Genomic DNA, 141,035 nt, shown 5'->3' with positions numbered 1-141,035 from the left:
GTGCAGTTTTTAAGGTGGAACGTCATACAGCTGCTGATGAAGCCAGTCGGAAAGTCAGAGGGGGAGTTTGCATTGCTCAGTGGGTCAGTGATACATGTGTGAACATGACTTTTATACTTTTGAAACAAAAGATTATTGCATAATTTTAAATTCTGAGGGAGAAAGCTTATATGTTGGTGTAGGGAAACAATGAACCTATACTAAGTTCAGAGTTAGTTATAGTTCAAAGTAGTATTGAATTAATTACTCACTGGCCACCACCAGACTTAAAGCCACGGAGATGAGTGGCAACAGGCCACCATAGATGAAAACTGCCCCCTCTTTAACGAGGCAGTGTTCATACCTGTCAAAGTCTACCTCTCGTGCTGCGCACACGTGGTCAACGCGGCAGTCGCTGTCACAATCCCTCAGGTCATAGTTCACAGAGTTGAAATCATAGTACTTCTGCAGGTAGCGGGGGTCATCAGCTACACGCTTCAGAACCTCGTGCATGGAGGCTGGAGAGGCATCTGGTACTCTGAAACTCTCTGTGAGGCGATACTCTTTCTCCCAGCGTCCTGTGGCTACATTAGCATGAGTAAGGTTCAGGTAATAGGTCACCACATCCTGCGTGAGAGAAAGCATATGGTTTAAACACAGAAAGCAGAACATTAGAAGCATTACAAGATATTTCTGAAGGTTTTATAATTTTTTAAAATACAAATATATATTTATATAAGTTGCGTAAGAGCCTAATAATACTATTGCTACTTTTGACTGCCCCGTTGCCACGAGGAGCGTTTCACGTTTGATTTAGCAGTTGATGATTTGAGTTTTACACCGGATGGTCTTTCTGGAGCTAGAGTAAAAGGGGATTTTTGTATCTGGGTGATAATGAACTAGCAACCGTTCCCTTGTGTTAACCACTACACCACTAGAGGAACATAAATGTCTAATGAAAATTGTAAAGGCCAAAACTTGCCTTGACTACCAGTGTTTCTGTGTCATATTCAAAGACACGAATCCCAGGATTGTTCGCTCCATCCTTAACTCCAGGAAGTGTTGTTTCCCACGGTGTGACACCAGGGCTGAGGAACATGGTACTAATGGGAGAACCTGTAGAAACGGACAAGATATCAGCTCTATCAGTATTAGTGTGTGTTAATGTTAACGCTGGATATTGGAGACGCATTCCAGCTAAGTGATAAACAGGTAATACAAATACAAGGTGAAATGAGTACTATTACTGCAGTGTGGCTTACCCTCTGTGTTGTAGAACATACGGAAGCTATCAGTGTGATGATGGCCAAAGAACTGCCCTTTTATTACAGAATGATGCTTCTCAATTAAATCCAAATATCGCCGGTTGAACTTTGGTGTAAACCATGGCTTACTTCTTTTCTTCTCGAAGAAACCTGGAGGAACGTGGCCAATGATGTAAACCTGATAAACCAAACAATACAGAGTTAACTAAAATCCAATCAGGACCAAGTCTCTTTTTTGGAGGGGCAATTGCTTATACAGGATTGTATTCATTACAAACTACATCTTTTATTGAGCTCTAGTCCCTAACATCCAAACATCCATGAACAAGATGAGATGCTTTGCCTTCTCTTTGTTGTTGGCCGCCTCTGTAAGAATCTGATCTGACCAACTAAACTGGTCCGCTGGGTCATCCATGTTCTTGGTCAGCTTGTTCTGATCATAGTAGAGATTGGTGTTAAGGACCAGCATCCTGAAACCAGTCTGATTCATGAGCTTTTCTGTGTAGTATCCACCTGTGCAAGAGGAACATTGCAGAAAATGTCTGTTCAAAATTTTCCTGTGCATCATAAACTGATGTATTCATTCTTTGGAAAGTCATTACACATATATTTGTAACTATTAGAGAAAGCCATCTTCACCTTTTTTAAATGTTTCTTTTGACTTTGGATCCAACCAGCCCTGCCACATTTCTGCTATTCGGTCATACATGGAGTTTGGGGCTGCAGGAAGCTGACTCTTTGGGTGGTAATCATGGTTCCCCAGGGCTGAGTACACTTTAGTGTCTAAACAAGACAATAATGTATAAAAGACATTATTTATTAGAAGTAGCCAACACTTATACACTGTCGTATGCGTTGACCTTGCATGTTTCCACCCGATTTTGTACTTACTTGGAAAAACTTGATTTATGATGTCAGTGAGGTTGCCGATAATGCTGAGCACTGCCTCTTCTCCCAGATCTTTATCATCAACATGTGGAGTGTCATCACTGAGAAGTAACACAGCAGATTGTTTCAGGATTAATTGCAGTCAAACATTATGTCGATACCAAATACCAATCTGAAAATATCATGACTGTAAAGGCAGACAAGCATTTCTTTCCCCAGATATAGTCTTGAGACTAGCACTGTCCTGCAAAATTCATTTAAAAAAAAAGTAACATACCCAGTCCATACGATGAAGTCCGGGTTTGGTAGAATATTCTTCATTGCATAAACAGAAGAGTTGATCAGGTGCCATGGCGAGTCACAAACATAGTGTCCAAATTTACCAGCATTGGCTGCAGGTCGTTTGCCACTGGATGCGCACACCAGTGCAGGATTGTTGTTGCTCAGTTCGTACGTTGGGTCCCAGTGGAGATCCGTGATGTGCCAAAAGTTCCCTGTGTAAGAACGATGCGTAATAGCACCTAGTAAGTTACCCCGAGATTAAGATATATACTTGATTTATCTGGTGCTTACCTGAGAGCGCAAAAGCCTCTTTAAAAAGAAAGCAAGACAGAAGCAGCCTTACTGCCGACATGTCGAAGCCTTTGAGAGGAAGAAACATCCGACAAAAATCAAGACCTGATTTAAAAGGTATGCCGTAAGTCTATAAAGGCGAAATCACGATAAGATACGGCTGGTCATGACGCGTCTGAGGCTTGAAGGTGTTTGGATCCCTATGTGCAGGTGATACTTCGCTATCAGTAATGAAGTTCAACCGTCACCCTGTGATGCAAGACTACGTTTTAGCCTGCATACAATAAAATAAAATAAAATAAATAAAAATAAGTTTCAGAATAAATTTAAAGACAATAAAAAGCTTCAGCTGAGAAAACCTCTATACACACATCTGTGAAGCTATTTAGGAGTCGAATTCCTGCTTGTAGACTACGCCTAGACTATTTTTATGTGGACTAAATTTAAATTTAGTAGACCTTCTTTTACCTTATTTGGGCATGCGCTGTTTAAGAATCCAATAAATATACATACATTCATAGCACAAATAGGAGTATATATAGACACATTATATTAAAACACATCTACGTGCGAATGTTTTCGCGGTTACAGTGTAATATTTCACTAAATACAAAAAGGATTTTATGCATGGTGCCCTCGCGTGATACTCGTATTCCCCAAAATCGACACTGTTATAACTGTGGAGAATCTGTTTCTCAAGCTGATGATGCAAATAAAAAATTGTTTGCTTTGTTTTGCTTTTGTGATTATTATTATTTGTTTCGCTTATTTCTTTTTACAGTAAAGGGGCATTTGGGGGAAAAGCGTAGTTAATCATCGTTGGAACTTTTGCAATGTCTGTCTGTTTTTGATAAACACAGCTATGCGTTTGCAAATGTTCTTTGGAAATGATTTTTGCAAAGCCTCAAAACCGCGCGTGAGCACGTAGTTCTTCGGGAAGTTCATGAAAGCAAACCTAGGACTCTTTCAAAATCATTCCCTGATGTTTCTCTTTCAGGCAGACGTAACTCCCAGGCTACGGACTGCTTCATTAAGTAATATAGCAAATAATGATAATAATAGTAATAATAATAATAATACTAATGTTAGCACATGTTAAACAGTGGTTTGGGTCCAGAGTTTGTGCTTTTGCATTGGTCAGTCTTGGCGCTAGAAGGGGAACGATAGCCTGACAAGCAAAACTTAGGGCTGAATTACTTCATCTTTAAGCTCTGCGTCATCATAGATTTCGCGGGAGTTCCGCTGTGCGCCTGCGCTGTACATTGAAGCTTGCGCGCGGGATTAAACGAGGAAGAGGATCACAGAAATACGTTTGGCTACAGATATTACTGCACGGTGTAAATAACATTTTACGCCTTACTTTAATAAGTTATACAAACAGCGGAAGCATGTGGAATCAGGGTGAGTTGTATTTCGATACCGTTGTGTTTATAAATAGCCATATGGGCTCGGTGACGCTGTGTTGTTTCGGTCCACGTTAGCTTGACTACAGACGTCTTTGTTATTGTGTGTTGAATGTGAGTGTAGGTGGGTCAAATGAAGATCATATCGAATAAACGATTTCACTGACACAGTTGTTTACCTCTTTATACATTTTCAGGAGGGTACAGTGAATCCAGTATGGCTGGGGGCTACACTCAGTCTCCAGGAGGATTTGCATCACCTGCCTTATCCCAGGGGGGAGAGAAAAAGGGGGTCTGTACTTATATCTAAACTTAAAAGTCGGTATAATTCACTAAAGACTTGACACAGACATAAATCTGTAAATATAGTGCTGAAAACCAGCAACAACATACCTTCATTTGCCAAATGACATATCCCCTCTTTGTACACATGTTGACTTCTGTGATAGAAGCACAAATTGACAGGTCTCTGCTGCACGACAGTTAACCCATTTGTGTTTGGGTGTATATCTTTGCAGAGAACACGTGCCAACCAAATAATCCCCTGCACAGTGTCTCAGCTAATGTCTGCTTCCCAAGCCGATGAGTCATTCAGAGTAGGAGATGTGGATGTTGCCCAGGTGAGCCAAACCATTCAGTTAGTTCTCTAACCAGTTACTTTTTCAGCACTTAAAATCATTAGTTTGTTACTCTGTAATACAGTTTTTTTTTTTTTACTTCTGCAGTTGAACAACAGCAACTTTCCACTCCCTTTTGAGTACAAGTTACTTTTGTTTACAGAAATTATGTAAATGTGCATATATGTCGATTGTACTTTTTTGTCCTTTTAAATGTTTAAAATAAACATCTATCTAACAGTCAGACCAAATGCAGAATTTTAAATCATTTTATGTTACAACATTTTGCAGCATGGACGTAATAACTATTCTAATATTTCCAGATTTGATAATAATTGTGGTCTGTGTCATAGGTCACCATTGTGGGGGTCATCAGAAGCACAGATAAATCCATGACCAACATCCAGTACAAGGTTGATGACATGACAGGTGCTCCCATGGATGTGAAGCAGTGGGTAGACACAGAGGTAAGTATCCACCATCACAACTCTGCTGCAAGCTCAGTCTGTATTGAAACATGAGGTAATTAAATCAAATCAAATCACTTTTATTGTCACATCACATGTGCAGGTACACTGGTACAGTACATGCAAGTGAAATTCTTGTGTGCAAGCTTCACAAGCAACAGAGGTGTGCAAAAATACAATAACATAAGAACAAGCAAAATATAAGAATGGGTAAATCTGAGAATTAAATGAATAAATATATGTACAATATAAGAGTGTATGCGCATTGCTGAATGTGTATACTAAATATGTATATCTAGGTGTGTGTGTGTGTGTGTGTGTGTGTATTTATATATATACATATTTTTAAAAATTAAATAGAATAAACAATAAAATAAAATATACAGAGGTTGGCAGTTGGAAATGTGCAAAACAAGTGGCATTTATATACAGTATGGAGTGCATAATGTTGAAGCTCTGGTAAGTGAAGGTGAGGTGTCTATGAAGTGTTCAGCAGTCTGATGGCCTGATGGAAAAAGCTGTCTCTCAGTCTGCTGGTACGGGACCAGATACTGCAGAACCTCCTTCCTGATGGAAGTAGTCTGAACAGTTTATGGCTGGGGTGACTGGAGTCCTTGATGATCCTCCCCGCTTTCCTCAGGCACCGCTTCCTGTAGATGTCCTGGAGGGAGGGAAGCTCACCTCCAATTATCCGTTCAGAACACCGCACTACTCTCTGGAGAGCTTTGCGGTTGTAAGCGGTGCTGTTGCCATACCAGGTGGTGATGCATCCAGTGAGGATGCTCCCAATGGCACAGCGACAACAGACAATATGTATAAAATGTATAAAAACTCTATTACATAGTGAGAAAACTACTAAACTATAATATCTGTTTAGTATTGCATTTCTCTGAGTAGATGGCTAAAAGGAAAGGGCAGTAGTACCTCAATGCCAATCTCCTGTTCTAAAATCTTAAGGAAAATTAGCTGGAATTGTATGAAAAGGATCAAGTATGTGCTTTTTATTTATACAGGACCAAAGTGTGGACAGCACTGTCCTTCCCCCAGGAACTTATGTCAAAGTGTCTGGAAATCTGCGCTCTTTTCAGGTGAGTTTAATATTTGCCACCTATGACCGCTTATTAGTTTAAAAGTGTGGTTGCTATCAGGCCCCAGCCCATTCCGTCCACCGTCCACTCCATCCACCGTCTACTACAGGGGTGTCCAACTCCAGGCCTCAGGATGTGTCCTCCAGAGAGGACATATCCTGCAGGTTTTAGATGTGTCCTTGATCCTACACAGCTGATTTAAATGGTTAAATTGCCTCCTCAGCATGTCTTGAAGTTCTCCAGAGGCCTGGTAATGAAATAAATCCTTTGATTCAGGTGTGTTGACCAAGGGTCATATCTAAAACCTGCAGGACACCGGCACTTGAGGCCCTGCTCTACCAGCTTACTTGGTGGTTGGGTTGATGTTGTGGCGTTTTTCAAAGTCAATCAGCTGCTTCCCGCAGTCAGACTGATTCCTCCCCCCCCTCAACCACAAACAGACTGTGAATCAATTGGAAATGGTTAATTTAAAGTAAATGCTAATGACATTTCCACAGTACCCAGAATCAAATAGGAACTTATGACTTGCATCATGATTTCATCGAAAGGCTACATGACAGTGTAAAATTTTTAAGCGGCTGTGTGATTTCTCAATCATACAAACATTTTTGACAATCTCATATTTAATTTTGTTCACATTTAAACATTTATTAACCTTTTTTTGTGTGTGTGTGACATGTATCTAACATGTGTCTAAATTACACTGGGGCTCCACTAAAGGTTTTTATACCGTTACCAAGATAGATTTGTTTCGTCACTTGAAATACTTGAAGTGCATTGTTGCTTGCTTTAGTTCCTCTCTGAATTCATGATGGCGTGTCTATTTTTTGTGCTTTCCTTTCTTAGAACCACAGGTCTGTTGTGGCATTCAGCGTCAGGCCCCTGGAGGATATGAATGAAATCACCTCTCATATGTTAGAGGTTGTCCAAGCACACATGGCACTCAGCAAGCCTCAAACTATGGTGAGAAATCTTGTGCATATACCTTCACAGCCTTTAATGGTGGCTAAACAAGTGAAAAAGGGAAGTTGAGATGGGTTCTATGAATACCACTTCTGTTAAAGATTGCTTAGTTTGTTTGCCAGATTACTAAGAAACAGTACAGCGTTGTCAAATTTTTCAGTTGTATTTGTGCTAAACGTTGTTGCAGTAGCAGTGTGAGAGTGAGCTCCTACAGATAAATGGTCACAGACACACATGATTTCAGTGAATGGGTATAACAAGCCAAGCCCAGTCAACACCTTATCTGACTTCTAAGGCTTGACTATTTTTTGTTTTTGTTTTATAGATTAAAACCATAATTCTAACAGCTTTGAGAGATGATTTTAAACACATTAGAGGTCGTACAGAATGATTGTTTTGTTTTAAATGGCTTAAAAAACTATTTGCAGTCGATACAGAGACGCATTATAAGTGAAACTGAGTGATGACATTCTTAAAATTATGCTTTCTAGATAAATATTACTTCTGCGGTGCTGCAAATGTACTTTTTGTATCCTAGGCATAGTCGGCCTCGGTATACATGGCTTTAACGCTCATCAATCCCTCTAATACTCTGTAGACTACCGGAACCCGTGAGGTTAAACTCGGACTGTTACTGCCAAATAGGCTTAACACTCACTTTTTTTAAGTGCTCTATATTTATTTATGAAATTGACCAACAGCCTGTTACAAATGGACTGGCTAATAATAGCCAGGGGTACCTTTCCGTTTTAGATAAATGTCTTTTTTTTATTTGATGGTGTATCAGGTGGTCGTAATCACATTTTCAGTGTCATACTACATATCTGTCTCTGAAGGTTGTCCTGTATCCTTTATCAAATCTATGTATAATGTTGAAAGCATGCAATTTCATTCTCTTTCAGTCGGGTGCCGGAGGAGGAATGAGCAGTAGCGTCATGCCCATGTCACGACCCACCATGGGAGGCATGGATGGGAATGTAGGAGGCTATGCAGGTGCCAACGACATGGCCAACAATGGGTTAAGTGCAAACCAGAATCAGGTGAGCCTAAATAAATCAGACAGCGGTAACAAAAAAATTACAGTTCTTAACTATCGTAGATAAGGTGTGGTTAGAAATGAAGGGGCAGTGTGTCTGCATGCAGAAAACAACAGCTATTACACCCGGTTATTTATGTAAACCCAAACAGTGATCGCTTTCTCTTACATCCTGTCTTCAACTTTTTTGTGTGAACTGCATCAAAGATTTGTTGTTTTAAAAAAACAGTTTCAGAAAAAGAAGTCAGTAGACTGGAACATAGCTTCTTTTAGCAGTGTGCGTCAGCTTGCTTACCCTGTCGATCTTTATCTCCCAAGGTGTTGTGTTTGATAAGAAGCTGTCCAGAACCGCAGGGTATTAGCATTCAAGAACTAAAGAAGAGACTCGGCAGCATGAGCATGGCTGTGATCAAGTAAGTCTTAAAGTAAATGGTAAATGGCCTGTATTTGTATAGCGCTTTACTAGTCCCTAAGGACCCCAAAGCGCTTTACACATCCAGTCATCCACCCATTCACACACACATTCACACACTGGTGATGGCAAGCTACGTTGTAGCCACAGCCACCCTGGGGCGCACTGACAGAGGCAAAAGTAATAAAACAATATAAAATGAAAGTTGTTTTTTGACAGTTGGAAAAGTAAAAAAACTCTTGCATACGCTGAAACAGAGCAGGAGGCAAACTAAGCTACATCCACTTAAATTATTTCCCTTTTTACTTTTTACGTTGGGTTTGTATCGTCATAAAAGGGATGGTTTCAAAGAGAGAGATGTTCACACAAAATTACAACATACATTTATCTAAATAGCACAAAGATTTTGCAACAAAGTTTAACTACAAAATGAGAGTCCACACTCAAATTGCAACTAAGTTGAACTCTCAAACCTTTATCTGGAAAATGGACAACACAGTCACTGGAGGTCCAACACTATTAAACAAACTGAAACCAAAAGAGAAGGCCTTTAGTGGCTGAAGTGTTTGGTTTTTTTTACAAGTCAAGAGTTTAACACATTATTTGTGATGGAGAGTTAACTTTAGATGTGTTCTAGCAAGCTGCTTTAATGCTCTAAAACACTTTTTAAAGGACAAGCTGAATGTTTTAGTTTGGCTTCTTGACATAAGTACGGTAGCCTAAAAGTGCTTGCTGTATTAAGGGATGGTGAGTGTCAAGATCACAAAGTTTCCTACTTATCTTATTACGGATCAAGATCACATCGTCTTCATTCTTCAAGGCTTCCTGTTTGGGTCAGTTTATAAAAACTTGGCTCTCAGTTACCTTGTCTTTTGGTGCATCCCACTATGCAAGATTTGAGCAGGGGCGTACAAACTCAGTTTATAAAAAAATAATAATAATAAAAAAATGCAGTTACACCCTTTTGGTGGTAGCAGTACATACGTTATGCAAACCACAGGAAGTGTATGTCCAAGACTTTAGAATGACCCGAGTGAAACACCCACTACATGCTAATTTGGTAGTTTTGCTTTGTTTTCTAAAACTGTACCAGAGTGGAATTTTATATTTGATTTTTTTTTAAACAGGTTTTCCTTTAGTGTACAGGAAATTATTTGTCCACTTGGTACTCAGTTTAAAAATATTTTATTTCATGGTATTATATTAATAACCCTTCTAATTTTTTTCATTAGATTTTTAGCACTTCTAAAATGCTGTTTCCTTTTGCTTTAACAGACAAGCTGTGGAGTTCCTTAGCAACGAAGGTCATATCTTTTCAACCATCGATGAAGATCACTACAAATCAACTGACAGTGATGACTAGACTAATTCATCTTTTTACCGTCAGTGGGGTTTCGTATTTGAAATAATTGGTACAGCATTTATTACCGAAAGATATCACAGAAGTAACAACCTCCCTGAGTCTATAATGCCACAGAGCTGTGCGAAATGCTGCGAGTCTGTCGGCACTGTGGTCGATGTTTGTTGAAGAACACGTGGTTTACAAATGGTGAAACTCAAGATTTACACATCCTGTATTCCTGATGTTGCTTCAGCCATTTCGCCTGAAAAAGTTCCTGTCACTGACATTATTGTTAGCAGTTACTGCTTTCTTTCTGTTTATGTATCTTTCTTCTTCTGTAAAACATCTTTCTTTCTTTCTTAAAGATTTGGAACATAAGTAATCCAACTTTTTTTTTCTCTATGTAATTTAGTTTTGCCAAAATAAATTGATTATTCAAAATGTATTTTTGTTCTGTTGTTTCAGTTTATCAAGTTGTATAAGCCCCCCCCCCCTTTTTTTTTTTTTTTTTTGGTATAGTGGTGTGTGTGTGTGTGTGTGTGTGTGTGTGTGTGTGTGTGTGTGTGTGTGTATATATATACACATATATGATACATTACTATGCAGTATACACACGTGTATGTGTGTATATATATATATATATATATATGATATATCTGTGTGTGTGTCTGTCAGTTTGGGGTTTTTTTTGTTGCATTTTATAAAACCTAACAGATGCGTAATTCACGTTTGCTTTCACACATCTAGCTGTAAAACCACACGCTGACTTTAACACTTATCTTAGAGTTTCACACACATTTTTATAGCTAATATAAGGTCAAAGTTTTACAAAGTTGGAATAAACCACATAGGTCCAGTTTCATATAGAAATCATACTTTATGATAATGTCTAATAGAAAATTCAAATCAACCACACATTTACATGCAGTGGAAATAATCTTTCAAAGAAAAATGGCACAAAATGGATTGTCCATCGGTTAACAAAGTTGCAAAACATACTTTCATTTTCAGTGAAAATGTTTCTACTCCTCCCAGGAGTTAATTTGCAAAATAAAAAAAAAAGAAGGCAAATACATTTCTGTTCACAGATAAATAGTTTGATGTGGTTAGAGGGACGGCTTCTGCTACCGGTGCTGCAGCGTTACAATGTTGCGGTTTAGACAAATGCCTTCCATCAATGAGTGGGGTGAGCTATTTCTCTTTAGAGTTTGCATGTATGCAGTAGGAGTTTGACATACATATATGTTGTATACTTGTGTAACAGAATACAATCCTTTGATACCTCAGTTTGAAGCTTATTAATATGCATTTTTGAGAGAAGTTATTGATTTAACACTGGTAATTTTAAAGGCTGTAATTTATGGTGTCATGTTCGACTGCATATTATCCTATAGTTTGTTGCTGTAACTATGTACAAGAAGGCATTATATACAGTAACTAGCTACTTAGTACCTCACAATATAAATACGGATCTGTACACGAAGCTGAAAGACAGCCTCGATTACCACATGGTTAAATCAACAATTTCTAAACAAGTTTGTATACAACAAAAAGTGTTTGAACTACAAGAGTGGTATATGTTCAAAGTTTGAATACACGATTACTGAAAACATTGAAGTATAGTTCTGGGTATAAAGTTATGAGGTAAAAAATTTTGCTGACCATGTGAGTAAACAGATGTGAAAACACCACCAAGTTTGTATTTATTCTGGGCAAAGCTGTTACTGAACTATGTCATGTCAACCATCCCTGCACAGCACTTGTGTTGGGGGGGGGGTAAAGAAAAATATATATTATAATTTTATATCCTTCAAAATAAGTCATGGATCATCAGAGAAACCGTACTTATATACTCTCAGGAATATGCTGAATAATTTAAAGTTATGTCAAGCTATATATTAAAATCATCTACCCTTATAGTTGGTAAAAAAAACACAAAAATGAAAAACAATTCAGACCTTTTTTTCAGTGAGTGGACTCACAAACTGCAATACCTCAGCCAACAGTTCAGTTCTCACTGCTCAAGCAGGATTTTTCTCTGTTGCAGAAGATGTAGAAGATATTTCCTTTAGTAGAACATAACATTCTCTTGTGCTTTCTTCATCATAACAGCCAAAGTGTCATCCACAGTTTCATAGTCATGGTCACTGTCCCCATTTTCATCCTCAGGCACACTCCCTGGTGGAAAGATTATTGTTAGTAATACTATATTTCACAATATTCTTATATTCATCCTTACTGTAACTTATCAAATGTGCCGCACACTGAATGTCTACCTTTCAGAAAACATGCGATTTATGCACCACCAAATATTTATGCACCACCCATCACATACACCACCTATCACCACCTTTCACTTCACTTTCTGATGCAGCCAATCGAAGTGACTAAACACATTTCACTTCTATAGGAAGAACGTCTCCTGAGATACTATTGGGTGATTGGTTGAATCTTATACAGGAACACACTTGGAATTAAGGCGCCATTGTGGATTTTGTTAAGTGACGAAGAGTAATAGTAAGTAAATGAAAGCATGAATATATTAGAAATGATAAGGTCTCCAAAGCCATAGACTTTCTCAATCTGCACATGCTGTTTATGGTCTGTGGTTATTGTGTAACTTTGCGTCTATGGTTAATGGACAATAAACATGGTGTGATAAACACGGCAAAATCTTATTATTTGCATTTAATGCATCCTAATGCATTATTAATACATTAGGTAATTTATATATTTACATATGCATATGCACATACTTTTAATTAAATATACTTATGTATGTGTTTTTTACATATAAATTGCACATTACTGAGACAATAAGACATTCAGCATTTTTCTTAAAATTGATATGTTTTTCATTACTATTCAGTTCATGTTCACTGTTTGCTTTTGTGTATTTGTAGACTACATGGATAAAAGTACTGGGTCACCTGCACATTACAGCTACAGGAGCTGCTCAGCCACGAAAACCCATGCCTTGAAGCTCCATGCACACAGTTTTTGTGCTGATGTTAATGCCAAAAGAGGTTTGGAACGCTGCAGTTATACTGACATTACAGATGTTTGGCAACTTTTACGCACTGTGCACCTCAGCACTTGGCAACCCCGCTCTGTAACTTTACGTGGTCTGCTACTTCATGGCTGAGTTGTTGTGGTTCTAAGACGCTTCCACTTTTCAACTATATGTTACAGTTGATGGTGGACTATCTATTGACACGAGCTCTTGAGAACAAACCATTCTTTATCAGATGTTTGCAAAGGCAGACTGCATGGCTAGATGCTTGGTTTTATACAGCTGCTGAAATGGGACTAAAACCCTCTGAATTCAAAGATGCCCAGTACTTTTGTGTATATAGTGCAGGTGAAGCTGATTTTTAACCCTTCTTCATATTCATTTACTTTAAGTTTAGTTCTGTGCGTTAGGGCAGAACAAATTGTTACTCTATGTGCTTTTAGTGGTCTTGATGACTCTGTGGCTAGTGAAAAGTCACACTTACATTTGTTTTAGAGATGCAGAGGGAAGCCAAAGTATTCTGTCAGTATTCTCAACTTTTTTTGGTCTTTATATAAACCATATATAAACTCTTTCCCATGGTGAAAATTTCTCAAATTTAGAGGTTGTCCTGCAAACACTGTTTTAATATAAATATAGAGAATGCTTATTAGTCCATGGCTGCAATAAATCTCCAGCAGCTGCACTATAAGTTTTGTAAGAGACAAATCAGTGGCTCTCTTAAAACATTATATTAAACAGAGCCCCACCTGTTTTAGTAGACTCCTTCATTTGTACATAAGTGTTTGGCAGAGCCTTGCCTATGGTTTGGTCAGCTGCTGAGAACTTTCGGGGCACAAGTGGTGGGGGCTCATCTTCATTAGCCTGCACAAAAGAGGAAATTTTCTGTTTTATTACATGCATGGCTTCTTTACCACAGAAAAAAAAGTGGAAGCACCAATTTGTTATTTTTGCTTAGTTCATTTCCTGAAAGTCACATTATGAGCATCTGTTTATTAGTTTCCCTGTAGTGGGGTTTCAAGAGAAACCTGACATGACAAGAAAATCTTAACAACCTCAGCTGAGCCGTAACCTTTATAATAATAACTTTCAAAAATGTTATACATGCATTGAAAAGTTACACTCACGGGAGGTGGTGGAGCGGGGGGCCTCTTTTTGTTATTCAAAGTCAAGTCGCTGAACTGTTTGGTTGGGACGCTTTTGTCTGCTTGATGTTTGGATTTGTTTGCCTTCTTTGATTTCTTTGTTTTTTTGGGAGGTGCCGAAAATGACATGTTTCGCTTTGGTGGTCGAGGTGGCGGCTCCGCATCTGAGTTACCAAGTTTGCGAAATTCATAAAAGAATGTGTCTGCAACTTCGGTAACTCTTTCCACTTGAAACTTGGGGGGTTGATCTTTGGGCCATGGGAGGGGGTCTGTAGTAAAATAGACAGACATTGAGAGCCACTGAGTTGGGATCTCGAAACAGTACTCTGGCTTGTGTACAAAGCTTGCCTGAATGGTGGGTTCCAACATAGCTGCCTCTATTCTGAGACATGAAAACCCATAGAGGGGATCCTTCTCGAGTTCTGTATCACGGCCCACCACTTTAACATCCAGAGGCAAGCTAAACTGCTTCCCCAAGTCACAAAGTTTGTACTTTTTGTTGTCACTGAGTACTTCCACAAAGTGACCCTCCATGTAAAGAGGCATAATAATCTCCTCCTTTTCATCCTCCCTTTTCACCTGATCCTCATCATCATCATCATCATCCTCATCGTCCGACTCTTGAAGGCGATAGCACAAGAGAGCCTCTACCGACTGGTTCTGTCCTGATTTGCCTTCACAGGGTAACACCATCCTATCGCAACGCACAACCTCAAGCTGTTCCCCCACACTGAGGGCAGGGAGGCCCTCCTCTTCCACTTCCTCACAGTTCCTTGTTACGCTGACCTTCAGACCTGGCGCGTGGATTGAAGCAACATACAGCTCGTATACTGAATTAAACTCTCTTGGCCGTCTCCGGAAGCGTCCACCATATTGCTGAGACACCAGGAAGTACTGAGGTGTTTTCCTGCTCTTCAAAGTGGATAATAAAATCATGGGTGAGGTTCCTTTTTTGTGAAAAATCAGGTGCCCATTCTTGCGGAGCTCTGGTAGCCAGCTGCACTTGAACAGGGAGCGCGTCTCTGGGTCTTCGATGATCTCCACCACTCCAGGGAATGATTTATTCGGCTCAGAGTGGACTTCACTCAGAGAAAGGGGTACAATAAAATTCACATCTTTACACAGCTCGGTGACATCGACCACATCCACTTCTAAGCTGGATGGGAACTTCACCACATTCTTCCTCACTGTAGAAGAAAGAGAGGAAGGCAGTGAAGCATATTAGGTATATTTAAATTTGGTATGAGTGCAGTACAGTTGAACTGTGCTTTTTTTTGTTCTGAATTTAAATTCTCGAGGTTACAAATATAAGCAAAATGCACGTACATTTCCACAAGCATATATACTTATAAGTACTGTGTTTAACTGTGATACAGTGCATCATATAGATTAATTGCTTTTAATGATATGCTGATGTTTTTCAAGGTGGCATTAACTTTAACTGTTTTATAGCATAGTATGTACTATATGTCATACTATCATTGGCTTCAAGTGTATAATTTTAATATGCACAAATATTGCTTATATAATGCATAAATAGAGGAACAATAAAATGTCATGGGCGAAGAATTTAAATTAAGGTGGAAGTTAAAGTGGAAGTTCCCAAACTTTGCATTAACAAAGCGCACTGTAGGGTTCACACACAAATAACAAATCCTGATCAACATTATGTTAAATAGTAGTTAAATAGTTAAAAAGCAGGCTGTTCTTACAGTTCATGACAGCCTGGACATGGTATACTGGACTGAGGATAAGAGGCCGATCACACTTGGTAGCATTGACAAAGCGAAACCTTCGGCTACGCAGGGACGACGAGGACATGATCTCCCGCAGGGTAAAGCGCTCCTCACTCTCACACTCATAGAACTCCCCTCGGAAAGAAACAGGGATGCACACTTCAGCTGAGGCTTCTTGTTGTCCTCGAATAAGGCAGCGGACTTGATCCTCTTGATCCTTGTGTTTCTCAACAGAGAGCACCGTCAAAGCTGTCCCAGCCCCCAGTGCTAAATTGCCAATGGTCATCTTGGAGTGGCTGGAGAAAGTGAAGGGAAGAGAGGAGTCGAGGCCTACTGGCCTCAGGCTGACCATCTCCTCTACCGTACTGTATGGCATCTCCTCTGGAACGACCTTGAACAAGCCTGAGAAGAAAAAAAAAAAGTCATTGTAGTTCTACAAAATAGATTTAACCATTCTTACAAGAATTTCTCTAGACCAACCTGTGTGGCTGATAGGCAGCTCAAATGTTTCATTGTTTGCTACGTCTTGACAGGAAACTGATAGGAGCTCAATTTTAGTGACCTTTATTAGATCCCCAGTGGAAAAGCACACTTCACTCCCAGAAATTTCATATATAGAACCTGGAACAGAAAATAAGAAATTGAAGGAACAAAAATGATTAAGATTTCTTAACCAGCACATGAACGCATAGACTCTAATGGGAATTATTTCCAGTTGCGAGCCGTGAGCAACACAACAAATGCTCACTGTTCTTTTTATATACAACAACTTCTAATTTAGGGTTAAAAATGTACAAAATGTAAAAGGAATGTACACTAGATTGTAACTTTAAATTTATGCAAGACAGACACAACACAGAGAAGCACACAGCAATGAAGTAATCTATAATCTCGTCAGTTTCGTCCTTCTGTACACGCCATCTCACTGACGAAAACTAATAATAATAATTAAAAAAAAAACTACCTTGGAAATATACTCCAGAGCAAACTTGCAAAATTTTTGGCAGACAGTTATCGTCCAATGACGCGATGAATTCCTGAAGTGGCAAAGCAGTGGTGCCTGCCATCACTGCTGCCTCTGTGTGTGTGCAACCAAAAATGAAGGCAGGCAGCAAATGACAAGCGCAGCACAAAACGGGGGTGCTTTCTCAGTTAAAAACCACAAAAGTGAATGAGGAAGTTACAGGATCTCTTTGCACAACTTGTGCATTCACATACGGGGACAAAGCAATCTGGCAAAGCCTCATTGCTGTGAAGGTGGTAAATAAGTATCCAAAATGATGTTTTATTTAATTTTTTGGGATTACAGCATAAAGCCTGCTACGAAAAACAAAATGAAACATTCACACCCTAACTTTGAGCTTTTTATACATCTTAATTTTTTGGGTCTGTGTGGGTGTGTGTGTGTAAGAGTGAAAGAGAGAGAGGGAGAGAGGGGGAGAGGACGAAAGACTTTAAAAGGAGCAAATCGCAATTGCAGTTTTGCAGTGTGAACATGTTATATTTCTTTTTTCTTGTTTGATAGTCAAGCTGCTCTACTTAACGCTGTGGCCAAAATCAGTGTGAACACATTGCGCAAGGCTTCAATAAATACATGCACTATGATAACCTCTAAAAATGCAAAAGAAAAAACTCTCAGAGCACAGATGCGAGAACACACTGATAGCTTTTTTTTTTTTCACTAATATTTCAGGCTCTTTGTGATATTCGTTTTAGCCATGTGTCATCTTTCTCTCTCAGCACTTCCTGCTCTTAGTGCTTTTCTAAGCCTATGACACTTCTATCTGCAGCAAGGAGAGGCTAGATATCCTCCCACCTTGACATATCAAGGAAGGCAGGCAGCGGTTTTTAGCGTTTGACTCAACTCAGAGTTTCCAAGAACCACAAAAAGCTCTGAAGATCAGTGCTTGACACAGAGTCCGCCCACACCAGCTATTAGTACCGTTGCCCCAAATAGATACCCCCGAGGGACCCGCATTCCTATCTTCATTCAAACCACTGATCACGGAAAGGCAATATCCTTTATCTTTATCTGATTTGACTTTTTAACAGTGTTGACTTAGAAATTTGGGGAATAGGGACCCCTGCTGGTTCTTGTGGTAACACAAAGTCGGTGTTAGCTTAATCCCCCCCCACCTTATTGGTTTGAACATTCTTAGAAAATTCATGTATTATTCTTTATTACCACTTATTTTAAGTTAAAGTCGGAATAAATGAGAAAACGTCGTATGATATTCTATTTAATGTTTGGCAGTATTACAGGACTACATTTCCCAGTAATCCGAAGTGACGTTTACCCAGCATGCAGCTCTGCTTTGAGAAGCTGAGGCAAGATGGCGACTAAAATAAGCAAAGACAGTCCCCCTCCTTTTGATTGTCCATCATGGTGAGAAAATGCACGTGCTAAAGTTGTAGCCGTTAGCTTGTTATGTGATATCAGGTGCAAATGAGCAGATTAGCATTCACTTAATTATCAATGTAACTTTCTACATAGGAGAATAGCTGCTTTTCACAGTAGCTAATGTTAGCATCTAAGCAGGCTAACGCTGGTGTGTATCTACAAATGGCGTTGGCTTTTTTTCTTATTAAGACCCGTCGTTTATGTGCAGCTTTAATTCTGATCATGAAAAGAGGAAATAAATCACATGTATACGCAGGATATAATTTAATAAGTTTGTCTGTATGTAAAAGTATCAGTCTTGAGCACGTTTCTATGAGTGCAGAGGTCGAGTGACTCGTTTTTTTTGAACAAATCCTTAACTGTAGCAAGGGGAGACAATGGAGTATAGCCATGTTTTTATAATAATGATCCACTGTCCACGTATAACATTAACTTGGACAGCTTTAATGTTTAAAACTGTTTTCTCTTAGGGCAGGCAAACCGCCCCCTGGGCTCCACCTGGACGTGATGAAGGGAGACAAACTGATAGAGGTAACTGGAAGTTTGGAGATGTTACACTGGACTAACAATTTATAGTATTGCATACTTGTGAACTGCATGCAATGGTTAATAATGTTGGTAGTAGGTTACTTGAATGCACCAGATACGAGCCTGACAGTCTGCTTTGGCTGCATGGCTTCAAACGGTGCGACAGTAGCATCAGCCCTGAGTTTTAAGCTTTTCAGTGGAAGCAACACTGTGGAGTTATGGCTCAGAGGCACAGAAACGTTATTCAAGCTTCTTCTCTGGCTTGTTTTCAAGGCCAAGTCACTGACTCTTGTCTCTCCTTCTAGAAACTGATCATAGATGAAAAGAAGTACTACCTATTTGGGAGGAACCCCGACTGGTGTGACTTCACCATTGACCATCAGTCGTGCTCTCGTGTTCACGCTGCACTAGTCTACCACAAACACCTGAAAAGGGTCTTCCTCATAGACCTCAACAGCAGTAAGACACGATCTTCAGTCATACTTGTATACTCTACATCACTTTCTGAAAAAGCTAAGGGCTAAAAAGGAATAAAATTAATCTATTATGTGCAGCCATTAGTGCTCATTATCGCTCAAATAATTTGTTGAACAATAGACTGCTGGATAGACAAAAATAATCCACAACAATATTCTAATTGTTTTGATAATCAGTTAATTTTTAAAGCAATAATGCTAGGCATCAGGGTCAGATTGTAATTGGAAAACCTTATTGTTTATCTTCATCTGCACGTATCTGATAGTCCATGTGTATATAGCACTGATATATAGTGATTCAGAGTTGATGTTCAACCAAGTTATCATTTTTAAAAAAGTAATTTCTGATTTCATGGAAAACTTAAAAATAATAATGTACAGATTACATACTCAGTGATGTTGAATGCTGCACGTGCCTCGATGCGTGTAACCCAGAGGTTGCAGGTCATAAAGGAGAGAAATGAATTCTGGAGTAAGTTGGATGAAGGTTGGTAGAGAGTGTTCAAAGGAGGGAGAGGCTGGCGAATGGACCAGGCTTCAGTGGACATGTAGGTGAAAGGAACAGAGGTGATGAGGATGTTTGAGGTATGGTGTTAAGGAGAGGAATGTGGAAGGACAGTTTGTAGTAACAAAAGAATAGACATGGGTGGTGTAGGCGAACTATATCCTTTGCAGAAGGTGCAAAACAGACAGGAAACTGCAAGGTGGTGGTGAGGTGGTAGCTAAGCAGCACAGGATGGTAGTTTGTAGGATGACTTTGGAAATCTAGAAGAAGAGCAGAGTGATGGCAGAGCCAAAGATTCCATGGTGGAAGTTTATGGAGGAAGAATGCTGGTGTGGAATTTAGGGAGGAGTTGAGGAGACAGGCTCTGGGTCTTAGGATAAATTTACCAGATGACTGGGAAAATACAGCTGAAGTGCTGTGTTTGGTGCATCGTCTGGACAGAGCAAAGAGGACAAGGAGACTTTGTCATGGAATAAGACAGTACAAGAAAGTATTCAAATATTCAGTAGTCAGGGAGATGAAGGAAGTAGACAGGATTACTGGTAGGCTAGGAATACAGCACACTGAGGAGCGAGTGAGATGTAGGTAAGGCTGGAGCCTAAGGATGGAGCAGATGACATATTGATTGGCTAGGCAGCGAAAGGGAAAGAGTGGGTGGTGGCTGCTAAATGGTAAATGGCCTGTATTTGTATAGCGCTTTACTAGTCCCTAAGGACCCCCAAAACGCTTTACACATTCAGTCATCCACCCATTCACACACACATTCACACACTGGTGATGGCAAGCTACATTGTAGCCACAGCCACCCTGGGACGCACTGACAGAGGCGAGGCTGCCGGACACTGGCGCCACCGGGCCCTCTGACCACCACCAGGAGGCAGCGTGTGAAGTGTCTTGCCCAAGGACACAACGACTGAGACTGTTGGAGCCGGGGTTAGGGTTAGGATTCAAGCATTCAAAAGAAGTAGTTGTCTTGTGTAGTAGCAGTTATGAATTCTCTCTTTCTCGTTTGCTGCAAAAAATAAATAGAAACAAGATATGCCAAACTGGCAACTGAGTTTTTGCAAGAAAGTGGCACGCATTGGACCTTTTTAAAAATATTAGCAAAAACATATTAATGAAAATGATGTAATAGAGAATGGACTAAAAAGGACTAAAAATCACATTTATAAGAATAACTGGATATAAAGAAGAATTGCAGTTTGATCACACCAGTCATGCGCTTAAACGTGATAATGCAACGGTCATTGTTATATTAGTATTTAATATTACCGGGTTAGACAAGTCAGAAAAGTTACCAAATATTGACAAATTGTATTGTTTGATTCAAAGTCTTGATTTACTCTTTGACTGATTTACAGGACTATCTTGAAGTGTTGTTCTTTCATTATTACATCAGGCTTAGCTACACACATCAGTCCTAAAACTGTGCTTGATGTCACCATTTAGCGCACGGTACTTTCCTTGGACACATTCGGCTGGAGGCCCACAAGCCTCAGCAGGTTCCCATAGACTCTACAATATCTTTTGGGGCCTCAACACGGACTTACACCATCAGAGAGAAACCTCAAACCCAAGGGAGTGCTGGCACAGGGGACAGCAAGACAGGAGATGATGAGGAGCTGAAAGGACTGCTCGGGCTTCCAGAAGAAGAGACAGAACTGGAGGTACAGTTAGTTTATATTCTGAAAAATGAACTGCACGGAAAATAAATATCATGGCTGATGTGAATACCTCAAAGACACTAAATTAGGTCTGTTTAAATAGGCTAAGCTCTTTGCCATAAATTTGTAACCCCTTCACTCATAATGCAAATGATACTGCGATACTTCTTCTGACTAGAAAACTCCACATGTTACTTTTTATAATGCTGGGCTTACACTGTGCGATTTTTGGCCCATTTTGAGCCGATTTTTCAGTCGTGCGACCGTTTTGTTGATCGGCCTGAGTTTGGCCTTCATCGTGCGTCGTTCATCGTGTAGTATACGTGGGGTAATGAGAAGCGATTAACACCTCACGACCAGCTCCCGATCATCAGTCGCTTGATCGGGAGGATTTGAAATCCTCCCGACCATCGTGAGGGTGTCACCGCAGCCGTTCACGCTGTGCACGCGCAAACACATAAATGTCGGTGAAAAAGACGGAGTAGCACAGCAGTGCAGCGTGTGATCTGGACACAAGCGATGGAGGCACAACTTGTAGAACTTTGGAAAGCTCATCTGAGTGTTTTCGATGTGGCCTCACAAAATTATCACGACCAAAACAACCGTGAAAATAGTTGGATCTACACCGCTGCTCAATCACAGCTGCCTGATCAATGTTTTTCATTAGCAATTTAGCAAAGTTGATGGTGGTGGTGTGCGTGTCTGTGTGAGTGAAAGACAGAGAGGGAGAGCGAGCGACAGAATTTCCGTTATAACCTTCATGTTATGGACGCACAGTGTGAGCACTCAGGTCGCATCAGAGCATCGGGCCGTATAGTGTGAGACCCTGCATCGTGACCTACGGACTTCTAACCCCTGCGAGTCAATCGTGCAGTTTGAGCTGAAGCTGAATACACCTTTGATCTTATTTAATAATCAGGAATTCAAACTTTATTGAGGTTTGCTTCGTACATACATTTTCCAGCCTTACCACAAACCCAGTGTTGACACTGTTTAAATCTATTTTATTTATTTTTTTTGTAGATTATTTTTTGATTTATCAGCATCACATGACATGTTTGACATTGGCTTGTGCAAATGTTCAATGTTCTCCTTGACTTTATAATACTGTTTTTTTTCTATCAAGTTTGTTCCGGTATATCGTGTTGTTATGTTGGGATATTTTGACATTCATGCAGCTATTTTGCTCATATGTAATGTTTTTAACCTGCCAGAACCTGACAGAGTTCAACACAGCTCACAACAAGCGCATCTCCCTCCTGACCATTGAGGAAGGCAACCTGGAAATCCAGAGGCCCAAGAGGAAACGAAAAAATTCCAGAGTTACCTTCAGTGAAGAAGATTCCATCATTAATCCAGGTACTCAAGTTAGTTACCCAAAAACTAGTGGATTGTTATTTTATTTACAGCATGTACATGAGAAGAAAATGAGCTTTGATGATTAGATTAGTTAAGATTAAGCCAAATAAACTAAATTTGGATACTTTTCATTCCAGGCTAGAAGCACATTAATTAATGTGGGTTTGCAGTGAGGTGGCTTATGGTGTGCAGATATGTCATTGATCAAATATGTTGATTTTGAATTCTAATGAGAAGAAATGCCCCTAGCGATAATGTATACCAACTGTTCTTTAAATCTTTACAGAGGATATAGACCCCTCTGTTGGGCGCTTCAGAAATATGGTGCAGACTGCTGTCATCCCTATAAAGGTGAGTTTTGATGTCACAAACATTTAGCTGACAGGATGGTTAAAGAAATGTAATTTTAAGTTGATAAATGTGCATTTTTTGCAAAAATAAAAAGTTGTCCTGTGTAGCTCACTGGGTGGCCCCAGTATGCCCAGTGTAACACTATTTCCAGTGGTCTAGCTGTATGACTTGGAAAGGTAAACATTTATTAAGTGTATGAACTGTGAAGCTGATGCTCTGCTATCCCTGCTGTAGAAACGAAGATCAGAGGGTCAGAACACTTTGGGTTTTGATGACCTGACTTCAAAACGCATGCACGGATACAATTTTGGTGGTGGTCTCTATGGGGACTTGCCTCCCACCAGTCATGAGAACCAGCCGATGGGAGCTCCAGGAGGTGTTGCCATGCAGGGAGGGCTTCCTCTCCCTTTCCCTAACCCAGCACCAGAGGTAGACCTGGCCCCCGAGGCTCCACAGCCACCTGTCACTCTCAACCCCACACCTGTAACAGCTCCTTACCTACCGGAGACCCACAACGAGCCACGAAAAAAGAAGTATGCCAAAGAAACTTGGCCAGGCAAGAAACCCACCCCTTCACTACTCATCTAACCAGTTTCTCAAAGCTGCTGACTCTCAGGTTACCAGCAGAAACATCAGGGACTGTGACCTGGACGAGATGGAGCCATTCACTTCCATTTTTTTGTTTTGTTTTCGATTTTGTTTTGTTTTTTTCTTTTAATTTGTTGTGTACACGTTGTCATTACAAGAAGTCATCACACAAGTTCTGTTTTGGTCTGTCACAAGATATGTCTACATCTGTTAAACTGGTAGCTGATAAGTAGAAGCTTATTGATTGCAAAGAAAATTAAAATACATTTACAGGACTTAGCATCTGAGGCTCAAAGTGGCAGGTATGGTTATCTGAGTGATTCGTTACGAAGATATGGTGGGTCATCGAGTTATGTTTTTGATGAATTTGATGTAAGGTTGTATTTTTTCTACAATTTCAATATTTTTTTCACTCCTTTAGAATGTTGAAAATACTATTAAAGGAAAGCAAAATGTACTTTTCTATCAAATTTTACTGTGATGAGTCGGGAGGGTCAGAGATTGCAGATATGAACTGAATTTCTGTCAAAACACAGGGCTGATTTTTATCATGAAAACATATAATACAAGTGTATTACTCACTGCAAGCTTTTCATTCCATATATTAGACCAGCATCATGTGAGCTAAAGTGTCCTGCGTTTTTTCCAACAAGCCACTAGGTGGTGGCTTGTGCACAAAGGTCAGCATTTTCAGTGACACTGGCTTCACACTTACAGAAATCATTGTTATATATGTGGCATCACATGAAAGTGGTGCTTCAAGCTTCTAAACGTTCACATGTCGTTGATAAGCTATTTGCCCTGTCCAAACAGTATTCTGATCATATGTGTTCTTTGGCTTTTTCAAGTATATTCCTTTTAAATGGTTTGTTGCCCACTTTTCCACCACAGGTGTACTCTCACAGTTTTGTTCTGCTCGGCATTTAAGTGAACTTTTGCTAAGCACTAACAGAACACAGCTGAGTATACACTAGCACAAGAACAAATAACAGCTTAAAAGGCAAAATAAAAGGTTGGTAAAAAGAGAATTTGGATTTAGATTATTCTAAATGTCACGTAGCATGTTAGCATCTCTCACATGAAACAGTGCAGTGCAGTTTATACAACATACTACTGTTTTGAACAAATTTGAGGCATAGGTGTATCTTTCTCCACAGTAACGGTTATAAGTTCTCTGTGTCAAACATGTAATCAGCTGACTGTAACTGGTTAATAAAGACTGTGGCCAAGTTTAAGTGCACCATTAAATTGTGTTACATCTTATATAGTATAGTGGTTTGGATTTTTCTCTTTCAAATGTGGACAGAACAGACGTAGTAGTAATTGAGAGGAGAGGGTTAGTGATTTGTAGCAAAGGTTCCAAGCTGGAATCGCAGATTAAATGCTGTGGTCTCAGCGCAGCATGCATTCTGACCACAAGGCTGCCACATAACATTGTTGTTTCTTTTTGATGTGGTGCCTGGTCTGACATCGGCCAAAAAGCTAAGTCAAGTCGGGTTGAGGTTATTTCTGCATGAGGCAGCGACAGAAGATGCAATGCATTTCAGGAGTTTTCACAGGAAATTCAAGTGATCAGTTAATAGGATCTTTAAATCAGCAAAAGGTTGGCAATCTGACATCAAAAGAAAGAGGACATTTCATTTTTATACAACCTGTGCTGGTGACTTTTTGTCCTTGTGGATGTGTGGATTTTGTAATATGACTGTAAATAAAAGAGTACTTTTGACTCATGAGCCTTTCTGGCCCTTCTTGATACTTTCACTCATTGTGCAGAAGGGGATTATAGCGTGTCTTCGTGACACTTCTGCACACACTTTAATGACTCTTGTTGTGAAATTGCTCCAGCACCTGGCCTGTCTAACAGCAGAGATAGGCAGTGAAACTGAAGTTGGGACTTAAGTGCAGCGGTCTTGCCCCCCATATTCACTTCTATCTCTGCCTACCTAAAGTGAGATGGTGAATCAGATTTCTGGTTTGCAGAAGCATGTACGCATGCTGTCTAACAGGCCTGCAGGAGACTGGTGCACAAAAGGTGTAAATAAAAACAGAAACCTTTTCACTTGAACTAAATGATAAGTGTGCTCTGCTCGTTGCTAGAATAGCATAATTCTCTGGCTTCATGATGTGTTTTTGACACTTAAGGGAAGCCATTGCTTAATTTCTCACCTTTCTGACATAATAGATTATATAAAATTGCTTTGTTTCCAGCTTCTGCGGGATCTGTTAAGAATCCTGTTGCAGATAGACTTTAACAAATTCTGAGACTGCTTCACTTCAAATGTTGTCTTATAGGTGTTTGCTTAAAAACTTATCATATGGTTGTGTCAACTTAACTGTGGAAAGATCTCCTGAAGCTCCCATTTAGTTATTAATTTGCACTTTTCTGACCTGCATTCAGTAACTGATGAAATGTGAAACTACTCCCTCCTAACTTTGAAACTGTTGTGGTTTACAGTATCTTTGACTTAAGCAGTCTCGGCTATTGGTTACTGATTACCGACCAGTCATGTCTTTCTGAATGTGTTGGTAATGTACACCACCAGGCACCAAATATGTTTTATATTCTAGAGTAGCCTCCCTTTGCTTTGTTGACAGTGCTGCAAACCCTTGCTCTTCTCTCAGGATCTTTAAAACAGCATTAAATCAACATGTTTTCACTTCACAGGGTTTTTTCAGGGTTCATTTGTGGAATTTCTTGTCTTCTTAATGGGGTTGGGACCATCAGTTGTGTTGCGCAGAAGAGGAGACTGTGTGAATCCGGCCTTTATGATCAAATGGCTACTAAGAAACCACAGCTAAGGAAAAGCAACAAGCAGAACAGATTTGTTTGGGCCAAGGAACACAAGGAATGGACATTAAACCAGTTTAAATCTGTACTTTGCCAAGTTTGAGATCTTTGGTTCCACCCACCGTGTCTTTGTGTGACACAGAAAAAGTGAACGGATGGTCTCTACATGCATGGTTCCCACCATGAAGCATGGATGAGGAGGTGTGATGGTGTTGGGGGTGTTTTCCCAATGACACTGTTGAGAATTTATTCAAAACTGAAGTCACACTAAACCAGCATGGCTACCACAGGATCCTGCAGCGACATGCCATCCCATCCGGTTTGAGTTTAGTTGGACCGTCATTTATTTTACAACAGGACAATGACCCCAAACACACCTCCAGGCTGTGTAAGGGCTAATTGATCAAAAAAGTAGAGTGATGGAGTGCTGCGCCAGATGGCCTGGCCTCTACAGCCACCTGACATAAACCCAATCGAGATAGTTTGGGATTAGATGGACCACAGAGTGAAGGCAAAAGGTCAACAAGTGCTCAGCATCTCTGGGAACTCCTTCAACACTGTTGGAAAACCATTTCAGGTGATGACCTGATGAAGCTCAGTGAGAGAATGCCAGGAGTCTGCAAATGAGTAATCAAAGCAAACGGTGACTATTTTATGGAATATAAAATATAAAACCTTTTGAGTTATTTCACACTTTTTTGTTTACTACATAAATCCTTGGTTTCATTCATAGTTTTGATGCCTTCAGTGAAAATCTAAAAAACACATGAAAATAAAGAAAAACCATGAAATGACAATGTGTGTCCAAACTTTTGACTGGTAGTGTATGAGCCCTCACGGGGAACAATAATCATTTTCAACCTTTTTTTTTTCCCAGTCTGCTTCCAAGACCTGTCACTCCGATGAAACTGCGCTCACTAAAGCTGCAAATGCTGGATATCAGCGTGTTTTTGACAGCATATGCAGCACAGAGACCAGTGTACATTAACTCTTGGTAGCTAAAAACTGCTGTGGAATAACCTTTGTGTTTGTTCGACTGCTTTGACGCTCCCTCTTCTCTTCCTCTCAGGTCTCTATGTTCTGGATCATCAACCATCCTGGGACCTCTCTCTCCCCCTTGCCTGTCAGTTACTGATGTTCGGATCTGGAGCTTTGTCCTCCAGCTTCTCTTATCTCCCTCTCTCCTCTGTATTTATGCTGTCCTTTTTTGTGTCCCTTCTCTAGGTTTGTTTACACGTCGAGGCAACTGAATGTTGTTTTGTGTATTTTTTCCAGGTTGGATGTCGACGAGGTCATGGAGGGGGGGCTTGAACAAGGCGCCAGTGTTAACTGATGTTCTTTAAACATGTTGTTTAATTGCATTTGCTATCTAATTATGTCATCTTGGTTGTCCGCACTGTAAAAATGCAGTAACACAATTGTGAACACAATAAAAGCTCTGTAGTAGATGGTGTCAGGGATATGCTGACAACAAAGGCCGCACCATCTACCTAAGATCATTTGTTTAGTCGAACTATTCAGTGGCCCCTCGTGCCCTGTGAGTGGCAGCCCTGCCCCCAAGAGGATAGAAATGTCTCATCACTGGATTAATATGACCACTCAGAACAACCTTGTATTGATTTTTGGTAACCTTCCCCTCTTAAAGGACAAGTGGACTCAAAGATATCAGTCAGAGGTAAAGGTTTTGTCATTTTTCTTACATTTAATTAACCATATGCAGCACTCCAGTGTCAATTTGCCTTGATATCAAAAACTGAGATTTCAGATTTACAATAAGCTGTATATATGAGGATACACTCTAAATGCAATGCAAGTAGTTTGATATATTGTCCACATTTTTAGCATCAACTTTACAGTCTGCCTCTGTAAAATAAGGCTATATTCCAGAGATAAACTTTGATCACATATCTGTGAATTGCCTTCATCCTGACTTGATAAGACTTCATATAAATGCACAAACACAGATAAATGTTCTTCATTACAGGTCAAAGGGACCTCTTCTGTAAACAATAGAAGTAATATTGAAATATCAGCTCAATTAACCCTTTTTGTTTGGGTTGAACCTGACTACTAAAATACAGTGAAGAACTTTTTTTAGATCATTTTTCTTATCATATTTTGATGGAATCTGAGTGCTAATTTAATTTATAGCATATTAATTTACAGCATAGCACAAGTCCTCTTCCTCTATCTCAAAATGGCCACAGTTGCTTGGTGTTTAAAATAGAAATATTAAGTGATGTGTAAAAATGTGACAGAAGTTGTAATTACTAGAATTTTATCTACAGCCTTACACTGCAAATGATGTAAGTGCAATGCCATTTACTACAAATCTGTGGCATTACAGTAAATGTACTACTCCTAAAAAACAAATTCTATTACTTTCTGCACAAGCGTCTCCTTTAGTGTTTTAGTATAAAAAGCAGATTTTTTTTCATTTCTCCCAAAACATAAACTGCACGACAGAGTTAAATTAAATTATATGTAAAAGCTCAGTTACATAGTAGAAGTATTTCAAATCAACGTAAATTATTTACTTTCTAAATACAGTAATTTTGAGCAGTTCTTGCAGTTAGTGCACTTTAGCTCTCTGCGTCTAAAGGTTTGATCTTGATGTGGATGCCATTGAGTGAGCGGAGAACCAGTCGGGGGATGATCTTGGGTTTCATAGTGGGCTCCGCTATGAGCTGGTATCGCTTCAGTGTCAGAGCTGTCACCACTTTCATCTCATTCATAGCAAAGTTCTGACCAATGCAGTTTCTGAGGGAGGAAAATATTAAATGTAAGAAATATACAAGGCAATATTCAAAAGAACTGAAAAATGATGAAACTAATTTGATCCTTCTGAGATTAGGACATGCAGAAAGTGGACAGGAGGGATGAGTATAGTATGTTATTTTTTAACATTCAGGGCCAGAGGTACTTGTATTTTAAATGGGATCAATCTTAGATTACAGTGAGTTCACCCTTTTCCCTACTTGCTCTAGCCCATCATAAAGCCAGTTTTTATTGTGTTGATGTAAATGGGTTCAGTGCTAAGTTACACATTGACATACTTGAGACTGCTGCAAGCGGTCTCTATACAGTGATATAGTTTCAGGTGAGGACAAACCTTGGCCCAGCTGAGAAGGGCACAAAAGCATGAGGGGATCTCTTGGCAATGTTCTCTGGTAGGAAACGCAGAGGGTCGAAGACCTAATGTAATACAGGACAAAGAAAGAGAGCAGTGTTATGTGTATTACTTGTTTTCTGAACCTTATCACCCTTATCACTTGTGCAGAGAAAACTGCATTCTGACACACATAATATAGTAAGTCATTAAACCAGCTTGAATCTGTCCTGAGGTCCACTTTGGCACCAGGGACCTACCCATCTCAGCAAATACAGCACTAGTAATTCGTTTAATGCACCGGTTTCATGATTGCTTCTTCAGTTATTTGACATATTGTATGCAGCCTTATGAGCAGAGTGCTGACAAACTTCACAATTTTATTTCATCATAGATTCTATTGATGATGTATTCCATGTGGTAAGTTGTGCTGGGAATAAAATTGTCTTTACTCACATTAGGGTTTTCCCAGACAGATGCATTCCTGTGAATTCCATACACACTTATTCCAACAACAGAACCTACAAATTTGAAAGAAATGTGTACTTGGCTTATTATTATTAAAAGATTATTAGGTGTGTGTAGCTGATCATTATCTTACAAACAAAACAAATACACATACACAACAAAACATACACCATATGGAAAAATGCACTGTGACGCACATCCTAATCCAAATGCAGGTGTTTTAAGTCCAGTTGGCACAGAAACATAAAATCAAGCAGCTAGCCATGCAGCGTGATGAAGTGTAAGTGGTATTATTGCAAATTAGAAGTGTTTAAGAACTACAGCAACTCAGCCATGAAGTGCCACACCATGCAAACATGCAGAGTGCATAAAAATCTCCAACGCTCTGCTGACTCAGTAACTGCAGAGCTCCAAACCTCCTCTGGCATCAACATCAGCACAAAAACTGTGTGCCTGGAGCTTCGTGGCTCATGGGTTCCCATGGCTGAGCAGCTCCTGTAAACATAATGTGTAGGTGGCGGCGTACTTTATGCCCACGTTTAAGAGATTTATACTAGTTGACAGAAAAGATACTGTATGTGACAGTACAATCAAATAATACCAATGTAACCTTGTAGAATAATAAAGTAATAAGTACTAAGTCAATATAGGTCCTTTATGGAAATGTAAAGAAATGTAATTTATGTATGTAAAGAAAAACAAAGTCGGTTAAGAGTTTGTGTTTACCATGTAGCAATAATGTTTCCAAAAACATTATTATGTGAAGACATTTAATGTTTACTCTTTGATAATAACAAGAGAGTAAAATCACTGACCTGCAGGCACAGTTCTCCCATCACAAAAGGTTACAGTTTTGGTGGTTTTTCTGGCAATTCCTGGTACAGGGGGGTAAAGGCGGAGAGCTTCTTTTATGCACATGGTAGTGTATGGGATTTTACTGAGATCCTCCCTTAAAATGAGACAGACATGCAGTGTTAGTGAAGTCAACTAATAAGAAAGTTATCTTGTTTGTATGTCTCCTAATAAAGTTTTGGTACCACAGAATGGCACCAACTTGTTTCCCTATTGCAATGTTGTCCTTTCATAAGCCTACCACTCCATGGTTTCCTTGTCATGCAGGGCCTCCATTATCTCCTTCCTGCAAATCTTCTGATGTTCTGGGTTGCAGGCCAGACAGTAGAGGATGAAAGACAGGCCACTGGCTGTGGTGTCATGGCCCTCAAACATGAAGGTGTCCACTTCTGCCCGCATATCTTCATCTGACAGACCCTGCTGGTTCTCATCCTGGCGGTGAAATAAAGGATATTTACAGTTGATAAAAGACAGAATGGACTGCACTATACTCTAACTGGGCTTCTCAATAAAAGTGCTTTGTTACTTTTACTGTTCAGGCTCATTATATTACTGCATCACCCGACTTCAACTCAGCTTTAGCTGGATAACATGCATCTTTATACAGATACCTTTATAAAATTGGGAATTTATTCAGTAGCCAAGTATCAAGGTCCGCTGTTCTTCTTAAGCCATATATAACACTAATTGTTTTTTTTAAGCAAACACCTGCCATGCAGTTAATTATTGATTTTAATTTTTCCTGCCAAGGACAACAATTTGCTATGATATACTCATAAAGGGAGGATTCTTTATATTCCTTCATTATCGGTTGATTATATTAATATTATACAATTATTATGCAATAATTTATTCATGTGATATAAATTTTGCAATTCACGGGATTTTCAGTTAAAATACATTTAGTCAAATAAAAATAGGATCATTTTATGTGTTTTAATGTGTTTTAAACTTTGTTGAAATGAAGAGTGAGTCACAGCATGAACCTATTTTTTTAACATCTCATGAAAGCTAAGAGAATAAACATGGCAGCTAAGACAACCCTTAAAATCTGCAGTTTAGAGAAGTTTTTGGGAAAAAAAACTGGACAAAACACTAATCAGTGTTGATCGGTCTCTACACAAAAGAGATTTTATATTTAGGTTGCTGCTCACGATGGTGAAAAGGCTGATCATCGTCTTTGTGTCAGAGGGCATTAATATGCAGCTTGGTAACAGCATGCATCTTTGTTTATTTGCTGCATGCATATGCTATTTCAGCTGTATGCCAATACTTCAGATATGTGACATGATCTCAAGTTGGCACTTGTCTTATTTTCTGTATGACCTTTATGCAGGAAAACCCCAGTTTGTCACTTGCCTATACATTAAGCAAATCCTACAATGTGAAATGTGTTGAACTAAGAGGCTGAAACTGATGACACATAACATACTCTTGCAAAGAGAAGGATGTCCAGAAAGTCCAAATATCTCTTTGCCTGTATTTGTCCAAGCTCCTTCTCTTCTCTTAGTGCTTCTCGCCTCTTTCTTATAACTTCCTCTTCAGAAAAGAATATAAAATATAAGAATTTTGATCTGACACTATAATGTGAGGCTCACTGACATTTTGCAACGGTTCAGATGAATCAAAGCAAAGCTTACCTGTATGACTGAGAGCCACCTGACGTGCTTTTCTATATCTGAAACCATGTGGGCTAAGGTGGAAAATGAGGTCGCTGTGGTACGGAAACATTCTGAGCCGAAGGTTAATTAGAAAACTGAGGTCATACACTGCTTTGATGTATGCATTTGTTCCACTGAAATGACAAAGGAGGCAAACATTAAATGCAGATTTACAACAACAAAAGACTCAACATAAAACTGACACTGTAAATGACTCTTTAACAAGATTCATCTGGGCTCACCCCTCTGTCTGACAGTTGCTGTAGCAGCTGAAGGCACACTTCATAATGCTGTCCAGTGTCATGAGGCTCACGTGTTTAAACAATTCAAAAGGCTCATTTGTGCTTGCATAACTTTCCCACTTATCCTGCCAACAATGAGAGAACAGATGTGATCTCTCTGCAGGATACAGACACTGCTCCTGCTTTACTTCTCTAACATTTACTGGCACGTGTTGTACAACACATCATGACTCTGACTTTTTATTTATCAATTTTGCAACTAAATTGTCTTTAACGTACCAGCATCGTCTGAGCAGACTCTGACATCAATTTTACGTATGGTTTCAAAACATCATAATGGAAACCTGGCGTTAAGAGCCTTCTGTGACGGAACCACTTCTGACCTTCTGACACCAACAACCCATTTCCTGAAGAACATGTGCACGAGTGAGGAAAGCAGCAAAGCAAACAACTCTGCACTTGAAATGCTGTAAGAGGGAGACAAATGAGCCTTACCAATCCAACCCTCAATAAACCGGTAGGCAAAATCATCTTTTGGCTCTGCAAGGAAACAAAACAAATAAAAACGGCGTTAGGGACTTTTAACTTTACTACACTTTTATAAATGTGCATCAGCACAGCAACAACGCAAAACATTTCTCACACCTGATGATGTCAGGATAGTTTTTGCATAATCTGGATGCTGAATATTGATGATACTGACAAAGGGGCCAAACCACATTGGGAAAACATATGAGTACTCCTGTCCCCATTTCACTACTTTGTCCATATCTGTCCCATCTTGTTTAAACTGAAAGAGAAAAAGTACAACTGAAAGACATCACAGCAGGCAGACTTTACACGTGTAAATCGGGTTGTTTGTCAACTATGTGTCTCTGTTTGCAGGACGGTGTTCTCCAACATGGTGTGGTCAGTTTTACTGGACGGTTACATATGTTACAGCTGCTGCGAGTGTGTTGAGACAGTTACCTCGAGAACATGTCCAAACAGCCAGTGTGGCGGCGGCCCCCCAAAAGCTTGGAAGTTTCGCAGTGCTTCCCTTCTTTTCGCAAGTAGAATTGTTAATTTATACACCACGACAAAAAGACAGAGCACAGCAAAGACGTAATGCATGTGAGGCCAGCCCAGCTGAAACTCCGCGAAAGCTTTAGTTAGTTTCATCTCGCAGGTGCAAGTGTCTTCCGCCTCCCCCTGCAGGAAAACCTCCTCAACACAGCACAAAAGGTGATCTGAGCTCACCTTTGTAAGTGCCGGAGGTAAAGCGAGGTTTTCAGTGGTGTCTCCGGTAGGCGGGGAATCTGACACTCAATAAAACGATGACTTGATGTCCTGACGGAAATGTCGGCGTTTTGAGCGCAGCAACGTCAACAGCAACATCGTTAACGCGGTAAATGAGAATTGGGATGATGAAGATGCTAATATGGGAAATTTAGAGTATGAAATTAAAAAGTAGATTATGAAGAAATGTGCGGTTAAGAAAAATATTTATAAATTCTATCAAAAATAACTTTGTTTGTTAACCGAAAGAATTTGTGCTCATGTAAAGTGAACATCACACGCAAAAATGTAGGTTTTCCTTTTGGCTATTCTGTTTGCCTGTCAAACACTTGTTTCTTCGTATAGTTACTAAATACTTTGAGTTTATTTTAAGAATTATGAACACACTCAAATCTATTTAATTGACTTTGTGATTAAAAAACCTAACAAGCGAGGAAATCCTTGATAACGCATCTAACTTTACATTTTAAATAGAATCTGCACAGATTATATTAATGTAATTTTTTTGTAATTTGAATCAATAATCCACAGTACATGTCATACGTAATTGCCCAACCCTGACTGTGCTCTATGACAAATTAAGAAACTTTAAAGTATTCAGCCCAGCACTTTTGGAGCGTTTATGATATTCATTAGAATTTAATCTCATTAATAAAAGTGTAATTGTGTCAGTTGTTGCCCTTGGTTACAGTTGGTTACAAGTGCTTTTTTTGCACATGAAGTCCAAACTCCAGTGAGTTTAACCGTACAATAAACTTTACAAACAGCTCAATCACAGTTTTGGTTCAACCCCCACAAACATTATCTCAGCATAAAATGTGAGCACATATTTGGCATCTATATAATAAAAAAGAAACTGGTTTGCTATGCACATTTTGTGTCTTAACACTCATACTAAATGTAAGAAGTAAATCATATGCCAGACCACATCAGAAAAACAGTGTGGGTGACAACCTTGCTAAATTTCCTCTGTACTGGCTGTTGGACCACTTCCGATGTCTCAGGCTCATTTAAGCTGTTAAGATCAATCTAAAACCTTTTGCTGAGAGGATGAGTTTGTGATCTGTGTTTTTTATGAGCAGTAATGGTAAAGCCAGGATGCTTCATGTTGGGTTTTATTTCTGCGGGGACAGGAATTTCTCCAATATGAAACAGAAAGGCTTCATTTTCACTTTTTTACTTGTTTGGAACTTCTCTATTTTCTCAGGAAACAGTGAGTAGCGAATCAAATCATTACTTAGCTAAATTCATTATTCAAATTTCTTAATTAAATACAATGTATTTAAAATACAATTTATGAGCTGACTGTTGAATGTTTTATATTTTTTTCAAGTGACTGTTAATATAAATCAGCAACGTGATATTTTGCCAGTCGCAACACAACTTAATTTTTCGCTGGGATGTCGAGCTGTGATACCGTATCAGGATTGCAGCCATCATTTAGACTCTTTCAAATGGCTTTACAAGAAGGACCAAAGTAGTACGCAGGTTCAGTTGTTCTTCCAAGATAAGAATGGAGTGCAATATCATCAAATGTCCAATCCCAAATTGAAAATTGGATCCAACCGTTCCTTGGTCATCAGTTCTTTTACTGAGGATGATGAAGGTGTGTACTGGTGTGAAACTTGCCAAGAAACATGCCAAAAGTCCACTGACATCATAGTGAAGAAAGGTTTGTCCTGCTGTCATATTTTTTTCTGCTAAGGCAGAATCTTCCTGTGATTATGTGATTTTTAAATTTCCCAAAGATTATTTTCACAATCCTTTACCTCTCTTTTTTTAGAGACATGGAAAGAAGTCAATAAGACAGTTTACACTGTTGCCGGCAGCAGTTTTCAGCACACATGTTCAAGTAAACTTGATAAAATGAAATGGAGTTTTGAAGCAACGACTGCTCTCGGGAAATCAGAACTAAGAGCAACAACAGAGAATTTGACTTTCAACAAGTCTATATATATTGGAAATGTCAGAAAAGAAAATGCTGGGAAATACACCTGCTGGATGAGTAACTGTGTCGGACACAGTATTAAGCTAGTCACTATCAATTTGTGTGTAGTTACAGGTGAGAAACTAACACACAAACATCATTGTTTCATAGTAGAAGATAACCTGATGTAACCTTTTGATCTTTACTTACAGTATATGACAGTAAGGATTCATCTGCATCTTGTGCTGTGACGTGCGGCATGAAATCCAATAATCCAAACAGAACTTCAACTACATCTGTGCATGTACATTCACACGGGTCCCTAAAGTGCAATATAGATTCAGTGTTTGATGGATACACTACAGTTACTATGAGTCCCACATTTAGCACAAACGCATTTAGCACAACAACAGGTGGGTGTTTAGCCATATGCTGTTTGTGAACCTTTTACACCTGAATCAAAGAAATATTAATATTTAGTTTTTGGTTCCACAGGTTTTGAAAAAGAGCCTGAAGACTGGATCCCACTTATTTGTGGTATATCAGTATCATGTGTCATTTTAATGGCACTTATCATTTTTTGCTTCAAATCAAGATTACATTCAGGTAGGCTATGCAGCTGCGCCTTACTTCCACTTCCTGTGTATTTTATTGTTTTTTTTTAAAAATGGTTTGCTTGAAAAATTTTCCCCCATGATTCTGAATATGCTTCTGCTTCTGTCTCACCAAAGCATTTCCTGTTCAAAATTGTTGCTGTGGCTTGAATAGCAGGGTAAGTATCTGTGCTGACATTGAGGTGTAACCTAAAACTCTCATGCAGAAATGAAGTGTGTGCGTGTTGCTTTGTCTGGATAATGAAATGTATTGCTTTTTACTGCAGGTGGAAGAGGAGTCTTCAGTGGTTTATTCATCAATTATCATCAGGACACCTGGCAAAAGAATTAATCACATGACCTCTAGTGATTGTGTTTATTGTGAAATAAAAGTATAGAGAAAAAAAAGTCCAGGATAAATGAGGTCACTTTTATTTATATAGAACATTTTAAAACAATATGGATTGGTCCAAAGTGCTTTTCAGTTGACTGTTAAAATAGGTAAGGTCATTAAAGGGCACTGTTTAGAATTATACTTTCCATCCTTGCTGTCATTTGATTTAGTAACTAATTCCTCAAATTACTTAAATTGTAACTTCACCCACATGTTGCTCAAGGGAAAATCTGAAACCATGAGTCTCTTTTTCCAACAAAGGAATGATTTCTAATCGAATCTTTAACTGAACTTTTACCTAATTCTCTGAAAGCAGGGCAGGTGTTTTAAAGTACATGGATCGAGATAATTTTAATGAGAAGCTTTGAGTGTGATACAGATGTTATGTAACAACATTTTTTTTGTTGTTGTTGCTCAGTACAGAGGTGAGGTCCATTCATGAACTGCATGAAAGCACAGTTTCTGGTTACCTTGCAGATCAAGTTAAGATAAAACAAATGTAGGTAAAGAAGTAAAGTTGATCTCAAAATGTTACAGCAATTAAATGCTGCTTTCACAAAGAGAAACGTTATCAGGTACATTAATTTACTTGAGCTCAGCAATTAAAACAAATTTACAAATTTACAAACAATTTATATTTTTTTGTTAAAAGAAAAAAACACTTATTACACTAAATTTATTTTACAGCTGTATTTTGCTTTGCAGTTTTAGGTTTTACATAATCACCATATAAAATATGACCCCAGTAAAACAGCATCTAAGCAAAAGGTTGCATGAAGAAGGCTGTTAAAAGTGTTAAAACCGCAGCAGTGCTGCGTCTGCAGTGTTAATCACTAATGAGCATCAGTGATAGTAAAACAATAACACCCTGCAGATAAAAGGTTATAGTATGATTATTACTGTGAGAAATATGTGAGTTCATACTGTGAGGACATTTTGGTGAGGATAGTCACTGAAAATAATATTTTGGATCCTTTTATTTGTTAAAGTGTTTTATTCAAAGTAAAGTATACAAAAAGTGAAAACAACAGAAAAATATTCTTAAGAAATAAAGCAAAACTCACTAAATGTGTTGTTTAAAAAAGCAACAGACAATAAAGAAAATAGGAAATGTTTTAAGTTTTGGTGTTTAGTCAAAGATGGAAACACAAAGAGGAGGCTGTGGTGAAAATGACTGTGAGTCAAATGTGTTGTACTGTACTGTTTTACTTATATTTGACCTATGTCACTAATACCACCCACATCATAAAAACAAAAACACCAACACAGAAACTAATAAATACAAACTTAACATTTAACAATTAAAAACCAAACTGAAATCAGAAAATACACCCTGAAAACTAAAATAGCACCAAAATCAAAGGTGGAAAATCCTAAACTAAAACAGTAATGGCAGTATTAATAGCAGTCATCGCGGAATAGCCTAAATTGAAAACAATGTGAGTACTTAACCCACTTTTTTTTATACACCACAACACCAACCAACAGAGACAGACAGGACATGACACACAGGACAAACCACTACATCACGATCTGTCATTGGTGGCAGTGTGCACAGCTCTAAGGAAAACAAACCCAAATAAGGCAGCTGGCCCAATTAACTAAGGAAAACAAACCCAAATAAGGCAGCTGGCCCAAATAATATCCCCAGGCATGCACTCAGGGTCTACTCATCAGAGCTGGATGGTGCATTCATAGACATATACAATCTGCCTATGCTTTGAGTCCATTACCAGTGTGCCCCTCTCCAAGAAACATCCTGGTAGTGGATTTAAACGACCATCATCCTTTTGGACTCACACAACCATGATGAAGTATTTAGAAAGGATCAAAAAGACTGTCCTGGCTACCTTGGACTCTTTACTTTATGCATATGTATATAACACCACAGTACATCAGTCTACTGGTGAGTCACCATTTGCTCTGATGTTTGGCTGAGATCCCCAGCTACCTGTTGACTTTTTGTTGGGTAGGATTCAGGAGCCTGTGGCTGGTAGCACCCAAGAAGGTCAGTTGGTTTACCTTAAGGAGGTTGGGCTGTGAGGCCGTCATAAAATTTAGGATGTTTGGAGTTCAGTGGTGTATAAAGTGCCAAAGGCCCCAGACCAAAATGGATCAGTTTACACTGTTACTCTGTCAGATAACCTTGGTCACGTGAAACATGTCCACCGTTCACTACTAAAGAATAAGGTGGAATATGTGTCCCCCCCAGTGCTCCAATCCAGCTATTAGAAACTGTCCCTGTTGAAGAACCTATGCAAGTGGTGAGTGGTTTTTATTGGTTTCTGAACCCAAGCAATTGCCAACAAAGACAGGAGACCCCTACCCCCTGCATACCAGGTGAGCCAAAACCCTCAACATCCTCTGTGGTGCAGGTCTGCACCGATCAGCTGCCAGTTACGGCTGGTGTTCAAAATAATATTGCTCCTTTACATAGGATTACTCGTGCTAATGCTGGGACGGCATCATCTGCCCCAGGCAGTAGGAAGTAGAACAATAGGGGCTGTGAACTCCCAGGCACCTGTGCCTAATACATCTACCCTGTTTAGACCTCGGCAGTGAGTGTCAATCGTCGGGACGACGATTAAAACCCCAGGGGTAGATTGTAGTAGGATGTTGGTTCATACATGGTGTCTGTGAACGCAGCATGAAGATTCACTCCTCCCTTTGCTGTTAATCAGATGTTGGTTATGAGGAACATCCGTGGTCTACTCTTGAGCTCTGGCAACTTGCACTCATTTCTGTTCAAGGTGGCAAAGCTCACAGGCTGTTAAGTATTACAGACTGGACTCATTTCCCCTGTCAATTGCTGAATTTGTGTAACTGTTAAAGGGTAGTAAGTGGGATCCTCATGGGTTATCTACAATTTGATGTTTAGTAGGGGGGACCCTGGATGACTGTTTTCCCTGTTTTGTTAAAGGGCCTACACACTGCTGCTGTCTTGTTCTAGCCTTGTTGTTTTACTATTGTTTATCAAAAATCAAATCAAATCAAAATGTATTTATATAGCACATATTAAAAACAACAAAGTTGACCATAGTGCTTCACAGTCAGTAAAAGCATATAGACTGCCATTGACTGGTTCCTTGTTTTATGGTATTTTACATACCAAGAAATGGGTAAATTGCACCATTCAGATTGCAGAGAGGTTTGCAGTGAGACTACACGGGTGAGTAATTGGTGGCACTCCCCCGTGTAGGTTGCCTCCCCAAGTGGGCGGTCACCACCATTGTATTTTTACTTTATTAACTAACTAGGCCAGCACTGTGTCAGCGAACTTTGTCATTTTAACTAATGTTAATTAATAAAGTGTTTTAAAGAACAAGGTAGCAGGGCTGTATTGCCAGCACTGTTACCTAAAAAGTTCTTTTTTTTTTCTCCGCTCTACGCTTTAAGTAGTTTTGTCCTCCCTTCTGCTTGTTAATAATGAGCCTGTGGGCTTTTGTAACTGGTACAACATTTGCACTAGTTACTGTAATCTCTCCTGGGGTGTAACTTTCTCCCCGGGTGGTGTTATCAACACCATTTAGTCACCTCTACCGGTTTTCTGCCTTCACGCCACCACACATGCATACAGAATCAGTCCACTAAAAGGTAACACATCTGTGAAAATGCTGTGAAATGACTGAAGCTGCATTTAATACTGTCAGACTCTCTGAGAAGCTGCTGTTACTCAGACTCACACCCTTTCTCTGTAACTGAGCTCTGAACTTCCTGTAAGATAGACCCCACTCAGTCAGAGTTGAAAACCAGACGTCAAACATCAGAACTGTGAGCGTTGGTATTACTCAGGGGCACATGTTGAGTACACTGCCACATGCTGTCTTCACATGTGAGTGTGTAAACCCCCTGATCAATACCAGAATTATAACATTTGCATATGTGATTGGGCTGATTACTGGTAGGGACGGGGTAGAGAAGGGAAGTGATAGGACTGGTGGCCTGGTGTCAGGAAAATAATCTTGCCCTAAAAGTAGAGAAGGGCAAGAAGATCATTACTTATCTGAGGAACTCCAATATACATCAGTGACACAGAGGTAGAGAGGCTGAAAGCCTTAAATTCATCAGGACACACATCTAACAGTTTCTGAAAGGTGCTGACTCTCAGGTTACCAGCAGAAACATCAGGGACTGTGACCTGGACGAGATGGAGCCATTCACTTCCATTTTTTTTGTTTTCTATTTTGTTTTTGTTTGTTCTTTTACTTTGTTGTGTTCTCGATGTCATCACACAAGTTCTGTTTTGGTCTGTCACAAGATATGTCTACATCTGTTAAACTGGTAGCTGATAATTAGAAGCTTATTGATTGCAGAGGATTAAACTACATTTACAGGACTTTGCATCTGAGGCTCAAAGTGGCAGGTATGGTTATCTGAGTGATTCCTTACAAAGATATGGTGGGTCATCGAGTTATGTTTTTGACAAATTTGATGTAAGGTTGTATTTTTTCTAGAATTTCAATATTTTTTTCACTCCTTTAGAATGTTGAAAATACTATTAAAGGAAAGCAAAACGTACTTTTCTGTCAAAACACAGGGCTGATTTTTATCATGAAAACATATAATACAAGTGTATTACTCACTGCAAGCTTTTCATTCCATATGTTAGACCAGCATCATATCAACTAAAGTGTCCTGCGTTTTTTCCAACAAGCCACTAGGTGGTGGCTTGTGCACAAAGGTCAGCATTTTCAGTGACACTGGCGACACACTTACAGAAATCATCGTTATATATGTGGCATCACATGAAAGTGGAGCTTCAAGCTTCTAAACGTTCACATCTCGCTGATAAGCTGTTTGCCCTGTCCAAACAGTATTCTGATCATATGTGTTCTTTGGTTTTTTAAAGTATATTCCTTTAAATGGTTTGTTACCCACTTTTCCACCACAGGTGTACTCTCACAGTTTTGTTCTGCTCGGCATTTAAGTGAACTTTTGTGGCCAAGAAGTTTGTGGCTAAATTGGCCAAGTTTAGGTGGACCATTAAATTCTGTTACATCTTATATAGTATAGTGGTTTGGATTTTTCTCTTTCAAATGTGGACAGAACAGACGTAGTAGTAATTGAGAGGAGAGGGTTAGTGATTTGTAGCAAAGGTTCCAAGCTGGAATCGCAGATTAAATGCTGTGGTCTCAGCGCAGCATGCATTCTGACCACAAGGCTGCCACATAACATTGTTGTTTCTTTTTGATGTGGTGCCTGGTCTGACATCGGCCAAAAAGTTAAACCAGTTGGCTTGAGTTTATTTCTTTATAAGGTAGCGACAGAAGATGCAATGCATTTTAGGAGTTTTCACAGGAAATTCAAGTGATCAGTTAATAGGATCTTTAAATCAGCGAAAGGTTGGCAATCTGACATCAAAAGAAAGAGGACATCATTTCATTTTTATACAACCCGTGTTGGTGACTCTTTGTCCTTGTGGGTGTGTGGATTTTTTGGGTGGATTTTGTAATATGACTGTAAATAAAAGAGTACTTTTGACTCATGAGCCTTTCTGGCCCTTCCTGATACTTTCACTCATTGTGCAGAAGGGGATTATAGCGTGTCTTCGTGACACTTCTGCACATGTTTTAAGAACTCTTGTTGTGAAATTGCTCCAGCACCTGGCCTGTCTAACAGCAGAGATAGGGAGTGAAACTGAAGTTGGGACTTAAGTGCAGCGGTCTCGCCTCCCATATTCACTTCCATCTCTGCCTACCTAAAGCGAGATGGTGAACCGGGTTTCTGGTTTGCAGAAACACGTACACTTGCTGTCTAACAGGCCAGCAGGAGACCGGTGCACAAAAGGTGTAAATAAAAACAGAAACCTTTTCACTTGAACTGAATGATAAGTGAATGATAACAGCATAATTATCTGGCTTCATGATGTGTTTTTGACACTTAAGGGAAGCCATTGCTTAGTTTCTCACCCTTCTGACATAAAAGATTATATAAAATTGCTTTATCTCCAGCTTCTGCAGGATCTGTTAAGAATTATGTTGCAGATAGACTTCAACAAATTCTGAGACTGCTTCACTTCAAATGTTGTCTTACAGGTGTTCTGATTACCGACCAGTCATGTCTTTTTGAATGTGTTGGTAATATACACTACCAGGCAAAAGGGGGCCCAGCTAGTGAAATATGTTTTATATTTTAGAGTAGCCTCCCTTTGCTTTGATGTCAGTGCTGCATCCTTGGTCTTCTGTCAATGAGCTTCATGATGTAGTAACCTGACATGGTTTTCACTTTAAAGGTGTGCCTTGCCAGGGTTCATTTGTGGAACTTCTTGTCTTCTTAATGGGGTTGGGACCATCAATTGTGTTGTGCAGAAGAGGAGACTGTGTGAATCAGGCCTTTATGGTCAAATAGCTGCTAAGAAACCACAGAAAAGCAACAAGCAGAAGAGATTTTTTGGTGCCAAGGGGCACAAGGAAAGGACATAAGCCCAGCAGAAATCTGTGCTTCTCCAAGTTTGAGATCTTTGGTTCCACCCGTTGTGTCTTTGTGCGACACAGAAAAAGTGAACGGATGGTCTCGACATGCATGGTTCCCACCATGAAGCATGGAGGAGGACGTGTGATGGTGTGGGAGGGGGGTTTGCCAGTGACACTGTTGGGAATTTATTCAAAGCTGAAGTCACACTGAACCATCATGGCTAACACAGCATCCTACAGCTACACGCATCCCATCCGGTTTGAGTTTAGTTGGACCGTCATCTATTTTACAACAGGACAATGACCCCAAACACACCTCCAGGCTGTGTAAGGGCTATTTGGCCAAAAAGGAGAGTGATGGAGTGCTGCGCCAGATGGCCTGGCCTCTACAATAACCTGACATAAACCTAATGGAGATGTTTTGGGATGAGGTGGACCACAGAGTGAAGGCAAAAGGGCCAACAAGTGCTCAGCATCTCTGGGAACTCCTTCAAGACTGTTGGAAAACCATTTCAGGCGATGACCTCATAAAGCTCATTGAGAGAATGCCAAGAGTCTGCAAATGAGTAATCAAATCAAACGGTATATATGTAAATAAACCCACGAAACAGGAATTTGAAAGATGTAATTACTGTGAGGACATCACCATTTACTGCTCAGTTTTTGAAGGAAAAAAAATAAAGAAATTAGGATCACATCAGATCAATCAAAATGTGGTACTTTCAAAACGATATGTCAATCTTCAGTACTTGGTTGGGAATCCCTTTGCTTTAATCACTGCCTCGATGTGCCGTGGCATTGAGGCAATCAGCCTGTGGCATTGCCTGGAAGTTATGAAAGCCCAGATTTCCTTGATGCTTGCTGTCAGCTCTTCTTTGTTTTTGGATCTGGTGGAGCTCATTTACTCTTGATAATACCCCATAGATTCCCAATGGGGTTTAGTTCTGGCGAGTTGGCTGGCCAGTCAAGCACTGTGATGGCATGGCCATCAAACCAGGTTTTGGTGCTTCTGGCGATATGGGCAGGAGCCAGGTCCTGCTGGAAGATGAAATCTGCATCTCCATACAGATCCTCAGCAGAAGGAATCATGACGTCCTCGAAAACATTCTGATAGACTGTTGCGCTGACCTTGGATTTAAGAAAGTAGAGTTTACAAAACACTTGCACCGGACACTGCACCGCAAATCTTGACTAACTGTGGATATTGGGTTCTATTCCTCACCCATCTTCCTCCAAAACCTTGGACCTTGATTCCTGAATGAAAGGCACACTTTACTTTCATCGAAAAAGAGGACTTTGGACCACTGGCCAACACTCCAGTCCTTCTTCTACTTGGCCCAGTTGAGACGCTTCTGATGTTGGCTCAGGCTCATAAGGGGTTTGACCCGAGGAACCCAACAGTTGGCTAAGGGTTTTTTTTGTCTTTAATCTGAGTGGAGATCTTGTCATTGAGAAACTGATACTGCGAACCTGAGCCACCACTAGGCAGAGATGGGAAGTAACGATGCAGAAATACTTCATTACTGTGCTTAAGTAGAATTTTCAAGTATCTGTACTTTACTTGAGTAGTCATTTTTTCAACAGCTTTTTACTTTTACTGCTTACATTTTCACTGTGATGATGTTACTTTCATTGTGACATCATCATTCCATAAGCCAATGCAGGTGTCACAAGACATTTTTGAATGAGGACATATTTTTGTATTTGTAATCTCTGTTATTTTTGTAAAAAACAAACAAACAAACAAACAAAAAAAAAACGGGGATATTATATACGATGTATTGTGACACATATTCTCAATTTCTCCCAAAACATAGTCCATGAATATATATGTAAAAGCTCAGTTACATAGTAGAAGTATTTCAAATCAACGTAAATTATTTACTTTCTAAATACAGTAATTTTGAGCAGTTCTTGCAGTTAGTGCACTTTAGCTCTCTGCGTCTAAAGGTTTGATCTTGATGTGGATGCCATTGAGTGAGCGGAGAACCAGTCGGGGGATGATCTTGGGTTTCATAGTGGGCTCCGCTATGAGCTGGTATCGCTTCAGTGTCAGAGCTGTCACCACTTTCATCTCATTCATAGCAAAGTTCTGACCAATGCAGTTTCTGAGGGAGGAAAATATTAAATGTAAGAAATATACAAGGCAATATTCAAAAGAGTTAAAAAATGATGAAACTAATTTGATCCTTCTGAGATTAGGACATGCAGAAAGTGGACAGGAGGGATGAGTATAGTATGTTATTTTTTAACATTCAGGGCCAAAGGTACTTGTATTTTAAATGGGATCAATCTTAGATTACAGTGAGTTCACCCTTTGGCCTACTTGCTCTAGCCAATCATAAAGCCAGTTTTTATTGTGTTGATGTAAATGGGTTCAGTGCTAAGTTACACATTGACATACTTGAGACTGCTGCAAGCGGTCTCTATACAGTGATATAGTTTCAGGTGAGGACAAACCTTGGCCCAGCTGAGAAGGGCACAAAAGCATGAGGGGATCTCTTGGCAATGTTCTCTGGTAGGAAACGCAGAGGGTCGAAGACCTAATGTAATACAGGACAAAGAAAGAGAGCAGTGTTATGTGTATTACTTATTTTCTGAACCTTATCACCCTTATCACTTGTGCAGAGAAAACTGCATTCTGACACACATAATATAGTAAGTCATTAAACCAGCTTGAATCTGTCCTGAGGTCCACTTTGGCACAAGGGACCCACCCATCTCAGCAAATACAGCACAAAAAACCCCCAAAACAAACAAAACAAAACAAAACCAAAAAAAAGCAAATACAATACTAGTAATTCATTTAATGCACCAGTTTCATGATTGCTTCTTCAGTTATTTGAAAAATTATATGCAGCCTTATGAGCAGAGTGCTGACAAGCTTCATAATTTTATTTCATCATAGATTCTGTTGATGATGTATTCCATGTAGTAAGTTGGGGTTGGAATAAAATTGTCTTTACTCACATTAGGGTTTTCCCAGACAGATGCATTCCTGTGAATTCCATACACACTTATTCCAACAACAGAACCTACAATTTTGAAAGAAATGTGTACTTAGCTTATTATTATCAAAAGATTATAAGGTGTGTGTAGCTGAACATTATCTTACAAACTAAACAAACATACACCATATGGAAAAATGTATTGTGACACAACTCATAATCCAAATGCAGGAGTTTTAAGTCCAGTTGGCACAGATACATAAAATCAAGCAGCTAGCCATGCAGCGTGATGAAGTGTAAGTGGTATTATTGCAAATTGGAAGTGTTTAAGAACTACAGCAACTCAGCCATGAAGTGCCAGACCATGTAAAGTAGCAGAGTGAGTGTAGAAAAGTCTGTGTTAGCGTGAACTACATTACCCAGCAGCTTTGTTATAGATAACTATTGTGTCCCAGCTATTGGATAGTTTCTGGCCTTGTTCCAGCTTTATTTGTTCCCTTTACCAATTCATGTGACGCTGTATGCTGTAATATCATTGTATTACATAGTGGTAGAGGGCTGGCTGCTGAACAGCTGCCTCAATATAATATTTCATCTCTTGTGTTGGAGTACCATCTTGTGGCCCATTTTGGGTAGTGTTTTAATAAATGTGATCGCTCTTAAGAAGCGGTATCAAGATGATGCACTGCCTTAGCAGAGTTGTTGGGGAGGAATTTGTGGCCAGCTTTATTACCCTTTAATCTTTATTCATGTTCTACTGTATTTCCTGTTCTTGATTGCAGAAACCACACCATATCACCCCTCCACATTCTCCTATACCATGCCATATCTCCTTGTACCATCAATCCGAGTATAAATAAACTCCACCTCTTATAATCTACTCCCTGGATGTCAGCCTCTCTTTCTGACCAAGGATAACTATTGTAGCACAACCCAGCATTAGTCTGACGTGCACCATTCTGTACAGTGAGGTTGCAAAGTGCATACAAATCTCCAACACTCTGCTGACTCAGTAACTGCAGAGATCCAAACCTCTGGCATCAACATCAGCACAAAAACTGTGTGCCTGGAGCTTCGTGGCTCATGGGTTCCCATGGCTGACCAGTTCCAGTGAGTGTAATGTCTAGGCAGCGGTGTACTTTCTGCCCATATAATGTATAATAATCTAGTGCCAACATTTAAATACTCCCATTTGGAAGAATGCCGCACTGACAAAGCAATTACACCACATGTTTAAGAGATTTATACTAGCTTATAGAAAAGATACTGTATGTGACAATACAATCAAATAATATCAATGTACCCTTGTAGAATAATAAAGCAACAAGTACTAAGTCAATATAGGTCCTTTATGGAAATGTACAAAAATGTAATTTATATATCTAAAGAAAAACAAAGTCGGTTATGAGTTTACTCTTTGATAATAACAAGAGAGTAAAATCACTGACCTGCAGGCACAGTTCTCCCATCACAAAAGGTTACAGTTTTGGTGGTTTTTCTGGCAATTCCTGGTACAGGGGGGTAAAGGCGGAGAGCTTCTTTTATGCACATGGTAGTGTATGGGATTTTACTGAGATCCTCCCTTAAAATGAGACAGACATGCAGTGTTAGTGAAGTCAACTAATAAGAAAGTTATCTTGTTTGTATGTCTCCTAATAAAGTTTTGGTACCACAGAATGGCACCAACTTGTTTCCCTATTGCAATGTTGTCCTTTCATAAGCCTACCACTCCATGGTTTCCTTGTCATGCAGGGCCTCCATTATCTCCTTCCTGCAAATCTTCTGATGTTCTGGGTTGCAGGCCAGACAGTAGAGGATGAAAGACAGGCCACAGGCTGTGGTGTCATGGCCCTCAAACATGAAGGTGTCCACTTCTGCCCGCATATCTTCATCTGACAGACCCTGCTGGTTCTCATCCTGGCGGTGAAATAAAGGATATTTACAGTTGATAAAAGACAGAATGGACTGGACTATACTCTAACTGGGCTTCTCAATAAAAGTGCTTTGTTACTTTTACTGTTCAGGCTCATTATATTACTGCATCACCCGACTTCAACTCAGCTTTAGCTGGATAACATTCATCCTTATACAGATACCTTTATAAAATTGGGAATTTATTCAGCAGCCAAGTATCAAGGTCCGCTGTTCTTCTTAAGCCATATATAGCACTAATTGTTTGTTTTTTTAAGCAAACACTTGCCATGCAGTTAATTATTGATTTTAATCTTTGCTCCCAAGGACAACAATTTGCTATGATATACTCATAAAGGGAGGATTCTTTCTATTCCTTCATTATCAGTTGATTATATGAAGATTATACAATTATTACACAATTATGTATTTAAGTGATATAAATAAGATTTTGCAATTTGTGTGATTTTCAGTTAAAATGCATAAAAATAAAAAATAAATAAAAATTGGATCATTTTATGTGTTTTAATGTGTTATGAAGAGTGAGTCACAGCATGAATCTTTTGTTTTTACATCTCATGAAAGCTAAGTCTACTAAGCAAATAAACATGGACATGCCTAGCTGAGACAGGCTCTATAAGCTGCCGTTTAGAGATGTTTTGGGGAAAAAAAAAACTGGACAAAACACTAACCAGTGTAGATCGGTCTCAACACAAAAGAGATTTTGTATTTAGGTTGCTGCTCACAAGGGTGAAAAGGCTGATCATCGTCTTTGTGTCAGAGGACATTAATATGCAGCTTGGTAACAGCATGCATCTTTGTTTATTTGCTGCATGCATATGCTATTTCAGCTTTATGCCAATACTTCAGATATGTGACATGATCTCAAGTTGGCGCTTGCCTTATTTTCTGTATGACCTTTATGCAGGAAAACCTCAGTTTCTCACTTGCCTATACATTAAGCAAATCCTACAATGTGAAATGTGTTGAACTAAGAGGCTGAAACTGATGACACATAACATACTCTTGCAAAGAGAAGGATGTCCAGAAAGTCCAAATATCTCTTTGCCTGTATTTGTCCAAGCTTCTTCTCTTCTCTTAGTGCTTCTCGCCTCTTTCTTATAACTTCCTCTTTAGAAAAAAATATAAAATGTAAGCATTTGTAGATCTGACACTATAATGTGAGGCTCACTGACATTTGGCAACGGTTCAGATGAATCAAAGCAAAGCTTACCTGTATGACTGAGGGCCACCTGACGTGCTTTTCTATATCTGAATCCATGTGGGCTAAGGTGGAAAATGAGGTCGCTGTGGTACGGAAACATTCTGAGCCGAAGGTCAATTAGAAAACTGAGGTCATACACTGCTTTGATGTATGCATTTGTTCCACTGAAATGACAAAGGAGGCAAACATTAAATGCAGATTTACAACAACAAAAGACTCAACATAAAACTGACACTGTAAATGACTCTTTAACAAGATTCATCTGGGCTCACCCCTCTGTCTGACAGTTGCTGTAGCAGCTGAAGGCACACTTCATAATGCTGTCCAGTGTCATGAGGCTCACGTGTTTAAACAATTCAAAAGGCTCATTTGTGCTTGCATAACTTTCCCACTTATCCTGCCAACAATGAGAGAACAGATGTGATCTCTCTGCAGGATACAGACACTGCTCCTGCTTTACTTCTCTAACATTTACTGGCACGTGTTGTACAACACATCATGACTTTGACTTTTTATTTATCAATTATGCAATTAAATTGTCTTTAACGTACCAGCATCATCTGAGCAGACTCTGACATCAATTTTAGGTATGGTTTCAAAACATCATAATGGAAACCTGGCGTTAAGAGCCTTCTGTGACGGAACCACTTCTGACCTTCTGACACCAACAACCCATTTCCTGAAGAACATGTGCACGAGTGAGGAAAGCAGCAAAGCAAACAACTCTGCACTTGAAATGCTGTAAGAGGGAGACAAATGAGCCTTACCAATCCAACCCTCAATGAACCGGTAGGCAAAATCATCTTTTGGCTCTGCAAGGAAACAAAACAAATAAAAACGGCGTTAGGGACTTTTAACTTTACTCCACTTTTATAAATGTGCATCAGCACAGCAACAACGCAAAACATTTCTCACACCTGATGATGTCAGGATAGTTTTTGCATAATCTGGATGCTGAATATTGATGATACTGAGAAAGGGGCCAAACCAGATTGGGAAAACATATGAGTACTCCTGTCCCCATTTCACTACCTTGTCCATATCTGTCCCATCTTGTTTAAACTGAAAGAGAAAAAGTACAACTGAAAGACATCACAGCAGGCAGACTTTACACGTGTAAATCGGGTTGTTTGTCAACTATGTGTCTCTGTTTGCAGGACGGTGTTCTCCAACAAGGTGTGGTCAGTTTTACTGGACGGTTACATATGTTACAATTGCTGCGAGTGTGTTGAGACAGTTACCTCGAGAACATGTCCAAACAGCCAGTGTGGCGGCGGCCCCCAAAAAGCTTGGAAGTTTCGCAGTGTTTCCCTTCTTTTCGCAAGTAGAATTGTTAATTTATACACCACGACAAAAAGACAGAGCACAGCAAAGACGTAATGCATGTGAGGCCAGCCCAGCTGAAACTCCGCGAAAGCTTTAGTTAGTTTCATCTCGCAGGTGCAAGTGTCTTCCGCCTCCCCCTGCAGGAAAACCTCCTCAACACAGCACAAAAGGTGATCTGAGCTCACCTTTCTAAGTGCCGGAGGTAAAGCGAGGTTTTCAGTGGTGTCTCCGGTAGGCGGGGAATCTGACACTCAATAAAACGATGACTTGATGTCCTGACGGAAATGTCGGCGTTTTGAGCGCAGCAACGTCAACAGCAACATCGTTAACGCGGTAAATGAGAATTGGGATGATGAAGATGCTAATATGGGAAATTTAGAGTATGAAATTAAAAAGTAGATTATGAAGAAATGTGCGGTTAAGAAAAATATTTATAAATTCTATCAAAAATAACTTTGTTTGTTAACCGAAAGAATTTCTGCTTATGTAAAGTGAACATCACACGCAAAAATGTAGGTTTTCCTTTTGGTTTTCTGTTTGCCTGTCAAACACTTGTTTCTCCATGTAGTTACTAAATGCTTTGAGGTTATTTTAAGAATTATGAACACACTCAAATCCATTTAATTGACTTTGTGATTAAAAAACCTAACAAGCGAGGAAATCCTTGATAACGCATCTAACTTTACATTTTAAATAGAATCTGCACAGATTATATTAATGTAATTTTTTGTAATTTGAATCAATAATCCACAGTACATGTCATACTTAATTGCCCAACCCTGATTGTCATGCTGCATGGTGCTCTGTGACAAATTAAGAAACTTTAAAGTATTCAGCCCAGCACTTTTGGAGCGTTTATGATATTCATTAGAATTTAATCTCATTAATAAAAGTGTAATTGTGTCAGTTGTTGCCCTTGGCAGTCAATAGGTTGGTTACAAGTGCTTTGTTTGCACATGAAGTCCAAACTCCAGTGAGTTTAACCGTACGATAAACTTTACAAACAGCTCAATCACAGTTTTGGTTCAACCCCCACAAACATTATCTCACCATAAAATGAGAGCACATATTTGGCATCTATATAATAAAAAAGAAACTAGTTTGCTATGCACATTTTGTGTCTTAACACCCATACTAAATGTAAGAAGTAAATCATATGCCAGACCACATCAGAAAAACAGTGTGGGTGACAACCTTGCTAAATTTCCTCTGTACTGACTGTTGGACCACTTCCGATGTCTCAGGCTCATTTAAGCTGTTAAGATCAATCTAAAACCTTTTGCTGAGAGGATGAGTTTGTGATCTGTGTTTTTTATGAGCAGTAATGGTACAGCCAGGATGCTTCATGTTGGGTTTTATTTCTGCGGGGACAGGAATTTCTCCAATATGAAACAGAAAGGCTTCATTTTCACTTTTTTACTTGTTTGGAACTTCTCTATTTTCTCAGGAAACAGTGAGTAGCGAATCAAATCATTACTTAACTAAATTCATTATTCAAATTTCTTAATCAAATAGAATATATTTAAAATACAATTGATGAACTGACTGTTGAATGTTTTATATTTTTTTCAAGTGACTGTTATCAGCAATGTGATATTTTGCCAGTCGCAGCACAACTTAATTTTTCGCTGGGATGTCGAGCTGTGATACCGTATCAGGATTGCAGCCATCATTTAGACTCTTTCAAATGGCTTTACAAGAAGGACCAAAGTAGTAAGCAGGTTCAGTTGTTCTTCCAAGATAAGAGTGGAGTGCAATATCATCAAATGTCCAATCCCAAATTGAAAATTGGATCCAATCGTTCCTTGGTCATCAGTTCTTTTACTGAGGATGATGAAGGTGTGTACTGGTGTGAAACTTGCCAAGAAACATGCCAAAAGTCCACTGACATCATAGTGAAGAAAGGTTTGTCCTGCTGTCATATTTTTCTCTGCTAAGGCAGAATCTACCTGTGATTATGTGATTTTTAAATTTGCTAAAGTCCTTTACCTCTCTTTTTTCAGAGATGTGGAGACTTTTCAGAACTAAGAGCAACAACAGACAATTTGAGGTTCAACAAGTCTATATATATTGGAAATGTCAGAAGAGAAGATGCTGGGAAATACACCTGCTGGATGAGTAACTGTGTCGGACACAGTATTAAGCTAGTCACTATCAATTTGTGTGTAGTCACAGGTGAGAAACTAACACACAAACATCATTGTTTCATAGTAGAAGATAACCTGATGTAACCTTTTGATCTTTACTTACAGTATATGACAGTAAGGATTCATCTGCATCTTGTGCTGTGACGTGCGGCATGAAATCCAATAATCCAAACAGAACTTCAACTACATCTGTGCATGTACATTCACACGGGTCCCTAAAGTGCAATATAGATTCAGTGTTTGATGGATACACTACAGTTACTATGAGTCCCACATTTAGCACAAACGCATTTAGCACAACAACAGGTGGGTGTTTAGCCATATGCTGTTTGTGAACCTTTTACACCTGAATCAAAGAAATAATAATATTTAGTTTTTGGTTTCACAGGTTTTGAAAAAGAGCCTGAAGACTGGATCCCACTTATTTGTGGTATATCAGTATCATGTGTTATTTTAATGGCACTTATCATTTTTTGCTTCAAATCAAGATTACATTCAGGTAGGCTATGCAGCTGTGCCTTACTTCCACTTCTTGTGTATTTCATTGTTTTGTTTTAATGGTTTGCATGAAAAATTCCTCCCGTGATTCTGAATATGCTTCTGCTTCTGTCTCACCAAAGCATTTCCTGTTCAAAATTGTTGCTGTGGCTTGAATAGCAGGGTAAGTATCTGTGCTGACATTGAGGTGTAACCTAAAACTCATGCAGAAATGAAGTGTGTGCGTGTTGCTTTGTCTGGGTAATGAAATTTATTGCTTTTTACTGCAGGTGGAAGAGGAGTCTTCAGTGGTTTATTCATCAATTATCATCAGGACACCTGGCAAAAGAATTAATCACATGGCCTCTAGTGATTGTGTTTATTGTGAAATAAAAGTATAGAGAAAAAAAGGTCCAGGATAAGTGCGGTCACTTTTATTTATATAGCACATTTTAAAACAATATGGATTGGTCCAAAGTGCTTTTCAGTTGACTGTTAAAATAGGTAAGGTCATTAAAGGGCACTGTTTAGAATTATACTTTCCATCCTTGCTGTCATTTGATTTAGTAACTAATTCCTCAAATTACTTAAATTGTAACTTCACCCACATGTTGCTCAAGGGAAAATCTGAAACCATGAGTCTCTTTTTACAACAAAGGAATGATTTCTAATCGAATCTTTAACTGAACTTTTACCTAATTCTCTGAAAGCAGGGCAGGTGTTTTAAAGTACATGGATCGATAATTTTAATGAGAAGCTTTGAGTGTGATACAGATGTTATGTAACAACATTTTTTTTGTTGTTGTTGCTCAGTACAGAGGTGAGGTCCATTCATGAACTGCATGAAAGCACAGTTTCTGGTTACCTTGCAGATCAAGTTAAGATAAAACAAATGTGGGTAAAGAAGTAAAGTTGATCTCAAAATTAAAGAGGAACGTTATCAGGTACATTAATTTTCTCGAGCTCATCAAGTAAAACAAATTTACAAACAATTTATATTTTTTTGTTAAAAGAAAAAATACTTTTTACACTAAATTTATTTTACAGCTGTATTTTGCTTTGCAGTTTTAGGTTTTATATAATCACCATATAAAATATGACCCCAGTAAAACAGCATCTAAGCAAAAGGTTGCATGAAGAAGGCTGTTAAAAGTGTTAAAACCGCAGCAGTGCTGCGTCTGCAGTGTTAATCAATAATGAGCATCAGTGATAGCAAAACAATAACACCCTGCAGATAAAAGGTTATAGTATGATTATTACTGTGAGCAATATGTTTGTTCATACTGTGAGGACATTTTGGTGAGGATAGTCACTGAAAATAATATTTTGGATCCTTTTATTTGTTAAAGTGTTTTATTCAAAGTAAAGTATACAAAAAAGTGAAAACAACAGAAAAATAGTCTTAAGAAATAAAGCAAAACTCACTAAATGTGTTGTTTAAAAAAGCAACAGCCAATAAAGAAAATAGGAAATGTTTTAAGTTTTGGTGTTTAGTCAAAGATGGAAACACAAAGAGGAGGCTGTGGTGAAAATGACTGTGAGTCAAATGTGTTGTACTGTACTGTTTTACTTATATTTGACCTATGTCACTAATACCACCCACATCATAAAAACAAAAACACCAACACAGAAACTAATAAATACAAACTTAACATTTAACAATTAAAAACCAAACTGAAATCAGAAAATACACCCTGAAAACTAAAATAACATCAAAATCAAGGGTGGAATATCCTAAATTAAAATAACAATGGCAGTATTAATAGCAGTCATCTCCGAATAGCCTAAATTGAAAACAATTTAAGTACCACAACACCAACCAACAGAGACAGACAGGACATGACACGCAGGACAAACCACTACATCACGATCTGTCATTGGTGGCAGTGTACACAGCTCCAAGGAAAACAAACCCAAATAAGGCAGCTGGCCCAAATAATATCCCCAGGCATGCACTCAGGGTCTACTCATCAGAGCTGGATGGTGTATTCATAGACATATACAATCTGCCTATGCTTTGAGTCCACTACCAGTGTGCCCCTCTACAAGAAACATACTGGTAGTGGATTTAAACGACTATCATCCCTTTGGACTCACACAAACCGTGATGAAGTATTTAGAAAGGATCAAAAAGACTGTCCTGGCTACCTTGGACTCTTTACTTTATGCATATGTATATAACACCACAGTACATCAGTCTACTGGTGAGTCACCATTTGCTCTGATGTTTGGCTGAGATCCCCAGCTACCTGTTGACTTTTTGTTGGGTAGGATTCAGGAGGTTGTGGCTGGTAGCACCCATGATTGGATTGCAGAGCATCAGACTCGGTTACGTCATGCTTTTGAACACGCTAATAAACGCTTGGAGGCTGCAGCTAATTGGCGTAAGACACATCACAACCAGCATGTGAGGGATGCTCTCCTGCAAGAAGGTCAGTTGGTTTACCTTAAGGAGGTTGGGCTTAGAGGCCGTCATAAAATTTAGGATGTTTGGAGTTCAGTGGTGTATAAAGTGCCAAAGGCCCCTGACCAAAATGGATCAGTTTACACTGTTACTCTGTCGGATAACCTTGGTCACGTGAAACATGTCCACCGTTCACTACTAAAGAATAAGGTGGAATATGTGACTACTTGTGCTCCCAGTGCTCCAATCCAACTATTAGAAACTGTCCCTGTAGAAGAACCTCACTCAAGGTGGTGAGTGGTTTTTATTGGTTTCTGAACCTACTCCGGCCCCAAGCAATTGCCAACAAAGACAGGAGACCCCTACCCCCTGCATACCAAGTGAGCCAAAACCCTCAACATCCTCTGTGGTGCAGGTCTGCACCGATCAGCTGCCAGTTACGGCTGGTGTTCAAAATAATATTGCTCCTTTACATAGGATTACTCGTGCTAATGCTGGAACGGCATCATCTGCCCCAGGCAGTAGGAAGTAGAACAATAGGGGCTGTGAACTCCCAGGCACCTGTGCCTAATACATCTACCCTGTTTAGACCTCGGCAGTGAGTGTCAATCGTCAGGACGACGATTAAAACCCCAGGGGTAGATTGTAGTAGGATGTTGGTTCATACATGGTGTCTGTGAACGCAGCATGAAGATTCACTCCTCCCTTTGCTGTTAATCAGAGGTCGGTTATGAGGAACATCTGTGGTCTACTCTTGAGCTCTGGCAACTTGCACTCATTTCTGTTCAAGGTGGCAAAGCTCACAGGCTGTTAAGTATTACAGACTGGACTCATTTCCCCTGTCAATTGCTGAATTTGTGGAACTGCTAAAGGGTGGTAAGTGGGATCCTCATGGGTTATCTACAATTTGATGTTTAGTAGGGGGGACCCTGGATGACTGTTTTCCCTCTTTTGTTACAGGCCTACACACTGCTGCTGTCTTGTTGTAGCCTTGTGGTTGTTTTACTATTGTTTATCAAAAATCAAATCAAATCAAAATGTATTTATATAGCACATATTAAAAACAACAAAGTTGACCATAGTGCTTCACAGTCAGTAAAAGCATATAGACTGCCATTGACTGGTTCCTTGTTTTATGGTATTTTACATACCAAGAAATGGGTAAATTGCACCATTCAGATTGCAGTGAGGTTTGCAGTGAGACTACACGGGTGAATAATTGGTGGAGCCATTCACTTCCATTTTTTTGTTTTCGATTTTGTTTTTGTTTGTTCTTTTACTTTGTTGTGTTCTCGATGTCATCACACAAGTTCTGTTTTGGTCTGTCACAAGATATGTCTACATCTGTTAAACTGGTAGCTGATAAGTAAAAGCATACTGATCGCAAAGAGGATTAAAATACATTTACACGACATTTTTATCATGAAAACATATAATACAAGTGTATTACTCACTGCAAGCTTTTCATTCCATACATTAGACCAGCATCATATGAACCAAATTGTCTTGCATTTATTCCAACAAGCCACTAGGTGGTGGCTTGTACACAAAGGTCAGCATCTTGGAAACACACTTGCATCGTTTGCCATATTGTGCTATCCATATGTGGTATCACATGAAAGTGGTGCTTCAAGCTTCTAAAATTTCACAGTATTCTGATCATATTTGTTCATTGACTTTTTCAAGGATGTCAGTTTTTAAATGGTTTGTTGCCCACTTTTCCACCACAGGTGTACTCTCACAGTTTTGTTCTGCTTGGCATTTAAGTGAACTTTTGCTAAGCAATAACAGAATACAGCTGAGTATACACTAGCACAAGAATAAATACCAGCTTAAAAGGCAAAATAAAAGGTTAATAAAAAGAGAATTTGGAATTAGAGTATTCTAAATGTCACATAGCATGTTAGCATCTCTCACATGAAACAGTACAGTGCAGTTTATACAACATACTACTGTTTTGAACAAATCCAGTAACGGTTATAAGGTCTCTGTGTCAAACATGTAATCAGCTGGCTGTAACTGGTTAATAAAGACTGTGGCCAAGTTTAGGTGGACCATTAAATTGTGTTACATCTTATATAGTATAGTGGTTTGGATTTTTCTCTTTCAAATGTGGACAGAACAGACGTAGTAGTAATTGAGAGGAGAGGGTTAGTGATTTGTTGCAAAGGTTTGTAGCTGAGATCAAAAGAAAGAGGACATCATTGTATTTTTATACTACCTGTACTGGTGACTTTTTGTCCTTGTGGGTGTGTGGATTTTGTAATATGACTGTAAATAAAAGAGTACTTTTGACTCATGAGCCTTTCTGGCCCTTCTTGATACTTTCACCCAGTTGTGCTTGAACCTGCATATTGCAGAAGGGGATTATAGCGTGTCTTTGTGACACTTCTGCGACTCTTGTTGTGAAATTGCTCCAGCATCTGGCCTGTCTAACGACAGAGATATGCAGTGAAACTAAAGTCTCGCCCCCCATATTCACTTGCATCTCTGCCTACCTAAAGCGAGATGGTGAACCGGGTTTCTGGTTTGCAGAAACACGTACACTTCCTGTCTAACAGGCCTGCAGGAGACCGGTGCACAAAAGGTGTAAATAAAAACAGAAACTTTTCACTTGAACTGAATGATAAGTGTGCTCCGCTCGTTGCTGGAACAGCATAATTCTCTGGTTTTATCGTGTGTTTTTGACACTTAAGGGAAGCCATTGCTCAGTTTCTCACCCTTTTGACATAAAAGTTTATATAAAATTGCTTTGTCTCCAGGTTCTGCAGGATCTGTTAAGAATCCTGTTGCAGATAGACTTTAACAAATTCTGAGACTGCTTCACTTCAAATGTTGTCTTATAGGTGTTTGCTTAAAAACTTATCAGATGGCCGTGGCAACTTAAGCTTTTAAAGATCTCCTGAAGCTCCCATTTAGTTATTAATTTACAGTTTTCTGACCTGCATTCAGTAACTGATGAAATGTGAAACTACTCCCTCCTAACGTTGAAACTGTTGTGGTTTGCAGTATCTTTGAATTAAGCAGTCTTGGTTGTTGGTTACTGATTACCGACCAGTCATGTCTTTCTGAATGTGTTGGTAATGTACACCACCAGGCAAAAGTTTGGACACACCTTCTCATTTTATGGTTTTTCTTTATTTTTACTACTTTCTATATTGTAGATACATACTGAAGACATCAAATATATGAAGCAAGATATATGGAATTATGTAGGAAAGAAAAAGTTGATAAATAACTCTAAATATGTTTTATATTTTAGAGTAGGCTCCCTTTGCTTTGTTGACAGTGCTGCAAACCCTTGGTCTTCTCTCAGTGACCTTCATGATGTAGTTACCTGACATGGTTTTCACTTTAAAGGTGTGGTTGGTCATGGTTCAATTATGGAATTTCTTGTCTTCTCAATGGGGTTGGGACCATCAGTCAACTTTTCTTTAATGTCAGGTGTGTTTCCAGAACCACTAAAAACTGCTGTAATTATACCTATACTGAAAAAGGACAATCTTGACAAGACACAAATGAACAACTACAAGCCGATCTCAAATCTCTCATTTTTAAGTAAGATCATTGAAAAAGCAGTTTCTCAACAGCTCAATTACTTCTTAAAACAGAATAACTGCTATGATGCCTTCCAGTCAGGTTTTAGACAGAACCACAGCACTGAAACCGCTCTGACCAAAGTGTTTAATGACATATGTCTGAATACAGACAGTGGAAAAATGTCAGTCTTAGTTTTACTGGATCTCAGTACAGCATTTGATACAGTTGACCACAACATATTACTCAAACGACTGGAGAACTGGGCAGGTCTTTCAGGAACTGTACTAAACTGGTTCAAAACATACTTAGAAAACAGGACATACTTTGTATCAATAGGTAACTTCATATCTGAGCAGACAAGTATCACATGTGGAGTTCCCCAAGGTTCCATCTTGGGACCCCTTCTGTTTAACATTTACATGCTCCCACTGGCACAGATTATAAAGAACAACAAAATAAACTATCATAGCTATGCAGATGACACACAAATATATATCACAATGTCACCAGGCCCTGTACAGGCTCTTGGTAAATGCATTGAGGAAATTAATGACTGGTTGTGCCACAGTTTTCTCCAGCTAAACAAAAACAAAACTGAAGTAATAGTCTTTGGTGCCAAAGAAAAACGATTACAGGTCACCAGAGAACTTCAATCTATACACCTAAAAACCACAAACCAGGCGAGAAATTTGGGTGTAGTGATGGATGCAGACCTAAACTTAGAAAAACACATTAAGACAATAACAAAATCAGCTTACTATCACCTCAAGAATATATCAAGAATAAAAGATCTGATGTCTCAACAGGACCTGGAAAAACTAGTCCATGCATTCATCTTTAGTAGGCTTGATTACTGTAACACCATCTTTACAGGTCTACCTAAAAAATCAATCAGACAACTACAGCTCATTCAGAACTCTGCTGCTCGAGTCCTCACTAAGACCAAAAGAGTGGACCACATCAGTCCAGCTCTGAAGTCTTTACACTGGCTGCCTGTCCGTCAGAGGATAGACTTTAAAGTTCTGATGCTGGTCTATAAAGCTCTGAATGGTTTAGGACCAAAATACATCAGTGACCTCCTGACCCAGTATGAACCTTCCAGATCCCTCAGGTCATCTGGATCCGTTTTTTTATCAGTTCCCAGAGTCAGAACCAGACACGGAGAAGCTGCATTCAGCTTTTATGCTCCATATATCTGGAACAAACTCCCAGAAAGCCTCAGATCAGTTGAAACACTCAGTATATTTAAATCTCACCTGTTCTCAGCTGCATTTGAATAAAACACCAAATCCACACTTTTAAGCTTAAATTTCAAAACTTACATTTTAAGTACTGATTTTATCTACTGTTCCTTCCTTTTTTTTTTCAATTTTAAATCATGCTTTTTATTTGTTTTTGTTTTTTAGTGTCTCTGTAAAGCACTTTGAATCACCTTGTTGTTGAATTGTGCTATATAAATAAACTTGCCTTGCCTTGCCATCAGTTGTGTTGTGCAGAAGAGGAGACTGTGCAAATCAGGCCTTTATGGTCAAATAGCTGCTAAGAAACCACAACTAAGGAAAAGCAACAAGCAGAAGACATTTGTTTGGGCCAAACAAATGTCTTGGACTTTTGGTTCCACCCGCCGTGTCTTTGTGCGACACAGAAAAAGTGAACGGATGGTCTCTACATGCATGGTTCCCACCATGAAGCATGGATGAGGAGGTGTGATAGTGTTGGGGTGCTTTGCTGGTCACTGGACACTGTTGGGAATTTATTCAAAACTGAAAGTACACTGAACCAGCATGGCTAACACAGCATCCTGCAGCGACATACATCCCATCCGGTTTGAGTTTAGTTGGACCGTCATTTATTTTTCAACAGCACAATGACCCCAAACACACCTCCAGGCTGTGTAAGGGCTATTTGACCAAAAAGATGGAGTGCTGCGGCTCTACAGTCACCTGACCTAAACCAAATGGAGATGTTTTGGGATGAGGTGGACTGCAAATTGAAGGCAAAAGGTCAACAAGTGCTCCGCATCTCTGCGAACTCCTTTAAAACTGTTGGAAAACCATTTCAGGTGACGACCTGATGAAGCTCAGTGAGAGAATGCCAAGAGTCTGGAAATGAGTAATCAAAGCGAACGGTGACTATTTTATGGAATCTAAAATATAAAACATATTTTGAGTTATTTCACACTTTTTTGTTTACTACATAATTCCTTGTGTTCATTCATAGTTTTGATGCCTTCAGTGAGAATCCAAAAAACACATGAAAATAAATAAAAACATGAAATGACAATGTGTGTCCAAATTTTGACTGGTAGTGTATGAGCCCTCACGGGGAACAATAATCATTTTCAACCTTTTTTTTTTCCCAGTCTGCTTCCAAGACCTGTCACTCCGATGAAACTGCGCTCACTAAAGCTGCAAATGCTGGATATCAGCGTGTTTTTGACAGCATATGCAGCACAGAGACCAGTGTACATTAATTCTTGGCAGCTAAAAACTGCTGTGGAATAACCTTTGTGTTTGTTCGACTGCTTTGATGCTCCCTCTTCTCTTCCTCTCAGGTCTCTATGTTCTGGATCATCAACCATCCTGGGACCTCTCTCTCCCCCTTGCCTGTCAGTTACTGATGTTCGGATCTGGAGCTTTGTCCTCCAGCTTCTCTTACCTCCCTCTCTCCTCTGTATTTAGGCTGTCCTTTTTTGTGTCCCTTCTCTAGGTTTGTTTACACGTCGAGGCAACTGAATGTTGTTTTGTGTATTTTTTCCAGGTTGGATGTCGACGAGGTCATGGAGGGGGGGCTTGAACAAGGCTCCAGTGTTAACTGATGTTCTTTAAACATGTTGTTTAATTGCATTTGCTATCTAATTATGTCATCTTGGTTGTCCGCACTGTAAAAATGCAGTAACACAATTGTGAACACAATAAAAGCTCTGTAGTAGATGGTGTCAGGGATATGCTGACAACAAAGGCCGCACCATCTACCTAAGATCATTTTTTTAGTCGAACTATTCAGTGGCCCCTCGTGCCCTGTGAGTGGCAGCCCTGCCCCCAAGAGGATAGAAATGTCTCATCACTGGATTAATATGACCCCGCAGAACAACCTTGTATTGATTTTTGGTAACCTTCCCCTCTTAAAGGACAAGTGGACTCAAAGATATCAGTCAGAGGTAAAGATGTAAGTGCAATGCCATTTACTACAAATCTGTTATGTACAACAAATTCTAGTACTTTTTGCACAAGCTTCTCCTTTAGTGTTTTTGTGTAAAAAGCAGATTTTTTTCAACAATTAATTTCTCCCAAAACATAAACTGCACGACAGAGTTCATTAAATTATATGTAAAAGCTCAGTTATGGTAGAAGGTAGAATCAACATAAATTTTTTACGTTCCAAATACAGTAATTTTGAGCAGTTCTTGCAGTTAGTGCACTTTAGCTCTCTGTGTCTAAAGGTTTGATCTTGATGTGGATGCCATTGAGTGAGCGGAGAACCAGTCGGGGGATGATCTTGGGTTTCATAGTGGGCTCCGCTATGAGCTGGTATCGCTTCAGTGTCAGAGCTGTCACCACTTTCATCTCATTCATAGCAAAGTTCTGACCAATGCAGTTTCTGCAAAATATATAAAATGTAAGAAATACAGAAAGACCTGAAAAACAATGAAAATAATTTGATTCTTCTGAGATTAGGACATGCAGAAAAAGGACAGGAGGGATGAGTATAGTATGTTATTTTTTAACATTCAGGGCCAAAGGTACTTGTATTTTAAATGAGATCAATCTTAGATTACAGTGAGTTCACCCTTTCCCCTACTTGCTCTAGCCCAGTGGTTCCCAAAGGGGCCGGGCACAGTATGAATAAAAACAAAAAACAAAGAATGCTTGGACACTGCTAGCATAATGGACAGGTTTTTGACAGGGCTCCCACACAAACGCAAAGCAGAGGATGAAGCATTGCCAAATATGGTTCCAAACCAACTTCCTTCCAAGCCAAAGACCAGAACATGGTAAATGGTAAATAGACTGGTTCTTATATAGCGCTTTTCTACTCTATCTGAGCACCCAAGGCACTTCATACAACTCGTTCATTCACCCAATCACAAACAAGCACTTTTCTAAGTTTTTCGTGCTATCTAAGTAACATACACATTCACACTCGGATGGATGCATCGGGGAGCAACCTGGGGTTAGTATCTTGCCCAAAGATATTTGGGTAAAACAATGGGGGGGCTAGCAACAAAAGTTTGGGAACCACTGCTCTAGCCCATCATAAAACCAGTTTGCTGATGGAAATGGGGTTAGTGCTAAGTTACACATTCACATACTTGAGACTACTGCAAGTGGTCTCTATACAGTAATATAGTTTCAGGTGAGGACAAACCTTGGCCCAGCTGAGAAGGGCACAAACGCATGAGGAGATCTCTTGGCAATGTTCTCTGGTAGGAAACGCAGAGGGTCAAAGACCTAATGTAATACAGGACAAAGAAAGAGAGCAGTGTTATGTGTATTACTTACTTTCTGAACCTTATCGCCCTTATCACTTGTGCAGAGAAAACTGCATTCTGACACACATAATATAGTCATTAAACCAGCTTGAATCTGTCCTAATACAGAAATACAGCATTAGTAATTAATTTAATGGACCAGTTTCATGATTGCTTCTTCAGTTATTTGATATATTGTATGCAGCCTTATGAGCAGAGTGCTGACAAACTTCACAATTTTATTTTGTCATAGATTCCATTGATGATGTCTTCTATGTGGTAAGTTGTGCTGGGAATAAAATTGTCTTTACTTACATTAGGGTTTTCCCAGACAGATGCATTCCTGTGAATTCCAAATACACCTATTCCAACAACAGAACCTACAATTTTGAAAGAAATGTGTACTTGGCTTATTATTATTAAAAGATTATAAGGTGTGTGTAGCTGAACATTATCTTACAAACTAAACAAACATACACCATATGGAAAAATGTATTGTGACACAACTCATAATCCAAATGCAGGAGTTTTAAGTCCAGTTGGCACAGATACATAAAATCAAGCAGCTAGCCATGCAGCGTGATGAAGTGTAAGTGGTATTATTGCAAATTGGAAGTGTTTAAGAACTACAGCAACTCAGCCATGAAGTGCCAGACCATGTAAAGTAGCAGAGTGAGTGTAGAAAAGTCTGGGTTAACGTGAACTACATTACCCAGCAGCCTCTTTGCAGTCATGGGATTCATGGGACTCCTGAGCTAGATAGCCTGACTTAGTTCCTGGGCTGATGAGAGAGGAGGGGAGAGCTGCTGGGAAGAAAAGCAAATAGCCCACCCTGTGTTTGTTGTAAATGGTGTGTCACATAAACGTGAGTTAACATTCCATTTTTACGATGCTTTACCCTGTGCGTATTGGTTCTAGCTCCCTTTGGCATATGTGCCATATATAGATATCTATGGTGGCCCAGCTATTGCATAGTTTCTGGCCTTGTTCCAGCTTTATTTGTTCCCTTTACCAATTCATGTGATGCTGTATGCTGTAACATGGGTGTATTACGTAGTGGCTACCTAGAGGACTGGCTGCTGAACAACTGCCTCAATATAAATATTTCATCTCTTGTGTTGGAGTACCATCTTGTGGCCCATTTTGGGTAGTGTTTTAATAAATGTGATCGCTCTTAAGAAGCGGTATCAAGATGATGCACCGCCTTAGCAGAGTTGTTGTGGAGGAATTTGTGGCCAGCTTTATTACCCTTTAATCTTTATTCATGTTCTACTGTATTTCCTGTTCTTGATTGCAGAGACCACACCATATCACCCCTCCCCATCCTCCTACCCCATGCCATATCTCCTTGTACCATCAATCCGAGTATAAATAAACTCCACCTCTTACAATCTACTCCCTGGATGTCAGCCTCTCTTTCTGACCGAGGATAACTATTGTAGCACAACCCAACATTAAACTGACGTGCACCATTCTGTACAGTGAGGTTGCAAAATGCATACAAATCTCCAACACTCTGCTGACTCAGTAACTGCAGAGCTCCAAACCTCCTCTGGCATCAACATCAGCACAAAAACTGTGTGCCTGGAGCTTCGTGGCTCGTGGGTTCCAGTGGCTGACCAGTTCCAGTGAGTGTAATGTCTAGGCGGCGGTGTACTTTATGCCCATATAATGTATAATAATCTGGTGCCAACATTTAAATGCCGCACTGACAAAGCAATTACACCACATGTTTAAGAGATTTATACTAGCTTATAGAAAAGATACTGTATGTGACAATACAATCAAATAATATCAATGTACCCTTGTAGAATAATAAAGTAATAAGTATTAATTTGATATAGGTCCTTTATGGAAATGTACAAAAATGTATGTAAAGAAAAACAAAGTCGGTTAAGAGTTTGTGTTTACCATGTAGCATGAAATGTTTCCAAAAACATTGTTAAGTGAAGACATTTAATGTTTACTCTTTGATAATAACAAGAGAGTAAAATCACTGACCTGCAGGCACAGTTCTCCCATCACAAAAGGTTACAGTTTTGGTGGTTTTTCTGGCAATTCCTGGTACAGGGGGGTAAAGGCGGAGAGCTTCTTTTATGCACATGGTAGTGTATGGGATTTTACTGAGATCCTCCCTTAAAATGAGACAGACATGCAGTGTTAGTGAAGTCAACTAATAAGAAAGTTATCTTGTTTGTATGTCTCCTAATAAAGTTTTGGTACCACAGAATGGCACCAACTTGTTTCCCTACTGCAATGTTGTCCTTTCATAAGCCTACCACTCCATGGTTTCCTTGTCATGCAGGGCCTCCATTATCTCCTTCCTGCAAATCTTCTGATGTTCTGGGTTGCAGGCCAGACAGTAGAGGATGAAAGACAGGCCACAGGCTGTGGTGTCATGGCCCTCAAACATGAAGGTGTCCACTTCTGCCCGCATATCTTCATCTGACAGACCCTGCTGGTTCTCATCCTGGCGGTGAAATAAAGGATATTTACAGTTGATAAAAGACAGAATGGACTGCACTATACTCTAACTGGGCTTCTCAATAAAAGTGCTTTGTTACTTTTACTGTTCAGGCTCATTATATTACTGCATCACCCGACTTCAACTCAGCTTTAGCTGGATAACATTCATCCTTATACAGATACCTTTATAAAATTGGGAATTTATTCAGCAGCCAAGTATCAAGGTCTGCTGTTCTTCTTAAGCCATATATAGCACTACTTGTTTGTTTTTTTAAGCAAACACCTGCCATGCAGTTAATTATTGATTTTAATTTTTCCTGCCAAGGACAACAATTTGCTATGATATACTCATAAAGGAAGGATTCTTTCTATTCTTCCATTATTGGTTGATTATATTAATATTATACAATTATTACACAATTATGTATTTAAGTGATATAAATAAGATTTTTCGATTTCTGTGATTTTCAGTTAAAATGCATAAAAATAAAAAATAAATAAAAATTGGATCATTTTATGTGTTTTAATGTGTTTTAAACTTGAAATGAAGAGTGAGTCACAGCATGAACCTATTTTTTTTTTTTACATCTCATGAAAGCTAAGAGAATAAACATGGCAGCTGAGACAGCCCTTAAAATCTGCAGTTTAGAGAAGTTTTTGGAAGAAAAAACTGGACAAAACACTAAACAGTGTTGATCAGTCTCTACACAAAAGAGATTTTGTATTTAGGTTGCTGCTCACGATGGTGAAAAGGCTGATCATCGTCTTTGTGTCAGAGGACATTAATATGCAGCTTGGTAACAGCATGCATCTTTGTTTATTTGCTGCATGCATATGCCATTTCAGCTTTATGCCAATACTTCAGATATGTGACATGATCTCAAGTTGGCACTTGTCTTATTTTCTGTATGACCTTTATGCAGGAAAACCCCAGTTTGTCACTTGCCTATACATTAAGCAAATCCTACAATGTGAAATGTGTTGAAGTAAGAGGCTGAAACTGATGACACATAACATACTCTTGCAAAGAGAAGGATGTCCAGAAAGTCCAAATATCTCTTTGCCTGTATTTGTCCAAGCTTCTTCTCTTCTCTTAGTGCTTCTCTCCTCTTTCTTATAACTTCCTCTTCAGAAAAGAATATAAAATATAAGAATTTTGATCTGACACTATAATGTGAGGCTCACAGTAATAGTCAGTAAAGCAAAGCTTACCTGTATGACTGAGAGCCACCTGACGTGCTTTTCTATATCTGAATCCATGTGGGCTAAGGTGGAAAATGAGGTCGCTGTGGTACGGAAACATTCTGAGCCGAAGGTCAATTAGAAAACTGAGGTCATACACTGCTTTGATGTATGCATTTGTTCCACTGAAATGACAAAGGAGGCAAACATTAAATGCAGATTTACAACAACAAAAGACTCAACATAAAACTGACACTGTAAATGACTCTTTAACAAGATTCATCTGGGCTCACCCCTCTGTCTGACAGTTGCTGTAGCAGCTGAAGGCACACTTCATAATGCTGTCCAGTGTCATGAGGCTCACGTGTTTAAACAATTCAAAAGGCTCATTTGTGCTTGCATAACTTTCCCACTTATCCTGCCAACAATGAGAGAACAGATGTGATCTCTCTGCAGGATACAGACACTGCTCCTGCTTTACTTCTCTAACATTTACTGGCACGTGTTGTACAACACATCATGACTTTGACTTTTTATTTATCAATTATGCAATTAAATTGTCTTTAACGTACCAGCATCGTCTGAGCAGACTCTGACATCAATTTTACGTATGGTTTCAAAACATCATAATGGAAACCTGGCGTTAAGAGCCTTCTGTGACGGAACCACTTCTGACCTTCTGACACCAACAACCCATTTCCTGAAGAACATGTGCACGAGTGAGGAAAGCAGCAAAGCAAACAACTCTGCACTTGAAATGCTGTAAGAGGGAGACAAATGAGCCTTACCAATCCAACCCTCAATAAACCGGTAGGCAAAATCATCTTTTGGCTCTGCAAGGAAACAAAACAAATAAAAACGGCGTTAGGGACTTTTAACTTTACTCCACTTTTATAAATGTGCATCAGCACAGCAACAACGCAAAACATTTCTCACACCTGATGATGTCAGGATAGTTTTTGCATAATCTGGATGCTGAATATTGATGATACTGAGAAAGGGGCCAAACCAGATTGGGAAAACATATGAGTACTCCTGTCCCCATTTCACTACTTTGTCCATATCTGTCCCATCTTGTTTAAACTGAAAGATAAAAAGTACAACTGAAAGACATCACAGCAGGCAGACTTTACACGTGTAAATCGGGTTGTTTGTCAACTATGTGTCTCTGTTTGCAGGACGGTGTTCTCCAACAAGGTGTGGTTAGTTTTACTGGACGGTTACATATGTTACAGCTGCTTCGAGTGTGTTGAGACAGTTACCTCGAGAACATGTCCAAACAGCCAGTGTGGCGGCGGCCCCCCAAAAGCTTGGAAGTTTCGCAGTGCTTCCCTTCTTTTCGCAAGTAGAATTGTTAATTTATACACCACGACAAAAAGACAGAGCACAGCAAAGACGTAATGCATGTGAGGCCAGCCCAGCTGAAACTCCGCGAAAGCTTTAGTTAGTTTCATCTCGCAGGTGCAAGTGTCTTCCGCCTCCCCCTGCAGGAAAACCTCCTCAACACAGCACAAAAGGTGATCTGAGCTCACCTTTCTAAGTGCCGGAGGTAAAGCGAGGTTTTCAGTGGTGTCTCCGGTAGGCGGGGAATCTGACACTCAATAAAACGATGACTTGATGTCCTGACGGAAATGTCGGCGTTTTGAGCGCAGCAACGTCAACAGCAACATCGTTACGGCAGTAAATGAAAACTGGGATGATGAAGATGCTAATATGGGAAATTTAGAGTATGAAATTAAAAAGTAGATTATGAAGAAATGTGTTGTTAAGAAAAACATTTATAAATTCTATCAAAAATGACTTTGTTTGTTAACCGAAAGAATTTGTGCTCATGTAAAGTGAACATCACACGCAAAAATATAGGTTTTCCTTTTGGCTATTCTGTTTGCCTGTCAAACACTTGTTTCTTCGTATAGTTACTAAATACTTTGAGTTTATTTTAAGAATTATGAACAAAGTCTGTTTAATTGACTTTGTGATTTAAAAACCCAACAAGCAAGGAAATCCTTGACAACGCCTCTGACTTTATATCGTTAAATACAATCTGTGCAGATTATATTCATGTTTTTTTTTTAAACTGAATATAGTACATATAATACTTCATTGCCCAACCCTGACTGTCATGCTGTATGGTGCTCTATGACAAATTAAGAAACTTTAAAGTACTCAGACCAGCACTTTTGGAGCGTATGATATTCATTAGAATTTAATCTCATTAATAAAAGTGTAATTGTGTCAGTTGTTGCCCTTGGCAGTCAATAGGTTGGTTACAAGTGCTTTGTTTGCACATGAAGTCCAAACTCCAGTGAGTTTAACTGTACGATAAACTTTACAAACAGCTCAATCACAGTTTTGGTTCAACCCCCACAAACATTATCTCAGCATAAAATGTGAGCACATATTTGGCATCTATATAATAAAAAAGAAACTAGTTTGCTATGCACATTTTGTGTCTTAACACCCATACTAAATGTAAGAAGTAAATCATATGCCAGACCACATCAGAAAAACAGTGTGGGTGACAACCTTGCTAAATTTCCTCTGTACTGACTGTTGGACCACTTCCGATGTCTCAGGCTCATTTAAGCTGTTAAGCTCAATCTAAAACCTTTTGCTGAGAGGATGAGTTTGTGATCTGTGTTTTTTATGAGCAGTAATGGTACAGCCAGGATGCTTCATGTTGGGTTTTATTTCTGCGGGGACAGGAATTTCTCCAATATGAAACAGAAAGGCTTCATTTTCACTTTTTTACTTGTTTGGAACTTCTCTACTTTCTCAGGAAACAGTGAGTAGCTAATCAAATCATTACTTAACCAAATTCATTATTCAAATTTCTTAATTAAATACAATGTATTTAAAATACAATTCATGAGCTGACTTTTGAAAGTTTTATATTTTTTTTTTCAAGTGACTGTTAATATAAATCAGCAATGTGATATTTTGCCAGTCGCAGCACAACTTAATTTTTCGCTGGGATGTCGAGCTGTGATACCGTATCAGGATTGCAGCCATCATTTACACTCTTTCAAATGGCTTTACAAGAAGAACCAAAGTAGTAAGCAGGTTCAGTTGTTCTTCCAAGATAAGAATGGAGTGCAATATCATCAAATGTCCAATCCCAAATTGAGAATTGGATCCAATCGTTCCTTGGTCATCAGTTCTTTTACTGAGGATGATGAAGGTGTGTACTGGTGTGAAACTTGCCAAGAAACATGCCAGAAGTCCACTGACATCATAGTGAAGAAAGGTTTGTCCTGCTGTCATATTTTTTTCTGCTAAGGCAGAATCTACCTGTGATTATGTGATTTTTAAATTTCCCAAAGATTATCTTCACAATCCTTTACCTCTCTTTTTTCAGAGACGTGGAAAGAAGTCAATAAGACAGTTTACACTGTTGCCGGCAGCAGTTTTCAGCACACATGTTCAAGTGAACTTGATAGAATAAAATGGAGTTTTGAAGCAACGACTGCTCTCGGGAAATCAGAACTAAGAGCAACAACAGAGAATTTGACTTTCAACAAGTCTATATATATTGGAAATGTCAGAAGAGAAGATGCTGGGAAATACACCTGCTGGATGAGTAACTGTGTCGGACACAGTATTAAGCTAGTCACTATCAATTTGTGTGTAGTTACAGGTGAGAAACTAACACACAAACATCATTGTTTCATAGTAGAAGATAACCTGATGTAACCTTTTGATCTTTACTTACAGTATATGACAGTAAGGATTCATCTGCATCTTGTGCTGTGACGTGCGGCATGAAATCCAATAATCCAAACAGAACTTCAACTACATCTGTGCATGTACATTCACACGGGTCCCTAAAGTGCAATATAGATTCAGTGTTTGATGGATACACTACAGTTACTATGAGTCCCACATTTAGCACAAACGCATTTAGCACAACAACAGGTGGGTGTTTAGCCATATGCTGTTTGTGAACCTTTTACACCTGAATCAAAGAAATAATAATATTTAGTTTTTGGTTCCACAGGTTTTGAAAAAGAGCCTGAAGACTGGATCCCACTTATTTGTGGTATATCAGTATCATGTGTCATTTTAATGGCATTTATAATTTTTTGCTTCAAATCAAGATTACATTCAGGTAGGCTATGCAGCTGCGCCTTACTTCCACTTCCTGTGTATTTCATTGTTTTGTTTTAATGGTTTGCATGAAAAATTTCCCCCCATGATTCTGAATATACTTCTGCTTCTGTCTCACCAAAGCATTTCCTGTTCAAAATTGTTGCTGTGGCTTGAATAGCAGGGTAAGTATCTGTGCTGACATTGAGGTGTAACCTAAAACTCTCATGCAGAAATGAAGTGTGTGCGTGTTGCTTTGTCTGGGTAATGAAATTTATTGCTTTTTACTGCAGGTGGAAGAGGAGTCTTCAGTGGTTTATTCATCAATTATCATCAGGACACCTGGCAAAAGAATTAATCACATGGCCTCTAGTGATTGTGTTTATTGTGAAATAAAAGTATAGAGAAAAAAAGGTCCAGGATAAGTGAGGTCACTTTTATTTATATAGCACATTTTAAAACAATATGGATTGGTCCAAAGTGCTTTTCAGTTGACTGTTAAAATAGGTAAGGTCATTAAAGGGCACTGTTTAGAATTATACTTTCCATCCTTGCTGTCATTTGATTTAGTAACTAATTCCTCAAATTACTTAAATTGTAACTTCACCCACATGTTGCTCAAGGGAAAATCTGAAACCATGAGTCTCTTTTTCCAACAAAGGAATGATTTCTAATCGAATCTTTAACTGAACTTTTACCTAATTCTCTGAAAGCCGGGCAGATGTATATATCTATATATATATCTATTTACTTAGCACTTTTAACTTTTATTTTTATGGTTATTTAAGCGTTGTTTGACAGTATGTTTTGCACTAAGTACCACAGCAATTTCCTAATGTTGTAAACCTGCTCAACATTTGGCAATAAAACCCTTTCTGATTCTGATTCTGGGTGTTTTAAAGTACATGGATCGATAATTTTAATGAGAGGCTTTGAGTGTGATACAGATGTTATGTAACAACATTTTTTTTGTTGTTGTTGCTCAGTACAGAGGTGAGGTCCATTCATGAACTGCATGAAAGCACAGTTTCTGGTTACCTTGCAGATCAAGTTAAGATAAAACAAATGTAGGTAAAGAAGTAAAGTTGACCTCAAAATGTTACAGCAATTAAATGCTGCTTTCACAAAGAGAAACTTTATCAGGTACATTAAGTTACTCGAGCTCAGCAATTAAAACAAATTTACAAACAATTTATATTTTTTTGTTAAAAGAAAAAAACACTTATTACACTAAATTTATTTTACAGCTGTATTTTGCTTTGCAGTTTTAGGTTTTACATAATCACCATATAAAATATGACCGCAGTAAAACAGCATCTAAGCAAAAGGTTGCATGAAGAAGGCTGTTAAAAGTGTTAAAACCGCAGCAGTGCTGCGTCTGCAGTGTTAATCAATAATGATCATCAGTGATAGCAAAACAATAACACCCTGCAGATAAAAGGTTATAGTATGATTATTACTGTGAGAAATATGTGTGTTCATACTGTGAGGACATTTTGGTGAGGATAGTCACTGAAAATAATATTTTGGATCCTTTTATTTGTTAAAGTGTTTTATTCAAAGTAAAGTATACAAAAAAAGTGAAAACAATAGAAAAATAGTCTTAAGAAATAAACCAAAACTCACTAAATGCGTTGTTTGAAAAGGCAACAGACAATAAAAAAATATAAAGGAAATGTTGTTTAGTCAAAGATGGAAACACAAAGAGGAGGCTCTGGTGAAAATGACTGTGAGTCAAATGTGTTGTACTGTACTGTTTTACTTATATTTGACCTATGTCACTAATACCACCCACGTCATAAAAACAAAAACACCAACACAGAAACTAATAAAATGCAAACTTATCATTTAACACTTAAAAACCAAACTGAAATCAGAAAATCCACCCTGAAAACTAAAATAACACCAAAATCAAAGGTGGAAAATCCTAAATTAAAATAACAATGGCAGTATTCATAGCAGTCATCTCCGAATAGCCTAAATTGAAAACAATTTGAGTACCACAACACCAACCAACAGAGACAGACAGGACATGACACACAGGACAAACCACTACATCACGATCTGTCATTGGTGGCAGTGTGCACAGCTCTAAGGAAAACAAACCCAAATAAGGCAGCTGACCCAAATAATATCCCCAGGCATGCACTCAGGGTCTACTCATCAGAGCTGGATGGTGCATTCATAGACATATACAATCTGCCTATGCTTTGAGTCCACTACCAGTGGGCCCCTCTCCAAGAAACATACTGCCACATGCTTAAACGACTATCATCCTTTTGGACTTACATCAATTGTGATGAAGTGTTTTGAAAGGATCAAAAAGACCATCCTGGCTACCTTGGACTCTTTACTTTATGCACACATACAGAATCAGTCCACTAGAAGGTAGTAACACGTCTGTGAAAATGCTGTTCGTTGACTGAAGCTGCATTTAATGCTGTCAGACTCACACCCTTTCTCTGTAACTGAGCTCTGAACTTCCTGTAAGATAGACCCCACTCAGTCAGAGTTGGAAACCAGACATCAAACATCAGAACTGTGAGCATTGGTATTACTCAGGGGCATGTGCTGAGTCCACTGCCACATGCTCTCTTCACATATGAGTGTGAGCATCCCCCTAATCAATACCAGAATTATAAAATTTGCATATGAAACTAAAGTAATTGGGCTGATTACTGGCAGGGATGGCATAGAGAAGAGAAGTGAAATGACTAGTGGCCTGGTGTCAGGAAAATAATCTTGCCCTAAATGTAGATAAGAGCAAGGTGATCTGAGGAAAAGACACTCCAAGACAGAGGTGGAGGACACACATGAGGATGGATTTCACCTGGTCTCACAACACCCAGCAGGTAGTGAAGAGCACATTGACTGTACTTTCTAAGATGACTGACAGGGCTCAGCTGCACTACTCAAGACAGGAAGACTTCAGTGTGCGAGAAAAACTGCACAATAAATCACAGGATCATCTTTTCATTAGTATAAGACATTTACACCACCAGGGCTGTCAGCATTGCCCACATCAACATTAAATACAACACAAACTCACAACACCACCAGTTAACAGGTAGGTGGTAGATGCTAAAGGTAGATGCAACAGGAGTCTGAAATCAAAGACTGTAAGTCTCAAATCAGACTCATGAATAAGACAGTCAGTGTCGCCTCTCTTCTACCCCATCAATATTATTGACTATTAGTGTACTTATTATTACCTGCTATGGCATAAATTTGTAAAGACCGGCTTGCAAATATGGACAAAGCAGGTACAACTCGGGTTTTCAAACTCAGGTCTGTTTTTAAAACTAATTTTAGTGTTTGCATTTTCAATACTTGCAATCTTTGTAAATTTTCTGGATTCTTTATTTTTATTTTATTTGAATAATTATGTTTGTTTTGTGTCAAGAGATTGGCAAAATTAAGTGTAAACTACTGCTTTTATTTCCACTGTATGTATGCCAATAAAACCTCTAAACTTAATGCTCAGTAATATATACTTTTCACAGTACTGTGAAAACAGTAATAGTTTCCACAGTACTGATAATCCATTCGTATAGCCTGTGTTAATAAAACCAGAGTACCTATAGTCTAAAAAGCCTGTCTGTCCATGACGTCCATGTCCATTTCTTTCTATTTTATGCACAGATGACCTGCTGTCGATATTTTTAGCACTACCAGTAGGTGGCTGTAATGAGCCTCAAAGTTGGATGTCTACCGATTTGACACACCAAAGGAAGACGCTTCTCATTCATTGTTGTTGCTAACTGTGTTCACTTTTTCTTTCATAACTAAAAAGACGTTTATTTCTTTCCGCGTTCGCTTCTTTGTTTTTGAAAGGTAATATATTTTTAATGTTTCTGTAATAACATTGAAACGCTTAGCCTGGTAGCTTAAGTAATGTTGCGGTTAGCTACTAGCAAACCGAGTAGCTGTGTAGTAGTAGCCGTGTAGTAGTAGCCGTGTGTTTAGAACCCTGTTTAGGCCTTTGGTCAATAGTATTAAAACGTTATCGAGAACGAACACTTAAAACATTTACCCGGTTTTCCTCGGCTACTGCTCTTCGTGGTTTCGTAGACAATAGTGCAAACTGTTGTTTCGAGTGAGTTACACTTAGATTAGTGTTACCACCGGCTATTAGCGAGCTAAAAGTTACAAACTCTGTTACCTATGGCGACAGGTGGAAATTTTTTGTTAATGATGGCATTGCTCCATCAGATGTTCCGACATGTATATATATGTATCTGCATATAATTTTCTTTCTTTAGGCCCAAAAACCTCAAAGTACCCGAGGAAAGATGGAGGCGCCACCTGTTACTGTAATGCCTGTCACTGGGGGCACAATTAACATGATGGAGTATCTGTTACAAGGTAAGATATCATGCATCCGCTGAAGCAAGTAAGCAGGTAAATAACTAACAAGCCCTGAGTGTTATACATAGCATATAGTACTGATAGTGGCAATACTACAGATAGTAGCTTATAGTAACAAAAATGCAAAGCAACAGCAATAATCATTTAATAGTTGCATTGTGCAACTGTTCAGCACAATGAGTAAAGTTACATCAGCAACAGCCTTTGGTGTGAAAGTGAATAGTGAATGAACAGTGTTACATATGTCACGTTTGACCTAAATTATTATGCACTAGCTCCTAAATGGTAAATGGTAAATGGCCTGTATTTATATAGCGCTTTCTAGTCCCTAAGGACCCCAAAGCGCTTTACATATCCAGACATCCACCCATTCACACACACATTCACACACTGGTGATGGCAAGCTACGTTGTAGCCACAGCCACCCTGGGGCGCACTGACAGAGGCGAGGCTGCCGGACACTGGCGCCACCGGGCCCTCTGACCACCAGTAGGCAACGGGTGAAGTGTCTTGCCCAAGGACACAACGACCGAGACTGTCCGAGCCGGGGCTCGAACCGGCAACCTTCCGATTACAAGGCGAACTCCCAACTCTTGAGCCACGATCGCCCCACATGACCCAAATAACAGCTAAATTCTTATTATAATATTATTACAAATAATTTTTAAAATGGTGCATTTACAATGTTTAAAACCTTATTTCTTAACTTGGTCACTCTGTTGTAGAATACTGTGGGTCTTCTCCTGGACCATTGCAGATTTGTTTAGAAAATGTATGGTCCAAAGTTTGGCCATTTATGATTGCTGTGACATTTTACCTTGTATCAAATACTTTTCAAGATATATTTTCTTTGAAATATGGACCATTGACCCTCTTCCAGCATTTTTTTTGGTCATACTTTGAAACCAGATGTTTGAACACAAATATCTGTTAAAGATAATAAAGAGAAAAGGATATGATTTCCATATCCAGATCTGCAGATCCAATCTGTAAAGTGTCATATTTAAACGCACACCAATTTTTAATGGTATACAATTGAATTTCACAATAATGCAAAATGGAAAATTATTTCTTAGTTATAAAAATGAAAAAAATCTTTTTTGGGGGGTTTAAATTTCATGCTGCATTGAGCAAATGTGAAGTTGTACCACAAAAACGAAAAATAGTAATGCATAGTTTAACCCAAATAGACCAAAATTCTAAATTCTGGAGGTTTCAGATGGTATTCTAATTACAACAGTAAAAAATATTTTGATTTATTGAGATAAGTTTAATAAATCAAAATGAGTATTTCATGACCTACTGAACTGTCTTATAATTTACACTAGGTTTAAAATATTACTGCGTGTGCCCTGAAAGTGGGTGGATGTGTTGTTTTTTTTTTTTTCTTTAAAGGAAAATCCTTGAGGTATTTGATATATGAAGCAAAAATGTCAAAGCAATCATTATATATGTACAAACTATGGACGATCTAAGATAGTTAAGCCCATAATGTCTCTAAAAATATTATGATTTGAGTTTGTAATGTTTAAAATGTGAGCTCTTAGCTGTTGATTTTCTCTGAGAAATGTTAATGGAGACTATATTTATAAATATAATATGTATAGAGTCCTAGCCAAATGTAATTTTTTGTATTTGTTCCTTGTGCACTTTATTGAATCAGGGAGTGTGTTAGACCAGGCCCTGGAAAGCCTCTTGCATCGCCTTCGAGGTCTGTGCGACAACATGGAACCTGAGACTTTTACCGATCATGAGTTGGTTTACCTTCTCAAAGGCCAGCAAGGAAACCCCTTCATTTTGCGTGCCCGCCGTTCCCTCTCCCACCCAACTGCTCCATGGCACCTACGCTACCTTGGTCAATCTGAAGTGGGAGACAAGAGTCGCCACGCTTTGGTACGCAACTGCGTTGATGTTGCTGCCTCTCACAGCCTTCCGGAGTTCCTCAATGAGATGGGCTTCCGCATGGACCATGAGTTTGTCAGCAATGGACACATATTTCGTAAAGGTGCAATGAAAATTGTGGTCAGCAAGCTGTCACGCATACTTGTACCAGGGAATACAGAAAACACTGAGCATCTATCACTTTCATACCTGGTGGAGCTGAGTGTGTTGGCTCCTGCAGGACAAGACACTGTGTCAGAGGACATGCGCAGCTTTGCTGAACAACTCAAACCCCTGGTTCACTTGGAAAAGATTGACCCTAGCAAACAGAGACATTAGCCAGTTTTCCACAAAAAGGAACTCTCTCCGGGTGACTGGGAACCTTGGGAGGGACTCCATGAGTTTCCACCAGAGGAACTAGGTCTAAGTCAACTTCTGAGGGAATTATTTCACTCTCAAAAAAGTTCCTTCTCAGGGCAGTATATTTTGAAAATTCAGTAACATTGGTGTTGGGGCTTGCAGCATTGAACACAACTGATTGGCCAAGCAGCCTCCTGCCACTCTTTTAGTTAACTGCCTGATCAGCTATAGCTGATGTTATAGAGAGGGAGGTTGTTGTCAAGTGGGATAGTTTATGAATAAAAGAGGGTGGGGGGACTAAACAAAGTGGTGAGTTAGAGGAATAAATATTTTCTTTTTGTATTGTTTCACAATGCTTATGTTCTAAAGCAAAATTAAACATGGTCACACTTTTATGAAGGAAAAGCCATGTGGGAAGTTGTGGAATTTCCAGATTTTGTGTAAATGGAAGCAAAGATTCATCCCGTCCTCTGTGGCTACTTTATTGTGTGCTTCAAAGAGACACTGACCTGCAGGTATGACACAAAGAGCAGGGAAAAGAGACATAGATGCCTAATATGTAACCTCCTCATTATCAACTATAAAGCCCCACTTTTAAAAACACCTGTCACTTTTTCAGAGAACTAATGTGCATAATTTTTGCAGGTTTTAAGACAGCCAGCTGTCAGCTGCTTAGGTGAAAAAAGCAGCTCAACTGTCAGAGTTCTGTGAACAAAATATTTTTTTGTTATTCCTTTAGCTTTTAAACATTGTATTTTTTGTTTGTTTGTTTGCTTTTTTTAATAAAATGAAATGGAGACTATATATAGCCTTGATTTAACAGTTAATTGTTTGGTCAATTTTTAATGAGATGGAGAACATTTCACCTAATACTGTTAAACATCATTCTACTAATTTCTACCAAATCAAGGTTCTATAAATTAGGATGTAGGCAATCTTATACCTGTGCTACGAAAAATGATTTTAGTGGTTTATTTTTTTAACGGTATTTTTTACAAATGATAACAAACTATATAATATTTTTCATGTATCAACTTTTCATAACAGAAATTGAGATGTATGATTTTGAGTATTTTTCAGTGTAGTGGAATCCTTATGTGTAAAGTTTCTTTTCAACACTCAGCTTTGATTTTCATGGATATGTTCACTTCATCCCACTAGGGGTCTCTGTTTCTCTTCTTGTAAATATCCTGATTGAAGCAAATTGGATGCTACCTCACATCATCTACATGAGCTGTGGTTGCCATGGAAATAATTAGCTGTGAGATCTGCACATCTTTCCCCCCACTCTAATTAGCTTTCTCAATTGCTTAATGATACATAGACCTGTGAAAGCCTTCCTTTCTTCCCCTCAACAAAAGCATTGATTTTCCCTCTCTTTCCCCTCTCATTTCTACTGTTAACCCATTAGTGCCTCTTTCATGGGAACATGAGCTGGGACTATTACACATGAAAGCACTACATTTGCTTCAGGTTCTCCACTGTTAATATCGAAATCCAGAAAGGCCCATGCAGTAGTGTGTCAACATTATGGCCCGATCTAACTGCGGAGACCAAAGTAACTAATGCACATCCTGTCAGTTATGATAATAATGTTGGTAATAAGGCATGAGTGCTTCTAATAATACCCCTACAGGAAGATGCATTTGCAGAGATTGAGATGTAAAGTGACCGCGTGCATGTCTGAGGGGGAGAGCTCCAGGGCAGATGGCTGTCTCTACATGTTGACCTACCTGCGTATCATGGCTGATGAGGACAAACTCACTGAAGTGGAAAGGTGAGATGGCAGTTCTTCCACATAGATTTGTTGCAAGTTGAAAAACAAAACAAAACGAACTTTGAATATTTAGTAATATGTTAAAAATTTGTAGTTTTCTAATCTTGTTTTGAAGTTAAAGTTAAATTGAACTGCTACTTGGTACACAGGAGTTGCCTGTCAGTGAGACTGGATTATCTGATGGAGACAGTTTTATGTTCCAACAACCAGAAGCAGACTGCCGGCCCTTAGGACTAAAGCATGATGTTTCAGCTCTGAGTGAATTATGTATTAAAGAGGCAGATGCCTCCTTGCCCAAGGCTTTATATGTCCAGCATGGATACACTACAGTCTACTGGCTTTCTTCCACTTAAACTTGTGTTTAGCACAGTGCTCTTTGGTGATGAGCTAGACTCCCACTGCACCTCCACTCAGCACTGCATTGCCTGGAGAACAGAGGCATAGTTAGGCTAATCAGTGTCTTGGCATCAAGCCTACTTGGCTATTCTGGATGTAGCCAGCCACTGACTTGCACAAGTAAGAGATTTAACTCATTGCTGAAGGCAATATGATCTGTTCTGTGGTTTATTTCAAGAAACTGAGACCAGAGCGACACCCTTTCAGAACATAATCTGGTTAAGGTTGCAGTACTCGAATGATTATTAATCTTATTCACTTTCATTGTTGGGTTGTTAATACTATTTCATAATGCCCGAAGCCTGAAATACTTTCATCATCGATTAATTTTTCAATTTGACGACGCAGAGAAGGGTATATTCTTTTTCATCGCTTACTCCCAGCTCCAGGAATATCAGTTTGCTTTTAATGGATCATCCTGTCTGTAAAATGTCAGAAAAGAATAACAAAAAAAAAACCAAAGTCTCATTGAAGTTCTCCAAAGAACATTGTTTTGCCATTATTGCTTATTTGTTTCTAACCAACAGACCAAAGTTTGACAGTATTTAATTTTCAAAGTGATAATTGATCCCCTCCATTAAAATGACTGACTCTACTGTGGACACTAACTGAAAAAGGTAATTTATTCTTCTAGTTGTACATGTGCATTTTGTCTGAAACCTGTATTTTCAGTTTATTAATTTAGTGCAAGCATAGCCTTTAATAATCTTTGGCATCAGTTTATTATAACACAATTACACTCTCTTCAGCTTTGAGCATGAGAGCGGTGCATGCTGATTTCCCTCTCTGGACCGTTTGGTCGTTCTCTGTTTTTAACGGTTAAATATAATTAATTGGCTAAGGCTAAGATTGTGTTAGTTAATCATATTCTGTTAGCCCTCTGAAACAGGGATGGAAGCCATTACCTGCACATGCCTTTACTTTCCTCTTTACAACACAGTCTTAATTAAAACTCTTGGCACCAATTGTCTTCGCTGCCTCTGTTCATAGTTGGCAGTGAAGACGCCAAGATGCCACAGAAATCTGGCACTGGCTCGGGGCAGGAAGTCTTCAAGTCAGCCTACTTTGGGTCAAAGCCAAGAAGGGGTGAAATCCAGCGTCGCCTACTCAGAAATGTTCCCAATACTTGGATATGAGCCCTCTCCTTCCTGTGTCATTGGGAACCCATATGCTTGTTAGAGAGTGTGGGTTATTTGCTGAGAGGGGAGGGAGAACCAAAGGAGGTGCTTTCCCAGACAGACATAGATCTCCCTAGGGTGTTCTTGTGGCTTCTCTGGATTCCTCTACTTCTAACTGTGCTGGGCAGAATGGGGTGCAGGGATAAATTGCACAACACCACGAGGTTGTGAGTGATGGCTAAAATGCTAGGGCCAAAGAAATACGGAAAGGTATTAAAGAAATAATTGGGGGGGGGGAGAAAGTGTCCCTTTCCTTATTGAAAGAAATTCCAGAGCAGTTTCTAACCATGCAAAATAACAGGCACAAAGCTCTGACTTGTTGTTCATGTGGTGCTCTGCCTTGCTTGTGGCTGACTGAGGTGATTATTGCTGTGCAGAACATGCTGTTCTAGGATCAGCCATCCAGTGCTTTAAGCCAGCCTTGCTGCCTCTGGTATGTCTGGTATGGGGACAACTTAGCCGTCAGCCTGGAAGGGACTGAAGTTGTAGTTTTTAAACTTGTGCTGCCAGAGCCTTTGTCTTTGACTCTTAGTTCTTCCCTTTTCTCTTTTTCTCTTGAGACTCACTCCTGCTGTGGGTCTCTGGATCTGATCATTTGCCTTTTTTTGATAGTCACAATCACTTTTCTTTCGCTTCATTTGTAATCAAGACACATTGTGTATTCTCGAGTGTCACCAAAATTGTGGCATTCATAAGTGTTCCAGGGGAAGCATCTCAAGTAGAACCTTGTCTCGGAGACTAGAGGCTACGAGAGGCTTGACTCGCTCCAACTCTGGTTTGATTGAAATTCTTGGCATGCAATAATCAAAATACAATAAACCATCACCCATTAAGTATATTTGTAGTCAGAATAGGGTTTGTAGGCTTATTACACACAAACTATTAGCAACATGGCATTTTAACCATGTGATTGTACTGATGCTGAACGTTGTCATTCCGTGACACACTATATGACACATCCTCCCACATTTAAAAGCGTGCTATTTTTGACGCATATTTCTCAACATCACTCATGTCTGAGTGCACAGTGTGGCCTTGTTGTGCAACTTTTAAGTACTGCTTCTGTCCATGCACAGTTGAACGCAGGAAAAAGGTGGAGTCCTCAGACAGTTTGAGACACCTTTCTGCACAGGGGCTGTTTTGATGATGGATGTGTCATTGAAAATGAGCGTGTTTATTTTAACTAAAGTGTAGTGACTAGAATACACACGTCTAAATTTGGGTCCAAGGGTCTGTAGATGATGTATAATTGTAGTGAAATGCATTTTTCCTCTTTTGAATATTTTGATGGCAATGGATTGACAGCAAAAAGCCCCCACAGGTTATAGCTGTTAAAATGCTTGCTTGGAGTGGCTGCCTCACTTCTAAATAATATTAGTTTTTATTTATTTATTTTTTTATTCTTTACTGGAAGTGAGAATCTGCAGAAGCAGGACTGTTTTAAAGTATGAATAAGTGAATAAGTAATACTCTCCCTACAGCAACCATCAACACAGCATGCGTGAGTGCGCCTAAAGCTGTCAGGCAGTGTTTCTGTAAACATGTAAGTTCCACAACTCTTTCTTAGATTGATACAGGTAAAAGGGTCAGGTAGCCTAGTGTTTATAAGGAGAGATGGCCAATCGGATTCAAGCACCTGTGACTCTGTCCCCGCCCAGCCGTCAGCTCTTAGAAGAAGGTGGTAGGATAAAGGATCGGAGACCCCCACCACCTCGACCCCTCGGTCAGTGCAGCTGAAGAATTGCGCACACGGGTCTGACCGGAGCTCAATGCGCCGGGCAGAGTGTCTTTGAGGCAAATGCGTTTTGAAATGATAATATGTAAGTCTTTTGTTTACCCTCATTTCTGTGAAGTATGGAGGAGATATATGTATATATATATATTTTTCATTCTGGCATCTGAAGCACCATTCACCCCCCTCCCCCGACTCCCCCCGGATTAAAATCTAGGGTTAACTAATCTCGGTTAATCTGAACTAAATCTGTCTAATCGGCATAGAAAATTACACTCACTGAGGTATTGCCCGCAAATAATCAGCGGAGCCGGGCGCCGTAAGTTCTCCCTGAAGGGCATTTGGACGTTGCACACCGTGCACGCGACAATTTGTTACGCTCAGACTTTTTTTTTTTTTAAGAGAAAAACCCGTGTCGCAATTGTGCAGGAATTTTTCCTTTCTCTGCGTTACACATTGTCTTGTTTTATTAGGGGTGGACACGGAGGCTGGCACACAGAGCGCCATGTGACGCTCCGCCACAAAGATCATTATGCGGAGTTTTGATTAAGAATTTGGGGTTTTTGGCCCCTTCGTTAGTAGCCTAACTGAGGCGCAGGAGAGAGGAGGGAGAGCAGCAGAGAAAAGAGGGAGAGAGAGAGAGTTCGGGATTTCGCTGTAATCATGTTTGGAGAGTATTGATTTCGTGAGCGCACTCCAATTGGCAGCATCTCTACTATACAGCGCCGGCGCGTCATCCTCGGTTCACATCGACGGAACGAGTTGTAAGCAAATGAGAACATGTGTGGGATCTGAGTGAGTGAGAAAAGGCAAGAGGAGGTGTGATAAAAGCCAATTTTATCATCCCGACGAGTGGATACGAGATTTGATTGCCGGACTATTTTTCCCTCCTTTATATTTTTCAGACAGGGAATTTATCGATTCGTCACAAGCGCACGCCTCTTCATTATAATTGCAGACAGTTGGGTGCTGTTCAGGCTGAATGGACTTGAATGTGGCGCTGCCAGCTTAATCCGTGCAGACTGGAAGATTTAATAATTCACGGTAATCACGCATTATCGCCTCAGTGGATGCTCTCTACACAGCCCTGGTGATTTTCCCCCTCTTTCCCGTTTCTTCCTGTTGTCTTCTGGCGGATTTATCGACGGCTGCTTTTCTCCTTATCTGAAAGATCATCTGTTGCTGCAACTGGATTGAGAAGCCCCCATGACTGACACGGGTTTGAGTGTTTTAAGGTGATGCGGACTGCCAAATAAATAGTTCAGTCACCATTAGAAAATTTACTTCAGGTAAAATGGACAAGAAATTATTATTACTTTTATTACTTCTGCTATCTCTACACGCGAGGCTATGATTTTGCTTTCATTCATCATGATTCTTCTACTCCGCTGAATTGCCCATTATTGATTCAGACTGAGCTTAATAGCCATATTACAAGGCAAATTCCTACGTGAAGCGATATTGAAGACAGCGGGATACGTGAATCGTGGAGGTATTTCCCCACCCTTGCTCTACGTTTGATTTATTCTTTTTTCAACTGAAGGGTAAATGTTGATGATGGAGGACGACGAATTAGACGCTCATCAGGTTGATTCGGATTTCGAGCCTCAAAGCCGACCTCGCTCATGCACCTGGCCGCTGCCTTGTCCACAGGATTTCCCCGGTGGACACGAGGTGAACGTAGGTCTTCCACTGGCCAGCATCAAGGTAGAACCGGAAGACATCCCCGCTTGCAGAGCGGGGCTCGTGGGCGGAACGCCGGGAGAGCTGAAGCATCCAGCCGGCGCCCCTGCACCCACAGGCGCGACGCACCCATGCTTGGCTGGCGCGGCTCTGGATGTCACCGGACCCCTGCGCAAAGCCAAATCCTCGCGGCGAAACGCGTGGGGGAACCAGTCCTACGCGGATCTCATTACCCGCGCTATTGAGAGCACCCCAGAAAAGAGACTCACACTGTCACAGATATACGACTGGATGGTCCGTTATGTGCCCTATTTCAAGGATAAGGGCGACAGTAACAGCTCAGCTGGCTGGAAGGTAAGAAATAAAGCAGCCGAGCCAGCGTGACAAGGTTGTGATAATCACAGTGATAATATCGATTATTATTCCTGTTCACTAAGCTATTATGATTCTTTCACCCCGCGTGACTTACACGTTACCGTGGGATTCCGCGTCTGTTACGCATGAATGGTGCCATGCGTTATCTTGTCTTAGTTCATTACTGCCGTCAGTCATTTTAATATATCACTGAGGCAAATTGTAATAGAGTGGAGTGGAATCACTTGTTACGTCTTTATATAAAAAAAATGAAAAAAATGAGAGAGAGAGAGAGAGAGAGGGGGGGGAAAGAAAAAAGGGGCTTTTCTCATCCCAGCTGCAGAGAGCCTGGTCATGATGGGCAGCAGTGTTCATAATAGCGCATAAAATCCCTTCAGTGGGAACAGGACCACAGCGGTTCATGATGAGTCTCAGTACATGCTGCTAATAATAGATAAACAGAGAAAATTATCCCATGCATTTTCATGCAGAGAGAAAGTCCGGATGTTTTAGTTATGATTAAAACATATCTAAGAATCAATGGAGTGACACTTGTAGGAGATCACAGGTCAACTGACCACCATGTAAATATTTAGTGGGGCGTCTACAATTGACCACAGTCCACTACCACCGCCTGTCTGGCTGAGAGCCTAGAGTAACCTCCTGGACATCTGCCCATGTTATCAGCCCCTGCTCCCAGCCTCATCTTGTTTCTATTCATTATAGGCAGCTGAGGACAGCGAGAGGGGGCAGAGGGATCAGCAGGGCAGCAGTGCTTGTCCTGATGGTGTAACTTTGCAGAGCTGAGCTTTGAGACTAGATGTTAGTTGATTTTCATGTCAATACAGAAAAGACTGGCTGAGTGTGATGGCTTTTTGTGGATGCAGTGCTAGTCACTAGAATGTTACTCATTCCTGGGTCTGTAGGTTATGTGTATGTTAGCAAGATGATTAGATAAGATAAGAGATCTTTCACATTAACTTCATGTTAAGCAACCACACTTCTCTTCCAACCTAATGCTCGGTGCTAAATTTATCTCGTTAAATACTTTCACATTATTTCTATTGATCCACAAGGTGTGCCATTTACACCATGACATATTATCAAACATCAAAGTAATGGCATGACTTCAACTTGCATTTGTCTTATCTTTCTGAGGAATTAACCTTTTGTGAAAACTTGTTGAGTTGCTGTTGCATAACATAGTCTGTCTCCAGAGCTGATTCTCTTTTTTTTTTTTTTTGGGTGGGGGCCAAAGCTGTAGCACCTTAAGCCTGTCCTGTTAAACTGAACTGACTGTAAAGGTGTGGCCTCAGGTAGACTTCTTCATTAGCTCTCCATTTACACCAGCAACCACAGGGCCTCTTTATCTTTCGCGCCAAAGCCCTACTATGCTATTTATGAAACTGCAAATTAAGGGTGTTGACAGTGGCAGTCTGAGGTCCTGTGCTATTTCAGGCCACAGGCGAGACGTGGGGCCCATTCCAGGTAATGATGGGGGATTAGGTAAGTCGTTTACAGCAGGCAGCCGTAATGTCAGTAACAGGCCTGACCTGGTTTTGGTCAGAGACAGAGAGGTAATATAAACATACACTTAGAAGTCACATGTGCAGCTCGTCTAAAGGAACCAAGCAAACAGCTGGTGGAATACTGCCGCCCAGCAGCATACCTGTACATGCAACACAACATTCATCTCCAAGTTTGTTGTAGCTGTGGCTCAATATTTAAGAGTTGCATATGAAATCACAGGATGTCCAATCCATAATAAATAAGTCAGTATGAAGCCACATGGACCCCAAATCCATCTGCTTTCTCTCTTACTGTACGTGTACATAAAACAGGTGCACTCTGATACATATAATTTTGCAATCACATCAAGCAATTAAATTTGACAGTAGCATTTGTGAGTTGGGAGTATTCATGACATTTTGATCCCAATCAACAATATTGTATGAGCAAAGCTTTTCATGTAAAACGCTCTTTTTTTTCTATTGTGACAGAGAAACGGGGAAAACAAAACAAAAATAATACGGTGATGCAATCAAATGAAATTAAGTGGTACAAGTTTGCAGTTTCAATGCGAAGTTCAAAGGTGGAGGTTGGTTTTCTTGAAAGGAGTGGTCATGGTTTGGGGGGATGACCAACTTAAAGGCAAGGAAATCTCTCAAGACTGTTGTTATTGAACATAGCAGTTCTAGAAAAATCTTATGGAGCAGATTGTGTTGCCGTGACTGCAATCGGAAAGGATGTGATGCTGGCTTGATGCTTGGTAGTAGACAGCCAGTACACCTAGACAGTGCCATTAAGCTCCTATAAATACCTAATGGCTTCTGACTTCTAGGAAGGCTGCAGTATTCTGAGGTCACGGCTTCCTAATCAGCTCCTTAGTGGAGGGAGGATAGAACTGTGTTCTTGTGAACCCTATTACGCTAAGTTCATTGTAGATTAGAGGCAACTTCACTGGCTTTCATTTTCTAGTTTTCTGTACATAAACTGATCCAACCCAGAAATTAATGGGATTTTGAACTGATGTTAGTTACTGATACTGAATCTCCTCCATGTATGTGGGTTCTTTATGTATTCAAGGCTACTTACATCTGAGTGCAAGCATCCGTGAGTGCATGTGGATGCATTCTGCATTTGTGCGTGGGAGAAGCACATGTCAATTGCAACAAAGCGTCAGGGTTGGTAGTGTTGTGGGGGCTAGCGCAGGGGGAGGGGCTGTCTACTTCTATTGGAGTGTGTGCTTGGGGCCGCTGATTGGTCTGACAGCATGTCACTGCGGTGAATGGTATATAGTCTTGCTCTTGACTTCATAATGCCTCTAATGGCGGGGTACCACTTGGTGTCGGGATTGCCCTCTAGGCTCCCACAAGTTCATTAACATCAAGGGTGTTAGAAGATGCCATTGGGATTCTGGGGTGTTGTTTTATTGTATAAGCCAGCATGGGTGGTTATGGAATTCACAAATCCATAATACAGCAATGCTTTTGGTGTATTAAGTATGTTAAAGTATGTTAAGTATGCTTTATTTCTGTATGTAATTGCAACTAATAAGCACTGATGTGGAATAATTTTCTTTTTCCGCCTACTTTAAACATATAGTTTTTCCTCAACGTGCGTGCTCTGCCAGGAAATTTTCTCATACTTGGAGTGGCCAGACACCAGGGGATTGTGCAGCAAGTTGGCAAGGGTGCAAAGCAGTCACTTAGACACTTTAATCCAAAGCAATTAGACCGTTATTTATAAAGTGTATTTAGGTAGAGGTCTGTGCAGGGCCACAAGGGCAAAAGTTCATGCACTACACACACACACAAAAAAAAAGATAAAGGAAAAAAAAAATCAGTCAAACCATCGATGGTTTGACTGAAAGATTGCTCTCAAGAAAAAAAGCAGGAGGTGTGACAGAAAAGTGACTGCAGCAGTAAAAAGGAAAGACAAATGGCATATGGAGAAATGAAGAGGAAAGCAAGGAAAAATGTCTCTAGGTATATGTATAATCTTATCTCCTGTAAAGGCGCATAACCCCTGTCTCCACAGACAGTAGTATTTATAACAGAGTATGACTATATCACTTTATCTAATTGATTTATAGGTAAAGAGAGACAGACTCTCGTAATCCTGTCACAATACAAACGCTTTAGCAGCTGCTGAGCGACACTTGGCAAATATGAGGGATATGAATGTCAAATGTATGGCAGAGAATGTGTGACAGACTCTTAAGCACAATATGGAAAGACTTGAAACTTCCAATGTGTGTGTGTAGAGTTGCGTGCATACGTCTGTTATATGTGCGTACGCTTGTATTGCCTGATGATGGCCGAGGAGAGTCTGGGAAGACTGGAAACCATCCTAGAATTCAGCTGATTCATATTTTATCCTCTGTCTTGGCTCAGGGGAGCAGAGTAATTTGAGAGTGCGACAGACACTCAGGCACACACACACTCACAAAATGAGAGCATATGATGCATGCTGGACAGATTTATGGTGTAGGATTATGAACACCTTACATCTCCCCGTGCCTCCTTCACCCGGAGCCAGGTTGCATTCAGGCAGTATATTCAGCTTGAACCTGGTATCTGATGCCAAGAAGCCCATTCTCACTGCATTTTCCCCTGCAGCCTTCAGGCAGCCGTGGCAGTTCATTTCTCAGTGAAAATGATTAATGTACATGCAAATTACCAAAGCATGGGCACGCATTCAAATATGGGAGACAGCAATCAGGAGACAGTAATATGAAAAACAATATAATTTTGCCTTTGATATTACTTTGCTTTCTCTTATCACTCTTTCTACCAGACACCCATGTTATCACCTCTTTTATCTACCTGCCTTTCTCTTCTAGCCTGTCTATCCATCTATTCATTATACATTCTATGCATTCTTTCTTTATTAGTGGTTTTAGGTACGAATGCCAGTTGAGGTGTGGAGTCTTTCTCAAGGGAGCTATGGCGTCAGGATTTTGAGCTTTAGCAGTCTCCTACCAGTGATCTAGACTGCCTTAAGCAGCATGCCTCCTCTTATCTAAGGGAAATCTCATATCTCACATTATCTCAGAGATAATAGGATAACAATGCTGGATTTTACCCAGCACAGCTCGCCTCAGCTTCTGAGTCTTTTGGAGGATGAGGCCGTCAAGTTCCCAATTCGACAGGGTTGAATTAATTTGGATGCCGTTCTCAGTTGAACTTCAACAGTTGAAGCATTTTTTAATACCAAGGCTATTACCCACGCTTTTGCCTTTTTTTTTTTGTACATTTCTTCTTTGGTGACATTTCTCAAAATATTAAATACTCGGTTCCCTTTTCTTCCCCATACGCATAGTGAAGCATAAAGAAATTGTCATTCTTTTCCCGTTGCACTATTTAGGGTGATGGTTTCCACCATTCCCTCAGGCGTACACATTTGCACGAAACACACATTTGCACCAAACACACAACACACTTGTGCCTCCTCAAACCACCCATGGAGGAACACTCTGTTCTTGGGTGGGGTGAACCTTTTTTTTTTTTTTTTTTTTTTGGGAGAGGAGGGGGCTGACCCGAGTGAGGAAGCTACTTTCTGTACTTCCATTTTGCTGTCTGATTTGTTTTGAAAGCTGTCTGACTCGTGGTGATTGGCTCATAAGGAAGGCGTGGCTCTGTTTGGTAAGCTCTCCGCGGATATTTTGGCCAAACTGTTCACAGCTGCACAGACAGAATGTGGTGTGTGTTTCTCTCTGAGGCCATGTAAGGTTGATGCCATGGAGATTTGATGGGGAGCGGGGGGCTTTGAGTGTTACATCAGTGCTTTGTGATTAGGACATATCTCTTTTTATTTCCATGGAACCCGCACTGAAATTGGGGAAGGGAACAGAGTGAAGCTATGTCATGGTAGTGCTGCTGGGCACACAGTGAGTCCCCGAGCATACACCTACAGTGCCCACATTTCAGTAAAAGTGAGTAAAAGCCACTATGTTCCTGCTCAGTTAACCTTCCCACCACATTATACTGACACAGGGAACCCTGTGACTTGTGGTCTTGTTAATAAAATATATTCACCATTACAGTCTGTTAGTTTAGAGGGATTGTTGAACAAGAATAAAAGGAGGTCGGTGGAATTAATAGTATTATTACTCCTAGAATAAACTTCTTAGAATGAAACATTTTTCATTTAAGGCCATAAACACTTTCCAAAATGACTAATACACAATAAGTGACTCATCGTATAATAACAGGGATTGAAATGAAATGCCTCAGTATGGTGCTCCCCGATGTGGTTTAGAAAATAGTTGTTGTACATGATTCAGTAGTATAGGCTGAATGGATAGGATTCACACAATAGTTTTTCTAATATCTGAGATTTCTGGGATTTTTCAACCGCTATGTCAAAGTAAATCATTCTAATACAGAGAAAAGTGTGTCACGTCTGATCTGATGGCTAGAGGATGGAGTTATTATGTCCTAGAGAAATGTTTGTATTACAAATGTATTAAATGGCTTTGGATATCACTTCAGCTTGTGAATAAAAATGTTTGAGCCCTCGTGGTGCTAAAAATTTTGCTCTCCGTGTGTAGCGGCATGCTTGTTGCTCATATGTGTGTCAGCGTGCACAATGTGTCATTGTTGTGGTGTGCGGATATGGATGTTTCAGAGTGTGTTTCTCGCTCTTCTCCTTGTGTGAGTGCGTGTTTGTGTGTCTCTGTGTGCATGTGGGTGTGTTGGGAGGGGGAGAGGGGGAGGGGGAGGGGGGTTGATGGGCTCAGTGGGAGCCCGGGTCCCGGGGGAACAGCTCTCGTTAATAATTCAGACGAGGCTCATTATCAAGGCAGCGCAGATTTCTCCCTGATTCCACCTTAATTGCAGGCAGGCTGCTCCACTCAGGCAGACGGTAGTCACGCTGGGTTGACTCTCTCTGTCTTTTTCTCCACCACTACATGGCCTGGTCTGCTCCATTCTGTTCTGCTCCGTCTCCAGTACTTACCCATGTCACAGCAAGATGGCCCTCGGCTAGCCTGCTTCACATTATTGAACGCCTTAATAGCATAACATCCTATGAACATGCTATTTTGATATGTACTTAAAAATGTGCCTTTATATGTGTGTATGATTAGATACAGAGCATACACTATTTTAGAATTCCTCTACAGATGATGTGGCAGACTGTGGAGCTGAAACAGTAAGTTGTTAAAGTCATAGTTTAGCAGAAAAATACTTCTCAGTCTTGTCATTTACAGTCCAAAAAAAATATTGTTTTGTTTCCAGCTTCTTAAATGAGAAGTTTAGTTATCTTGTCGGCATTATATCGTAATCCTAAATTAGATAAAACTTGCGCTGTTGGTCAGACAAAAGAGGTTGCTTAAAGATGCTGCCTCGGGGTGCAGCTTTCTGACTCTTTCCATACTAAACAATTCTCTGATTTACCATAATGGTAACATCAATTTATGAGCAAATAACAATCATTGGTTGGAGCCCATGTAGGATATATGATGTGTGATTCATTATGACTGGGGGTATAGTTACAGATCCATCTAAAACACGAGCAGTGCGATGCCTTATGTTGCACACTACACAAAGCCTAATATGTTTTCCTTTTGTTATTGGCTTTGTGAATTATTATAATGGTGGGTTTATCCTTGAAATAGCCTATAGCCTATTATCATACTGATGACACAGTCGAACGTGTGTTGCCATGATTGATATGACGCTACAATAATACTCCTCTTCATGCCCATCTATAGGCTTATGTAATGTATCTTGTCTTCATAATTTACACTGACTGATGGGTTTCCATTCAGTCCATTCAGTGAAGCCCCGCAGAGAGTGCAACATAATGGGCCTGATCTTGTCATACATGTATATGAATATTTCAAATCAAGCCATTGTAAGTAGATGGGGGCTTTAGATAAACAACACAGATGCTTCTTCCTCTTTGCTGGTGCTATAAGATGAAGTGCGCTCCAAGCTGTATTTCTCTCCTAGCCTCAAAACTGGCTTCTCACAAATCACTGTGCCCATATTTCCTAATTCAATTTTTTCCCTTCGTCTGATATCTCTTCCTGTATGCAGGGGATTGATGGCCGTGCGCATGTGCATGTGTGTAAATGTGTGTGCTTAGGTGCATGAAGATTGCCGTGTCTGTCCCCGAGAAAGAGATGATGTACGTCGAGTTAAACGGAGTATTTCACAACGCTCCAATCTCCAGACCCTTCCTGGCAGCCATGTGCCAGGTCTCTCGCTTCTGTGTGCCTGTCCATCAAGCCCCTGTCACGAGCCAAAGGACTGTGGGAGGGGAAAGTGGTGCGCGTAAGGGCCGTCGATCACTTTACCTGAGGTCGGCGGAACCGGCGAGTGATGGAGGGAGCCGCCTCACAAAGGGAAATGTAGTTAACGCTGACTGATATGAGCAGGTGGATAGAAGAAAAAAAAAGGATGGCAGCTGTGAGGAGGAGTTGCAACAGTTATGTGCAGGAAAGATGCTTTTTTTATGCTAATGGCTGGTGCGTGTGCCGTGGCTGGACCATGGAGCTGATGGATGGAGCTGTGGAGGTCATCCCGGGGAACCACTGGTCAGCACCCTGCTGAGCTGTGGTGTCGGCTCACCTGAGCTGAAAAGTTGAAACTAACCTTGAGGGAAGGAAAGAAAAAGATACGTGAATCTGTGGGCCTCTACATTTGTATGTGTAAAACAACCCATGTGTGAGCAAATGTGTGTGGGAGCCAGCATATGTGTGGGGAGGTTACAGGATTGGAGTGAGGTTGTTGGGTTATGAGGTGACTGCGAGACCAGCTGGGAATGAGGGGGAGGGAGTTTGTGTCTTTTTGTGTTGATGGAAGCTATGGAAAATCGGGGGGGTGGGTGGGGGGTGTCTTCCGTCCTTATTTGGATTTGTATGTCAGTGGCATGAATCTGGGTCAGGACACTAGGTCCGGTGTTTAGTATGCTGACCGTGTGAGGTCTGAACTCCGAGTCTGCTCATATCCCTCAATGAACCCAGCACGTCTGCCTCGTTGTCTCCTTATTCTCTTCTCTACCTTTCTGTCTTTCTCTTGGACTGTTTTTTCCACTTCTGCCACCCCCCCATCTTTCACTTTCATTTTTTTTTCCAATTCTGTGCCAAGAGCTCTTTTCTATCTTCTTTTCCTGTGTCTCTGCATTTTTTTTCCCTTTCCTTACTCCAGGCTTCCCCCCGCCACCACCCTGCTTTTTCATGCTCTCTTTTTCACTGTCAGTCACTCACGGCCTTCTCTTCTCTCCTCCCTTGTTCTATTTCACACTCTCAGTCCTCCTCACAAAGTAGCCTTTTTATCACTCATTTCCCTCTTCCCTCGCTCATTTCTCCTGCTCCTTTCATGTGCTTTTGAAATCCCCTTTTCATCTTTAGCGCTCTCTCTCTCTCTCTCTCTCTCTTGCCTGTTCTCTACCTCGCACACACATATACACACACACTGGCTCATTCAGTCATTCTTTTATTATCCCAAAACTAAAGTGATAAATGGCTCTCTTTCTTCTCCGTAAATGTCACTCGGGGAATTGTCTCTGCTCATTGATTGACTGGAGTAGAAGGATGGCCACACATGCACATGTGCCAGTCGCATGCTCGTGCACACAGGCGGAGAAAAAAAAAGAGAGAGAGAGAAAAGAAGAGGGAGACAGGATAAAATGATCTCTCATTAGAAATAGAGATTGGCTGAGACTGCATCTGTCAAGGTTAGCGTCTAGCCCTCACAGGTCTAGCTTAGTCTTCGAGGCTGATGCATTATTTGAAGAACTTGTGCAGTTGGTTTATAATGAAACATCAATTCTCCACAGGACTTGGCATTCAGAAGTGCTGGGATCAATCACAGTTAAACAATCTGAGCTGGCAGGCCGGGCCGGTCTTGCCATTTTTTTTTCCCTTTTTAAAGTGACGTGACAGAGAATATGTAAGTGTTATTCACAGTTTGATCAATTGGCATTAGCTTATCCTTAACTGTCAGAAAAGTATCAGTCAAGGATAGAGACATCAGAGCCATTTTTCAGACCAGACAGTGTGCCAAGTGTGTGTGTGTGTGTGTGTAAGTAAGTAAGTAAGTAGGGGTTAATAATGCTCAGTCATTTTCTTAATGTCTCATTCACCCTGCCTCAGGCACCGGAGCTTGATAAAGGTCAAGACTACTGGTGGTTACATGTCGTCTTCCCTTATTTCATTCTCCTCACTGCACGGCAGGGAGGAGGGGAAGGAGAAGAAAAGTAAAGTCCAAAGCCAGTCGGTGATGCTGCTGATCTGCGTCTCTCCAGTTTCAGAACCAGGATAAAGAGATTTAATAGGGAGACAGTGGGGAGACAGGAGAAGCTGGCTCAGTCAATGAAGAAGGGATGAAAATATTAAATTGTTAGATAGCGATAGAAGGACGGGGAGTGAGAAGAGAGGAAAATGGGGAGGGAGAGAAAAGAGAGCTAGAATAGTAGAGAGTAGATTACAGGGCTTCCAAGCAGGACTGGAAGCTAGACTTGGCTGCACTTCAGCTACACTCTGCACACTTCAGCTCAAGTGTGCGTCCATTAGTGCAGTCCCATTGCACTCAGAAAGCCGTGCACTCTGAGATGCAACACACACATATGCACACAGTCATTCACAACCAGTACATTTCTTATATACTGTTCTTACATGCAAAGCCCTACAGACATACATCATAGTTAGCTTACAGTAGCTTTGGCCTCACACACACATTTAAGCCCCCCCCTGCCAAAAAAGCTATACTGGCCTAGTCTTGGTCATCTTTGCCCTCCCACTCACTTTTTCCCTTTCTTTCTCTCTCTCTGTCTCACACACACACACACCATGTTCGCGATCCCTTCACTAGCCACCAGATTGCTTCCCGTCAAAATAAATAATTAAATGCGTGCAATAACAGCTTCCGAAAAAAGATCCCTCAATTAGTGCAAAATGGGTAAATGGCGTGGGGTAGGAGTGGTGGGTGGGAGGGGTGGTGTTGCGGGAACACACACAGACAGACACACATACACACTGTTACACGTACACACAATCTATTACATAAGGCAAATCATGACCCAAGAAGGTTTTTACGCCGTTGTGCAATGGTAATTTGCCCCTTCCCTTTAGCAATCAGCTTAGTGAAGTCTTTTCTCAAATCCTTACAAGTGATCCTTGCCCAAAGACCGGCTGGGGAGAGATCTAGATGAGTGGCAAGGAGGTGCAAGAGGGGCAGCAGAGGGGATGGCGTTGTGGTCAGGGTATCATGTGTGCAAATGCACCTTTGAGCTCCCGTCTTTCCTATATCTGTAAATACCTCTCCAAAATTCTGAATGTCTTAGAAGAAACAAAAAATAAATAAAAAATAAATAAAATAAAATTGGTGGAAGCCATTTCCCTTTCTTTTGTTTGTTGGAGTAAGTGCTTAAAGGTCTAGAAGTTGTTAAGTTACTACTTAAAAATATCTATGTGTGTTAGTCGTTAATTTAATTATTGTTTTATCGATGAAGGTTTGCATTGTTTTGAACTGTTTAGCATATTAAATGAAAACATCGGGGGGGGGGAATCACATTAATTGCACCCAAAGAATAAGGGGTGGCATTTAAATGTCTTACTTTATCTGTGTTAAATTTGTTCTTCTTTTGCTTAAGAGATTATGGCAAATTTTTACACAATACAAGCTGTATAACTGTTCCTCTTTTATGTACAAATGGTGGCTTGGGAAAAAACCTCAATTTTGCAGCACAGAATTAATAATCCTTATTTGAAAATGAATGGCGAGACAAAAACCTTATGATACAGACACTGTTGTACTCTTGTCATTAGCCTGGCTGTACTGCTAAACTGCATTCACCGCCTGTGCCAGGCTTACTAATGTTTCATTGGGGACAAATGTATCACAGAATAGGCCTAATCTGTGTGTGATAAATGCTACGACAGTAAAGCACACAGATGGATGCCTGAACCTGGAGACCTCCTGAATAAGCAAACTAAGGCGAGAATTAGCGCTTGTGCCAACATAGCAATCTATATAAAAGTTGTTCTGCTTGTTTAAATGTCAGGCATGTTGATTCTGGTATTCAGTACGGGGCCTCGCAGCACAGGTCGCACACCTGGAGAGATAGAAGAAGATCATAAGGATCATTCTGTCTAAAGAAGGTGAGCGAAGGAAATGATAGAGAGGGAGGCTATTGGCGGGTTACGCAAATGACTGTGGACAAGAAGCGTACTGACACAAAGTGTCAGAGGAATCGAAGGATTGCGGGCTAAACGATGAATAATCTGCTGAATGAAATGGCAAAGGCCTGGTGCAAATACCTGCAAGCGATGACGCGCTGAGATGCAGTAAAGCAAAAGGGAAAAAGAAGTAAAAATGGGCTCATGTGGAACAGTTGTTTCTCCTTGCTGTGGTTAAGAGTAGGTCAAGTAGCAATGATGCTTAGTGCTAGGAAAAGATCATCTGTGTCATGCAGAGTGCGTGAAAGTAGGAGCAATGGGCTGAGATGGAAAGATGTAACTGAAGAAGGGAAGTAGGTGGATAAATCTGGAGCTTGGGAAATGAAAAGCTGCAGCGCACCATGCTTAAGTGAGGGCATGGCCCAAGAGAGATGGGCAGGAATGGAGAGGGTCAATCAGAGATGCAGGGTGAAAGAGGGTAAGATGGGTGGAGGGAAGGAAAGTGACGGGGGAGGGGGGTATGCCAGAGAAGGGGGCAGTTCTGGGGTCTTTGTGGTGGGGTGATTGCGTGACAGAGAGGGAAAGTGCACTGCTGTGTGTAATGCTCTCAAGACGGATATAGAGACTCACTGCCCGACTCGCACAGTCACTGCCCCTCTCTCCCCTTTTCTCCTTTGCTCTCCTCCATTCTGCTCCCTCTCTCGCTCCCTCCGTCTCCACTAATGATCCTCGCGTCCTGCCACACTGCAGGCTTGAGTGATGCCCACTGACAGTCGCGCTCAGGCGGAAACGCTGCAGCCCCCTTCCAGGAGTGTCGTGACATAGACACACAAAAACATATAGAGGTGTAGCACTGCTTCACACTCACGTAGCAGCCCATTGAAAAATGCTGGCAGATGTGTATTTGTGCCTATTTGAATGAGTATGTGACCAATGCTTTCTCTGCACGCAAGCCCAAGCCTCCCCCAAGTGTTGCTCACGGACATGCACTTGTTATAAATATGCCCTCATTGAGCTGCATCTGTCCTCAGGAATTTTTATATGACGGATAGACTCGGGCCATCAAGGTAATCACAGGGTAGCTAGCTAGTTAACGATGCAACCAACATGTCTTTGAGCTTGTCAGCTTGATGGCAAATAAACTTGAGATGCCAATACAGACATATGTTGTATAACATAGTTTTTAATCAAGAATTCCTCTGGCTAAACAGGCTTTTCCATTTGTTTCTGCAGGTACAGCATCAAGTGTCACACTGCATGGTTAATCCACATTATTTTGCAAATTTGACAGAACTGAGGGAATTAGTGAGACAGAAATGGATTTTTTTGACAGCAAAGTATCTTTTTCAATCAGCCACTTAAAGTACAGTGAGCATGAGCAGGTTTGTGATGCTGCCAGTTTTCAAATTGGAATATTTGTCTGTGCTCCAAATTTATGGAAGCGTCCTAGTGAGGTACATAATTGTACAGGATCTATGGTGGAGGTTGTCTCACTGTCTGCTACCTCAGTGTTGTTCATTTTTAAAAGGAGAAAGCATGTGTTGAATCATTACTTTATTTTATTATTGAATGCACTATCCATCACTTCCTAGTCCTTTCTGTTCCCATACTTCTCGGTGAGAGGCACCTTACATTTTCCCGTTATAATCCAAGCAGAGATCCTAACTGCCATGGAGCGCTTTTGGAATTAGGTCACAGCATCTCATCCCTCTAATTATATGCTGAGAGTCTATGCATGTTAATGCATTGGTGTGCGTCTGTATATGCGTTGACATGGGTGCTCTTAATCTGGGGGCCTAATGGAGAGTCCTGGGAAGATGCATTATTTTACATTTCTGCTATTCTTCACATCTTATCCAACATCATTAGGAGAGTAGTCGATGATGAGGATGGGAATATGCTGAGATAAATGTGTCCCCAGCTTAAAACCAGTGGGTCAGATAAAGCCATAAAATCTGCATGCAATGCATTAACATTCAAATGCAACAACCTCCAGCTGAGAGAGTGTTTTAGTCTATGCGCCCCTTGTTGCAAGCAGGTTAAGATTCATTTAAGAGTCAAACCAACCATGTGTGATGTAACTCTAAATTCTCCGTGGATATAAAAGGTATTAAAGGTGAAAGAAGTCTTCACCTTGCTCCTCCACGCCCTGTGAATTCATTCCATCCCCTTTCTGTGATGTATCCATGTAGGGGGCCAGGAAAAACATACCGCTTCTGCAGTTTTAATGTTGAATCATGTTTTTACTTATTTCCGGACGTCTGCGAAAACATGGCAGGGAACGCTGAGGTGTTCCCTGAAAGTATGTGAATCATTTTGAAGTTTAATCCCCAGAAAACGATTGTGCATCAGCTCAACGGAGCGTATGTGCTAAGGGCAAGGGGTAAACAATAGGATAACACTCGGAGGTGAGACGATGAGAATAAGGAATCATAGTCTGTGTGAACAAGAGTGTGTGTGTGTGTGTGTGTGTGTAGGGGGGGGAGAGGCAATAAAAGAAAGAAACACTAGCATAGGGCTAGTGTTAATTATATTTTCAGGAGGCTCTTAAAAGGTCATGGCATGCATCTGCACCCCCTCACTAGCCCACCCCGCCAAAATTTCACTTTCCCTCCCTTCCTCATTTCCCTCCGTCTCCTCCCCATTGCGATCTATCCAGTCATCAGCCCCCCATCTGTGCACATTAGCCATTCATGAACACACTCATTAGGGTGGGAGTTTGAAGCGATTGTGTTCACTAGTCTGCGGCTGGAGCGTGGCGATTAATATTTCAGCGTCTCCCGTCGAGGAGCTGAAAGCAAGTTTGGCCCTCTTAGGCTAGAAAAAGAGAGAGAGAGTGAGCTTCCATCATATAACCCCCACCCCACACTCAAAAAAAAGCAAAAAAGCAGCAAACCTTTGCCCATTCCCCCCCTCACTGCTCCACTCTCACATAGGCTGTGTACAACTTACAGTATTTTGGCTCCTCTTTTTCCCTTTATTGCATATGTGCTCATTACATACACACACATATGCACACACATAAAGCCCTAACTCAAACTGACTTAGTTGGTCTCTTTTTGTTTCGCAAAACAGAGGGAGGAGGGGGAGACTTGATGGAGGAGGGGTAAATCCCTTCTTCTCTTGTCCCCCATCTCCTCGTTCCTCTCAGTTGGACAGGAGTGTCTTTTTCTCATCATCCTTCGTTTCACGTCCTTATGGGTTTACGGTGAAATTGGCCAAGCTTCTGTGGTCGCGTGGAAAGGCTGAGATGGGTGGTATTCCTCACTGTATACACAAACTGAGTTCATTCAGAACAAATCAATAGCCTCCCTCATTCATACTGTACACATGCACTTAAAATATGAGAATTTGAGACAGCCAGGTGCATCATGGGTTACTGGGATGTCAATATTCGAAGCACTGCTCCTGAATACAGAAATCACCCTGACCCTACACCAGAGCTCTCCTCTCCTTGATTCCACAAGTATCCTGCTTTAAAGCCATGTTCACATGAGCCTGGATTCATTTTGTATTTGATTTCAGATCTATTATAAAGCAGTGATTTTAAATAACAGGAGTGTACCTTTGATAAACTGATAAAAATCTGTTACATTTTGTTTTTCATTCAATATTCTGACTCTTAAACCGCAAACACTTGACAGTTCAAGGATTAGTACCTCTTTTTTCCCCCCATGAACACGATGTCGGTGCAATCACTTTTACCTTTTCCTTCCTGAGAAAAAGCCCATTGTTCAACACGTTTGAGGACTCAGTGTACTGTTACTTAGTGAAAGTCTGGGTGATGTCCGCAAGAAGGAAATCAAAGTGGACTTAATCTGTGGGTTACATCATTGATTTTTATTTTTCAAAGTAGCCTCCTCTATCCTGATGTCCCTGGGACCTAAACTTCAGATATTTATTAACTGCAAAGGGCTCTTATACAAGTATTAAAAAATGATCCTTATATTTACAATTATGCTACTTGAACCTATTTAAATGGCTTTTGAGCATCTGAACAAAAAAAAAATCCCCTAATTCCTAAACATTGTAATATTTTTGTTAAAATGATTGAATTCAAGTGTGAAGTCTGCATATACTACATACCCTACGCTATATTATACTATACATACTGTTGTATATACAAAGAGTATGCAGTAGTGCATAGAAAACTCTTTGTTTGGCTGTATAGTGCTATTCTGTACTGTGAAGGACAAAGGGTGTCAGCGAAGGTCAAAGTTGGTTCAGGGGAGACACAGTCGCAAAGGAAATTGTCTCCATACAGCCTTTAACTATCTAAGCCTCTGTGATTTAGATCCCTACCACTCTTCTCTTCCAAATAGGCCCCTATATTCAAGACACTTCTTTTGTGTCTCACCCACCTCTGGCCTCTCAACCCCTCCCCTGTGCAGATAAACTGTGCTTTTCATTCTAAGCATGCAATTCTCATCTTCTTCTCCATATAGGTGTATGAATAAGTGGGGGTCTATGGGCTGTGCGTGAGTAAGTGGAAGTCTGCAGGCTGAAGTGCAGCATGTGGGTAGGCATTCATGGGAAACAGTGGTTGGTGCGCTGCACAGTGATGGCTAATGAAGTTCCTCTGCACCTCATAGCCCTATTAAACTGCTGCCCCCTACCTCTACCCACTTCACCCCCCACCTCTTGCCTTGTTTCTCCCCGAGGGAGAGAGTTGGCAGGGAGCAAGCCGGCTGCTATGGCAACAACAAGGAACCCTCCCTCTCCCACAGGTCTCCTTAGCAACTGGTAGCTTGGCATTGCGGTAATGAGTGTGCCCGGTGTGCCAGGCTTTGTGTCATGTTGGCATGTGTGTGCAATGTACGTGTGTGAGAGATGGAGTGAGTGTGTGTACAGGTGTGTGTGTGCGCGTGTGTTTGAAAATGAACGTGTGGCTGTTGAGTACACTTTGCCAATTTAGGTGAGACTTAAAATGTGTGATGACAAAAAGATATGGAGGCAGTCCTTGCTGAGGATCCAAAAAAAATGTTTTTTTATATTGAAATGTGACCAAACCTGGCACTTCAGCTGACATGACTCCACTTGTCGTCTTTTTTTTCTGTCTGAGTAAGCGCCTCTACAGATGTGTGGCTGTGGTCTGGATTTGTGCATTATTTTTCTTCTTCGAGATTGTGGTCATTCTTCTCTATACTGTGAAATTGAAGCAATTAAAGGGACGATCCGATTAATTTTGCATGCCATGTGCATGGCTGCCTATGAGTTTCCTGCTCTGCTGAAATTAAATTAAATGCTGAGAATGATTTTTATTAAAGTGCGATCAGAGGTGTGCACTGACCTTTAGAATGTAGGAAATGAGATTCTCATTGTTATGAATGAGATTATGTGGAAGCTGAGTGTGGGGAAAAAAAGCCCGGGCCCGCATTGATTCCATTGTTGGCTGACAGTTTCTTTGTATATAGCAGAGGGAGGTTTCAATATAATCAAATCCACACTGTGCCTGTTGGCTATTAAATGGACTGATACACAAATATGGACACACAGGCACTCACATAAATGCAGATTGACTTGCACACACTTGAACGCACGCATATCTTGCAGATCTTGTAAAAAAAGAGCTGTAAAAGCCTCTCCAGAAACGTGTTGCTCTTTAACAAAAGCATGGCAAGCCCAGTGGAAAATGTTAGTTTGCTCCCTAGACGAGGTGTGAAGTGCGAGCAGGCGGCCGGCCCCACAGGTGGCCCAGCCCTAACACCTGTTGTGTGAATCCTCTGTGGGAGGGTGTGAGCTTTGCCTACCTTGCAGGTCCCAGTGGAAAAACCACACCCATGCTATACTGTGGCACGTGCCCATTTGTGTGCCCACACGGCTCCCCCGTTTCGTGCGTGGGAGTTAGACGTGATGCCCAGATTGTGTCCCCTTTGTGCCCACCGGAAACACTCAGCTGCCCCTGGCATCAGCCGAGCGGATTTTCCGATCTCCTATCCGGGTCTCAGATGCTCATCTAATCTGTTAGTATCTATTTTTACCCATCAAAGCTGCAGCAGCCCTTCTCTATCCCACACCCTGCCACCCCAATGCCAACCTTTCCCTCCAGGGTGGGCACGGCTGATGGGTCGCCAGCCATTGGCTGCAATTAGTGCACAGTCAGGCAGGAATCCCCTACCAACTCCATTACATCCCTCTTCACAGCCACTTCCTGATCTGAGGCTACCAGACACACTACAACACACTTGCTTTCCATTTTAAGCCTTTTTATAAATGGCACTCCTGCAGTGTTGTGGAATAATGGGGTCGGGTACAGAGCACCTTTCACAGTGCTTGAATCACTCTACTGTGCAAACTCGGTCTATTCAAGTACAATGGTGGCCAAGGGAATGCACATTTGATTTGTACCTGTTCACATTTGGTGCTTGGATTAAGTTAAAGTTCTATTTGTAAAACGATGGCCATTGGCGAGTTGATGAGTTAGCATTTAGCCTTTCCTGTAATGATGATAGAAAAATTGAAACCTGAAGTTTCTGACTTTTCTTACAGTGCATAGCTGTTCTACAAGAAATTACAAAAGCTGCCAATCTTCAGAGATCCCGCAGTGATACACGGAGATAGAAGCAGTTCTTAATCCCAGGTTTATTTCTTCTTCAACAAGGGCTGCAATGTGCCTTGCATGCCAATGCAGTCGTGACCACTGCTGTGGAGGCGATGATGGCATGTGGCAGAGAAGTAACTGTTTCTCACCTCCTAATAAAAGAGACTCCTTTTTAATCTTTTCAATTTGATTGCATTCCAAAACAGGCCTGTCTGCCCATCTGTCTCTCTTAAAGAAGCCTCCTAAAGGGATTTTAATCATCTGACTCTGGGCTTCTCAGGCAAATAGCTACATCTCTCTTTTTCTCTCTCACACACACACCCGCGCAAACAATTTCCAATTTTCTTTCTTGTACTCACTGTCATAGTCTCACTTGTCTTTTCCTTCTCTCTGACACACCATATCGTCACAGCTTCATTGTGCCATATCTGTGCCGCCATTAGGCCCTTCAGTCGCTCTTCAAGTCCCCCTCAGACACATAAAATTCCCCCAACCCTGTCCCTATTAATCCACATGGCTCTAAATTCTTTATTTCCCTTCAAAGGGACAACGCGAGCCGTGACATCAATCACGGAAAGCGAATATTTAGCTGGCGCTAATTTCCACCAATAGCCTGGAGACAGGCTTAGCTGACAAAACTCATTCCTGTGCTGAACAAAACTGCTTGTGTTGAAACCTCCCCTCCCCCTGATCCCTCCTGCCTTCTGCACAGGCAAAAACAGCATTACAATAAACACAGTTAGCGCTTCTGTTACTCCCCCTTGATTTAGGCTTATCAAATGAATGTGCACCATAGAGGGATACCCTTTGACAATACATAATGGCTCCATTCTGCATGAAATGGTTTGGTAATACCAGTCGAGTGTGGCAAACGGTTTTACCCGGTGCCACTACAAGAACAGCTGCTGTGTTCTTAGCTGGGCAAGCGCACCACACTGCTTCACTCTTGAGGTTGTTTGAATCGGGTGAGTGGTTTCTTTTTGCTGGTTCCCAGACCTCATTCACAGTCCTTAGTTTCTCACTAAGTTCTGTTTGAATGAGTGCACATTCACCACAAGATGGGTCTTATAAACCATTTGACCTGTTTCCTCACTCACAGAGGAGTGAGCGGGAAAAAACCCTGAGTGGATTCTGATGTTGCCCTAATGGAGGGGGATGGGGAAAGTGGGGGGCATTTTGAGGGCACCCATTTGTGTGGCTTAGAGGGGCCCCTTGTGCTACTGCTATATTCCCGCCCCTTATACCCAGGACCCTTCACCTCCTGCTGTATCCCCCAGCACAGCTGAACCCATGCCAGTCAATCAGGTTATCCCAGATGAATCACTGCATCCAACACAATACCCCCTACCCCCATATTACAGCTACTCCCAATGTTAATGCCTGACTGACATCTCGGGAGAGGCAACAGAGGGATATGTTGGGCATTAAGCCAATTTGTGCAAGTGGGAAAAGACAGCTAACTTACAAGCCTGTGGCGATTTAACATTGTTATATGACCAGTGGGGACATGGAATATTGAGCACCCATATTGGCCTCATATTGCAGGTGGATTGTGTAGTTAGTCAGATGTTGATGTGCGCACTGACAGGCATTAAACTTCATTGATTTTGAGCATTAAGTAGGCCTCTCTAGTCTCTGAATCAAACTGAGTTTGCATGTGGAAGAAGGGAGGGAGAACTGTAGAGCCATTGATTGGTGTTGTGAGATTTCCAAAAGCCAAATGAATGGTTCTTGAAGACGTTAGGAAAGAGGAACACATACAGATGTTCCTGCTAGATTTGATTTATAGATTTCTGTATCTGTTATAAAACCAGTTGAACTCCCACCCCCAACTGCTTATTCCACCTGTGCAGGGTGGAAAAAGTGTCAACATGGGAGATTTGCTCGTAAAGAACATAATCTTTTAATCTGAGGACAAAGAGTCCTATCCCGTTGCTTTTGTCTAAATGTCTAAAACAGCTATCAGGTATTTTGGGCCTTAATGAGAGTTGAACCCAAGCTGATTGTTTCCTTGCAGTCACAAAAGCCTTGTTCACCTTAATTGGCTTTGATTGGTCCATAAACTATCACCCTTAGCCTCTTTTACTTAGTGGCCAAATTAACTCCTTACAGCCTGATTTAGCAGTATTTGATGAGGGTGGATGCTCTTTATATGTCGGTGCGGGTTCTCAGTCAACCAGGTCATGCAATTCTTAATGAAAAGCAACTTGACTTTTTTTTTGTGGTTTGTGATGTTTCACCTCTCATCTAGGGGCCTCTTCAGTTCTAATAACTGAAAATTTTGATTATGAAACAAAGAAGTCACATCAGTTCTTATGACTCCATCTTGTTCGTTCCAGCATTATGGTACCAGCACTGGATGTCTCCACATGACCCACTGGTTCATTCATTATTTAGAGCCTTCTCCACTAGCCTCATTGTATTAAAGGCGTATGATTTGAATAGGAAGTAGCGTCCTGAACCCAGGCATGTGATGTGTGTTCCTCTGTCATTGTATGTTTCTGTGGGCTTCATCGGTCTGTCTCAGCAAGCCAGGGGGCTGAAAGAGAATTTCCATTTTATGAATATTTAATGCATAATAAAGTTTTCAATTTTATTCTATTCTTTAACCCATAGGGCTAAAGAATGTCACAAAGCCAACCCTCAAGGACAGAGCACAAACTGGAGGTAGTTGATTTGTTGGAGAAATTAAAAATATAGTTAACACCTGCCTCAAAAATCATCCGGTAAAAATACACACAGGAACATTTGGAGTAGTTTATAACTATATCCTATAAGGTTTTTGTAGTGTCCCTGTTTCCCACATCAAACTCCCCTTACTTTTTGCTACTATAGGATCATAGCATATCCAAGCTGCCTGCTGTGTATGTGGTAACCTGGCATAGCTCTGTGTGAGACACCCAGCTGGGAGTGCCCCTGAATCAACTTGGGATTAGCCCAGGATTGTCTGGGATTACTCGGGGATGGAGAGGGATTAGCAGTGACTGCCTGTTTCAGGGGCGTGAGGGCCAGAGGCTGGTCAAATTGCCCCTGACTCAGAGAACAGGAGGCAGACAGAACCACACCCACCATGAAACCACCTGCAACCTTTGTAATCTTAAATTCTAGCACACACACACAGATACGTGCAAACAGGATGACAGCAAAAAACATGTGGTGGAAAAGTATCGAAAGCCAGCAGCCAGTAATGATGATGATGCCGTTGCTGGCCTCCATCCGAAATCTCTCAAATCTCTCTAGCAGGTGGATTCATCAGATAAAGAGGGTTTGGGATGATGACAAATCCCTCCAAGTTCAATGGGGCTGCTCTTCCCTCATACGGGGATAAATCGAGATTTGAATCAGACAGGTCACACAGAGTTGTGGCATGAAGTGGTTCAGCTCTCTGAAAGATGCCTCATTTACCACCGGCCGCGATGGAAAGGCATGAAAGCTTACATATGTTTTAATTCAGGCATGCACCGGACTTGATGGGGGGATGATTTGGAGTGGTATGATAGGTGGATGAGCCAGCCAGGGTGAGACAGGGAGTTGGCGCGGCACGTAGAGAAGCCGTCAGAAGCAGGGAGCGGGCATCCCCTGCGGACTTGCACTGCCAAGATGAAAGGCTGTTTAGTGTTGGAGCAGCAGCATCAAACAGCCGCCTCCTCTTGCATCCTTTCCCCCATCCCCCACTCTCCCTCCATTTCTCTCTCTGACTCTCTTGACTCTTACCACAATATGATATAGTTCTGCCATTGCACGTTTACCCGGTTGCCATGGCTACCCAGTTCTGGAGGTGTCACGGCGAGATAACCCAAGGAGGCATTCACAGATCACCTGAATTCAGCTCACCTCCCGTTTATATGTTCACCGTCGCAATTTGATTTGTTTCCCTGCCGTGCAATTCGCTCTGAATACAAATAATGTGCAACATAATGAAGATGGTGGTGTGAGTACCCCTCAGTCCGAAACAATCCATTGTATGTGTATATTTCCAAACTGCAGGAGATGCTTTTTGATTTGATATTGTCCTGCTTGAGCATCTAAATTACTTATGCAGCAAAAAAACAGCAGAATTGTAACAACAGATTCCCCGACACTCGGAAATCGTTATTATTCACCAACCCTTGAGATATAAATGATTAAAAAAAAAGAAACTATATCCTTTGAATGACCGAGTCACTGGCTAAGCCCAACCCATGCCAGTGTAGAGGATAATGGGAAAGTAATTGGTGGCACACTGTATAATTGAAGGCATAGAGATTGAAGGCAGAAGTGGGAAATGACTTGCGTTCAAAGAAGTGTGTAAAATAGGAAAAAGGAAAATTGAGACAAGTTGAAATATGAAGCATTTAGTGACAAAAAAGAAATACAGGACTGTGATAAAGAGAGAACAAGGGAGGGAAAGGGAGATAGACAGTGAAGGTCTGTCAGAGGGTGAGATACATCCATTAGCCCTCCTTCCTCCCGGCTCAATCTTGGGATACATCCCCCCATTCAACCTACGTGAAGGAAAGAGACAGAGCTGGCACTAAGCCAGACTGGCACCAACTTCAAACATACAGTACAGCTAACCTCAGTGGTTTACATCAGGCCAGCTAAAAGCAGAAGTAGAGGAGGACAGATGGATTGATGGAAATGAAAGTGGGAGGATTGACGTACATAGGGAGAATGTCTAAAGTCTGAGTCTTCGGTCATTTCAGGTGGGATAAGACTGACAGGGTGTTGCTTTATGCCAGCTGTAGCTGTTATTTGAGCATGTTTGTGCTTTTCAGTGAGCTCTAAATTTCCTGATTTTAGTCGACACTGATTGCACAGAGGTTTGAGTATCTACTTCTGTGTGTTTTGTGCATCTAATATTGGCAATGGAAGCGACCTGATAATTTAGGACAATTTTCTGTGACTCATCATGTATGGACTGGATGGCTTATATGCAATACTGACAGCTGTGCTTGTGGTTAGGGTTTTCTTGAACGTTGACTTTAATACTTGATGTAATAAAAATAATCTTATTTTCATTTGGAACTTTTTAATCTAAATCTTATGCACGTTTCCCTTATTTAAATTGTTTACATTTTTACATAAATAGTAATTGAAATGACATACAACATATTACAGTTTAGTTTGATATTTTTCTTTCTCTTTTATCTTTCTGCAGAACTCAATCCGACACAACCTGTCCCTTCACACACGCTTCATCCGGGTGCAGAATGAGGGCACAGGGAAGAGTTCCTGGTGGATGCTCAATCCAGATGGAGGAAAAATGGGCAAAGCCCCGCGGAGACGAGCAGTTTCTATGGACAACAGCACAAAATACCTAAAAAGCAAAGGCCGGATCAGAGGCAAGAGGGTTGGCCGCCCTGGGATTGGAGCTGGGTCTGCTGGTGTGGGGCTCCAGAACTCCCCTGATCATGGCAGCCCTTCACGGAAAGGCCTCCCAGGAGCCGGAGGTGCATCTGGAACAGATGGAGAGTTTGATGCTTGGACAGACCTCCATTCCAGGGCAAGTTCATCAGCATCTACCCTTAGTGGGCGTTTGTCACCCATCCTCGCAGAGGGAGAACCAGAGGAACCAGAGGAGGGCGGCCTGTCCTGTTCCACCTCCCCTCACCTCTACCCGTCGCCAACTAGTGCACGCTCTCCATCCATGGGTGCTGGAAATCACTGTCCTCCTCTTGAGCAGCTGCCTCAGCTGGCTAACCTGACGGGTGCCATCAGTCTGGATGAGCAGATGATGGAGGATGGTTATCATCATCATCGTTCACAGCAGCAGCAACACCAGCAGCATCAAGCTATTGGCAGACATAAGCACCAAAGTGCTGTCTATCACTACAACTCTGGAGTGAAGGGACAGGGCTCCTATGGTTCAAGTGTCTATGGGGCAACAGGCATGGGGATGCTGCGTCACCACTCACCCATGCAGACCATTCAGGAGAACAAACCAGCCAGTTTCTCTGGAACCATGCGGGCATACTCAAGCACTAATGCCCTTCAGAGTCTGCTTACAGGGGGTCCAGCTGGACAGCAATACTGTCCCAAGGACATGATGCTGGGACAGGAGAGAGAAAGCCATTCTCTGATGAATCAAGCTACAAATGGAGTTGGATCGAACCATCACAGCCACCACCCCGGCCTCCACAATGGCCACAGCCACAATGGACCGCATAGTCACAGCTCAGCTCATAGCCATAACAGAACTCACAGCCATACTCCCAGTCATAATCACAACAATGTAACCAACCACAACTCACCTCACAGCCTCACTCACAATGGTCACAGCCTCAGCCAGAGCCATAACCACACACCACCCCGGGCTGCAGCCCTGACCCCACGTGGCAGCAGCAATCAGTTGCAGACCTACAACCACAAAGCTCCTTACCTGTACAGCCCCCCATCACATGCCCACCTTCCTGCTTCTACCACCCTCCCCCCAAATCCAGCAGGTATGCTCGGCATGCCCCAGGACTCGTGCCATGTTGCCACAGCTCCCCACCCACGTCACAACCATTACCCAGACCCACAACACCAAGGCATGAGTAATGGACCGTATCACCATGGCCTCGGGATGGGCAGTGGTACCGCTGGTAGCAACTACCACGGCTATCACCAACCTCACCCCCATGAGAGACTACCAGCTGACCTGGACATTGACATGTTCCATGGCAGCTTAGACTGCGATGTGGAGTCCATCCTCCTCCATGACATCATGGACTCTGGGGAGGAGATGGACTTCAACTTTGACTGCTCCTTAGCCCAAGGTGTGGGCATCGGCATGGGTATGGGAATGGGTGTGACTATGGGGATGGGAATGAGTGGACTGGCTGGTCCACAGCAAGCCCATAGCAACCAGAGCTGGGTGCCTGGGTAAAGTCAAGAACAACACGTCTAACCCTCAGAAAGAACGACCCTCCTCATGAAGCACTGTGCTCAACTGTGACATTCCTGATTTGACACAAAGACTATAGGATCCACACTCCCATGTCTCTTTGTTGTCTTGACAATTCCACTGTCATCCCCCCTCCCCCATTTTTTTTAAACGATCCCCCTCTAGTTCATGTCACATTAAGTTTTTCCTCAAATCAGCTATACTGTGATGACAATCTCTCAGCTGTGCTTGCCCAACATCGCTTCTCATCTACCATGAGAACTGAACTCTGAATGCACTTTATTGCAAGTGGGTCACATCTCACGGTGTAATGCCTTCACAGAGCAGCTCAGGCAGAGCTTGGCATGTTTTGTAAGGTGGCTTCAGTATTTGACAAGAACAAATGAGGAATAACAAGCCCTGCTAATAAAGTGTCAGATTTATGAACTGATAAAATTGGAGTCGTTTGCTTATATACTGTCATTTTTAAAGTTCGGGAGAACTGTTTTTGACAGAAAAATTTCTCAGCTACATGTGATTGGAGCCCTGAGTTTTCAAATTTAGTGGTACCTTAAGATCATAGGCATTTCTTATGACTTATTTATACCTCAATTTAATATATTATTTAATGCAATATCCCTCAAGACTGGCTGAAATTCAATTGTACACTAGACTTAAACAGAGTTACGATCAGAAGCCAGTTCGTCATTTGAAAGACATTCACATTCACTCATCCATAAGCTCCACGTAATTATCTTACATCAGCAGCCCTGTTGTTTATAGCTATAGTCTTGCGCTTTGACTTTTCTCTCGGATGCAACATTTTTTTGTTCAGCTTCTTTGCAATTGGTTCGAGAATATTGTCATCGTGCTGTTAAATGGATTCTATCATTAGTGGCCAGCGCGCAATTTGGTGAATTAAAATGTCATATCACCTTGTCTCACCTGGGCCTCTTGTGCTAGTCTCCCTCTCTCTCCTTCTCCGTCTCCGTCTGCGAGTGGAGACAAAGTGACCATTCCTCACACCAAGCCATTAATGTAGGTTGATTGAAATTCAGCATCTTGCTTTTAATCTCCAAAGTGATGCGGCAGCGATGTGTCATTATTGAGAGGCTAACGTGTTGTCCTCCCATCTCTCACCTCGGCTGCTCGGGCCACCTCTTGCTTCTTCAGCTTAATGCGCCAAGAAAGTGAGACAAAATGGTGATTAACGCCAAGTCACTCTGCCTGCTGTCCTGCTCTGAGAAGGGCCAATGTCACTGGCCACATGCCTGCTCAAAATGGGTAAACAAAAAGAAAAGACGGAGACAAGGATAGAACAAAAGCCTGTTGTTGCAGTGGGATCAATCATCAGCCTTAGTTTCCATTCCTCTTGGATGTGTGCGTCTCAAAACAGGTCATGTACTCCTATTGTAAATCGTTTCCATTGTCTCCATTTAGTTCCCATGTTTTCAGTGCTTATACCCTGCACTTCAAATATTCAAACAGGTAAAAAGGGGGATGTTTAAGGAGAAAACAATCAGCCAATCTCAGTGGCATGAGTCTGTGTCTGATAGGGTTGTAATGCTTCACAGCCATCCGCATCCACTTTTTGTGTGTTTATTCTGTTGTCTTGTAGTTGTTGTTGTACTGTTGAAATTGTAAGGACTGATGAAGACAGTGCTGAAATATCCATAGTGTAAGGGTGGAATCCACTGGTGAAATTATTTTGGTAGCGCAGTATGACCTTCCAAAGCTTCAACAGCGTGCACCCCTCCCGTATGTGCTCTGCTCTGCTCAGTTGTTTCTGCGTTTGTGAGTGGGGGAGTCTGCAGTTAATTTCTCACTGGCCTTGAGAGAGAGAAGAAAAGAGGACACCCCTATTCTCTAATTCCCTCAAGGAGACTCTCCGCACTGGGTCTGTACAAAGTACGGCACACAAAGGAAAAGAAGGAGTGCAGGGGTGGGGGTGGGGGGGTTATTGTTAGAGCCAAAGGTCAAGCATGGCACAGACTATCAGACCCATTATTGAGGTAAATACCTTTATTTCAGGGCTTTTAGCGCACTGGTTCCATTTAATCTCTGAGCGGAAAATGCGTGAAATTTTATAAGCAACTGGGCCTCACAAAGCGGTTATGTTATATCCTATGCTACAGACGTTTATCAATGCCCTGCTATTGGAAAGATAGCTATATATGATGTCTAATTTTCCTCTATTTATTTATGAAAGAGATTGGTCTTTGTCACTCCTAAATGTGGTAATCGTTTGAGTCAACGCCTGTCCCTTCCTCTTTTTGTCTGTTTTTTAAGATGTCACTCCCTCTGACCCTTTTACTGACTTTTATTTTGTACAAAATCTATATATTAAAAAAATTGTATAATAGTTTTTAAAATCTCAAAATAATATCAGTTTTGTTGTCTATTTCTTTTTTTAAAAGAATGTATCTCATCATCTGGTGACTGTTAAATAAATGAAATGCGAAGAAAACAATGTCTCTGTTGTCACATTTGTTTAAATATGACCATGTAGAATGATTTTTTTTTCCCCACAAAAACACAACAAAGTGACCTTTTCCTTGCAATTTAGTGAGTCTGAATGGGGATTTTCCTGAGCTACTTCTGTTTGTCAGTTGCTTCTGTGCAGTAACTGACAAGTCGAATATGTGTGAGCTGCTTGCAAATTCATTTTTTCCTTGTGTTTCCTTATTTTGTTATTAACATACAACTCTTTTCACAAAGGGGTGACAACCCCGGTTGGCAGGATTTGACCAGGACACGAGTCACTGTGTGTGGGAAGTGGGCACCATGAATCAAAAATGGGGGGGGGGAATGTAAAATCACAATTGCAGGGAAGCATCACTTGTGGTAGAGAATGGATGAGAAAGCGAGAGATAGGGTGAAGGTTTGTGTGTGTGTGTGTGTGTGTGTGTGTGTGTGTGGGAGTGAGAGACAGAACGAAACACAGAGAGAGAAAGATAGTTCCTGACAGACAAAACAAGGAGGCACCCAGGCAGCCAGACAGAGTTGCCAGGATTGGAGTAATAGGTGTGTGTGTGTGTGTGTGTGTGTGTGTGTATGTGTGTGTTTGTGTGTCATAATGCTTGTTATGGCCCACAAAGCAGTATAGGTTGGCCACAGCTGTCCTGGTCCCATTGGAGGCGTTTTCACAGGAGGAGTGTGCAGCGCTACAGCGCCATACTGCCAGGCCCCAAGGGAGCCTCTACCTCTACACATACTCTTTTACACACACACACTCACACACACACACAGACACACACAGACATGCACATTCACACACACAAATTTGAAAATACCACAGATTCACACTTTTATACAAAGAAGCACACAGCACAGTTATGAAACCATACACACAGACACATACACACTTAGACAATTCTCACTTAGATGTACAGTTTTAATTGACTCCACTTGGCAAAGCTTCTCTGGAGGGAAAAATGTGAGAAGTAGAGAGAACGAGAAAAATATAGGTGTGGAGGTGAGGAAGTCAGACAGCTTATATAAAAGCTAAATGTGCAAGAAAAAGGACAAAAAGACCCACAAAAATTATTTCGTTTTAAAACAGCAGTCCAACACAGTTTGGTAACCTTATAGGATGTCTCATAATTTCACAATTAGCCTAAACTGAGTGTGATTGAGTGTAACTAAGACTGAGAACCTGGCAGAAGGCCAGTGTCTCACTGTTCTCTGCATATCTCCTGAGAGGGATGGCGGCTAGGGCAGACAGGAAGGCAGTCCAGTCCAGGTGCGGCGCCTCGGGGAGGTTCTGCTCTTCTGTTCCTCATTATCAGAGAGGGGGAGAGCGAAACTGTGTTACAGTGTCATTATTCATCCACTCAGGCATCTGGGAGCAGGTCCTTCCTTACTTGGCGTAGTGATATCGTTGTAGAGACCGCCCTTGGAGCTAAAGGCTGGCTGGGGACACTACTAACTGCTAACAGACAGACCCACCCAGGCAAAGCTCCAGGGTAGAGATGTCCTTGAGTGCTTATGAGGATTCAGCACTTCTCACTTTCTGGCTGAGCTGCAAAGTGAGAAAAAAAGAAAAAGAAAACTGCTATATCTCCAAATTTCAGTTGGTCACTGAAATGATTAATTTTCCACTAGTGTGAAGTTTTATGCGATGCTTCCAGAATAAGACCTATTATTAGCCACCCCAACCACATCAATTTTATCATTAGCCATTACTAGGACTTCACTTTTCCAAATATGAGTTCAAATTTGTTCGAAAAAAAAAAGGGTCAGTTAATTCATTTATACTTATAACATTTTAGGATGTAGCTAGGCTCCAAAAATACATAAAATGATGCTTAAGTCAAAGGTTAAACCTTTTGAAAGTATACAGATTGCATAACGTGTCGATGAATGATCCGCAAAGACAGGATTAAAACACATCTTGTGACATCTTGCTGGTCAGTAGTAGTGTTGTCCTGAAGGTGACCAAAGACTGTTCAGCAAAAAAAAAAAAAACACCTCCAAAAGGTCACCAAACCAACGTTGCTGCTTGCAGAGCTGTTAAACTGAGGGGTAAAACTGATGAAAATCTGAAAGGACAAACCATTAAGTTTTGTTAGCATCATGTTTCACCCCAGACAAAGTGAAGAGCAAGGACAGTTGAAAGGTACATTGATATTAAGGAATTAAAAGGAAGCATTTTGCTTGAATGTGTTGGTAAGCTATAGCCAAAAGCAGTCTTTCTGCTCTGTATTTCTAAGATCCTTCTGATAGCTATGATTTGCCCTTAAGTTTAAGCACTACTGTAAGACATTTTAGAGACAACCACCATTCAAAGGATCAAAGGTTTGAGACATGGTCCTTCCTTTTTTTTAAAAAAAAGTTGCATTTTTGTCTGTATTGGTCTACAGAGATACAGGAAGCAAGAGCAGATCCAAGAAGGTCTGCTGAACGCTAATGATTAGGCCATAAGATGCCTCAGTACTCAATGTTTTCACAAGGGGGTGATGCCTGAAAGGTTATAATATGTACTGGAAATGTGTATTAGCTGTTACAAGATGCAAGCAGAGGATCAAAGTGTGCAGTCAAAGAACAGGTGTTCACCAAAAAGAGACATCTCTGGGGCTGAGCAAAGGCAAAAGGTTAGTGTTGTCAGAAGTTCTAAGTAAGTCCTTGGATTTACTACTGAAAGGACAGTTAACAGCTCTGGTGCTGAAGAGACCTGGACAAAAGTAAGACAACATGTTAAAGGTGATAAGGTGGACGTCTTTTAATGCAATAAATATGAAGTCATTTTAGTCCATCTTGTCTCACAGAAATCATGCAATGATTCACCGTTTAGTTTTTAGGCTCTATAAACTACATTGCAGAGGGGTCTTTGCATTACTTGGGATGGCTTCAATTTTCCTCATACTGATGTAAACAAACCTTTCAGCACCAGCAAACATTAATAACTTGGATTCAGTTGTTGACTAATGTTGGTCCCTGTATTAAAAGACCTGTCAATCAATTTGGGAGTTTTAATGGGACTTTTCAGTGCTTGTGCTTTTGGCTATGGATCTACTTCTTCTTTTATGTTTCAGCAATAACCACAAAGACTAAATCTGTACAGGTAATGAACTTTTTCTTGAAGTAAGTCTCAAGATCAGATATTTTAGGATATCACAGTGTTGACCACCAAATAAACGGCCTCAAGCTAAAAAAATAAATTGAATAGTGTTCTAAGATATCTCAAGACCAATTATCTTGAAACAGCTTGATAACAGTGTTTATCTTTAATGAGAAACAAATGACATCTCATTCTAAAACAGGATATTGTCTTTTCTAAATTCATTTTGGCAGTGTGCAAACTACTTCAACCGTTGCTTGAAGGCTTGTATAAGAAGTCTGCTGCAGTTTGGATTAAATCCAAAAGGATGAATATGAAACATTGTGTGCATAAGAGGTTCCAGAAGTCTTCAAGTAAAGGTTTAATGTGTGGCTTAGAGAGCTGACAATCTGCATTAAACTTCAAAGTCTAAGATTCCCCTCGCGAGAGTGTCCATAACTAAGATCCTGACTTCCTAAAAGCTACAGGATCCCTGAAGACTTGCTCACCTCTCTATGATTGCTGTAGGGCATGGGTGGGCTCTGGGTTCAATGATCAGTAAAAAAAAAGTTTAACAGCTACTTTCCAAGTATACTGTTAAAGAGCAAACAAACACACTTGTACATTCATTTCAGGAACACTTACACAAGTTGTCCCATATCGTCATCAAGCTGGATGATCTGTGTTTCCTTGTTTCTGTGCTAATAGACCTTTTAACACAGCAGATACTTTATTTTGTCGTGTCACAGTACGAAAAGAAATAAATTACAGGTGTAATTAATGATGGCTCAGTTTCATTAAGGGTCCCTGTACGCCATGATAGTGATGCAAAAAAACCAGGATCGCCACTAAGTCGAGTGCAGCCATTATACTGTATACTTCTCTACTTTCGCTATTGTGTTTAAAAAGGCAACGCCAGTCTAGTTTGTTGAAATTCTCTTCCAGTCACTTTCATCATTGGAAATGTTTTTAGTTTGCTGCATGGCCATTCATCTAAAGCTGTACCCATCGTGTAAGCAGAAGACCTACAATCTTACTAAAAAGTGCAAATCACTCAAATAATAACAGCAGTTCTCCACTTTGACTCCAATCTCTCTCAAAGGCCACATTGCCATTAGTTATATCTCAAAAATAGCCTCCATAAATTAATTTCAAAGTGCCTTTAAAAATAAAACTGATTATGTAACACGTCAAACATCCCTTGGGTGTCTTAGACTACAGATTTTTTTGGTGTGTGTGTGATGAAAGGAAAATGACCTACCAGGAAATCCTCCTGTCGCTCTCCTTCACACATTATTAAACCTATCACCGTCCTTAAAACTCCCAACCATCACCATCCTAACTCTTAGCTCTTGTCCCCATTTTACCCTCTTCCAAGTGCAGAGACAGACAAGACAGATTTAATCAGATGTTTTCTCTTCCCCTCTGCCGTGATCCACTCATCAGGAGTGGGAGACAAGGAGAGCTGTGCGTGTGCAGCAGGGGGGTGACCCAAAGCGATGATGACATAATTAATGGCAAATTAATGCTCCACCTGAGCGCCAACATCACCTCATCTCCCTCTTGTATTTCTTCTCACCTTCACCTCACTATCTCTGGCTTTCCTTCCTCTCTTACTTCGTTATTTCCTGCCAACACACATCGAGCCTGATTCATCCATCCTCCCTCTTCTTCTCCTATCTAACCGCATGCGGCCTAATCTTACACATGGGGGAGCTCATTGCAGCATTGTGCTACTGCGCAGCAACTAGCTTAACTCACTTGCACACAGTAAGGTGTGGAGTGCTAATAGGGAATGGAAGGCGTTGGGGGAGGGGGGGGGGGGGAGGTCTGGCAGAGCGGGGGCCTGATTGGTGTCTCTAATTATGGCTTGATACTAAAGAGTAATTAATGAGTTTGTGGCTGATGGCAGCAGCTTTAGAGCTTCAGACTCGATCGCAGGAGATAAGCGCTGTTTCTGCTGAGGCCATGCGAGATCCCAGGGGACAAGCATAGATACAGGCACACAGTCACGCATAGATGCAAACTGTTAATGTATTCACGGAGCACGATGCTGAGTTGATTTCTGGATAAATAACATATCTTACGATGTCCTTTTCTGAACCAATCACCAAGGAGGAGTGAAAAATTAATGTATGGTAAGTTTTAAGCACTCAGTGTACAGCCCTGCTTTACAGTGCTGGATAGTTGATAGCTTTTAGTTCAAACCAGATGTTGGAAAGCATTTCCAGTGTGTGAAGAACCTCATCACCTGAAGGTCACAAGTTGTAGCCTATTATTTTTACACAATATCATTGCCATTTTAAGCTTATTTTGGCACTATTTGCAAGTGAACATCACATACAGTACTTTGGACAAAAAAAGTACAATAAAAACATGGATGGAAGAATCCACTCCAGTTTATGAGGTTTGGGACTGCTTTTGAATGTTTTTCTTTCTTTTACTTTAAGGCTATAGTGGCATAAACCTGCCCAGATAAAAACTGAATATACGACTCTTTACATTTATTTCAGACTGAATGTGGTGAATAAAAAAGCGTTTATCCAGATACGTAAAACCTGGACTTCAACATCAAATGGACCATTCACACATAGAGGACACCCCAGTAGTTCAATGCAGCCCTCAATGCAGTTTGTGTACAAAACATATTCTTTACTTTAGCTAACCCCCTCAAGGCAAACAAGTCTATTAAATAACTTAGATGACAAGAAACGAACCCATAAGTACACTAAGACTGGTCTAATAATCATCACATATATTTAGCATGGTTTAGTATGGTAGCTGAGGAGTCTGTGATGTTATGTCTGTTGAAAATTTGCTTTTCCATCAAATTGATTTGAAGATTTTATTTGTGGTTCACAATTTCCCACCATTATTGAAACTTGGAAGCATTTTGTTTAGAGCATGTATTTTGTTTTTCTTCTGATAATCTGAAAATCTGTAGCAAAACTAACATCATGAATTTTGTTATTACTGTTATTCGTTATTTTACTTGTAGCTTTATGAGAGAAAGTTGAGGGAGGAGAGCGATGCTGTGAAGGACAATATCTGTGCTTTTGGCAGTGTGTGTGTATTTAGCTGCAGGAGACAAAGACAGAGGAAGCTTAAATATGTGTGTGGTTGTGGGAGACAGGGATAGAGAGAGAGGGGGAGAGAGAGAGAGAGAGAGACAGCGTGCTGAGGAGCGTCTCTAAAACAGGGGCAGCTGTAGTGTAGTTAATGAGGCCTGCAGTCGAAAGCCCAGTGAGCGAGCACGTTGTGTGTGTATGTGTGTCTCGCGGAGAGATAGAGACAGTAAATGTGTGTGTTCTCATGTGAGCGAGGTGAGTTACCCAATGTGCAGTCTTGCTTGACCCTCAGTCATCCTGTCACCTGGAACCAACGGGCCTTGGAGAAGAGAGGGCGGGGGGGAGGGTGTTGGGGATAAAACGGAGACAGTGAGGAAGAGTTTTTGGGGAAAAAAAAAAAAAGGCGGCGCCTCTCAGTCAGCTGAATAACTGGAGCAGACTTTCAGCATGGCTGCTAACAAGCTCTCTGTCTCTCTTCCACTCTCTCCCTTTCTCACCCACAGCTCCCTTTCATTTCTCTCTCTCTCGTTACCCCTTCGTTTCTTTGACCTTTCCAAAGTGGCACTTTAATGAACAGAGAGTGTGCATTCAGTGACCAGGTTACCATAAGAGATGCCTGACAAGAGCTTCTTATTATAAAACCTATGTAAAGAGACAAAGAAAGAGTAAGAGGAAGGCCTCTGGTGAGATAAGCTACCGCTTTTCACAGCTCAACCCCACAGGGAACCGAGCTGACAGGCGATATGAATCCCGCTGCCTTCATAGGAGCATGCTAGATGCTAACAGCTGCCCCTTCAGTGGCTCCTTAACCTGTTAACGCCAAGTGTATCATAGTTGATACATCAGTTTTCATGAGTTTTTGAGACTTCTGCGTCGTCAGTGTGATTTGTTTTCCCCTAAAAAACTCAAATAAATTGCAGAAAGCATTTTTAAGCTATAAACTGCAAAAAACAGGCCCCACCTTGCTAGCAAATATGATACAATTAAAATATGACACGATTTATTTATTTATTTAATTTTAAGAGTGTCACTGGGAAAAAATAAATCTACTTCATGTTATGTAGAGACGCAACCGAGCATTCGCAAAAATATGCTAATTCACGACATGGGTTACATGTTTTCACTTATGTTGTTATCATGAATGGAAACTACTGAGTCTGTCTGCTGAATTCTATCAAGCTGTCTTGTTGACAATGCATCTTTTTTATATATTCATTGTGAATATGGGTTTAAGAGCACTATTCATCACAGAATTATTATTTTCTTTACCAAAAAAAGGGAGAAAAAAATAGAAATAGAAACTATGCCCTGAGCTGCAGATCCCTAGAAGACTGTAACTGACACTGACAACAACAAATAAAAAAAGACAAATAATAAATTTAAAAGAATGTACACTTGTACAGATTTAAACAGTGACGGTCTTTGAGCTGATCTATAATAAGCTCTATATGAATAAATCTCTCATTTATCCAATCATTTTATTGAAATGATTGAACTAATTTTCAGTGTGGGAACTTGGGGAGTCAAATATGGATATCTAACACGTGTAGTTGGTGGATGTTTACTTTTAATTTGGGAAATGCTGAAGCATCCTATAGGATAACTAAAACATAGTGGAAATGCATATTAGCAAACACGCAAACTGGGTATTTCTAGTGACTTTGCCAGTGGAGAGGTCTCTTCAAAACAACAGCGGCCCCCCTGGTGTTAGAGGTTCCTGTGTTGGAGATCTGCCATAGGCCTGCCTATCAGGACATGAAATGGGGCCTCTGCAAGCAGAGTGGGTATTCTTGTGGATTTGGAGGGCAGATTTTTTTTTCAGTCTGTGAGAGTAGAGCCCTAACAGGCAATCACAGCAGAGGAGGGTGTGTGTATGAGGGCATCCATCATAATATTGTCTACCTAAGGGCCAGTTTCTCACACACTTGAATTACAGGGATAGCACACTGACAGCGGCACACACTGTCACTCACAAACAGGAGAAACACACAGTCATTCCCCACAAGTACCCCTCAGAAACACACATATACCAGTGGGTATACCAATGCCTTTCCATACTGCTTCCACACACCTCCTAGACACACTGCCTCATATGCACCCTTCAGTCACACGCTGTCCACACACACAAACCTTGCCTTTTGCTATTCCCTGAGCTGGAGCAGCAGCAGCAGCACCAGGCAGGCAGACAGGATACGGTGTCTCGTACAGTGGAGTGCGGTGTGGTGGTGGTGGTGATTCTTTGCTGAGAGGATTGGTCCAGTCTAGACGGAGGCGATAGACATCTCATTAGGCTCTCGCTTGCTCTCTCTCTCCTCTGAAGCACCCGTTGGCTAGCAGCCTGTCCTCACACTGAAGGCCAGAAAAGAGAGGAAAGGAGAGAGAAAGAAGGAGAAGGATGGTGGAGGAGAGAAAAGGTTGGAGAGAAAAGGAGACAAGGAGAAAAAAAATTGTAATGGAAAGAAAGGAGGGAGAGGCAAATGAAATGAGGAAGATGGGAGGAGGGAGCAAAGGAGGGGAAATTAGACAATGATAATAGCAATAATAGTCTTGATCCTCCAGGAAGCCCACTCCCAGAGGCTCCTTTTCTCCCTCTCTCTCTCTCCTTCTCTTTCTGTCTCTCTCATGCTCTTTCTCTCCTTCAATCCCTCTGCTACCCTCCCTCCTATCTTCCCTCCTGCTGCTGTTTCACTCTTAATTAATTTCTCACTACTCACCAGAGCCCAAAGCTGTAGCTCTCCTCAGCCGGCCTCCGAGACTGCTCTCAGATCAGCACTTCCATTGCCTTGGAGCTACAGCAGCTCATCTCTGCTTATACTTTGTTAGGCCTCAAATTATTGCTGAAGGTAGGCCCACTTTGTGACATTGCCACGAGGTATAGATCTACACTTAGATCAGTTTCAGTTGCATAAATTACTGTTAGACCTGGCGCTGTGGCTTTACGGAGGTCAGCTGATGCTCTGTTTAGTGTGTGGCAAATTCAAATGACCTGAACTCAAATCAGATTGTTTTCCAAGTCTGATCCAGTGCCACCCACCTCATCTGTGTGCCAGACCTGATGCGAAGAAATCCAAGGAAATTCCACAAGAAACAAACTTTTACAAAATGCCTCTTAAACTACCTCACTTAGAAACGAAAGCAACTGAATGTTGGTGGATATTAAAGGATTTTTCTGCTTAATTATAACTGGGAAATCCTTCTTCTGAGTTAAATTCAAGATTTTATTGAACAACACGAGCACTCAGATGGACATACTTTAAAATACAGCCCACACCATTCCTCGTATACATTAGTGATCCCTTGCAGGTCTCTAATCCAAGCTTATAGCTCTTATATGAAGAGAGAGTGTCAGGTATTTCATAACAAAGAAATTTGTTTTTAAATGAGACAATGACATCCAGGCAGCACCTGAGCTACAGTCAGCTGTGCATGAATGAAAGACAAATTATACGGCGCTTTCTCCTGCTAAGGTTGAGGAGCGTAATCCACGTGCATTTTGCTTTATCATCCCTTTTATCTTTAAGTGCATAAACCCCATGATTAGAATTTGCTAGTGTACTTCTACCACATCTTACAGACTGACTCCAATAATCAACATTGACTGTGTATGGTGTACTAATTATGCACACATTCAGTTTTTATGTGTAATTTGGATGTGGATGTTGTTTGGATGTGCTCATTTACTGTTTTTTTCCCTCTAAATGAAGTGGTATAGATAATCTAAGTAAACTGCTGGTTTGTGCGCAGCCTGTCCAATCATACGTTTGTGTCTCATTCCAGTGTCGCTGTTTTCCCAGTTTTAGCAGCAGACTTTGTCATGGTTTCACAGTCAATACAAAATGGAATAATATAAAACTACTACAGTAACAGCCAGGTTGTAATAAAATGAATTACTCCTTGAACCCGTTGCACTCTAATGACAAAATACACTTAATCTCTCCTTACATCAGCATCTAAACACAAACACGAGCGCACACACACACACCCCCATACACACTTAGCCCTCCGACCTTTGCCTTCCTCCCTAATTCCCAGCCCATGGTAATCCTAGCCCAGGGCATACCCTTAAGTGCTCACTGAAGCTATTCCTGCTAGCTTCCTTAAGCATTAAGAAGAGAGAACGGGCCCTGACCCAAGGTTTACCATCATCCACCCACACTCTCTCACACACACAGTCTATCTTGTACCCCTGAGCACCAGGTCTCTTCCCACAGCAGAAATAGAGATAAAGAGATTCCTTCATTTCTGTGCTTCCTATAGCAGTAATTGTTCAGTGAGTTTGAGGAAGCTTGGTCGGGCCAAAGAAAGCAACAAAAAAAAGCAAGAAATTCAGCAGGCATTCTCAAGGTCGCTCCACAATGTGTGTAAAAGGGAGACAGAGGAGGAAAAATGCTTGGATGAGCTCAAGGCCATCCGTGTATTACATCCTTCCTTGGGGAACTAATCACTATTGGCCTTTAGGTTTCACCTTTAACCCTTGTGACCACCAAGTGGGCCACGTAGTAAATCCTATAAGGTATCCACACTCACAATGTTTATCGCTCCCCTTAGAGACCACCTGGCCTATCTATCCCAGTGAGTGCATTTGATTTGCATGGATATTCTCGGCTTTGAGCAGTAACCTGATTATCTTAAATGCCACATTGCGAGAAACCTGCACTGCTAAGGTGGAATGAGCGGTGAAGACAAAGATAGTTAACGTGTTTTTATTACAGATTTCTAGACTGTGGTTTCGTCTATATTGGACTGGATTTAGACAAAAACATCAGACACAAAGAATACACTGTAGCAGCTCTGTTTGTAGGAAAGGAAGGATCATTAATCAGGGTAATGTGTCCTTCAATTCAAAGTCTGAGTAAAAGTGAAAAGTTTATATACGTCTCTTTCCACTGCTTAACAGTAAACCGTTTGTAACATTCACATCCATGCACACAATAACCAGATTTCGCTCTATAATTGGGTTTCCTTTGTGCATGTAAGTGTACTCATTCTCTCCATTTGACCAGATCTTGTCCTATCCAGCTTGCTTTAGACAATTATGTTTTGATTGGTGGTTGTTTTTTTATTTTTTTATTTCACTAACAGAACCTTATACAACCTCCCTTTAATTATTTGTCTATTACTTCAGCCTCTATATCCACTTCTCCTCTCCTCTGCTCTATCCTCTGCTTCCTTCCCTGGTTAAATGAGCCACAGGGGAGCATCAGACAAGCCTTAACCTAGCAGATGGAGCTTCCAGCTGGGTTAGAAGGAGAAAGAGAGAAACCATACCTTGTAATTGTACAGATAGTGCAAAGAAGGGCTCACAAGAAAAGGTCCTTATCTTTAAAGTCAAATATGTTTGTACACCTTTCGTAGTATGTCATAGACCATGTTTACAGTTTTCTATACCAGTCTTTCACAGTTTTAGAACACCCAAATATATGAGCTGTAGTACTCCGATACAAACCACAATGCTGTGGAGAGGAAACACATTATCTAGGTGTCTGGTACCTGTCTGAAAAAACAGATTAGTCAGAATCCAGACAGAATTAGACAGAATCTTGTAATAGTAATCTACATGCTGAGGCAAAAGTAGAGCCTTATACTGGAAATACAAAGGATAAGCTGGGTCTCACTTGTTGCATCTTTTACTGGGAAAAAAAGAAACTAAACCCATCAGTGGGATTAGATGCATCAGTACTAATAAACCTTAAAGCTACAGTCTGTTTGTCTTGTGTAGAAAATACTTCTTCACTGACCGCACGCATTAACGGGGATTATAAAATAGTAAGGTATACGGAGAAGCAAATAATAGACTTATTAATTCGTATTCCCGGAACCTAAACTCTCATTGCAGCCTTTTCTGTTATATGTACTTTGTTCTGCTTGTTCACCGGTTCCCTGGAAACTTAAAAAATCACTTCTAATCCCATCAGGGTGTGACCACATGACAAGCAAGGACCATATCCAGGGATTTACTCCATCTATTATTTTGCACAAATTGTGCACATGTGTCAAAAATAGTCCCTTTGACTGCACTGCTTACAAAGCGGTTGCATGAGACAGGTCCCTGAACCACACCAAAGGCATACCTAATATATGTGAACAGACTTCCTCATAGTTCTTGTTGTGTCTCCTAACCTGATGGAAATTAAGCTGATGACAGATTCCCAGATACAATTTCTTAAAGTCATATGTCATCTTATTAGCTTCCAATTACTACTTTAATTTGAAACACATTTGGGGATGGTTATATTTGAAATCACAAAAAGCTATTAACTTCAGCATGATAGCACATCCCTGCATTTCAGTGTAGCCTAAAGCTGTCATTTGCACTATATAACTGTTCTTCAGTAAAAATCTAATAATTGGAAGAAATAATAGAATATGTTAGTCATACGGTATGAACAAATTGTGCAGGACTGAACCAGTGAATGACTCGATCACTCTGCTGACGAAGTTGGAGAAACTATGTATCTTGTACATGTGATGATATGGTGACTATGGGTATACTTTTAAAGGTTAAGATGAGGCATGTTGATACAGATAACCAAAAATATGCTGCTTTTTATACCTTGAGATATACATTTGCACACCACTTATGTGTTAAGATGATTCAGTTTGAAACAATAGCTGAAATCACACAAAAGGGCTAATCTGGTACTGTTATTTTTTCATGTATCTAAGTCTTCAGTGCCATCTGTGCAGAATGAGGCATCCCACTACATCTTTACTTATTCTTCTTGTTCTCACATTTACAATAACACCATTATAACATACTGTATAAGAAATTTTATTACCTCAAAGTGCTGTCAGGGGTCTGCAGCGGCATCTCATTCATTAAGATTTGAAAAAGCCCCGAGGTGAATTAAAATCAGAAATCCTATTGTGTACAGGGGGGCTGGGGGAGGGAAAAGGTAAGGGGTTCCACAGTACAGGCTAAGGGTGAGCAGACAAGCGGGCCGAGTAGACAGGGACTGCTCCCTAACCTCTCACCCATGAACACTGACACTAATTGAGAGGTCCATAAAATATAGATCATCTCTACAGTGGCCACCCCTCGGTCTCCCTCTCTATCTCTGTTCCAGTGTTCCTCATGTCCTCCGTCTGCCCGCTTCAGTGACTCGAGATCAAGATTGCATGCAGACGCCGTGTTGGCATGTGCATGCCCCGCTTCACACTAGGTATATCAGGGATGGTCCAATGGGCATGATCAGCCAGGCTAGATGGTCAGTGTGTGAGACAAAGAAATGGACAGAAAGGAAGAAAGTAGTCTTGCATGACTGCAGTAGACAGTAATAAGGGACTTGAGGAAAGGAGAGAATATTTTTTTAAGTGTCTAAGGATATCTGCTTGTGTGTTCCTACTTAGTCAAAATTTCTTTGCATACAATTTTAGATCTAAGTTGAGGTTGTGTGTTTAAAAAAATTTTTTTTATTTATTCTGAATGTTGTCTAACACTGTCCACATCAGAAGGAGCATCTTTACCACCAAGAAGTTAAACTGGAAACATATGACCCAAAAGGATGCGCACACACAAATTCTCACAGTGTTGTTGACAAATTTGGGTGACACTGCACTTGCCACCCACTGTACTAGTGGGTGGCAAACGAGGCTGTGGGAAAATGTTGAGAAGTTCTGACTGGCAGTCTCAGTCGAGGTCAAATACACTGCATCGTTTTGGTAGCGGATGGATTTTGGATGCACACAGTGCCGCAGTATACTAAGAATGATTTTGATGTTGAATGAATATGCAGTTGTTAATTTTACTGCTGGCACAGAGTTATCTAGCCGAGGGGATAAAAAGGTGAGTTTAGTGGATGGGCATGTAGCATTTCCGACTTCTCTTTCAAACTTTAACTAATAGTGTAACATTTTGGAGATATTACTTGCTTATTTGGTTTCTTGAAAGCTTTATGAGAGCAGCAGCCAGTTATATTAGCACAAACAGCTCAAAACTGGCATATTGCGCTGCTAAGGAGTGCGTATGACTCCACCGGGCCAATTTTACACTTCACTTATGAAACAAATTTAATATAAGGTGTTAATAAGTGAGTTTCAAAGTGCTGGAAGGCAGATGTTACCTTTATTTTGTTCAGAGCCGGCCGAGCTATTTTCCCTGCTTTCAGCCTTTGTCCTTTGTCAAGCTAATCAGCTTTTAGCTGTAACTTTATTGTACAGTCAGCTTTAGGACAGGTGTCCAATGAATGTTGCTTATTATTATTATTTTTTTTGTCAGACACATTTCTCTTGTGACATTTAGTGCAAAATTTAAATCATCTTTACAAAGCATGGTCCAGATTGGGTGGAAATCACATCAAACGGTCATTTTCAGAAGCACGAGAGAGCCAGTACACAAACGTGGGTAACAAGTCATCATTCTGTGGATTCACTAGATTCAATGCCTATGTGTGGATTCAGAATGCTTGTGTGGGGTGAGTTTTGTAGTTCAAGGCCCTACAGCTGAGTTTGCTGTGTTACAAGTGGAAGTTAGTCTGTAAAGGTGTTTTTATGTATGTGCTTGTCTGAGGACAGAGAAGGATGAAGAGTTCACTAACACACAAAAGAGCTGCTTTAAGGCCAGTGTTAGGGGACGGATGTAGGACAGCTTCCACCGTGAACTCCACACAAAACACGCCTACATCACATTTACTGGGCAATTGCAATATAACCTTAACTCTTCTGTCCTTTCCTCTGCTCTTTTAATCCATCTGTCTTTCTCAAATAATCAAATTTTCGAATAATTTCCTTTACTTCATTTCAAATCAAGTGATTCTGATAGATTCCATATATAAACAAATATCTTTTCAAAAAGTACGATTAAGCATTAGACTTGTGAAGCTGTCCTAAAGTGGGTATCTCCAGTGCATACACATGACCTACTGTCCCAGCTTTCGAGCATTCCTGGCAAATGTTGCTTACCATCAGCACTTTGCCTTGGCTGTCAGTCGTCTCCCTGCTCGCTCCGATGGCGGGCTCACACGCAAGTGGGAAATCATGCCTGTGTGTTATTGTGTGCACGAGTGTGTGTTTCTCAGCTCTCGTGTGCAGATGTACTTGACTGTTGGAGCACATGTGTGTTTGTGCATGATCAGCTGAAAAAGCTGAGCGTCATTGTGGAACCGGTACAATGGAACAATTCTGTGTGTAGCTCGGTGAAAGAGCTCACTCTGTCAGGGAATAAGAGATCTTACTTTAGATGGAATACCCATGCTCAATTTTGCCCTTTTACAGATGATAAGTGACATAAGCTGACACTGAGGTCAGCCATGCAGTCAATTGTGGAGCTGTGGAAAGCCATTCTGGCCCACTCCAGCAGTGTTAAGCCCCTTTAAATCTCATTATCTCCCTCATCGGAATCTGCAGTGCATTTTCCACCAAATGTCACATTATAATTTGTAAGAATCCAGATCAGTCATACTTTTCTTTACAGGTAAGTGTGAGAAAATTAATGTAGTGAGCTCCAGGAGAAAGTCGGGCTGTGGCCGAAAGGAAACAGATGGATAGTAGAGAGTGCTTGGTGTCACTGTCCAATACCTTTTTTCTTCATCTTTTTTGTTGTTGTTGTATTATCAGCTTTTCTGTATACTGTGTGGAAGCTTCATTGCTTTTTAAAAAATATATATGTTGTCGTGTCTTTGCTGCATATGTTTCCATATGCTGTAACTCTCTACTGCAATAATAAAAACAAATATAATAAATCTTATGCAAGCCACTATATCATTAACGTCTTTTCCTCATTTATTTAGGATCTCAACATGCTTAGGGTGGAAAATACCCAGAGAACAGAGTGTAGAAATTAAACTACATCTGCTTTAAAGGCCATGCACTACCACACAAGTGTTTTCAATTACCCTGCTGATTAGACCTCTAGTTAGGTCAAAGCTGGGCGGATCTGTGCTGGGAAATACTTCATGTGAAATAAAACTATGAACCATTAGGGATGATAACAGTGTATATGTGTAAAAAGAAGAAAGAAGCAGAGGCAAATGAAGACCAGTTTTCACATACCAACAACACAATCCAAGATCTAATTAAATCACATACAGTTGAAGGGACTATGATTAGACCATATATATTAAATTAGCTAATTACTCTGTAAATGGCCAGATCTGTTAAGTTACCATACATGAATTTAGCACAAACTTTGCACTTGCCATATTCCAATTACCCTTAAACCTAATGATATTTCTCTTGTTTTCTTGAGTAAACAGGAGAAATGTGTTTTTTAGTTTTCTTGATATATATGGTTTTTTTGTTGTTATTTTTTTACAATGCACTATTAAAGGGTTTTGCAGGCTCTTTGGAGTTGTAATTTGCATTCCGATGATACCGTCTGATAAAATTCAAAGGAGCATTGGTGTCAGTTGCAAAGTCCCCATGTTTTCCTGCTAAATGGTCACTCTGACTTGTCAAAGCATAATAAGCATTGCATAGCAAGAAAAGCATCTGTAAATGATGTCCTTTATTATAACTTTTCACCTGCTCATTCTGCCCTTCTAACAGATTCACACCCTTTGCTGCTATTTTCACTAGAAATATTGGATATTTTGCACATCCAAGTCCTGGTGCTGAGTTAGTAGATTGGACAGTTTATATTTTGGCTAACTTCACAGCAAACTTTAGTGTATTTTACCCTTTTTGTGTTAAATCATGCTACTAATATTTTCTTTAACACAGTCTTTCAATATTAAATTAATTAGACTCCGTCTTATGTTGTAAAGTAGGATATATATTCTCATCCAAAATGTAACTTATACAATAAACGGCCATTCTTCTATACTTTTCTGCAATGCCTGCATTCAGATGGTTCACAGTTTAACCCTGCATCTCTCAGATTATCAGTTTCTTCCTTCACCGATCCCCCTTTCTTTTTCTCTCCGATCCCAGTTCTCCAATTTCCTTCTCTCTCTCTCCCCTCATCCAGGTTTGTCGTCTGCCACTGTGGCATGCTAACACTCTGACAATGCAGGGCGCTGAATAATTGATGTGTGGATGTGAAAGTTTGATGCCTGACTCGCGGGCAGATTGAACCTGCAGGCAGCGTGCCTTTGCCCATCAGCCAACTCCCTGCTCTCTCTCCGCCACTCAACACACTTCTCTCTTCTACACGTACACACACACACACACACACACACACACGCACACACACACGCACACACACGCGCGCACACACGCACACACACGCGCGCACACTCACCTCAGCAAAGAGTACACATATCTCCCAGTGGAACCCCTTCACTTCTTCTCACAAACTCATTGTAAAAACTCTCAGATATTTGCTGCAAGATCCTGTAACTGTTACATATAAAAGCTGATCTCGGACATGTTGCACTTTGCCAAATACTTGCCCTACATCCCTATACTGTCCTGATTTATAGCTGGAATAAACAAATGATGGTTCACTAAGTACCACACATGTGAAAGAGGAAAGAAGTCATTTCATAAAAGCAACCAAAAGGATTTCAGACCAGAACTCATATAATACAAACCTTATTACAGGATAATGAAACATGCAAAATCAGACAGTGTTTCACTGGGTGCTTGATATATTACCCCAAGAGTCAGTTCCTCCAGCAACAGCAAACCAGGAAATGTCTTTTAAATATTATTTTCATAACTGGCCTGGAGTGGACACTATATTATTATAGCTAAACAATATATTTCCTCTTGACAGCTTCACGACCTCTGAAAAAGACCTCTGCAGTTTTGTGAAATCAGTTTTGCGATTTCAACAAACTGCAGAAATCACAAAGAGCTGGATATAAAAGATTTACTACAGTTTGAGTAAATTTACATTTGACAAAAAGACAGGATGTGAATAAGTGAAATTTAAAAGCAGCCCATTTATAATTCGATATACTCATATATATATACATGAAAGCATTTCATAGATTCTTGAGTCGTTTAGGCTTTTTTCAGATTGTTGAACTCTAGCTGCAACACCTTTACTTTTCTTTAAAAGATATTCACCTATAACCAAAAGCTGATTGACTATTGTTACCACGGAAGACAACTAGTGACTGCTTCAGCAAAATCATGAAGCATTTGGTTGGTAATTATATTTGAAGGAGACTTTTCTCTTTTCTTCTAACACTCAGTACGTGCAGAAATTAAAGATGAAACCAGAGCTAAATTTAGGAACACATGAGGTTTTCTCTTACAGCTAAAAATAACTTGGTTGCCAGCACATTATTATATTTAAATGATTGTTTTCCTGAAGTAGGGTGTATATCTGGGAGGTGTATATTACATACAAACCTTCTCGGGTTACACAGTTCTTCCAGTCACAGGGTTAAAGTTGTACAAAGTAATAATTACTGCCTCTGTGAGGAAAGTAGCCATGATGCGATGGATTGGTCGGGAGTTTGTGCTGCTGCTGATTGCCAGGAAACACTGTTTGAGGAATGGCTGGGAAAAAAAATACATTTTCCAATTAATGAATTTGTTGATCATTTTGTCTGTTGGTTATTTTATTGTTCTATAACATCTTGAAATTGCTTGTCAAGAATTCAGCTCAAGATCGTTTAAGACAAAAAAGGCTGAGAAGCTGCAGGGCTTTTTTTTTTTAAAAACTGTTGGTTATATTTTTGGACTTTACTCCAGACTGCTGACTGCATATATTCCTGCTCAACTGCTCAAATATCAGCCAATCACATGGCAGCAACCCAGTGAATTTAGGCATGCAGGCATGGTCAAGACAACCTGCTGAAGTTCCAACTGAGCAACATCCGAATGGGGAAGAAATGTGTTTTTAGTGACTTTGAGCGTAGCATAGTTGTTGAGTATTTCATAAATTGCTGATCTGCTGGGATTTTCCCACACAATAATCTCCAGGGTTTACAGAGAATGGTCTGAAAAAGAAAATATCCAGAAAGCCACAGCTCTCTGGGCAAAAATGCCTTGCTGATGTGAGATCAGAGCAGAAAGGCCAGACTGATAGGAAGCTGATAGTAAGGGAACAGCAATTCAGATAACGACTTATTACAACCAAGGTATGCATAAGAGCATCTCTCAATGCACAACACATCAAGTCTACCTGAGGGATGGACATGCTGACCATGACCACAGTGAACCCAGCTTCTGATGGCTGCTTCAAGCAAGGTAATGCACCATCTCACAAAGCTAAGAGCATCTCAGACTGGTTTCTTGAACATGACAGTGAGTTCACTGTACCCAAACGGCCTCTACAGTCACCAAATCTGAATCCAATAGAGCACTTTTGGCATGTGGTAGCCCCTTATGGATGAGCAGCTGACAAATCTGCAGCAACTATGTGACGCTATCATGTTAATATGTGCCAACATTTCTGAGAATTGTTTGCTGCACTTTATTTAATCAATGCCATGAAGTTTTAAGGCAACTATGAACGTAAAAAACTGGAATGATGTACCTAATAAAGTGACAGGTGAGAGTACATCCATAGATAAAGCTTCTAGTCATCTTTGTAAGTTCCCATACCTGCTAGATACTAAGAGGAAAAAAAAAAATTTATGATTATCACCATGGGTGTATTACATACATTTAAAGTGCCTTGATGTGAGCATTAAAAAATATCTACCAGGTCTTCTGAGTGCTTGTACTGCTTTAAATATGATGTGAAAATCACAGTTTATGCCCTACGGATTTCTGTCTCATATTGATCCCTCGGGTCAGAACTGAAATGAGTCCAGAACTGAGCTTCATCTTAATGGAATCCAGATGGCTTAAGGCAGCAGGTGACGACTCCAGGTGAGTTTCACCTGCTAACGACGATCCTAATGGTAAGCTACACAAAGCGAGTTCTTGCTTTGTTCTGAGGCTTGACTCATAAATGTTTCGCTTTGATATTATACTGTTACTAGTTTTTACTTTATTCTCTTGAATGTAACTATTTTGCTGTACATTATGGGGCAATTTTGCTTTTTAACTGTTAAATCTGCCGTTTCAAAGATCTTAAAGGGGAAAATCTGAAGACATTTTCTATATATTTCTGCTAGAATGTCTGTTCTTTTAACTTTTGCAGCTTTGCCTTTGTGATATTTCATGCTGGGGAATCATAATGTGTGATGCTCCATCTTCATTGTAAAAAAAACAGATGGTCATGTATACTGTAAGGCCAAAGTTACTTAGCGTGTCCTTGACACAGTGGTTTTTTATCCAGCTAATCCAGCAGTATGAGTGATGTTACAACCATATAGTTGAGGTGAGTTTAAACCATGGCTGAAATGCATGTAATCACTTTGTTGTCTGATCAATACATATTTGAATCATCTGTCAGAGTAAATTTTTGAACTATTATTAACATGTAATTGTTTTCTGCTTCTAACGTGTGAGAATGTGCTGCTTTTATCACACGTAACAGCAAACTGAACTGAATATCACTGAAGTTTGGACTAAGCAAAAACTTTTTAGACATCATCTTGGACTTTTGTCTTTAAATTTCTAAACCATATAATTAAAAGTAAAGACAAATCCAAGGTGAACAAGGATTCCTGTGGTGCATTTTGATCATGTCTGGTTATCCGCATTAAAATTCTGTCACTGGCAGTACTAAAGCTAGGCAAGAACCATAGATCACAGAGGTGGTGAGAACACCCATCCATCCATTTTTTAACCACTTATCCAATTAAGAGTCGCTGTAGCCTATCCCATTTGTCATAGGGTGAATAGCGGGGTACACCATGGACAAGTTACCAATCTATAGCAGGGCTATCACAGCGGGACAGATAAATATTTGCACTCACATTCACTGATAATTTAAAATCAGCAGTTAAACTAACATCCATGTTTTTGGAATGCAGGGCGGAATCTAGAGTACCCTGAGGAAACCCACAAAGAGAACATGCAAACTACACACAGACAGGTGAAGACACATTGAGATTCAAACCAGGAACCTTCTTGCTGTGGTGATTGCTTCATCGTGTTGCCTCAGTCTGCTAGCATGCATATATATGTGACAGAGTAACAAGCCGAATGCACTTAAACACACAGACACAACTTTTATGTGTTAATGAGAGAAGGTCTGCGTGTATGCACTGCTACATGTGCATTTACACATACACAAAATGGAAAAAAAGGATTGGGCAACACTTCTTAATCTTTGAATTCAGGTGTTTTTGATCCCACTGTGACAGACGCAAATCAAGCACCTACCCGTACAGCTGTCTTTACAAACATTTGTTAGAGAATGTGTTGTTTTAAAGAGCTTATTGAATTTTTGGTGCAGAAATAGGTACCTTTGTGCGTGTCTGTGTGAGACCACATTAAGTTACAGGGCAGGGTTGCTGTGTTTTGAGCACTTAAAGGACGCCAATGCTCTGGTGACTCAATAACCCCCTCCGACATTAACATCAGCACAAAAACCGTTCACCGGGAGCCTCGTGGCATTGGTTTCCAGCAGCAGCTCCTGTAGGCGTATGTGTAGGTAGCCAGTTACTGTTCATTTAGCGTAGGTGGAAGAACTAATTTCATCACATATCATAAAATGATTATGACATCATGATAGATTATGTTTGTGACATGGCATGTTTGGTGGAATGAAGAGTTGGACCACATGATTTCCTGTGGGAAAGTCTCTGGCTACGTTTTTCCAATTATAATTGGTTTTAAAGTCCAAAGACAATAACACTGCTCCCAATAAATGCCTTAATCAGAATAAACAGAGCGCAGACTGACTGAAATTTCAACTAGTTGCATTCTGGCATTTTTTTTAATTTTTCAATTTAAAATGCCAGAACGATGGCAACTATACAACTAAACAGACAATAAATACCCACCTTCACTGAGATTACCAAACACTTGTCAAAGAGATAAATGGATATCAAACTAAATGCTGAATTAAATATCTTGGCACAAGCAAAAATGCTAAAATCTCACCCCATGTTGACCCTAAATATCAAACTAGACTGATTTAGATCATAAAAATCATGAAAAAAATGTGTGTATTTAACAGCAGCCATTGTGTAATGGGCTAGCACTGGGGGCTGATATCAATCTGTTCAGCAACATAGGGTGTGGAGTGGAATGTAGGAGGAGGTGTCTAGTTTCTATTGTGGGTGACAGTTTTGTTAGCCAACGTGCGTGGTCGCTTTGTGTGTTTTCATTTGATTTATTGCTATGAATTTGTTGTTACACTTTTGACAGTTACAGTAGCAAAGCCTGTTGCCAAGACAAACGTAAACCTGCAGTCAACGTGAAATGAGTTTTGCCCACTGAGTGTGGAAATAAAGTTCTGATGTTATTCACTTAAAAGCCACAGAGACACATTTCACATATATATATATGTATATATATAGTTGATTAGCTCTATATGTGTGGGTATTTTTTCTCCTTTTTGTCTAACCATACCTATTAGTGACTATAATTAAGTGATGAGGAATAGGTGGGTGGATGGAACAGGAGGCAGACAGAGAAGGGGGCGGCTGGAAAGCGTGATTTAATTTGGTTATGATCTAATTTGCTTTGATTAAAAATGTATGCAAATCCCTCTTAGCATAAGGGATCAGTGAGGAGAGGCGACACCTCTCCTGCTTTCTCCCTCTCTCTCTCTTCCTCTCTCACTCCCGCTGTCACCCCTCCTCCTCATCCTCTACTTTTAGTCCCCCTTCTCCCTCTGTCTGTGGCCACTAAAGTGAGATGTGTGAGTTGAAAACTGCAAAGTGTACATGTGTGGATGTGTTGTTGGAGGTGTGTGTGTTTTTTTCCTTTCTTTCTTTCTTTCTTTTTATTTTTAAGGTAATGAGAGGAGCCCACTCACATTGGGTGTTATTGCACCTCATATCTATTGGCTGGGTGTCTGCTACAAGCTGGATCTGGGTGTCAGGTTGTTCTGTGAGATTATGTGTACTGCATGTTTGTTTGTCCTGACCCCGTCTGCCAGTTAGCCCTGTGTGGGAGTGACTTTGCCAAGCAGCCCATGTCTCCCAGAGGTTGATCCTCCCCACAGCCCAACACTGAAGGTCACATTGCTGAACAGCATCTCCTCTGTTCATGCTCTTTCCCTTTTCTCTGCTTCTTGTTGATCTTTCTTTTTTATCATCCTTAAACACACACAGTGCCATGCCCTCCACCTCTGGCCACCAAAAAAAGAAGAAACCTCCAACCTAAGAATCAAGCCTCACACATGCCCCTGCACCGTAGATGTTTTCCTCCATGTGTTTGTTTGCCAGCTGCTTTCCATTGTGTGTGCATGTTTGTGATTCTTCTGCTGTATAAGGAGCAGGCCATCTAGGTAACTGCATCTATTTGCATGGGGGCTCAGAGTATTCATGTCACTCTCAATTTCTTCCCGTCTCTGCACTCTCTCTCAGCCTGTCACCGCTGCCTCTCCAAGTTTACTGTAATGAACTCAGGTTTGCCTCTGTGCTCCCCCTTCTTCTCTTCCGCCTCTCTCTTACTCATCGCCTGACTCCAAGCACCAGGCAACCAGCCAATCAGTCATTTAATCAGACACCCATGCAACCACTGTGCAGTGTCAGTTGGCCAACTATCATGCCAGGAGTAAGGGTAGATATTTGGTCAGAAATACCAAGCTGATTAATTCACTAGATGGGTGTAATTGTTCATTCAGTTATAGATTAAGTCTTGGACTTGGTGTTGACTGTGGGGAAAATAAATACTGCAGTGTATGGTGTTTGAAAAGAAGCATCTTTAATACTACTTAGTGAGTACATTTTACACATTCATTTTAAAGTACTGGAATTGGAAATGCAGTGGGGAAAAAAAAAATCTCGATTGGAAACTATAAAAAAATGTTACTTTTCACAAGGGAGAATGTATTATTTTATAATCAGGTAAGGATTTCACTGCAGAGCCATCACTTCATCTGTGCTGTTTTATAAAGTCCTCTCCCTGGTGAGTCTCTCTGCAGAGTTTACCTTAATTTTCTTACCACCTCTTGCAAACATTAGCATAAAGTTGGGCAAAAACTTTATTTTCCACAAATGTCCATTTTTTATTTATTTTTTTTACTGAATCACAAGTTACAGAATTTTGTCTGTAACTTTTTTCCTTACATTCTCTCCATTTTTTAGTTGAGATTTGATGATTTTACAATAAACAAGCAGCAGAAAAAAATAGAGGAATAAAATACAGGATTGGTCTGCATTGGAATGAAAACAAACGTAGAGTTTACGTGGTACGCAGCAACAATTAGCTGGCTAATAAGGATGATTATTAAGTGATCACATTAATCAGCAGCAGAAGATTTTGGTTAATTTTCTTTGCTAATTTCTGTTTTTCTTTGTGTTTCTGATGGGACTGAACTGAATACTGAGCATTTTCAGAACAATATGCATTTTCACTGTTTTCTGACATTTCACAGATAAAACAATGAACATGCTATGAAACAAATCCCAGATTAAATTGATCATAATTTTAATGTATGTTCTGTGTAACTAAGCTAATGCAGTACAAAGACAGACAAGCTATACATGTGGAAAGAAAGTTTTTTAAGCAGTCTTATGAAAAAATAAATGCGCCTCATGATTCTAGACTTTGACTGGGACATTAGAACCCTACATTACATTAGATTCTTTTCACTTTCAGTCATTCTAGTCATTGTCAAGTTGCATGACCCAGCTGAGCGTTAGCTGTCAGACAGATCGACATTTGACTCTAGAATACTTTGTTCGAGTTCATGTTTGACTTAGGGACTACAAGGTGCCCATGTCTTGTGACCCCAAATCATCACCTCTGCACCATCGTGATTAACAGTTGGTATGAGGTGTTTGTGCTGATACGCTGTGTTTGGTTTTCTTTGCGTTATGACCAAACATCTCCGCATTTGTAGTGGAATTTGCTCAGATGCAACTTTGCAAACCTAAACTGTGCTGCCATGTTCTTTCAGAGACAAGAGGATTCTGCCTGGCAAACGAACTATACTTGTTTGGTCTTTTTCTTATTTTCCTGGTACGAGGTTTAACATTTAACATGCTAACTGAGGCCTGTAGAGTCTGAGTAGCTCTTTGGCTTTTTGCAGTTTCTCTGCACATTGCACAGTCTGATCTTGGGTTGAATTTGCTGGTACATCGCCTCTTGGGATGATTTTCGCTTCTGACACTTTGGCTATTATAGAGGGCCAGCACTTGCTGGTGATCAATTAATCAAATGGAAATGATTAGCAGTACTTGCCCTCTCAGTTCCTATGAACCATTCAAGGTGCACTTAGTTTTTTGTTTTTTTTGCAGGATGGCAGAGAAAGTAAAGGATTGCCTATGTTTAGATACTCCATTCGACCAGTGTACACTAGCTCTTTATCATTACTGATGTATTTCTGTTATTTCTGTCTAATGTCTCCTTTTAGCACTGGAAAAATAACTCATTTTGCAGTCAAGATAAAACATTGTTACTTCACTTTAACACTGTTCTGAGTGCATTAGTGTCTAATGTAACGGTGCTGCCAAGCTGGTAAAATAAGCCTGAAGTTCTGTCTAAACACATAATAAATCTATCTTGTGTTATTATCTGTACTTTTGTATTCTTAATATGTTTTGCCTTCTAACTGTTAAGATTTAAAACTATGTGCTTGTTCATGGAAATTGATATCTCAAAGTTAAATCTTGACATTTATTCCCATCCGAAACCAGACAGGTAGTCAGTTACTTGAGTCAGGGAGTTTTTATAAGTCAGTAAATCAGCCAGCATATTACTGAGTCAGTTGGTCAATCAGTCAATAACTTAGCCATTCATCCAGTCAGTCAGCTAACTTGGCTAGTCAGCCATCCTGGCCGTGTCTGCTCTCTTACATAAGCAGGGCGACAGATGCTGAATCATCAGCTGCCCGCTGGAATGCTTTCTCTACCCAGAGGGTGCCAGGAGGAAAGGCAACACACATGCACACATGCACTCGTGCACGCACACAGACACACACGACACACACTACTGAAAAATGCACATACATACACTTGGCTATCTGTCCGCATTCATGCAAAAACTGTGCACACAATGGCATGCGTGTACAAACACACACACACACATACTGTGTGTCATGCACTATTTCACATGGGAGTCAGTCCTCAACTCCAGAGGGAAGATGTAAAAGAGAGAGAGAGTGAGACGAAGTGAAATAGAGGGACGAGAGAGAGAGAGTGATGAAGTGTGAGAGAGGTTGAGAGTGACACAAAAAGAAAGACAGGCTTACAGATAGACTGACAGAGAGTTCAAGAGAAAAGGAGAGAGAAGAAAGAAGAGTGAGATCTTCCCTCAGCTGTCTGTGAAGGTTTAGATGTGGTTTAAAGGGCTTTTCATGTTATGCAACTTTGAAGATGAAGCGTTTGATGTTTAGTTTGCTAGTTTGTTAGCTATTGGATTAATCTCTCTACCATCTACCTCTCTTTCCCTGCAATTTATCTGATTAGTGCTCGGAGCTTGCGTCACCCTCTCTTTGCCTTTGTCTAGAATGATACACGGAAGGGTGTTTTTCAGTGTCTCTTCAGAAACTTGGCACCTATCATCTATTTATGGGAGAAGCAATTGAAACTGGAATAACGCTGCTATTTGCCCGCCTGTCTAGCCTTTCAAAAACACGACTGAAATGCTGATGGAACAATGACAACTATTTCTCCCTTTTTCTCCCCCCCTCTCATCTCCCCGTTTCTCTCACTACTTCTTCCAATCTCGCCTCTCCACGTCCCCTCAGCATGGGTGATTCATTTGTCTCCAACACAATATAGCACAACATGGGCTCGCCGCAGTCCATATTGTCACAATACTTATTTGTTGAATGCTGAGGATTTCATAAATGTATTTCCACACTCTCTCCTCCCAGCATTTTCCTCCTTTGCCCTTTGTCTTTTCCCCTCTTTCGCTTATTTCCTTTTCTCTATAGATGCAACATGCTCTTTCTTAGCTTCTCCCCCATTTCTATCTCCCTCTCCATCTTTTCCATCCCTCTTTTTCACCCCCCCCCTCTCTCATCAGAGGAATGTAAGAATAGAACAGGGGAAGCCCTCTCACCTCTCTCTGCACGTCGGCTAATTAGCATATTCATGAGAGGTTCCATAAATTATACATGAGATCCGGAGGGGAAAGAGGCAGAAGAATGAGACGTGGACACACATTCTTACACATTAACGCACACACATGCACGTGAATTCACTCTCTTATGCAGGTACGCACACACACATTCTCACTTTCTCCTCACCTCACACCCTCTCTCAATCACACAGCGCAGACTGTGAGATACAGACAGGTAATTGGTGAGAAAGAGTACAGTACATTGGCAGTGTGCAGGGAAGACGATACACACAATATTGAAAAGGAGAAGTAGAAGTCACTCTTAGTCAAATAGAAAATGCAGCGCACAAACAGCCACAATGCTCAGACTGGCTGTATTTTTCGCCACACTCAAAGGTAAGAGGGTTTAGCCACTAAGTAATGTTAATGCAGCCAGAGTCGGTGCTAAAAGGAAAATGTAAAAAAGATACTGTTAGATTGAGACAAATTCTGAGGCGATAGAGGGAAAACTAAATGGCTTAAAGGTCTCAGGGATTATTCCAAAATGCGGTCCCTATATTAGAGGAAAAAAAATACCGCCTGAATAGCTGGAATGCAATTAAAGTTTAGCTGGTTGTTGTCTTTTGCTCAGGAAAGAGCCTTTAAGTTATTTACTATCCTTCAAACTGTACCATATTTGTTTTAAATCCAATTAATGTGTTTTTCTCTCTTACATGATAGATTTCCTAATTTGGAGCCAGATTCTGACTCAGCACCCTGACAGAAGACTAGACATCTTTATCCACATATATCATATTTACATATGGTCCAAAATAAATGCAGTGAGATGAAAGCTGACAGGAGACTGGAAAGCCTCCAAGACGCGTGCTCTTTTGGATCAAAAGGTTTTTCCATTATATATAACATCATCACTGAAATAAAAAATAATGGTTTTGCTTTATGAGATTACCAAGGGAAACACTGATCTGGTTAAATTTACCAATACATTAACAAAAAAGAAAGATATTAAGGAAATTGTTTTGTTGTTGTTTTTTCTGTTTTGTTTTGTTTTAAAGA

General features: G+C 40.5%; 10 protein-coding genes, 2 long non-coding RNA genes and 1 other non-coding gene across 28 annotated transcripts in view; 8 read left to right on the top strand and 5 right to left on the bottom strand.

The window, feature by feature from the left end:
• Nucleotides 1-3,141, bottom strand: part of smpdl3b (sphingomyelin phosphodiesterase acid like 3B) — a 4,041-nt gene extending 900 nt beyond the window's left edge. The window contains exons 1-8 of the mRNA XM_003450541.5: nucleotides 2,706-3,141; nucleotides 2,410-2,626; nucleotides 2,136-2,233; nucleotides 1,884-2,027; nucleotides 1,588-1,757; nucleotides 1,242-1,422; nucleotides 962-1,095; nucleotides 1-606 (exon numbers count right to left, since the gene is read on the bottom strand). The exon at nucleotides 1-606 is cut by the window's left edge and continues 900 nt beyond it. Of these exons, the coding sequence (XP_003450589.2) occupies nucleotides 244-606; nucleotides 962-1,095; nucleotides 1,242-1,422; nucleotides 1,588-1,757; nucleotides 1,884-2,027; nucleotides 2,136-2,233; nucleotides 2,410-2,626; nucleotides 2,706-2,793 (1,395 nt within the window). The 5' untranslated portion in view covers nucleotides 2,794-3,141 and the 3' untranslated portion in view covers nucleotides 1-243. The remainder of the gene's footprint in view (nucleotides 607-961; nucleotides 1,096-1,241; nucleotides 1,423-1,587; nucleotides 1,758-1,883; nucleotides 2,028-2,135; nucleotides 2,234-2,409; nucleotides 2,627-2,705) is intronic.
• An 805-nt stretch (nucleotides 3,142-3,946) lies between these two features.
• Nucleotides 3,947-10,478, top strand: rpa2 (replication protein A2). The gene is made up of 9 exons (XM_003450503.5): nucleotides 3,947-4,106; nucleotides 4,306-4,400; nucleotides 4,627-4,728; nucleotides 5,079-5,192; nucleotides 6,206-6,280; nucleotides 7,127-7,243; nucleotides 8,146-8,283; nucleotides 8,598-8,692; nucleotides 9,967-10,478. The coding sequence occupies exons 1-9, from the start codon at nucleotides 4,094-4,096 to the stop codon at nucleotides 10,052-10,054; spliced, it is 837 nt and encodes a 278-aa protein (XP_003450551.1). The 5' UTR covers nucleotides 3,947-4,093; the 3' UTR covers nucleotides 10,055-10,478.
• Nucleotides 10,479-10,885: 407 nt separating this feature from the next.
• On the bottom strand, nucleotides 10,886-17,055 carry themis2 (thymocyte selection associated family member 2). The gene is made up of 6 exons (XM_005455279.4): nucleotides 16,892-17,055; nucleotides 16,408-16,548; nucleotides 15,904-16,329; nucleotides 14,174-15,378; nucleotides 13,796-13,910; nucleotides 10,886-12,211 (listed from the first exon to the last, which is right to left on the bottom strand). Exons 1-6 carry the CDS (start codon nucleotides 16,992-16,994, stop codon nucleotides 12,102-12,104), a joined length of 2,100 nt encoding a protein of 699 aa, XP_005455336.1. The 5' UTR covers nucleotides 16,995-17,055; the 3' UTR covers nucleotides 10,886-12,101.
• A 1,113-nt stretch (nucleotides 17,056-18,168) lies between these two features.
• Nucleotides 18,169-25,525, top strand: ppp1r8b (protein phosphatase 1, regulatory subunit 8b). Of its 2 annotated transcripts, none has more exons than XM_003450502.5 (7): nucleotides 18,169-18,313; nucleotides 18,799-18,859; nucleotides 19,162-19,315; nucleotides 21,287-21,504; nucleotides 22,716-22,860; nucleotides 23,147-23,211; nucleotides 23,446-25,525. In XM_003450502.5, the coding sequence occupies exons 1-7, from the start codon at nucleotides 18,261-18,263 to the stop codon at nucleotides 23,797-23,799; spliced, it is 1,050 nt and encodes a 349-aa protein (XP_003450550.1). In that variant the 5' UTR covers nucleotides 18,169-18,260; the 3' UTR covers nucleotides 23,800-25,525. The 2 variants fall into 2 exon arrangements, with proteins under 2 accessions (XP_003450550.1, XP_005455335.1); XM_005455278.4 differs by lacking the exon at nucleotides 18,169-18,313 and adding an exon at nucleotides 18,320-18,476.
• On the top strand, nucleotides 18,963-19,093 carry LOC112848293 (small Cajal body-specific RNA 1). The gene has a single exon (XR_003222336.1).
• A 3,558-nt stretch (nucleotides 25,526-29,083) lies between the features above and the next one.
• On the bottom strand, nucleotides 29,084-34,179 carry LOC100701569 (cytochrome P450 4B1). The gene is made up of 12 exons (XM_019364773.2): nucleotides 33,889-34,179; nucleotides 33,565-33,709; nucleotides 33,415-33,459; nucleotides 33,199-33,326; nucleotides 32,920-33,044; nucleotides 32,657-32,811; nucleotides 32,449-32,555; nucleotides 31,258-31,448; nucleotides 30,980-31,113; nucleotides 30,153-30,217; nucleotides 29,700-29,782; nucleotides 29,084-29,347 (listed from the first exon to the last, which is right to left on the bottom strand). Exons 1-12 carry the CDS (start codon nucleotides 34,078-34,080, stop codon nucleotides 29,170-29,172), a joined length of 1,548 nt encoding a protein of 515 aa, XP_019220318.1. The 5' UTR covers nucleotides 34,081-34,179; the 3' UTR covers nucleotides 29,084-29,169.
• Nucleotides 34,180-34,311: 132 nt separating this feature from the next.
• LOC109204219 (uncharacterized) lies at nucleotides 34,312-37,371 on the top strand. Of its 2 annotated transcripts, XM_019364777.2 has the most exons (7): nucleotides 34,752-35,410; nucleotides 35,531-35,869; nucleotides 35,981-36,259; nucleotides 36,337-36,537; nucleotides 36,620-36,730; nucleotides 36,856-36,896; nucleotides 37,005-37,371. In XM_019364777.2, exons 1-7 carry the CDS (start codon nucleotides 35,272-35,274, stop codon nucleotides 37,113-37,115), a joined length of 1,221 nt encoding a protein of 406 aa, XP_019220322.1. In that variant the 5' UTR covers nucleotides 34,752-35,271; the 3' UTR covers nucleotides 37,116-37,371. The 2 variants fall into 2 exon arrangements, with proteins under 2 accessions (XP_025766961.1, XP_019220322.1); XM_025911176.1 differs by lacking the exons at nucleotides 36,337-36,537; nucleotides 36,620-36,730 and having other exon boundaries at nucleotides 34,312-35,410.
• Nucleotides 37,372-44,945: 7,574 nt separating this feature from the next.
• LOC102079868 (cytochrome P450 4B1) lies at nucleotides 44,946-51,079 on the bottom strand. The gene is made up of 12 exons (XR_002063788.2): nucleotides 50,850-51,079; nucleotides 50,526-50,670; nucleotides 50,376-50,420; nucleotides 50,160-50,287; nucleotides 49,881-50,005; nucleotides 49,618-49,772; nucleotides 49,408-49,514; nucleotides 48,199-48,389; nucleotides 47,921-48,054; nucleotides 46,495-46,559; nucleotides 45,985-46,067; nucleotides 44,946-45,632 (listed from the first exon to the last, which is right to left on the bottom strand). It is a non-coding gene; the product is annotated as a cytochrome P450 4B1 (long non-coding RNA).
• Nucleotides 51,080-51,135: 56 nt separating this feature from the next.
• Nucleotides 51,136-72,592, top strand: LOC109204220 (uncharacterized). 12 transcript variants are annotated; one of them, XM_025911178.1, is made up of 8 exons: nucleotides 51,136-51,267; nucleotides 52,308-52,387; nucleotides 70,530-70,868; nucleotides 70,980-71,258; nucleotides 71,336-71,536; nucleotides 71,619-71,729; nucleotides 71,852-71,892; nucleotides 72,001-72,592. In XM_025911178.1, exons 2-8 carry the CDS (start codon nucleotides 52,321-52,323, stop codon nucleotides 72,109-72,111), a joined length of 1,149 nt encoding a protein of 382 aa, XP_025766963.1. In that variant the 5' UTR covers nucleotides 51,136-51,267; nucleotides 52,308-52,320; the 3' UTR covers nucleotides 72,112-72,592. The 12 variants fall into 12 exon arrangements, 8 of the variants coding, with proteins under 8 accessions (XP_025766963.1, XP_025766964.1, XP_019220323.1 ...); XM_025911179.1 differs by lacking the exon at nucleotides 70,530-70,868 and adding an exon at nucleotides 52,540-52,839; XR_003222072.1 differs by lacking the exons at nucleotides 52,308-52,387; nucleotides 70,530-70,868; nucleotides 70,980-71,258; ... (1 more) ...; nucleotides 71,619-71,729; nucleotides 71,852-71,892 and adding exons at nucleotides 52,938-53,109; nucleotides 53,187-53,387; nucleotides 53,470-53,580; nucleotides 53,702-53,742; nucleotides 53,849-54,276 and having other exon boundaries at nucleotides 51,143-51,267; nucleotides 72,429-72,592.
• On the bottom strand, nucleotides 62,670-69,239 carry LOC100694213 (cytochrome P450 4B1). Of its 2 annotated transcripts, XM_019364775.2 has the most exons (12): nucleotides 68,884-69,237; nucleotides 68,560-68,704; nucleotides 68,410-68,454; nucleotides 68,194-68,321; nucleotides 67,915-68,039; nucleotides 67,652-67,806; nucleotides 67,459-67,565; nucleotides 66,253-66,443; nucleotides 65,975-66,108; nucleotides 64,289-64,353; nucleotides 63,871-63,953; nucleotides 62,670-63,102 (listed from the first exon to the last, which is right to left on the bottom strand). In XM_019364775.2, exons 1-12 carry the CDS (start codon nucleotides 69,073-69,075, stop codon nucleotides 62,925-62,927), a joined length of 1,548 nt encoding a protein of 515 aa, XP_019220320.1. In that variant the 5' UTR covers nucleotides 69,076-69,237; the 3' UTR covers nucleotides 62,670-62,924. The 2 variants fall into 2 exon arrangements, with proteins under 2 accessions (XP_019220320.1, XP_019220321.1); XM_019364776.2 differs by lacking the exons at nucleotides 62,670-63,102; nucleotides 63,871-63,953; nucleotides 64,289-64,353 and adding an exon at nucleotides 64,401-64,776 and having other exon boundaries at nucleotides 68,884-69,239.
• On the top strand, nucleotides 64,735-65,771 carry LOC112848127 (uncharacterized). The gene is made up of 2 exons (XR_003222074.1): nucleotides 64,735-64,838; nucleotides 65,271-65,771. It is a non-coding gene; the product is annotated as an uncharacterized LOC112848127 (long non-coding RNA).
• A 2,791-nt stretch (nucleotides 72,593-75,383) lies between the features above and the next one.
• On the top strand, nucleotides 75,384-79,131 carry med18 (mediator of RNA polymerase II transcription, subunit 18 homolog (yeast)). Of its 2 annotated transcripts, none has more exons than XM_003450501.5 (3): nucleotides 75,384-75,541; nucleotides 75,970-76,072; nucleotides 77,739-79,131. In XM_003450501.5, the coding sequence occupies exons 2-3, from the start codon at nucleotides 76,000-76,002 to the stop codon at nucleotides 78,293-78,295; spliced, it is 630 nt and encodes a 209-aa protein (XP_003450549.1). In that variant the 5' UTR covers nucleotides 75,384-75,541; nucleotides 75,970-75,999; the 3' UTR covers nucleotides 78,296-79,131. The 2 variants fall into 2 exon arrangements, with proteins under 2 accessions (XP_003450549.1, XP_005455333.1); XM_005455276.4 differs by lacking the exon at nucleotides 75,384-75,541 and adding an exon at nucleotides 75,567-75,803.
• Nucleotides 79,132-83,818: 4,687 nt separating this feature from the next.
• LOC100701297 (forkhead box protein O1-B) lies at nucleotides 83,819-112,914 on the top strand. Its single transcript, XM_003450539.5, has 2 exons — nucleotides 83,819-85,436; nucleotides 108,750-112,914. Exons 1-2 carry the CDS (start codon nucleotides 84,948-84,950, stop codon nucleotides 110,457-110,459), a joined length of 2,199 nt encoding a protein of 732 aa, XP_003450587.2. The 5' UTR covers nucleotides 83,819-84,947; the 3' UTR covers nucleotides 110,460-112,914.
• The last annotated feature ends 28,121 nt before the right edge of the window (nucleotides 112,915-141,035 follow it).

Source organism: Oreochromis niloticus, linkage group LG11 (genome assembly GCF_001858045.2).
Source record: "Oreochromis niloticus isolate F11D_XX linkage group LG11, O_niloticus_UMD_NMBU, whole genome shotgun sequence".
NCBI lineage: Eukaryota > Metazoa > Chordata > Actinopteri > Cichliformes > Cichlidae > Oreochromis > Oreochromis niloticus.
The sequence above is the reverse complement of the archived record's forward strand: the minus strand, read 5'-3'. Positions and strand labels throughout refer to the sequence as shown.

Coding starts and splice junctions, on each gene's coding strand:
- LOC100701569 (XM_019364773.2), bottom strand. CDS start 34,080: ATGAAACTAACTAAAGCTTTCGCGGAGTTTCAGCTGGGCTGGCCTCAC. Junction 33,327..33,414: donor GTTTATTGAGGGTTGGATTG/GTAAGGCTCATT, acceptor CATGTTCTTCAG/GAAATGGGTTGTTGGTGTCA. Junction 32,812..32,919: donor AGCAACTGTCAGACAGAGGG/GTGAGCCCAGAT, acceptor TTGTCATTTCAG/TGGAACAAATGCATACATCA.
- LOC100694213 (XM_019364775.2), bottom strand. CDS start 69,075: ATGAAACTAACTAAAGCTTTCGCGGAGTTTCAGCTGGGCTGGCCTCAC. Junction 67,566..67,651: donor GGTGGCTCTCAGTCATACAG/GTAAGCTTTGCT, acceptor TCTTTTCTGAAG/AGGAAGTTATAAGAAAGAGG. Junction 66,444..67,458: donor ACATCCTTCTCTTTGCAAGA/GTATGTTATGTG, acceptor TTTCACCGCCAG/GATGAGAACCAGCAGGGTCT.
- LOC109204219 (XM_019364777.2), top strand. CDS start 35,272: ATGAGCAGTAATGGTAAAGCCAGGATGCTTCATGTTGGGTTTTATTTC. Junction 36,260..36,336: donor CAATTTGTGTGTAGTTACAG/GTGAGAAACTAA, acceptor CTTTACTTACAG/TATATGACAGTAAGGATTCA. Junction 36,731..36,855: donor CAAATCAAGATTACATTCAG/GTAGGCTATGCA, acceptor GTCTCACCAAAG/CATTTCCTGTTCAAAATTGT.
- rpa2 (XM_003450503.5), top strand. Junction 4,401..4,626: donor AGGGGGGAGAGAAAAAGGGG/GTCTGTACTTAT, acceptor ATATCTTTGCAG/AGAACACGTGCCAACCAAAT. Junction 8,284..8,597: donor TAAGTGCAAACCAGAATCAG/GTGAGCCTAAAT, acceptor TTATCTCCCAAG/GTGTTGTGTTTGATAAGAAG.
- ppp1r8b (XM_003450502.5), top strand. CDS start 18,261: ATGGCGACTAAAATAAGCAAAGACAGTCCCCCTCCTTTTGATTGTCCA. Junction 19,316..21,286: donor CCTCATAGACCTCAACAGCA/GTAAGACACGAT, acceptor GTCACCATTTAG/CGCACGGTACTTTCCTTGGA. Junction 22,861..23,146: donor AGATTCCATCATTAATCCAG/GTACTCAAGTTA, acceptor AAATCTTTACAG/AGGATATAGACCCCTCTGTT.
- themis2 (XM_005455279.4), bottom strand. CDS start 16,994: ATGGCAGGCACCACTGCTTTGCCACTTCAGGAATTCATCGCGTCATTG. Junction 16,549..16,891: donor CTCTGGAGTATATTTCCAAG/GTAGTTTTTTTT, acceptor TTTCTGTTCCAG/GTTCTATATATGAAATTTCT. Junction 13,911..14,173: donor CCCCCGCTCCACCACCTCCC/GTGAGTGTAACT, acceptor TCTTTTGTGCAG/GCTAATGAAGATGAGCCCCC.
- LOC109204220 (XM_019364778.2), top strand. CDS start 52,249: ATGAGCAGTAATGGTACAGCCAGGATGCTTCATGTTGGGTTTTATTTC. Junction 52,388..70,529: donor CTCTATTTTCTCAGGAAACA/GTGAGTAGCGAA, acceptor TTTTTTTTCAAG/TGACTGTTAATATAAATCAG. Junction 71,893..72,000: donor GCTGTGGCTTGAATAGCAGG/GTAAGTATCTGT, acceptor TTTTTACTGCAG/GTGGAAGAGGAGTCTTCAGT.
- LOC100701297 (XM_003450539.5), top strand. CDS start 84,948: ATGTTGATGATGGAGGACGACGAATTAGACGCTCATCAGGTTGATTCG. Junction 85,437..108,749: donor ACAGCTCAGCTGGCTGGAAG/GTAAGAAATAAA, acceptor ATCTTTCTGCAG/AACTCAATCCGACACAACCT.
- med18 (XM_003450501.5), top strand. CDS start 76,000: ATGGAGGCGCCACCTGTTACTGTAATGCCTGTCACTGGGGGCACAATT. Junction 76,073..77,738: donor GATGGAGTATCTGTTACAAG/GTAAGATATCAT, acceptor TTATTGAATCAG/GGAGTGTGTTAGACCAGGCC.